A 144,179-nucleotide genomic window follows, 5' to 3' on the forward strand; every position below is an offset into this window, starting at 1 on the left:
CTGCGACTCCTGCCACTTTGGTTCCTGCTGAAAACTATTGCTTCACAAAGCCGAAACCCATATTTCAGTTTGTTTGCTGTATTATTGGCAGGTTAATCACTTAATCGAGCAACGGAAATGTTGCACTCGGCATTCGGATACAAAGCTATAGGTAGACCAACAATTAGGCATAATATGGTATTAGATAAATGCGGCATTTAAGCCTTGATCTAATTAATGTAGCACGTTCCAGTCCTGAAATTATTGTTCATAACTTTTCCAGGTTTAAATGCTAACTTTTGTTCGCAGAATAGTAAGTGCTTGTGACGCATATAAAGACGTCACACAGGCCAGGCTAGACAGACTATTTCATTGCAAAATGCCAGTGACTAACTCAACAAAACCAATACGAAAATATGAAGTGACAATGCTGATAACCCAATAATGATAAACAGTCGGGAAGAGAAAAACTACGAGAATCAAAAATTCAGAAACGCTAAATTTGGCGCGAGGGTTAATTTCATAAAATATAAGAGTATCTAGGTATTTGTGTAGTTCTTACCTGATTTCAATACACACACTCATCTATCTGTATCTACACTATACACTGTATGTTATTTCTACCCTTCCTGCCACTATGTAAACTAAGCCTATTCCTCATTTCATAGGCAGGTAATCCTTTGTATCCAATTTGAATATTTTCATAAAAATCCAAAATTGAAGTGGTTCACTTCTATTTCCTTTCGATTGTTTCTTTTTGTTTTTTTTTTAATGCAAAACTTTTGACAAAAAAGATACAAATTTACTCATGACACACATGTATGTGTGGATATGTAGACTGTGCCATTCAACTTTAGATATTAGCTGCTGTGAGTAATGTTCGATTTTACTTGTAAATCAAGAATTTACTGCGAATTTAAGTCGAAAACCGCCCGTAAAACCGAAAATCCACAACAGAAGGAGTAAAACAAAGAATTATCAGCTGGCCTTCCATGACTCAGTATCTTTTATGCTGTTGTTCTTTAGAATGAAGAATAATAATAATCTATATGTGCGTGTTCTTGTGGCCGTTCTCACAAGTTCAGACTTAACACTTTCATTTCAATCGACTCGATTTTACGCACTTTCAGATTTTGCGTCAAATTTTCGCACATTTTTATATTTATTTGAGTTCTACTGACAAATGTGTTTAAGCCATGATTGATGACTTCACGCTTTCACTATCGTTTACCAGGTGCGTATCACTTCAGAAGACACCATATGTGGTAATGCTCATTTATTAACCAATTTCATTTTACCTAATATATGTAATTTATATACCAATAAATTTTTTCCTAATATTGTAGAGATAGTTTTTGTTGTTTATCAATAGTAACCGATGAAATAGAATTACGATTTTAGAAACAAAAAGTCTAGTGTAGTATAGTCTTCAATACCTATAAGTACAATTTTCTCGTAGATCACCCAACTTAAATTTAACTACATTATAAGTAACGTATGTGTCAAAAACTTAATAAAAATAATTATTCTTATTTAACATTATCGTCTTCAGCAGTTAATGAATAATAAGTGATTGAATACGAGTATAGTTACGCCTTTCGAAATAAAAAGTCTAGTATGGTCTCAAACACCTATAAGTTTCTCACATATTAACCAATCAAATTTTACTTAAATTTTTCCTAATATTAGGAAAATATTATTATTATTGTGTCAAAAACTCAACAAAAATAATTATTCTTATTCAATATTATCGTCTTTTGTATTTAGGACGTGTGCGAGTTAGGCTAAGTTGCGTTCTAAATAAGGGAAATTCTAAGATGAGCCGATAATGTAGTGATGTGTCGATACGTGTTGATAAATGGCTAAATGTGTGCAGTGCAAAAAATCCCAAAAAATCTCCCATTTGGTTTAGCATCAACTTAACCTAACTCGAACACGACCTTAATTGATAATTATTGTTTAAATGATATTACGACTTTTGATTCAAAAAGTATAGTATTATCTTAAGTATATATAAGGTTTACTTAGAATTGATTTTATGTATTTATGTAAATATGTAGTGATAAAATAAAACCGTAAAATGTGGGGAATTTTTTGGTCTGTTCCATACAAGATTCATTTTGAATGCTTTTAAATAATCAATTTTTTCGATATAAGCTTTATATGTAATATATCAAAAATTGATGGTAATCTGATAATTAGTTTTCAAACATTTGTTAATTTCTACTTAAACTAGGGAACCAGAAAATAAAGGTTTTGAAAACTTCTTATAACAAAACAATTATTACAAATTATTTTTAATAAATATATATCAAAGCATCCAGCCATAGTGAGACTTTAATCGCAGTAAACCACTGCTAAGGAATGAATGGAGAAGATTTCCACCGAGTGTGGAAACTCTTTATTCCAGTAATTAGGGAGAAAGCTGAAATCGAGAAGCTTAATACCTAAAAATCTACAATCATATAAGAAATATCAAACCAGAAAAATGTTATCATTTATATAGATTCATTATACAATCTTTCATCATTAAATCAAAGGAAGTTAAAGAATGTAGAGCGAATATCGGTGAGCTAAACTAACTGATATCACTTCCATTTGGATTTTCTGGACATGGGAACATTGAAAGAGATGAAAAAGCAGACGATTTGGCTTGTCAGTTTAGCCTACCTTGCAGTTTTTATGGTTGTATCTCTAGAAGTACCGTTTTATGTATACCTGAAGATCATTTTTTCTGTGTATGTCCTCTTCGAATTCCAATAGAATTTAGTTTTAAGGAAAATAGTTTAGATAAGGACAAAACATCTATTTAATTAACTAAATTCAACAGGATGTATTTAGTTTTTCTTTTCTTTAGGATGAAACTCTTTATCTTTTTAGAACCCGCTAATTATAGAAGGTTTACGAAGGGATGTTCATTGATCTATTACTGCAATCAGCTAATGATTCATAAGTATTTAATAATAATTCAAGTTGAACGCTTGACTCGTGGAAAAACAACACTTCAGCCTACTATTCAAATCCGAAACTAAGAAGGTCACGTTGTATTTGAAGAAACTATCTAAAGAACTGTCACCGACATGGGTTTGTAATGCCAGGAGGGAGTAAAATAGATAAAAATAATGATCAAAATGTAAAATGTTGAAGTAATACAGTTTTGAAGTCCATAAATGATTAAGAAACAATATATATCTATCAATTATTTCATTTTCCTCTTAGAACTTTTAGTATATGAAGACTATCTTCTTATTGAAAACACTTATGTATATTGTATTTTTATATTTTTAGAAACTATCTTCACTTTATTAATTCATTCCCTGCTGCGTTATTCTAAATAATTAGCGTAATTTGAGACCGCAATTGTGAAAACAATTTGCTTTGCTTTAATAATAAAAATGTGAAATGAGTTAATAAAATAAACAAATAATATATTTATAAAAGTAGTAATAAATAAGTTAATGTGATAAAAAAATTATATTTTTCTTAATATTTTATAGTTTACACTCATCAGATACTTAGGAGGAGTATGTATTGTTTATAAATAATAAAAATTATTGTTATCTTTAAACTTTAGAATACCATGGAACTATTGTGCAATGTCATAAAAACTTAAATTGATTATCTGATGCAATTACATATAGAATATATAAATGATACAGGGTTATCCAGTTTGTGTTTCGGGATATACATTTAAGCATCCATTATCCGTTTTGAATCTTATTAAAAAATTAAGAGCTGCCTTAGTACATGTTTTTGCTGAAGTAATAGTCCTCTTCTAGGCAATAAAATTAATGACTAATTTATTGTATTATTAAATTGTTATTAAGCATTAATAATAAATAAATATCGTATGTGACTATCTCTCGTATTAGTACTGAAGTTTAATCGTAAACTCAATAGGAGTATATCTTAATTTTATTTGGTATGTGTGTATAGCAATTTAAGCCTCAAAGTCAACTAACAACTTGTTTTTTGATTTTTTTTTTGTGTAAACATAAAACCTGTGTTGTTCTGCTTTAAGTGATTTCAGGAAATTTTGCATCTGCAAATTTTATAAACCCCAAAAATTGCACATTTAATGAGCTCAAAAAAAAACAATGCTCAAAAAAAAAACAATGCTCAAAAATAAAAAAAATCGCGCCAAATTTGTACAACTTTTATGCGTGTACCGACATATACTGCCCGGAACTTGCGTGTATCAGAAAACTGAGCACCAGTAGCGCTTCCAATTTTGAGGTTGCATCAGTGCTCTTCCATATTTTGAGTAAGGTACCTGGCCTAAATATTGACAGACTCAAAGTTACAGCACTGCTCAAGAAAAAGCATTGAAAGCAAAATAAAAGCTAAGTGGCCTTTTTTTCAAATAAAAGTTGCAGCTTCTTCCTGTGCTTAAAAACAGGATCAACATTTTGAGCGCTTCATTTCGAATGTATTTGTAGGGATTGGTGAAACATCTGCTCCAAATTCCCATCATAAATGCGTTGGATGCAATACAGAATATTATTGAGCACAGTGACTCAAAAAAACAAAAAAAAAAAAAAATGAATTCACAAAAAGGCCAAAAATGAATACGAAAATATTTTTGTTCATTTTGCTTTATTTTCGATTAAATTTGATACTTAATGAACGAACGTCTTCATTGATTTCTTTTTGTTCTTCTGGATTTCTTTTTCTGAGACTTAAATATGTTTTGGAAAGAAGTTAAGTACGTATACGTATATACAATCTCTAAGAGTGTTATTAGGGTCAAGTAGAGTTAGGTCATTAAAAATGTTTATTGAAATAAAGTATCTTATTCGTTTATGTAAGTTTCGTTAAACGATTTCTATAACATTTGCATATCAGCAACTGTGCAATTTGATGGAATTGGGGTCATGACGATTAATAACATCCTTTCGATAAAATATTTCAAATTATGATATGTTCATATATTACACATATGCATAAAATATCCTATAAGAAAAAGATTTTACATTTGTTAACATATTAGCGCCAATAAAAATATTTTTGAGCTCGTATATGATTAAAGATCTCTATTTTAAAATTTTTTATTGTACTCTAATTAATGGATACGAATGGAATTAGTATATCGTCGACGATAATAACAAGACGATGAAGCCTACTTGGTTCCTTGATATTATAAAGAAACTTACTTGATATCTTCCCTTCAAAATAATCAACAATAATCAAAATGTTGGGAAACGAATTTCAGAAGAACATCTTACAAATAATAATTTCAAAGTTTATTATACCCGTATCTTTAAAATTATTGTGATATTAAGCAGGTTCTCTAATTGAAGTTAAATGGTTATACAAACATGAAAAATAATTTGTAAAGAAAATTATAACGACAGTTCTTCTAAAGTGTGGTTTGGTAGATAATAGTAAACCATATTTGTTTCTTAAGATATTTTTAACTGATTGATGGAGATGTCGAAGATATTATATATATTCTTCGTTAGCTTTGAGACACAAATACTTATGGATATAGTCTTGTCATAGTCTTGTCTTGTCATGCGGGCAAATGCATTCATAGAACTTACTAAATTCAATCCGGTGATTTCAGCTAATTTTTTCTCTTATTCAATAACTATTAGAAATACAGTCAAATTTTATACGAGTGAATTGTTTATTTTTAATAGATGTATGACTTTTAGAAAGACAGTTTTTATGTAAAATTAAATATGTCAGAGGTACGAGTATTAATAATCAAATATGAATTTTAACTTATCCATTTCAACTTATCCAATTGAAGTAAAGTTTTACACAGATTATTTCTTTTTAGTAAAATGAACCGATCTGGGGGGTGCCGTCAATTTCGTCGATTTTTCGAAAAAAAAATTGCTCATATACCTTAATGGCAACGTTATATATATATTCATTGACGCAACTACTCGTAGATATGTTCAAGTTTATATACTAATATTAATTTGCTAAACACCTTATGGAGCATAGGACCTTATATATTTGTTTGCTTTGAACATTATTCTGATGGTATGTAAATGTCTAAACAGGTACTCATAGATACAACCATGTTCATATTTATGTCTATACTCGTATATAAGTATCATGTTGACAGATCGGAAAAAAAGCTTTTATCTTCTTTTAATGTTGTAAATAAAATATGTGATTTGAATGTAATAGTAATAATACCGAACATAATCGGGACATAAGATGTACTTATATATTACAAAATTTTAAAATACGAGTATGACATTAATAAACGTTTGATTTTATGCAAAAAGTATGGTTCACAAGTATCTGGCTAATATCGCTAATGCTCACGCCCTGTCCATGTTTAATTTTATGCAAAGTTCGATCAATTTCATATAATCAGATGGAGTATAGCATATAAAACGAAATCAAGATCCTCAATTTATAGCACAATCCTAAAACCTAAATTGATAATTATTATTATTTCACCATTCTTGAGAGAAACATGAGGTGGAGTTTTCGTTTGTTTGGAAAATTCTCATTGATAATAGTTCTTATTAATAATATATTACTGACAATGAAAACAGTAAATAAATGTTAATCTTATTAAAAAAAGACAATAGTACATTATGAATGATTTGAATACGATTTTAGATTTATTTTATTTCTATAATTAATATATCTTAATGTGATATAATTTATAATAGAATGATATAATGATATAATTTATAAGTAATTATAATGTAGCTACAATGAGCTCTTTGATATAACTCAAATTTAAAAATGCATTACAGATTTTTTTTATTGAATTAAATATACAGCATACTATTCCTCTATTGGAATATTATAGTACAATGGTCCACATACTATTATGGAAACAAATTTATCACTGTGAAAAATATAAAATTGCTCAACTGACTGCATTCACACACTACAGAACAATTGCATCGAATTGAAATTGCAGGTCCGTCTGTCCAAATTGTGGAAATGGCAAATTTAAATATTCAACTCCCGTTGTTTTGCCATTATTCATGCATACAAAATATGAAATAATGAAGCATAAACTATCTAAGTTGAGTTTTAGTTTCTGGATTTAAAAAATGAAACTTTTAGAGATACAAAAGTAACGTTAGTAATAAATCTAATATTTGACTGCATTAAATCTCACGAGCATAGAATTTCCAGCTGAGCGCAACTAAGTTTATTATTCGCGATGCATAAAAAAATTGGTGCATGAATATGAGCCCGAGCCCAAGGGACCGACTAGAGTGCGAAGTGTCACTTTTCCCATTTATTTGGTGCTTGAAAACTGACCGCTGTCCATTGTGCATTGTCCCATGTGCGAGTGCGAGTGCGAGTGCTTTCGCGTTGCCTGTCCGGTTTTGAATTTCAAGCGCTAAGCCCATAACTCATCATTAACCCTTCATGCACCAGAACGCTGCTGCGGTGCATTCGGGCACAATGTGACAATGTGAAAATTTGTCGAAAGTGAAATAGTGTCTCTAGTTTTGTTAGAATATCAAGTACGGATGGATATCTTGATTTATGACAGCGTTAACATTTATATAAATCAAAAAAAAAATTTTTTTTTTTATGTAAAAAAAACAAAACTCAAAAAAGCTTTATGAAAATATCTGAAAAACGGAAACCGAAATCCGTACGGGCGAGTGACTGTGGGAAACTCACATGCAAGAAAAACTAGTAAAACAGTTAAAATAATTAGTAAACATTGGCACACAAATCTCGAAAATGTGGGTAATATAAAACTTTAATTAACAGCTAAAACAATGCATTCAGTTTATGGGGAAAGTGGGTTAAATGGTAAATGACTGTGTCGATTTATCGTATGCCAGTTCGCTGCATGTGAACGTCCACTTAAGTTGTCTTTAGATGCTATGTAGCGTGAATATTGCATGCTGCACGCTAGCCAGAGAAAGTCCATAGCTACTCGTATATGAGGAAAAATGTGGAAATATGTGTCTGGAGTAAAGCAGTGCCACTGGAATTTGGTGCTTGTAATTACAATGCTTAATTACAAGTCATACATTAAGTTTTACCTTCGTTGTACTTCCAGAGAAAAATGCGGTCGGAATCCGTTAGAAAACAGTAGAAACAGGCAGTTTATGTCTGCCATGTCTACTATGTCCACCGTAGCTGCCGGGTCTTAAAGTTGTTTTAGAAAATTGACGCGAATTACAACAAAATCATAAATTATCGCAGTAAAGGTCAGCGGAAAAGCTGTTCTTTGGGAAAAAAAACAAACTAAATCGTTTTCATTAAACCAATGAAAAACTCGTTATTTCGTTATATTATTATTATTTTTTTTGACTATAAATAGAATAGAATAGAATTCAAAATTGATTGACTTTCTCAGCTGGAATCTAAGAAAGTTCGCTTAATTTTCGACATTAGAGGTTTCGTTTTGTATTTTTCGTCGCATTGAAAACTCGTGGGATCAAAGGTCACTCACTCAGTCACTGTTCAAAAGTCTTTTCTTCCTCACATAAAACGAACAATAAATACCAAAAAAAAAATACTGGTTTACATATTCTTTCATGTTTTGAGGAAAACTATTCAAAAATCTTAAGAAAACTAGATTTTCCGCGTTAAATAATCTACAAAAAATAATTATCAAAATATTAAATTAAGAAAATCTTTGGGCACATACTGCATCAAAGCAATGTACTCGTAAATGCCTCAATAAATATTCGCGGTGGTCTGCTTCCCGTTTTCATTTGGCTGATTTCTATTATTTACAGCCTCAGCGCAGTGCGTTCGCCCCTTTACATGTAAAAGAAAAGGTAATCGCGATATACATCAACGATTTTACATGACACAAGGAACGCATTAAGTGAATCTGTAATTTTCAAACAAATTTTTTAAAAATGAGCTACATTAGGTCGTAAAGACTACTAGTAGAAAGACGATGATATTCAATACAAAACTCTATCACTGTACTAATTAGCGAGACTATACTAGAATATTTTATATCGATTTTTGTAGAAGTGTGTTTTGCTATATGCGAAAACTGACAAACTGCCGTACCGTACGGGTGGATCTTAGATCTTAGATCAGTCATTGAATAATAACAAAGCTTATGAGGAATACACAAATTATTCAGTGAGATGGGTGGGACTCTGCAGAAACCCCCCAGCTATCAAAAAGTAAAAGTGCCCAGATGCACTAACTCGGAAGAGGCTCAACATAAGAAGTAATATAGTTATAGATAAAAAATTTTGAAGAACTTTCAAGTTAAAAGACGGATTATAGATATATTTAAGATATAGTTTTTATATACTTTATTGTGTAATAAAGGGTGAAAACGTTATAATATATAAGATTTGCCAAGATTTTTTAAGGCATTAAAGGAACTCAGCACGATAAATTGAATTCATTTAGCTCTGTTCGTCTGTCCATCTATTTATATCAATTCAAACTAGTCCCTCAGTTAATGGGCTATTCAAATAAATTTTTGCCTACATATTTTTCAAAAGTGAACCTTGATCATTTGCGGATTTGTCGAAATCTGAATACTATATTCCATAACTGCCATATAAATTAAATAATCGGAAATAAGTTTTTTTCTATTTTTGATATACATATATAAATAAATTTAATACAAAATGTATTTATCTTTATATTGGAGAAATTCCATATCGGTTCAGATTTGAATATAGCTGCAATATAAACTGTCAATTCAGGCACATATTTGAGTAATAGGTTTTTGCAGAAATATTTAACAAGTATTAGATCATAACTATTTTAAGTACAGTTTATTGTGTAAGTTTTCGCTAAGGAAAGACTGATATATATTTGGAATATAAATGTTTGACGAAGTCTAAGCAAAGAATGGGTTGAAATATTTTTAATATATATTTTTAGATAAATGTTTGCTAAGAAGGAGAATGTTATCTATTGAAATATATTATTTTTGAGGAAGTACTTACTTATTCCTCTATCTATTTCTAATTAAATATATTGGAAATATTGTTTTGCGAAAAATTGTAACCCAAGCAAACAGATGTATTAAATGAATCAAGGTTTTTAAGTAAGGTTTTGGTAAGGAAAATGAACAAGTTCAAGAAAACTTGCTATGAGTTATATAGGAAATTTGTGATAAAATGTGAGATTTATATATATAAAAGGGGCACAATAGATCCGACGATAGCAGTATCACATCCCCTAACAATAATAATATATATAAATATAATAAAATCTGAATACTATATATATATACATTATAATTTTATATATGACTATATATATACCAATGTTATTTTAATATTTTAGCATATGAGGATATTTTTAAGACGACATTATTAGTGCAAAGATAAAGAAAAAATCTGTTACAAAAGTACATACATATACATACGTATGTATATTTTTCATCAATTTTAATTAAACATCTGTTATTAATTTAAATTTGGTATAAAAATATGAGACGTTGTAATTGCATGACTAAATCTGTATCTCTTGTTCCCCTTTTTATCAATTATCAATCTTTATCAATTATATTTACACGATAAAAAAGATACACTTGTTTTATAATTGAATTTATAATTATCATAAGCATTATATGCAAAAAATTAAAACTGAAGAATTATATTTTATTTTTATATTCAAGCCATTAATATAACACTATTATGAAACACTATTTTCTTAAATGATTTTCAAGCTTTTGTATAGAACTAAAAATATGGTATAAGAAATAGACAAATCTTTAGAAATAGACAAATCTAACAATGAGTAGATATAATATTAAATATATGATTAGTTATGACAATAATTAATCAACAAATAAATATTAAATGACCTACCATTAGTTTTATCAATGTTTTTCATTATTAAATTAAAATTACAAAAATTATCTTAAGTGCCTTTAGTCATTAAAAAATTAATTAATTAAAATATTAAATTGTTCTCTTTCTAGATAAAACGGTCATGCAATTATTATAATATTTTCTACTCTATAATTATTAATCTTTTTTTTTTAATTTTATTTACTTTCTTTCCCTATTTTTGCGTTATTTTATTATTAATATTTTTATTTGGTGCTATTTAATATTTAATGTTACTTCTCGAAGTTCACTGACTCATTAGAAAGTAACAATTAAGAGTGGCGTAAGATAAAATTTTTTATAAATGAATTAAATAAATATATTATAATGATTTAGTTGATTATTAGCTGAATATTAAAATAATAATGAAATCATGACTTTTTTCCTGAGAAGTTTATTACTGCATTATTTTTATCTTCGGAGCAAAATGATTATCTTGTAGGTTTATAGTAAGTTGCACAATAAATTTGTTACTTATAAAATTATTTAAGTATCAATATGCGAATAAATTCATTAGAAAAAAGCTTAAATTTGTTAGTACTTAATAAATACATATACACTTACAGTTATATATATTTTTTATAGCAAATTACTAGAAAAAATATGAATAGTAAGAATATATCAATATAGCTATATTTATACACAAACTGTTATCTATTTTTTTATGACAAATTATTAATAAAAATTGCTTAGTATATACATAAAATATTGTATATAGTGTACAAAGCATCTATAGAATTAGAGTGAATAAACTCAAAACTTTAGCACAATTTAAGATTAGTGATATAGTGTAGCAGACAGTATATGGAATATAAGGTTACTTGGTAAAATAATTTGATAGCTACTGTGTTATATATAACAAAGTGCGATTCGATAAGAATAATAAAATGAAAAGGGGATCACCTCTGTGTATTTTCAAGTTACAAAAAATAGTGATTAATATAGGAGAACAGTCGGTTAACCCTTCGTGAAGACAAGACAATATGTCTGCTCACATTCTTCTTGGTAAATCACAAAATAATTGTTGTCGTACTTAAACTAAGTTTTTGTAAAGTCTCTATGAGTCAACTTCGAATACTCCAGTGGGAGTGCTAATCGAATTTGATCTATACAACTAATAAAATAATGCACGGAACTAAGCAACTGGAGGAAAGTTAACTAATAATAAATTGTATAAAAAACTAATGAACAATTACTTACTCATCTTTGAGGAAATTGCAGTCTCCTGTAGACTTTACGTTTGTTTGAACTACCCTATTTTAGAATAATTTTCCCTAAAATAGGTAGCTACGTTGACTCGTTGGCACCCATCAATTTGAAGTTGACACACCTATACCTGTTTTGATAGCAAATGATCCCAGTAGTACTCCTAAATTGAGTTATATCTCATTGTAATAAAATATTGGTTTTGCGAGTTATAGCATCATAGTTATAGTATGATTTCGCGATTTGCAAAATTGAATTAATTTCGTGAGTATTAAAGTATAGAAACATAATAATATATGAGATATCTTTAAATTTTTAATATATATACTTATAATTACAAAATATTTGGTAAAAATCATATATATTTTACATAAGCATATATGTAGAGTGTTGGCTATATTAGTTAGCCCCATCTAACAACACTGTAACTTTAATAAGAAAGGAACCCTATACATTCAAAATCATACATGAATAAAAATATATATAATACTTTAACTAAGAAACCCATTTAAATAATTTTTTAATACAAAAATCGATTGAATTAATGGTATGTACAGTAGATCTTCTTACTTTTGTAATGAAACGAAGTTGCCTCATATGAAATCGTAGCGCCTCGTAGTATTGCGCATGCATGAGCACCTCAAACTCACGTCGTCTAACCAGCCAACTTAGCCTTTGCGAAACCAGCACATCGGAATCACCAGTACCAAGCGCTTTTCATGCGCATGTGAGTTTGCCTTTGTTTTCGGTACGAGATTTACTGTTGTTGGTTGTGTTCTAGTGATTACCTTTGATCGAAATTTTTTATACAATCCACATTTTTCTATTGTTTTCAAACTTTTTAATAGAAAATTTCAAGCAAGAATAATGGAATTTTTCCACCTTTTTGTTATGCAGGAAAACTCAAACGAAAAAAGGATCACAATGACGTATGCGCATGTACTCATACAATACGAACTGGTTTAAGGTTTTTCGACCCTTAATGTATCTGCATTTTCATAATAAAATTTTTAATATTTAATTTTTGAGCTGCAGCATCATATCAGATGTCATATTTGATATGAAATTCCCGAGCAAATAAAATAAACAACAAGAACGCTGGGTAATAGTGAGGTCGAAGTCGCCGAGTGTATTCATATTTGTTAATAAAAAGTAATGCAAATGGCATAGTACCACCGACTGCCCAAGCCAGTTAAGGTGACTTGCTCTCTTAACTGGTATATATGAACTCATTTTACTAAAACATCAAAATTATGATTTTGAAAAGTTGATTGACATTACTTGAAAGCCGCACTTCTACTGATTGCGCCAAATGACCTAGTACTTGAGGTTTATGAGGTTTTTCATTATAATTTTTTATTTTAGTTTTTTTTTGTTTTATTTATTGTAAGAAACATGGAAATAATTTTAATTTTTCTGCCACATATTTTATCAATTTTATTAGATTTTCTTGAACGCATTTTATTACATTTCATGTTTTTTTTTATGCGAAAAGCAGTTCTGGAATGTGTAGCAGCAAATTAAATTTCAAGAATTTAATAATTCCTCAACTGATGTTCTACTTTTATGTTGTCTTCTGATGTGAGCTGGAAAATCTTCACGTTCTTTCATCCATACTGGCATTTCTTCTCTTTAATTCTTTTGAAATTTGATCAGTTCGCTGTACATTTTCGCCAATGTAGCATGCAACATACTTTTGATTTATTGATGCATTTATTTGATGGACACGTATCATTTCTAACCGACAACGTCGCGAGCAATCATTTGACCAACAACACTTACCTTCTGCATTGCCTCATAGCCACTTCGCCATGGCTGAGTGCTAAAACCTCTTGAAATGATGAACATATGTTGGTATTTTATGCTATTATATGTGCTTCGGACTATTAGACTGCGTTTGAAATCCTAATGATGAGCACTAACTACAACACCAGAGCTTGTTCAGTCTGTGGCATATTATATTTCATTGGTGTCCCGTGCAAAGCAGTTGCCGTGCCGTATCTATCCTTCCGCCTGTTTGCACGCTAGTCTGCCTGTCTGCCTGACTGCCTGTCCACACATCTATTTGGCTTCAGCTGGTCAAATATAATATTTTTTTTGGATTTTATTAAATATAAAATATATTGTACATATATGCTTACTGCTCTTTAACTCGTGGCAATGCTTTTTTATATTATTTAAAAAATACGTGGGTAGTATAGTAAAACAGATTTTACTATACTACATGTACACAAAATAATAAAATAATTTTTTTTGGCATTTAATATTATTTATAATTTATACAATTAAAACCGTATACTTAACGTTTTACTTTAAAATTGAACGGATAATTAAAATCAAATGCGTTTAAGATACATATTATGGTCGTGTGCGAGTTCGAGTAAATTAATGGTAAATTGAGGGCAATAGTAAATTATATCGGTATGGTAGCGAATGTTGGTATTTACCAGAATTTCGAGTAGGGTAAATAAGATAAAAATTATGTAAATTAGGTATCATTGTGAAAATTATATAAGATGTTGAATAAATATATAAATAAATATATAAATATATATGGTATATAAATAAATTTGAAAACTCTTAACCAAAAATAATAAATAATAATAAATAAATAAATTTTTACATAAGTGCAGTGCAAAAAATCCTTAGGAAATTTCAATTTAGTTTACCTCAATTTACTCGAACGCGCACACAGCCTACATATAGGCTAATGAAATATAAATAAATATAAATATATAATATATAAATATTTTATAAATATAATGCATAAATATTATATAATTATTATATATTAAATTGTTCAGAAAGTAATTTCGTTTTTTTGTTGATTAGTTCTGATAACAGTAGACTTCTGAATTAATCGTAGTGTTATCCGGTAAAAGCTCAAAAAAACGTTTCCTTTAAAATCTCACCAAACAGACAGCATCACCATTTTTTGGTTAATATCGGCTTTGGAATAAACGAAATTACTTTCCGAACAACCTAATAAAATATGAAATATAGATAAATTATTTAATCTAATTTTAAAGTCAGTTAGCACGAAAGAAATCTATTTCCTAATTATAAACTCTTTTTTTAATTAAGAGTTTTTGTGTTAAATGCATTATAAAACTTTCAAAATATATAATATTTTATTTAAAATTAAATAAATTATAAAAAATGATTAGATGCATTTTAAGTTTTACCTTAAAACTACTCTAACTTTAAACTATATTAAAATTTAAAACTTATGGTAAATTTAATATCATATAATGAGCTTGAGGTACATATTTATCTAATAAAATACGAATATAAATAAATAAAATATTTATTTGTAAAATTTCTTAAAATTTTATTTAAAAATTTAGTGAAACTATGAGATTTCAAATTTTGCTTTTATGCATTTAACATAGCTATATATTTAATAAAGTAAAAATTAAAACAATATTTATTAAATATCAAAATTTACGAAATTTCATTTAAAGTTAAATGAAAAAAATAATAAAAAATAATTTAATTTTACTGAAATGAAATTAAAATCTTGCTTTCAAGATACCTACATATATAATATATTTAATAAAATATAAATTAATGTTATAAAATTAAAAATATTTATTAAATATTCAAAATTATATAATATTTTTCACTTCATCGTTAAATTTTTCTAAACTCTTGATACAACCCTCGTACACATAATTTTTCCTAAATTAAAATTAAAAACATTTGGTGTAAAAATCATAGTTTCTCAAGCGATTTTTCAGCTGTTTTCATAAACACTCTCCAGTGCTGCTGTTGCTTTTTTTGCTTGCAGGCGGTGCGGATATCATTGGTGTCGGCAGTGGTGCAATATTATGATGACTAAGATAAATACTGGCTTAAATTACACTAAAATATGACCACACCTCGACCACTCTAAATGTGTATTTATTTTAATTTTTGGCTTTGTTGCCAGGGCGTATATTGTGCACTGTACTCGAATGCTCGAGTGTAATACCCGCGAGAAGGGGGACAAGATGCAATACTATTAGTTTACTTGTCTATCCAGAAAGGCGAAATCTATTTTTACCAGCACGTAGTTACTGTATTTGATGTTGCTGCCAACTAACATTATGTCAATAACATGTTTCATATTCTTATCTGTCTGTTGTTTGTCTGTCTGTCTGTCTGTCTGTTTGACTAAAAATAGCAAATGAACGGCTGTAATATTTCTTGTTGCTTCCATTTTTCCGGTGTCAGCCGATTTACAGCTTCCTCTTTAGGTTGCGCATTATGCAGATGCACTTTGTAATGCACACATAATGTGGACTTCAACACTGCTATGTGCCTCCAGTTTCAAAAGTGTTGACTTTGATTTCTTTCGTAATGAATAGAGATTTCCTCTTCATAAAAGATAAAAAATGAATAAAAAAAATTAATTATATTATCTGATATTCTAAATAAGCTGTTCTGAAAAACCTCGCTACATAATTACTGTTAATGAAGTGTTGGAATTATTTTGATTACAGGTGAGAGCGGAAATAATTGACATTGTGTGAAGGAGCATTCTCCGTATTTAAGGGTCATTGATTTTTCTGTAAGTTAATGCTGTAATTTTTTTCTTCAATTTTAAGTTTTATTTCTTAATTTTATAAATATATGTATTATATATATCATATTTCAATCACCCTATAATATATCATCGATCCACATTTCATTTTAAAAGAAAAATGTAAAACATTTATTTAATCAATACCAAAAGTAATATATATAATATACATCAAGTCCTTTTTATTCTAAACCCTATCGGAGTAAATTCGGTACATTACTGAAATATAATTTTTTTAATCGTCAATTAAATTATATTATTTTCAAATCACATACATATATCACTAACATCATAGCGGAATATTTGTATTATAACAAGAAGTGTTTATGTCAGAATAAAAAGTTTTTCATTAATGCCCATTATTTTTCTGAAGAATAGTTTTGATATTTGCAAAACTAAAAGTTACTAGAAGACAGCTCTGGAGAATAAGATAAATGAGGGGAGAATGCTTAACTGACTGAGGGTTTTGGTTTTTATGCTGCCCAACACTTAACAAAACAATTCTTGCTTAATTCATAGAATTAGTTTATCGTTTACATCGACGTCTAACGTACTGCATTATCTTTCTTCATACTATGGTTTATCTCTTGCAATTTTATGCATCAAACATATTCATACACATAATAATGTTCACTATTTTCGATTTTTTCTTTTTAAGATAACTGATAAATATTATATTATGCTAATGTCTGGTTGCTTACAAACTTATGGGTATCTTGATTGGCCTTTTATTGGTTTACCAACTGAATTGACTGAATCAAAATGAGATTCAGAACTGTAGTAAAAGAACCAAGCAGGTACTCAATGAGTAGACAAGGAAAGGATCAGTTTTGAAGAAATCCCCGTTTGTAAAAATTGGGGAGCAAAAGAAAAGCAAATCAGTATTGAAATAAGTGTTATTGATCTCTTTAGTAAAAAATCTGCTTTCAAACGCTATACATAACTGCCTCTACATATGAAAATACCAAACTACTTTAGTCACCGATATAAGATATGTTGTGTGGTGCCAGAACTCTTTGTGTGGTCTTTCCATTATGAAATGTGATGAAATATTATTTCGGTCAAAACATACTTTAAGGGGCAGACCCGTTTGCCCCACATTGGCTACACCAATGGCAAGGCAATCTTTTATATACTATACTATATATATATATTATAGTTCCAAAAGTTAATCTGTTTTCAATTTCCTACTAAAAAGCAAATATGTTGAGATTGGATCAGTCCAAACAAATTATATACGGACTATAAACTAATTAAATAAAATTCGATTATTTCCAAAGACCACTGATGAAGAGTACTTGGCAATACTCGAAACAGCGTTGTATGGTCAGCCAAACTTCAATAAAATTAAAATAAATTTTTGTATTTGTCCTTTATTTCTTTCTTTGTTATTCAAAAACCCCTCTAAATTTTAATAAAGCTTCTTTCTCCCCATACAAAGAAAGTCTAGCTTTTCAGCAACACGAATACTTTATTCAATAATTAATATACAAATTTTAAAATTCCATTTAAAAACATATTTTAGAAAACTTCAACCATTCATTTTAATAAAATTCAAAATATTGTATAATTTAAATATGTGTTTTATATTTCAATGAAAGTTTTGACACACCGTTCCATCGAGACGGTTCTTATATACCTCTATAGATAACACACATATGACAAGTATAAAGGGCATTTTTGAAAAACTCAGGGTTTAATCAGGGTTTATATGCTATTAAACTAAATGAAATTTATAATAACAATTGATTATTATAATTCTCACTAGATGTTCTTTAAAGTTTCCATATATATGATAATTATAATTGATATGTTATTAGAATTTCATATAGTATGTTGCGGAATATGTTGGAATGAGTACTTGAAATGGCTAAAATAACAGTGTATATGAAAGTACCTATTATTACAATATGAAGGAGATTGATTCATATTATTAAGATGTAATTTAGCTTTCTGATTTGGTTTAATTATATATTTTTATTCTTATTCAGTTCAGACACTTCATTAAAATAATATTCTAGCATTGTGTTGGTATTTTTATTTAAAAAATTATTTAAAATTGTACTTGAAAGATAAGAATTCTAATAAGTACATCATTGTACAATCAAAAAACTATACATAGCACATTATATGCATTCAAACCAGCTCTGTATATATTCATATCATACATTAAAATTGCACCTCGATATATATCGTTGCAAGATATTAATATCTACTAAAAGAAATCATGAAATTTAAATAGATAATATTCAATGATTTGCACTTTATGCATAGTATATAATAAAATAAAAGAGATTCTGATTGCGTGTAGAGTGGGTCTCTACAACCAGGGCTAATGTTTTGAGATGCTTATCGACCCTAATTGAAGAGAGAACTTTTGGCCCTTTGAATGAAGATCACTATATCAGCCATTGATGATTTCTTAACATCAAACAAAAGATCTTGGTCCAGCAAATTTCTGCTGTGTTAGTCGAAAAAAAAAAACATCCTTTAAGTGAACAGATGTCTCCTTTAAGTGACCAGATAGATCACTTTAGTAAGCAACGTAAATTACAATGACCTTTCTGACAATTTTTAACAATCTCAGCTATGTTCTACCATGAACAGACCCCCTACAATAGTTGTCGGGAGGAACAAAGACCTTAGCGGAAAAAGTCTCTAAGTTCTACTAAGTAGAGATGCCATACTAAAGTTGTAGGCACGGTTGCCACTTGAAAATTTTTTCCTGTACCAAAATTGGTTTAAAAAGGTACCATTTCTGTAAAAAGAGGTCCAAAATTTTTTTGGACCTTTTTATTTTTTCGTTCTGTGTTTTTCATAGTGTTATAAATTAACAAAATATAAAATAGTGCAAAGTTGTATTTATAAAAAAAATTAATTGGAAATATCCACAATAAAGTTGGGTCGTCAAAAATGTACCATTTTTTGAACATGAGTACCAAACGAAAAAAAAAGTACCAATTTTGGTACTAAAGTACCATAAGTGGCAACAGTAGTTGTAGGTACGAATCAGCTCTTTAACCTAACCGTTCTTCCGCTTAACTTACGATTATTACTATTTTTTTTTGATAGCAGTTAACTTCACATAAATAATGCGATTAAACTGTTTTTAAAAGTTTGGTTTTCATATTAATTTATTCTGATTTAACACGTTTTCTTGTACAAAATGGAAATTAAAAAAAATACAATTTAATCGCATTTTCTTTAAATTTATTGCGTTGAGATTGCTAGTAAATTGTGGCATCCATCGAGTGCAATTTCTAATTCACTGATTACAAACAAAACTTGTAATTCCATTTGAATTCGTATTTCACGTACTACAGAGACTACCTCTTCCTCTGTTTTAATTAATGCAACTAAGCTGTTTCTGCACTGCAAATGAAACTACACCTAGCCGAGTGCCTTCTCCAACGTGAAGCCATAATTTCTGCACTTCCTGTCCACAGATACTAGATACAAGATACTACAGTGAAGCAATTAAAGCACATATCAACACTTGCGTACCATTATTTCCTCTAAGAAGAAAAAATTTTTGTAATTATTAGCAATAAAAAAGTGCTGTTGAAAGGAAAATGTAGAGGTACTGGAGTGAGTACTATGAGCAAAGAATCTGATGATGATTGTTTAAAATTCTCAACCGTACTTGTTTTAGATTTCCTCTTCACATTATCGTACATTAACTTAACACAATATTACGGCTATTATCACACAATCTAACAATAGATATTTATTTTATCTATTTAGTGTATCTATACTATCTAATTCATATACATAAATCTTAAGTAAATATGATTATATGTACGAGTATGTATCTGAATAAAATATTTATGTTTTAGCTACCGAGCAATATTTCACCGTTTATTTACATAGAAAAACAAATATTTTTGTGTGAACCGTTCAGGCATGTCAGGCATTGGAAATATTCGTAACATATTGAACTCGAATTATGGAATTGAAGAATATGCATCTGGGCATACTCGTATTTGATGCGAACTGAGACGTGCACTTACGCATTTTTCAGTAATTAGCTTACTTCTCTGGAACATATGGCACGGCTATAATGACCGGTAGCAGCACCACCACCGCCACTTGAGGGAGCTGTCATTAGAGTAAGAGCAGCAACAGTAACATCCCTGATAAGACATATTTCCATACATACCGATCGTATTCATATACGATCGGTATCATTAGCACCGTGAATCATTATAGTGAAAACATATCAATTAAGCAGAACGAGATACTTGCCCAGTAAATGTAAATAAACTAAATATGACACACGAACACTGCGACTATGAGTATGTATCATATTTTTGAGATACAAACAGTTTATTACAATACAATTTATGATTGCAACCACTGCACGTGATAAATTGAATATTTATCGCATTTTCCATTCCGCAGAGTAGAGTAGGGGTGTGTAGCGATAAAAAAGTACAATGACATTTCGACAAAATGTATGAAAAATTCTCATAATTCTTTTTATGGTTTTTACAATATTTTATTTTAATATTTTTTTTTTTTTGTGCGTTGTGTTGTACATTATCACATACAGGAAATAATTTAAAGTAGATACTCGTACAATTGTGTATTTGAGAAAAAGGTCAGTGCATTACTTTTGTCATAATTGGAATATATTTTATCATTGAAAAATAAAACTATATATATACTCAAATGTATTTTAATCTACCATAATCAGTTATAACTGTTTATCTCCAAACAGTCTCTTATAAATGAAATTTGCAGTCGATGTGAACTACTTATTATCTATTTTAAGGTAACGGATAGAACTATTTTTAAGAAAATATTGACAAAATAGATAGATAACTGTAGAAGAAATTTATAAATGGTTTGAAGTAAAGTGAGGCGGGGTATATGGTCTCAATAATTTTTCTAAATCTGATTCTGTTTGGTGTTTCTCTATAGATGTCGTTCCATGTGTATCGTGCTTCAGCTAGCTCACTTTCGACCATACTTCTCCATTACCATACATTTTTGCTGGCGCCCCATTCTTCTGCTACCTAGTGGATTTTATGCCACAGCTTTGTCTCGGCCTTGCGTATGGTCTATCCACTTTTTCATTTTTAACTCAGTTTGTGGTGCTTTTTGAGTCATTTTGTTCAGAAGGCGTTCATTTCATATTCGATCTGTCCAGCATATTTTAAGAATTTTCAAAATGAAGTGTTGTATTTTGCTAAAGCCAAAGATAAAACAGAAAACATAAGGAATTGGAATACATTAATTACTTTCTGTGTCTCTACCCGGACCTATAGACGAGGCATACTCAATGTCTAGGTGACCAATTTTTCAATGGTACGGTAGAGTATACAAAAGCATATCTATCGAATCTTCTCAACTTCATCAAAAAACCAAACGCGCTTCTTCCTGAAAGTTTATAGGGACCACTTCGGGCACTAGTTGTCTTGAAATATAGGTGTTAATGTTGGCATCAACACGAGTATTCTCAACTTGATGTAACCTTCTCGGCATTAGGTTCCTGACCTCTTGAGACATCATATAATATTAAATCGTTTTAAGGTAATTTTCAAAGTTCGGCCATAGCCTTACGGAGGTTCGTTTTTCAAAGTGTAGAGAGTTTGAGGATTGCTGGCATAAAATTTATATTTTGTGTAGGTTAGGTCATAAATGAGTTCTTTTGCTAAATACATATAATATTTAAAGCTTAATAAAAAAATAAATTATTAAAAACAAAAAACAATATTATTCAGATTTTCATTTTACATAAAATAAATTTTAAATATGTATTCTAACACTCAGTAATTGATTCGATTTTAATCAATTTAGATGGAAAAAATTATTCCACATTTGTACTTTTATTAATTGCAATTAATTCTATGAATGCTTATTATTCTTCAGTATTTTATCTGAATTAATTGAAAACTTATTGAGATTGGAATCTATAATAAAATTTCACCCTCATCTATGGATATAAGGGCTCTCCCTACTTTATTTATTTTATTGAAACATGTTAAGTTGCTTTCTTTTATAATTATAATTAATGATGGTTAGCAGTTATGAAACACATAGTATTTGAAATATATTGAAACAGTTTTGATTACATGTAAGATTATATTTAAAAAAAATTAGACGACGGAAAGTGAAGATAAAATTCTCGACGCCAATACATCACTAATACATCTTGATAAACTCTTGTTTTGAATAGAGTAAGAAAATAAAATAAATCTACTTTTCGTCGCTGTCTCTCTCTATGTAGGATCTACCCAAAAAAATAAAATAAATAATTAATATGAAAATTTCAGAAAATTTCAACTATTCAATTTAATAAAATACAAAATATTGTATAAACTGAATATGTTCTTAATAGACGGTTCTTAATAGCTCTATAGATAACACACATATGACAAGTATAAAAGACTTTTTCCAAAATCACTTAGCAGCTAATCTTACATTCTCGATGTTTCCCAAATTCATTTGTTCGATTCCTTATATGAGTGCAATTTATATATTAAGTTATATCAGTTCTGGTACTTAGTGTGTATGATTTTAATGGATATATTTCATTAACTGAATGGAAATTATAACAACTATAATATATCACAGCAAAAAATTGATTATTACAATTCTCACTAGATGTTCTTTAAAATTTCCATATATATGATGATTATTAGTCCCTTTTCGTTTCATTACAAAGGAACGTTTTGGAACGTCTCAACCCGACAGAACTAAGATATCTGCCATACATCTTTGCTTACACTATTATCTGAATAATAACGTTCGATGTGACAGAATTTCATCATTTTATTTACATTTATATTTGATTACCTGGCTTTGATCTTACCTTATCCTTTGAAAGTAAAGATAAAATACGGAAACTCTTAAGGATTTCTGTAGATCAATTTAATTAAAATATATAATGATTCTCCTGCGTTAAATACTTTATTTTAAGTTTTGTTTGAAAAGGCGCATTCTAACAATTATAAGCACTTCCACTCGGAAACATATATTGGCCATTGTGATATCCTCAAAGATTTTGCCGGGAGAGACAAACTATTAAACTTTGTTATCTTTGTGTACTATCCTTCTAAATACTTTTTATTTAGTTAGAATAATATTCAAATTAGAAGATCCATTAAGTGTTTTGATCTGCGAGAAGTCATAATGAAATCGTGAAGATTGCCTAATGTTACTTGTTTTGTCAAAAGATTTTGATGCTATGCAAGAGTTTATAATGTAATATTATGTGACATAGACACTGTGAAATGGGGTAAACTTAGGCATTCAGTCCATCAGTATTTATAAAAAATACATGATAATTTATTAACGTTATTTTCTTAGTTGGTATTACCATTCTTGATAAAAGCATAGACCTATGACCTGCTCACACCTGGAGAAGACAAACCGACACGGAAATTTCACACATGCGGAAAGGCTTGGGAGAGTTGAAGCTATTGACCACCAATCGTACCGAATGAAAGTTATTTGTTGTGGCCCTATGCTTCTCCTAGGAGTTAAAGGAATAAATATATATACTTTTGGGGAAACTGGGCATGTGGCAATAGTCCACTATTCGCCAGTTTTATCGAGAAAACTAAAAATGCTGCAACAGTGTTATTAGATCTATGTAGAGTGATTGTTTATGAATAGTGCATCCTTATTTATTTATTGTAACAAGTAAATTGTGAAAAACTTATAGAAAAACGCTGATGATTCTTCAGCATCACATTCACATATCTGTTTTTTGAGTATCGCAGAAAGTTGAAGTCACGTCTCTTCGCATATCGACCAATGACTTTTTGAGTACTCCAAACATTGAGTTACTGGATCATCTGATGTGCAGTTTTGATTTAGCACCCATTGAGTTTTTTTTTGTCACCACACATCAAATATAAATTGCTTCTGCAAGGGTTTTCGATAAATATATCCTTTCTATCACTAAATCCATATCTTTTGAAACTTTATATATTTGTATTAAACCTTAAAGCCAGTCTTACTTATCTCCAGATTGGTTATCGTCTAGTAGATTTATAGTTAACTAATTGCTGTGGCTTATTCACAATAATTCAAAAGGTCTAAAGGTTTATTATTCGATTTTAAATATATTTTTATAAATTTTTCCAAAGTATTTTTAAAAAAAAGTTTCTAGATTTATTGGAAGTAATTCAGTTAACATAGTAAGTAGTAGAGTGTTCAATGGTAAAAAATCAAAATTAATCTTTTGAATCACTTATTGTAGAATAAATCATTTAAAATGAAAGTCATTATTATGAACTTCTACTTAAGGAGTGACTCGAGTCGGTTCGATCAACTGCTTTGTATGAATACATATGCATATCTCTAATATGCATATGCTCCACTACAAGCTGCCATTAGAATAGATTTTTTTTATTACTTTTACAATCGTTAAAGTTTTTTTCTATATAATATATGCACTCTATATAGCAACTTCTATAAGAATAAACTGGTTATTATTTTAAAGTAATGTAAAGCAAAACCAAACCTACTACTTCCTACCCACATTCATTTCATCGATAATTACATAAATTAAAGTTTGCCTTTAATTCCGATCATTTCACTGTCAAAATCATTAGTGAAGCACTGAAGTAGTGAAGCAGTAGGCGATTTCTCTGCAATCGATTTTATTGACTATAAAAAATTTATTCAGAAGGCATTTGTTGCATGTCTCCGAATAAAAGGAAAAAAGATCTACAATTTGTTTGCTTTCTTAGTTGCGCCCACGTAGCTACGCCACAAAGGAAAATTCTTTGGCGCAGATTAAAGATATTAGATTTCGCATAACAAATGCGTCTATGCCTATTTCCGATGCACAAAAGACTGCAGCTCCGAACCACTCACTCTACACGCTGCATAATAAACCGCAATCATCGCTTTTATTGTGCATTTGAGACGCACACGTTTTGGGAACCCATAAATCGACATAAATTGTCGATCGTCATCAAATGTTTTTGTCATCAAGCATTGTTGGCTGTGGCTTAGTTTACAGTCATTACCTACCTCACCGGCATTTCGCCTCTTGCTATTCTTATTCAAAATGAATCTTTCTCCTTCTTGCGGGCACGTTAGTTGCGAGTTTTTAAATTGGAATTAGAAATGATGGTGACATCGATATCGACTATGAAATTTGACGTCGTGACGATGACGTTGATGAGTCCGATTACGTCGATTTATGACCCTTGAGTTGCATTTATTTGCATTAAGTTGCATTCATTTCCTTAATTTTAAATAATGAAATGTTTTTCACTGTTGTCCTTTTGTTTGAATATTGATTGGATCTCAAAAGGCATAATGCGGGTCAAGACGTAATACATTATTTCTGATTTGAATCAATTGTTATTGCTCAATGTTAATGTTACTCAGTGACAGTTTTCATCAATAATTCATTCGAAACTTTGATTAGCACTCATCAACAAAACTGAAGTACATATTTACAATTTATTCAAATCATTCTATGCTTGCATAAGTATATATGCTGGTCGATATTTGCTCCCTTGAACTCTTGTCACACTAATGTCTCGTCAATATCACCACACCGCATGAAGGGTTACATTGCATGCTTATATGCAATATCATGGGTGACATGCTTCGTAAAAAGAAGTTCGTATTCATACTAGCATATTCTGAAATAGGTATCAGAGAATTTCTCTTCAACGAAAAATTAATTAACATATAAATTATTGAACTAATAAAGAAATATTGAGCTATCGAAAGAACTTATTCCAGATGTTATTAAATTAAAGAGCATAGTGAATGAATCTTCCATTAATTTTTCAATTAAAAAAATTCCTTTTATGGTATATAGTTTGGGAAACTCTTCAAGAACTTCAATTAAAAACTTTTTTTAAAAATATGATGAAACTATGTTCACATAACACAAATTACAACTAATTACTTTTAAAGAAATATCAATAATAACTAGAAGTCGCTGATGCTTTAAAAAGTTCTGCAATCGCCGATTTAGAATTGACAATTCTAAAAGATGTGAACAATACTGACCAAATAAAATCAACTATATGTAGAAGTATATATATTTTTTTACTAGGTGGGTCTTTCTAAATATTTAGACTATGTGACAGTATTAGGCTTATTCCAAACTGTTGACCTCACATTTGCAACTTGTTTTTCAACTAGACATCTGGGTTGCTAGCAATGACGAGTTAAACTTCAAAAATTGATTAAATCTTTAATTGGGTGCATGATTTTTCAACATGTGATAATCATGTTTCGTCGCCGTTATAGAACACGTTGTAGAGCACTATTTGCTTTCGCTTCAGAACTTACAGAACACGGTTGCTACTCTTTCACCTGCCTCGCTCTTAGTTGAAACACATCTACTAAACTCTCCTACGACGATTAGGTGGTATTTCTTTAAGAAATAATAGTAACAAAGAAGACACAAACGCCATCTTGAGGCAACTACCTACATTATGCAATTTAGATATTATAGATACTGCGTATCTTTGTTGTTGGTGGTTTTTATATCAAAATTTGCAACTCAAGATATCTGGTATGTTCAGACCTGAATTATATGGACTATAGCGCAGTGAAAGAAGCAATTTGAGTTCAAGTTGACTAAAATCCGTTGTTGAAGCCAAACTCTAAGGATATTAAAATCGTACAAGGATTAAAAATGAAAGTTAGAAGTTGAAAGAAACGAAATTTGAACTTTAAACTGGAGAATAAAAATAGAAAGAGAAAAATAACTGAAGAAAAAGAAAAGAAACTAAAGAATGGAAAAGACAAAAAGAAACAAAAAAAAAACAAAAATTGAACAAAAAGAAAAATAGAAAAAAAAACCAAGAAAAGCTAAAGGAAAAAACCAAAGAAAAGAAAAACATGAAGACATAAGTAATTAAAGAAAAAAGAAATAAAAATCAAGAAAATAAAGAAATTTTAAAAAATAAAAACAATTTAAAAAAGCCTTAAGAGAACAAACTAAGGCCGCGTACGAGTTAGAGTAAATTGATGGTAAATTGAGGAAAATAGTAAATTATGTCGGTATGGCAGCGAATGTTGGTATTTACCAGAATTTCGAGTAGGGTAAATTAGATAAAAATTAGGTAAACTTGGTGTTACTATTGTGAAGGTTTTATATGTTTAATAAATAAATAAAAAAAACTAAAATAAAGAAAAGAAATTGAAACAATAGTTAAGAACAAGAAAGTGAATAAAAAATATAATATAAAGAAAAATTAAAAAAAAGAAATATAAACAAATAAAAACCAAGAAAAATCAAGTAAAAAAGAAAAAAGGAAAACAAATAAAAGCCAAACAAAAAGAAAAAAACTAAAGAAAAATAATCTAAAAACCAGAAAATACTCTAAGGAAAACAAATGTGAAGAAAAGAAGAAATCGTAGATACTAGATAAGAGAAAGTAGATCAAGAAGATCTATCAAATAAAAATAAAACAATTGAATACTAACGAGAAGTCTAATAAAAAGTGCTGTTCCAAATTACCCTTAACAAACGCTAATATAAGATAGCGATTTGAGGTAATTATCTCACTTTTAGTACTAAAAATAAAAGTCAAAATTTATGTTCTTTATATAAAATATTTTATATTGTTTTAATCAAAAATAATATTCAAATAATCATTTCATTTTCATCAAAAAAATATTATTAAGCTAATGTTCATTAAATGTCTATTTACGTCCAGTACTCATAAGCAAACTATATACTCGGACATCATATATATCTCTCAATGTACGTTTGTTTCTTTTTTTTATAATTCAACAATTCAAGAAAAAAAGTAACAAAACAAAAAAGTTACACTTTTAACTGAAAATATTCTCGAACGATTCGTAGGTCCTTAAAATTAAAAACAATCAAAAAAATTTTTTTAGTTACTAAAAACGTTTTTCTCTCAATAAAGAAAAATAATGGCAAATGGTATTAAGTCAAGTAGCACATAGCCTTGGTTCAGTGGGATGTGGTCTTCATTACAGCTAAACAGTCTAGATTTCCGAAAGAACAACATGTCCTTGCGTTTGTATGTATGAATGATCATTATAGATCGATGTTTCGTAGTTTTTAAAATGACTCAGTGGCTGAAAATTAGTTTTACTATTTACAGAAATAAATGAAAAAAAAAAATAAAATAAAAATACTAAACGTCTTGAGATTCTACAGACACTCATCAGTTTCTTCTGTCGACATGGTGACTGTGGAAGGAACTTCTACTTCTAACAACTTTGTATGCGTTTCGGCATCTTCCTCGTCCAGATCATCTTTACCGCAGCGTTGTTCCTGCATTTCAATATCCAATGTGCCATGTTGACGTTGGAATGATATGAGGAAAATAGTCACCGAGATGACAATGAACAGGAATGCTGTGCTGGAACAGATAACGATGATAATGGCGGAGCGATGTGAACTGTCGTCATGGACGTTGCGCGTTAGTAGCGCCTTATCAATATCAGCAGAATTTTCTGCTGCCAAATTATTATTGTACAAATGATCGGCATCGAAAAGAGTACTGGCACTATCTTCGACGCCATTATTAGCTGTGTAAATTGAACGTGATCCTTTTGTGGATGGTGGTAAAATCTCAGTATTAACTTCAACTGTATGTAATTCGGTGTTTTGGTCAGCAACTGAAGCAATTGTTGTAGAACCAACAGAAACAGTTCCGTCCTCATTTTCTATTGCGACTGGATCTTCTATGTTAATATCTTCTGTTTTCACTTTCGCCTCCATTTCATTGGGGATTTCAATTTTTTCATTGTCCTTTTCTTGCTCTTCAATTTGTGGTGGAGCTGTATTCGATGAGTCAAGTGTAGGTTCATCTACGACAAATGGTGGAATCTCAACACCTACTGGTGTTACATTTTCTTCAATGCTTTCAACAGTTTCCGACTTTCCTCCTTCTTGATTCTCATTAGATGCTTCTTCTCGCATATTAGTTTCTTCCACCACTTGTTTGTGAGTTTCTTCGTCTTCACTTTGTATTGCATTAGTGTCTGGCAGAACAGTTGTCACTTCGTCAGGTTGTATGTAATTGGTAACTGCTTCAACTCCTGGTTTCTTTATTATATTGTGTTTACTTTGTTCGACTGTTGAATTAATATTGTCATCCGATTCAGGTTTTTCTAAATCCGAAAGATGTATTTCGGAGGTGTCACCAGATTCATCATTTGTCGTTAAAGTTTCTTTCAACACAACAGTCATAATTTCATCTGAATTATTTTCTTTATCATTGGCTGGTGTGGTTTGAGTTATTACTTCGTACTTTTCATTCAAATTATTAATATTCTCTGAAACTTTATGTGAGGTCTTCTCTTCTTCTGACAAATCGTGTATGCTTTCTTCAATATCATTTTCTATATTTTCACTCACATTAACAGGATCTATGTCTTTATCTTCATCCAAATTTTTTCCAATATCTGCATTGCTCTCAATTTCAATAGCTTTAATAGATTCAGCATGTTGTGTTTCATCAGTTGACGTTTCATGTGCTTTAATGACATTATTTTCTTTCTCTTGTACTTCTTCCTTTGAAATCATGACATTTTCATGGTTATCTCTTTCAACGGAATCAACTATATTGGTTTCTTTTTGTTTTTCTTCTACTTCGTCTGATTCGTTTACATTGCTACGTTTCTCTTCCTCTGTAGAATTCACGATAATACTATCGTTCTCCTTTATTGTTGATTCCAAGACATTCTCTTTTTTATCCACCTCAACTGATTGTACAACATCATCATCTTCAATTTCAATCGTTTTTATTGTGTTATCATTGTCACTATCTGAAGCTATGATATTATTTACATTGTGAGCTGATTCAAGTTCGTCACTGAGTTCGTTTAAATGAACTGCTTCCAAACTTTTGAGGATTTCATTTTTGTGATTTTGTATTGCATTTGTGACAATCTGTTTATTCTGTACTTCATTATTTCCGGCCTCTGCCATATCAATATTGGGTTTCTGCTCATTGACTTCTTCCTTTGTTATTTCTTTTTCTTCTTTAACAGCATCCACATCAGACGTCTCAATTAAAACATCATTTCGTCTAGTATAAGCTTCGGGTAACACGTCCGCGTTAATGTCACTAATATCTTCTTTATCAGCGGTGATTAAATTTCTTGATTCTCTTGCAATATCTTCTGGCTCATCAGCTAACTCAGTCGCCAAAGTTTCTCTTTCGGCAGTTGTAACAACTGAAATTTAAAATAAAAATTAATTACTTTTGAATTTTATTCATATTATTAATATGAGTTTGACTTACTTTCTTTTTGCTCGTTTACAGTTTCCTGTTGACTTCCTTCGTGTTTTTCATTGGGATTTTGATTTTTCGGTATATAATCCGTAGAGAGTATGTCCTGTGTCAGAGTTTCACGCAAATCAGCTTCTGGTATACTATTTATGACATTCAGCAAAGCTGATGTGCTAGTATTTTTCTCCATTTCAATTTCAGTTTTAACAGAATTCCTAATCGATTCTTCTAAATCTTCCATATCCGCGTCTTGGGGTAAATTTTTTACTTCGGGTACTTCGTTTATCTCATTTAATATAGTTTCCGTATGTGATTCTACAATAAACAGTAAAGAAGTTATTTTTTGTTTTTTAAAAAAAGAATAAAATTTTACAAAAAAATTCTTTATTAACATTTACTTTTATTATTGAAAAAAAAACTCTGTGTTTTCATAGAAAGTCGACAGTAAATTTCTATATTTTTCATAGTCACTAAAACTGTTTTAAAATCATGTGCTAACAGTTTGAAAGTCATAATTTCATACAGCTTCGTAACTCCGAACAGTTTGCAACTAATACGGCACTAAACATAATGTAAAAATATTCCTAATGGGCATGCTTGAAACGATTCATAAATGTATGGTTTGTGTATTTGATAGTTGCGGCTATAGACCGTGCATAAAGAACGTATAAAAAATTTCCTCTTTAAACGATCTTCCCGTTTTCATTATATTTTCTTTATGGTTCTTGTCTAGACTTTAGTACTTACCTGTATTATCGACAATAACATTATCGTTATTTTCAAATTGAGTTTGTGTTTGCATTATTTCGGTTCCTTGCGTTTGCACTAAAATGAGTAGAAAAAAAGTTTTTTTTTATTTTATTAATATAATAAATAAATATATAATAAATATATAATAAATAATAATATAAATAAAAAAATAAATAAAAAAATAAATAATATAAATAACAATATAAATAAATAAATATAAATAATATATAATAATAATAAATAAATAGTAAATAAACAATAACAAATATAAATAAATCAATAATAATATATTAAAAAATAAATAATTATGACATTATAAAAACCTAATCTATTTGCTGATAATACGAAATAAAAGTTGAACATAGACGTCAGGGAAGAAAATTGATGTATTATTAAAGATATTGAAAGCAGAACCATATTTCAAAGTAATAAAAATCTTTTTTTTTTGTAAAACAGTTCAGTACTCAATATACATACTGACAGACCGAATTGAACTGGAACTTCTCTTTTTTTTTAATTTAAATTAATTTTTTTTAAACAAATAGAAAAATATGTTTAAAAACAATTAAATTTTGCATATCCTTTCAAAATGATCGCCTTTAGCAACACAAAACTGTGGATCGGGGTTGGTAGCTAAAGAGTCGTATACAGCACGTATACGAAACTGTTAGATCCTTACCTATACACAAAGAAGAGGAAGTGCAGTAGGGTTTATAGAACCCTTAGAACCCTTTTCATATTAAAAATTTCCATTAATATTGAAGCTACAGAGCAGAAACGCAAAGAAAGAGCAAATATGGATTAAATTTCCGAGTTACTTTCTCCACAAATGTGTTGTATTTTTCTGCTAACCACTATAACTCATTCCAACACTGTCATTTCGTTTATAAAACTCCATGTTACTAATTTTTAAGTTTTTAAAATAATTAAATATAATTGGTAAGCATAAAAAAATTCATGCATTCAGTTTATAATTCTCATATTATTTAATTTACATTAGCCTTGAATAATCCTAATGCATTGTGCATATGGTTGAGAAATCACGTTGATATATTGTATATATAATTAAGTTACTTCGACTAACACCTTTTGGAGCTCGCAACATGCAGCTATTTTGAGAGCAATTTACAAAGTTCTAAAACGAAATAGGCTAGCTGGGGAAATATCTTTTTTTCATATGTAATCTTTAGTGGATGTTATTTAAAACTGTTTTTCTCAAAAGTAATAATTTCTGTACAAAAAATGTTGTCATTTTATTTATTTAATAATCTTTTATTAGGAAAACAACCCACATTTAAATCAATAACATATTTTTTCGTTCTATACGAAATATATCAAGTTTTATACTGGAATTTAAGTTTATATATTGGAAATTGCTTGAATTAAAAAAAAAATCAACTTATCAAATTTCTTTAGTCGATAACTATTTTGATCGTAATGTAAAAAAAAATCTTTAAAAAGAAGTAAGTAGATCCTTTTAACTTTTCAGCTTGTCCAAGGGACGCAAGAAATCATCAGATCTTTAGCGGCCAAAAAGGCATTATTATGACTTCCTCCAACCAACGTGGAAAATTAAATCTGGTCAAGATGTGTAAAACTCAACTGAGTTTAACCAATGTACAAAATCATTAATTTGGGTCTTGAAAAATCGAAGAAAATTAAATTTCATATGAGCTACTCAGATAAGAATCCCAAACATACACCGTATGAGTAGAAATACTAAAAATTAAAATAACAAAGCCATACCAACGAAAATCTTACTAAAAGAATGGAGATCCAAGTAGAAAAACTCGTAACGGTGTTAACAGAACGGTACTGTAGGCATCCAAACCAAAAAAATCAAGTTTTTTTTTATGTAGAAACTGTGAGCTAAAAGCGAGAAAAGTAATAGTATGTAAATGCTCAGGCCTGGCAAAACAACGATATTCCATTGTGGACATTGTATGAACTACATTTATCCAAAAGTAATCACTTTTTAGAACTTGGAATCTCGTGTCCGAATATGTGGAACAAAACAGTACCTAGGAACTGATTGAGTAGAAGAGGAACCTCTGGTGCTATTAAAACCAATCAACCAAACATGTAAATGTTTAATCATTTTTTTTTTCATCTCAAACTAGTTCATAGTAAGTATGTCTTCTGTATAAAACAAATATAATATATCTTTTAGTTTCGTTCTAAAAAATTTGTTGCCCGTGATAAACTGAACGGACTGAACCTCCATTCAATAAAAAAATACAAGGATAAAGTTCCTTTTACATAAATAAAGAACTATTTTTTTTTTAAGTTTTAATCTAAGTACGAGTGCGAGTTAGGTTAAGTTGCGTTCTAAATGAGGCAAATTCAAAGTTGTGCCGATAATGTAGTGATGTCTCGATACGTGTTGATAAATGACTAAATGTGTGCAGTGCAAAAAATCCCAAAAAAATCTCCCATTTGGTTTAGCATCAACTTAGCCTAACTCGCACACGTCCTAAATAAGAATATCTGAAACGTATATTGCCTATAAAAATCGACATTGCCGAAATGCTTGTTCTCTAGACAATATTTCCATTCCCATATATCAATATTTCCCGTTGGTTCTAACATAACCGTTGTTTTACGGTTATGTTAGAAAAACGGTTTTCTTAGCTTATTGAGGAGGTATAGTCCTTTCTTCCACCTCACTTAACGTTTAGAACAGTGTCTATTTACCTGCTAAGGATTATACAGCTATGATTTCTTTATGTATTCAGTGGTCATAATTTTTTGAAAGAAAACTCAGCAGTATTTCTACTTTCGTTTTATAGACCAATTAATAATAGACCCAATATGGGACCATATTATTATAATAATATCAGTGCAGAAAAATCAATAAGTGTAAAGCATATAAATAAATGCAATCGTAAAAAGACATAAAAATAATCTAAGTAAATAAATAATCGTGTTGTTATCTAAGCAAATTTATCGTAAAATCGTTGGATAATAAAACTTCATTCAGAAGGAAACTTGAGCTCAATATGTTTTTTATTTCACAAGAAATGAATGTCTGTGGATGAGTCAATCGATAAACCCATTTCGCGTTCTATATGAAATGAAAGATATTGTAAATAAATGAAATTTATTCTTCTGTAGGATAGAATTATTTATATATTAAAATAAATTAGTTTACTGAATACTCGTATTACATTTCTTGGAAGACATTCTAAAAGTGCATATGTTGGATTATGGCATATGTTAAACCAAATTCAAAAACTACTCAGAAGTGTTTCCGATTAAATAATTCATATAAATGATATAAATAACATATGTTCAGAAATTAATAAGAAATCGGAAGAAAAATTTCTTTTCGACACCGGTTAGATTCGATTAGACCATCATTAAGCCTGAATCACAATTATTTCCTTGAAACGTACATATTTGTATATCTATCTTGTCTTTTAATAATTGTAGAAAAATTACGAATTGCTACGATCCAAAACTAATCCTTTTTTACTAGAATGAAAACTTGCTCACTTTTCTATAAAAATTTACTGGCTCAATAGGTACACGTAGTTAGCACGAATTTAGTAAAAACTCTTCCTAATTTATTCTTTTTTTGCAAATAGTTGTCTATTTATAAAACTTAAAAAAAAAGCAGAGGCTCCATCGATGTTAATTGCATCTAGAAGTATAATGAGTCACCTTGACAAACTATAATTATTAGAGATCCGTATTACAGCTGTGCTTTGCTAGAGATCTAGGGACAGCAACATCATTTTGAAATTAGAAATTGAGATTCTGATTGATGCTTGCATAAGAAGTACGTCAGGTAACTAAGATAACTAAGAATTCGTCGCTTTGTCTGAAAAAAATAGTTTTATTTCTTTCATTCATACTTGGATCACTTGGTTTTCTAAAGGAACACTTTATCCAGTATTTTCGTTTCAACTAAATGGTACTATCTAAAGTGGCAGAATCACGTTCACACATGACTTGTTCGACTTTGCTCTGCGCTAAGAGCAAGTTTGTGACGTCTTCGATAATCAGGTCTTTATTAGTAATATCCATTCTGGACTTAAGCAGACAGCACACTTTCTGTTAAGTTGGAGTCATGTTATAATCGATTGTATCTGCTATTGCCTTGTGGATTTAAGTCAAGGGCATTCCAAAGAATTTCTTTGAGTGGCTTCATTAAAATAGGTCCAATTAGTTTGCATTTGCGACTGATGATTATGCAATATTTATATGCGGTCTAAACCACCGCAATGTGCACGTTGATAATTATAAAGTCGATGGACCTATTGGGTTTCAATTTTTTGTTCTTTGTTTACTTGAAGACCATATTTAGTTGGTTCTTCACCTAATTTTTTTAGTTTGCTACGCACATTGTTATAAGAACATATAGTAAACATATATCACCAGATATATCTTGGAGTTGTCCCAAAGAATTTTCCAATTCTTCCGTATTTTTTTTCTTCAATGCCCTGTTTTCTATGTATAATATTGTGGAGAATATCATCGATTGCGATTAAAAATAGAATTAATAAATTTATAAATGGAATATGTATTGAGATTTTCTATCACGTTTTTTAATAATTCTATCATGCTAATAATTATACATTAGCACTTGTTAGCACAACAATTCTTCCTGTTTAGCATTTCGTTGCCAAAATAGCAATAGACTTGATATGGATAGTGACCATATACATTAGCAATATGAAAAGATTAACGTTGAAACAAATAAAAATACAGTTTGCTGATGTTTATAATGATGTATATCATTTCCAACTGTGCTTAATTGAGTGAGTAAACGAAAACATAATATTTTCACTGGTAGTAAACAGTGTGTGGAAAGTCTATTTAAATGAACTCCTCGATTACCTCGATTATTTCATCAATAAATTCTATGAGAGTACTTTGACTGATCGGCGAATAAAAGTGTACTAGATTGTGAAAATATAGATATATATCAGGACATAGAGTGACTTCAGTTCTATACAACACTTGGGTACGAAGAGACTATAGGCAAGGTGGATACCACATTTACTTCTTATGAACGATTTTTAAAGAATGTTTTATATGTTTTAAGCAATGCCAAATATGGTTTCATTATTCTAACACACATCGGAGACGAAGAAACAGTTAAAATAATGGAGATAACTGATTGAATTAATTTCGAAGAAGGTAGAGACAATGAAGTCGATCGAATCGGTTATTAGCTAATACAAAAAACGAGTACATGGATGCATATGGAACTCTACTACAAATAAGTTTTCCATTCAAAATATAGGTGTTACTCATTCTGCTATAACTATTTTTTAGTTCCAGACCTTAGGATGAAGTTTGTAGATCATATTCATATTCATATTCATTTTGAAAACATTTCTAATTTATAATCATTTAATCCATAACAGTTTCTTTGAAATAAATTGAAAAAATCATATTACTTAGAGTACTTGATAAAGTTGAAGAATCATTGGTTATAATGTATTTGGCTGAAAGGTGATTATGTTAAGGAGAAAAAATAAATCCAGCAAACGAAACTTGCTTTCATCTAATATTTTCTTGACTTAGTGTCTTAACTAAGATTGATATCGTGAACTACATGACTACAATAACAGTTAAGTTATTCAGTATTTGTACATATGCATATATTAAAAATTTTTTAAAGTGATTACTTCCTATATAGCAGATATTAACCTGAAATTTTAAGACAAAATAATACTCATTGCATTATTAGGTGAGGTGGGATTGAAGTGGTAGTCTTGTGCCCCAAAGTTCGCTTAGACACAAATAAATACCGGCCCGCTTACTTGGTGATAATTTAAGCCACAAAAGACCATTTAAAAGACAAAATATATGAATCAAAAAGCGTTCAAATAGTGGTTATTTCATAAAATTGGATAAAGATACATATAACTGTAGAGTAATGGATGTAAGCTTAAAGTTATGTGTATTTACGTTAATTGCAAACGCTGTAAATTCATCTTTTTATCTTTTAGAGCTATTGAAAAATTTAAATAATTGCAGAGAAAGATTAAAACATAAATGTTTAGTTAAAGAAAGTTGTTCTTTCAGAATATAAACTTTCAGGTTCCTCAGACTTTAGTCGGTTATTAATACTTTTCTTCTCCTCATCTTTTGATTTTACTGATATTATTTTAGTTATTTTCTCCATACATGCAATATTTAAAATAATTTCGTCTTATTAGCATAAAAGCCGCATAAACTGGTATAAGGAAAATTCCAGAAACATGTATTTTATATGTAAATATATGTAGAAATGAAAAGAATTTGTACTAAAAATATAGCATAGAAATATAATCCTAACAATTTTGAGGTAATAAAAACATTTAAGCATAATTTATGACACCCATTCGATTTGGTTTAACTTCCTTAACGGAGCAACTAAGAAGCCAAAGACTTCACAGTTCATCTTGTATGGAAAATATGGAGAGAATTTTTTTTAAGTGTCTGAAAATTAATTGAAAACGTCAAAGCAACGAGATTCTTGAACTGACATAGGGAAAACATATGTTTTTTTGGTTTGGTTTAGTTTTCCCGCGACACTTTACACAACATCAATTTAGGGACAAAGACTATATGCAGCCGGGATGCGTAGATCGATCATAGGCACGCACGCTGAGAAGTAAGCAGGCAGCCAGGCAGGCAGGCAAGCAGACATCTTAAGTCAATAAAATGCAGAAGACAGAAGGCAGAAGAAGAAGTCAGTCGTGAGTGTTGCGGGATGTTGGCATTGAGAGATGAATGGATGGACTACGAAAATAGCAGCATTTTTATCTTATTGTCTTATTGTATTGTTGTTGCGTTTTATTTGGCTAGTCTTGTTTGTTTTCAACTGAAAAGGGAAGAAAGGCAATATACTTAAGACATAATTTCGTTTTGCCTAAAATTTAAAAATTACATATTTTTCTTTTCAAGAGAAATACTTAACTAAATTCTCTATTGATTTATGTTGTTTCTTTATGTTCCTGTTTTTTTTATATTGATGTATTTTATTTTATTTTTTTTTTTTGTTCAACTATAATAAATAATAATTGATATGAATAGAAAGCCTGTGCGTTTGAGCTGCTGCTTCTACCACTTCTACCGCCACTTCTTCCCTTCCACCTCTGCTTCGTATGGATATCTATTTGAGCAAAGTTTATGCATGGATATCCTAGAGCGTTTGATATCTACCGACCTATTTGTGGTTTGGTTATTAACATGTTTGGCATACAAAGAAAGACACGTTTTCCGGATTGGAAAAGAAATTTATACAATACTCGTATGGGGAGCTCGTAAAACAAAAACAACTGAAACATGGCTTTTGATAATGACATAAGGAAAATGAGACGCTGCACCGCAAAACCTGAGCAAATATTTAAGCTAAGAAATATTGAGAAAAAAAAAATAATTACTTACAAGGCAAAATAAAAATGATCGCCACTGCGGCAAAGATCGTCATCATCATCGTCGTCATTTTCGATGTTTTTGTTGTCGTTATCAATTGTTGGCTTTGATAAAACCTGTTGCCAAGCTGAAGTTTTCGATTGCAGCTGGTCTGCTCATCGCCCAGCACATCCTCCATGTTCAGTAGATTCGCACCCGTAAATTAGCGGCAATTTTACTGTTTTTATTTTTTTTTTGTTTGTTGTTGTCTTTTTTTATTGTCGTTTAATTTATTTTTTATTAATTATTTATTTTGTTGATGTTCTTTTTTATTTTCCACTGCGTAGTGAGTCAATAATTTCGGTTTTTAACACCAAAGCACGTCAAATTAAAAATTCTAAACGCAACCCGCAACTGCACGAGGAATATTAATCAAGTCAGAGCTTCCTTCACTACGTATACTTTAAATAAATTAATATATTTTATAATTTAATATTTTTTATATTTAAATTAAAATATTCTTATATCAAAAAACGAAAAATCTTCTTTAACAAGAAATCACAAATGGTTAGAAAACAAAAAGAAACTCGTGTTCTTCAACGTCTAACCTCTTCGACTTCAACTTTCTGAACACATTTACTTTCTTTAGCATTCGCACAATTTGTTGTTACTTTTTCTTTTCTTTCAAATAAATGTGCATTGCATTTAGCCTATCTATCACTTGCACCGTTAACAACCACACTCTTTCGTTACTCGCAAAGAACTAAACCTACTCAGCACGATCAAGATCGAGAACCTCCTCACACGCATTGCAGCACGTTTGCTTACTGCCTGCCTGCCTTCTTGCCTGCTTGCCTGTTTGCCTGTTTGCCTGGCTGTTCCCTATCAAGTGCGTTCATTCGTTTTATTTTGTTTTTGTTTTTGTTATTGTTTTCGTTATTGGTCTTGCATTCGTTGCTATTATTGTGTTGTTGTTCATTCATTTTTTGCTCCTTGTCTTTTTCAAACATACATACATATGTATATGAAGATTACTTTGAAATGCTATTCATCATCATCGTTTTTTGCCTGTTCGGCTTGTTAGCCAACAAGCCGGCTGTTGAATGTCTTCTACATGCATACGTACATACGTACATATTTGCTTTGGATAAGAATAGGGAGAGCCACTCAAATAGGGGCTACTGCATATTTGGCTATGTTCATTATATTGTTGTTGCCACTGAAGTGTTGGTTGTGTTGTTGTTTTGATATTATTTTCGTTATGGGACATAAGAGTTTTACTAAATTTACACTCAACAAAAATAGAAAGTATGAAGTAAAATGCTTTTTACTCTAAAGATATTGAAAAACCCAATAGAATTCCATTAAAATTGGAGTCAATACGGATTACTGTAATAATCAGATTGTGGAAGTGATATTAAAAATCTAAAAAAAGTCCTACATATGTTTAATAATTCAATTAAATTATTCAATTGAATTATTCAAATAATAATTCAGTTCTTACGATCCATCGAAACAAATGGTAGAGAAGTGGTTAATTGACTTTAAAGGCGACTGCTGATGACACACCGGGAAACACCAAAAGTTGCAAGGGATAAAACCTTAAAGATTTCAATAATTTTGCATGAACATTTCTCTATGAGAAAGGTCTTTGTGAAGTGGGTGTCTCATTTGCTAAAAATCACGAATCGATGATTCTGAGAGTTTTTTTTTGCTGTTAAAGTACATCGATATATAATAATGAACGAAACTTAGGACTACTATTTCACTCCAGAGTTGAATGAGCAGTAGCTGAGCGAACAGCAGCCGAAGCTCGAAGCCCGTCAAAGCGGTCAACAACGTAATAGACGTTGGTCGTAAAAAGATCACACCATCAATGGCGATCCATGGCCCAACTGTTGAAAGAGTTAGAAATCAAAGAAAGTTGGTTTGAAAGAGAAAATCGTGAAACAACAATCCCATATAAAATAAGAAAAAAATCCTCCTCCTCCTTTTTACGATAATGCGCTATGTTACAAGCTGTTGGCTAACACGAACACACTTTAAGTTGCTTCCGTAATTACCATATGCGCCAGATTTTGCTATCAACAATTAATATCTATTCGCAGGTCTTAAAAAAATACACCAGGGTACTGACGAAGAAGTCATCACCAAAACTGGAACATATTTTAAGGCAAAAGATGTATCACTTTAAAAGATATTGATATACACTGAAATATATACGCTGAAATGATTATATTACTCTTGAATGAGACTATGTCAATGAATAAAGTCGAAAAAAGCATGTCTATTGTAATTGTATTTTGTAATAATTTTTATATTTTATTTGTTTAGGTAATGTTATGATTTTTAATTAAATAGTTCCTTACTCATTTAGCTATAACAAACCATTGATGAGTTTCGACTCAATGCAACTTTATTTTTCAGGTGCTGTTCTTCTGTAGTCTCGAATATTTTTATTTTGTGCTTCAATTATTTATTTAGTGTTTTGTTAAATTGAAGTATTGGAAGTAAGCAAATATCTGCAATAATTAATATTGGACTGGTCTTAGAACTATTGGACAACTAATGCTAACTAAATAGAGAAGCTTATTCCAACATTGTCTCAAATATCATATAAAATTATTTTCTGAAATTATTCATAAATTATCAATTATATATGAATAGGCACGTAAAGAGGTACATTCAATACTCTATCCATATCTCTCTCTCTCTCTCTCTCACTTTCTCTTGATCATTTCATCGGTGACACGGTCGCTTTTAAATCTTTTTTTTCGACAGTTTTTCGATAAAGCATTGTCATTCATCCTTTTAACATAATATAAATGTAATGATTAGATTATAGTTCTTAATTCAGTTTAAATCTAAGTTCTTGTGTTAGGTATCTGTACAAATAATAAATATTATACATTCTTATTCTTGATTAACTTGAGTTTCAATAAAATGCTTTTGCAAAGTTTTATTCATCATCCGTGACTATACAGTCCATGTAGGACCTAAGCCTGTTTAACAACAGTGTTCCATGGTTGGTAAAGACCAGTTTTATTAGTAAACTTAGAAAGTGAAAAAATATGTTATCAGTCAACAGTAAATAAATCGATTTACCCCCTTAAACTGATTCATAGCATTTAAATTGTATAATATATTTGGTGTCCATGTTTATTAAACAACAAACATCATGAGAGTCTAATTATATTCATTCATAAATTATAAATCGTACTTGAATGAAGGCTATTAAAACGCTTTTTTTTCTAATTTACGCTAAACTTTATTGCCAAGAAATATATAATTCTGTATATATTAGACATAATTATCATTAGATGATAAACTGCATTATAATAATTAAATAAAGCAACAATTATAATAAAAAAAGTATTTCAATTTACTATGGTCATGAAAACTGAATCAATACATGTTTAAATACAGCTCCAAGGTAACAAATAGGCAGACATGAAGAGCAAATAAAAGGTACAAATTTCTAGAAATAGATGTATATCTGAAAAATATATATAACTGTATATTACAGTGAGCGATATACATACAATAAAATAATAGAAATATTGAAATAAAAAATTATCCATCCTTTTAGTAGTACCAAGAAATGCAAATTTATAATAAAATTACTAATTTTCAGTGGCGTATTTAGGGGGTATTAAAGATTAGACCCCCTTGTCAGTATAATCTAAAAGCAATAAGCAATTCTGATATATTTTCATTTCAATACTTTAGTACTAACGACAATATTTTGGTACTAATAGCCTTGTCCCTAGTAGGATGAATAATTATGTCATTGTGATTTAACAGAACATCAACTGTTAAAAAACCCAGAACGAAAAATGCAATGTTAGGAGTGTAATGGTTATACTTTCCAAATAATATAACAAAAATTTATTTGAAATAGTTATTACATTCACTAGGATATTGTCCATAACACGATTTATATTAAATCGAATATGAAAGCGTTCACATCAGTCATATGGTGAATCTTTAATCAAAATACATATGTCGTTAGTTAGATTATATATCAAATGCGGATGAAGAAAATGAAGATTTAGTTTTTTTTCTAGATTATGCAATCTAAAAAAGTCTGAATAAAAACATATAATAATAAAATGTTTAATATAATCTTTTTTATATAAAAAGTAAAAAAATTAAATTGAAAAATTTTTTATGTTCAAAACCTGAGGAAATACCATATATTAATTTCTTGATAAATTGTCTGTAATGTAAAATTTCTATTTCTTTTTCTTTATTGGAAAATTTCAATCGTTAATTAAGAAAATATTAATTAATTTTACTATTAAATAATTAATAAAATTCAACTATAATGTTATCTAATGTTCATGATAAATGAAGTTGAGAATGTAATTCATAACTCTTCCAGGCAACTCTAAAGCCATCATAATGTGTAATAGATTTCTCCGTGTAGATGTATGTTATTGATAGTTATATCAGCAAACACCCTCTCAATCTATACCAATTTTTTTAAATATATATATATTTTTTATATGCAAGTACAATCTGTAAAAGATCATTCAGTATTACTTATGGATATAAAATAGAATAAAATGATATATGGACATGTGCGGGACACTTAGTAGTAAACACCGCTAAAGATTAAATTACAACCAATAATGAATAATTAGTTGGCTATAAATGTTAAATATCAGTGAGTTCACGATTACGATTTACGTATTTTGGGATCTATTTGGCAAATCCGACGTAGAAAATCTTCTTAGTCGCCGTGATTGGTTGATATCTGATAACCTTGATTTGATAGCCTTGTTGGTAGTTTTTGCTGACTGTTTATATTGTTTCATACACTGATGAGACGTGGAGATTGAGCTGTGAAATACTATTTGGGATATACCACGGAACAACCGCACATAAACGAAGTATTTTTGATTCAAATCTCTGTAATAGATGGAGATACCGTAAGTCTATATTGATTTTAAAATAACTTTATATAGAAGTACTTTACTGTTCAGTGATAGCTTTGAGCTTTGGCAAAGAAGCCACTGCATGGAGCACATTTTCAGACCCAGTTGCTTTGGTCTCGTAAATATTTGGTATTTCCAGGTGAGACACCAATCAAGATGAACTCCCAGATTCTTCACATGATCGGATTGTGGTAGTACGTTATTATTTAGTGTGACTGATGGGCAGTAACCATGGCGAAGAGTGAACTAATCCTAACTAATTTATTCATATATATTGTATATATATTTCCAGACTAGCTTAGATCATTCACTTGTTTTAAACTATCTTCTTCAGTTGTTTTTGTACGTTCCTTAGTTTTCGATACTATTACTGTACTATATGGCTTTTCTTTTTGTGAATGACAGAAAAACTAAAAAGCATAGTCAGTGGGGGATTTCAACTGCCCTAAAAACTCCCTTCGTACGAATGGAAAGTTTCTTCAGGAACCATAGTCAGGTAATAGGTCTGAAGTGTACTATGTGGTACAATCGTACGTATTTTTAAGAGCATGTATATATTATTCTGTTAGTTTACCACACCTTTAGTCCGTATTTACGATATTTAGAATGAACTCAATCTTATGTTGGATACGAACTATCTTTCGCTTCCATAAAGATCTGTCGATTAGTTAAATTTCCTATAATCACTTTAATTTTTTAAATCGTTTTGTTTACTAAAATGGAATTTATGCTCTATATCTACTAGGACAACTAATTATAACCTTTAACTTACATTCCTTCTTACCAACTACAGAAACAAAAAAAAAATACGTGAAGTTCATTACCTTAATATTGGCTTGAAACCAAAATACAATATATAATTTTAATGCAATAAATAATAAATAATTTCGTTTTTAAACTAGTAATAAAAATGATTAGAAAACATCTTGAATAAAATATCAGTAATTATATACATGATTTAATACGACGAAGCCTTAAAATTTTAATGGTTTGATTTTTTACTAACTTTTACTTACAATTTTACTTTAGTGTAACTGATTATTGCACTCAATGCAGTGTGCCCATGCACTCTCGTTCTCTTCTCCTCTCTTCTCTCCTCTCCACTCCTGTCCAAGACTCTCTGAAACTCATACTTATCTTACTTGTTAATATAATATTTTGATAGTAGACCCCAGCAGCAGACAAATCAATATTGGCTTGTAAGTGTAGGCCAATTTGCTTGTGGCTTTACCTACCGTCTAGCATGAGTAACCCACGGGGTTTTCTATGGAAAAATTGAAAAATGGAAAAAGAAGAAAAACAGAAAGCGAGTTTACACACATGAAGTGTTGGATGTAAAATTCCTGCAAAGGTTGGCGCAGTGGGCAACCAATGCAGATACATTTCAGTCGCAGTATCTTGATTGTTGTTGGTCACTGGGCTGCTGATAATCTCATTAAAGATCATGGATATCAAATAAATACAAAAGCAATAGCCCGTGAACAGATTAGTTTTGTTTATTGATTCACTGAATGCATTTTTATGCTTCAAGAAGATGGAAAATGAAATTTTGTCAGTCAATAAAAACAGAAATGCTGATTTAGTGGCAAAAGAGTTTAAATGCTAATCTGATCATGTCAATGTTAATTTGAGTTAACATTAACATAAATATATATAGATAATATATTTTTGGAATTATAATTGAATCGATGAAAACTATTTATCATGTTGATAAATATTTACCCAAATCGTCCAAGAGTTTGTATCTGTGCATAAATCGCGTACGTCGTCATTGTGATGACTTTGGCTGCTTTTTATCGCATGTAAATTTCCTCAAACCTCAAGCCTCAAGCAGACCTCAGCTTATTTATTTTTCATTTCTATAACTGGTGTGAAAAACATTTAATATTTCTTTATATGAGAAAGCGAACTTTTTGTGAATTTTAAAATGTTTTTCAATGTCACAGGCACTTTTATGATTTTATGCGATTTTTTTCGTCATAAGTTTTCGAAAAGTTTTTATTTAATTGATTTCAACAAAATTAGTTTTTGTCATTTGTTTGCGAGTATTTGTTTCAATGGAAATATGACGAGTGAATACGATCCACTGTTTCCGATTTGAAGGTGCCATAAAATTTAATGACCACTTTAAATTCAAAAACAATTTTGCCTTTGTTAAACGCAAATTACGTCGGCGTCAACAAAATAATGGCAATAATGGCAACAACGTCAACGATTCCGTCAAACGAAGGCAGGTACACGTCAAGCAAATGATCAGTCAAGTGGCAGTCATTGTTTATGTTCAAATATCCTCAGACGCCAATAGACGCGCATTACTCAGTAATTAGTTGCATTGGTTATAGTCTTACCTAGCGTTCATATCCCTTACTAATCCGTTTATTTATTCAAGATAACAAGGCAATGAGAAAAAGTCATTAAATTATTTTTAGGAAATTCTTCATCCGTTTATACACGACTTTACTAGCACTTAAATCGCAGTCTATTTATAGTTGAAGCCGCCTGTCTATCAATATAGGTCAACCATAATAAAAAATATTTTATGGGTCTCATGATTGACTTTTGTGGATTTTCTCACAGTTTTGAGTAAATAGTTAAGATTTTACTGGTTCTTGGTCACACCAATTTAATATAAGCTAAATGAGAGCTTACATTTTAGGAAGTCATTAATTTGGAACTAAAATGTGATCTTGTTATTGTCTTAATATAATTGTTGTGATCTTAAAGTACTAAATAATGTTTTAATTTTAGCTTTTAAATTTAAAATTGTAATAAAAATGTTTATTTAATAATAGAATAAGATATTTATGCAAATGACACATAAAAATATACATGTATTAAGAAAAATAAAAATAATTAAGATAATGACTAATGAACTAATTCTCATCTATCATTTATTATCACTTCATTTTACTTCTTAAAATGAAAGGAAACTACCTATAAACTAACTAGTAAACTATATAAAAACTATCCATAAATCGGTATTTATTTGTTGTATACAATACAAACTCGTAGGTACTTATATTTAACCCAAACATAAGGCTTCTAGTAAGTCAATATGGGAGTCACCTGAAAATCATTTACTAATAAAAAGATTTTTTTTTAATAAAAAAAGTTTGTGATATTATTCGGTACTGATCTTGGTCTGGTAAAATGCTCCATATATACTAAGAGATCTAATTCCTATATGAAAAAAAAAATATAAGAAATGAAAAGGAAAATATTTATAAAGTAACTAGCAAACTATATAAAAACTGTCCAGCAATCTGTAAGTTTTTAATTTTAAATTAACTTCTATTAAACCAACAGAAACAACTGTTAAAAAATTCGCAATAGCAATATTTAGTCCGAACTGTGAGTCCCAGTCGTTCGACATAAAATACACATGTCTATGAATGTGATTAAGCGAAGTCTTCATCCATTCACGAACAATTTTTTTTGGCACTCTCGTATTTTTCGGTAAATATCATATGCTAAAAAATCAAAAGAATTTACATATGCTGATTATGAAGGTCATTGTATTATAGAAACAATGTAGTGTGGAACCACCACTAGCTCATGCTTTATTCAAGAGAGAAAGAGAGATATAGAAAGGGAACTTGTTGACTTTGTCAACTCTTTGTGTATTTCTCACCTATAAATCAGAGCACCTATCTAAACTTCAGACATTCGCAATAATTTTGACCAAACGACCCGATACATTAAGTCTAATAGACTGTGAAGTCTTTCTAAACTATCACAAATATTAAGAGAAATTTGTCATAAAAATAAACTCGAAACTGGACATGTTGTATGACTTGTGGTATTATCCTCTTAAAACCATATGTCTTCCATATCCTTATACGTTATTTTACAAAAAGGAGTAATCAACATCTTACTGTAGCGACCACATATCATGGTTTGTAGTCTGTGTTACATCTTTATCATTTTCAGAATCAAGTGGTGCTATCACAAAAGCTTCATCTTACGATAATTTTTATGTTCATGAAATTCTATTTTAATTGCCTGGAAATTCTCGCTGTTTTAGATACGACATTTATCAATTGTTGGTTTATAGTATATCCATCAAGCAAAAGCTCAGCCCCATTACTTAAAAATATTTAATGAAGTTATTGTCTCTACTTTTGTTAAGTTTTTTCAATTTGGAAATATATGACTAAAAAATGATATATATTGAAAACGTCGAACTTTAAACTCAACAAATGCTGCTTTGGATGTTAGTTTTGTTTGATATATATCACTGAAATAGTGCTGCTCAGGACCACGAAATGGATCGCCTTTTATAAATTTTCCTGTGATCTCTCACCAAGGCAGATGATATTCGGTCGCATTCGTACTTTGCTGTAGCAAGCCTATTTTTATTTTTAACGTGGATAAAAATTTAGTTATTTTGGAGCTAATAACTATATTTAAGATCATTTTTATGTATTTAGTGCTTAGTGGTTTTCGATATCTTTAATTAAACAGCTATCTGTTATCGACTACAGTGCAGATTTTAAATAATTCGAACCCTAAGGTTTTAAATAACTTTTGCTACAGATGTGGTTTTTTATAACTGCAGCACTTCATTATATTGACAGTTTCATAAATATATATTAAGTTTCGAGTTTAATACCTAGTAATAAGAGGAACAAACGTTATTATCAACACCCACAGTAAATCCACATAGTTACAAAGAATGTTTACAGATAAAGATATTAGCCTGATAAAAATAGAGCTAATATATGCAACCAAATATAATGCAACTGTTTCTTATGAAACGGTAAAAGTGTTAGAAGTATTATAGTAAATAATAAATGTTCTTTTAATTCTAAGAAATCATGTCAATCTGTTCATGAATTTATATTGTAGTGTGTTATTATTCACATAAGGTTTTTAAAAAAAAATTCTACCAGAACGAATGAAACTAGAGCAGACTTTTCTCAAGCCTAATATGATAAGAGCATATGAAAAACATTGGTATATTATTATATATTATATTTATTCCAAATAAATAATAAAGTCACGTTGACGAATTGATTTGGATTTTTCGATGAAACTAAATAATTGTCTGCCATCATATGGTTTCTTAGCACAGCAGACTTATATGTATCCCCTTTCTAACCTATCCTAGCTTAATTCTTTTTTTTGAATATATTTCTCTCTAATAAATATAAAGTTAACCTAAGCAATCTCGAAAATAATTTGGTTTTTAAATTTGTAGAATATAATTGACACTGTTATCGTATCCCAGCTTAACCGCTATTATTATACAATTTTCTTTATCTTCCAGAAACTTAAAATAATTTTCTCATTAATAAAAAACTTCACGTTTATGTTTCTTTAAAACATTTTTCAAACTCATAAATCATTCACATATTAATTCAAATCACAACAGAAAGCCTTTCTGTTTTGAAAAAAAAATTTGGGGTTTTAAAAATTTAAAAAGATAAGCAATGGACGGAAATTCGGAAAATCAAAATAAATAAAATGTAAACTATATAAAAAAAAAGAAAAAATTAAAAATTAATTATTCTGGCGGTAATTTGATAAATTTGTTTTGTTCGTGTTATCATTAAAATTCTTAAGAATTCCCATACTGACATTCAGAATACCGAACTGCATTTGATTGCATTGGAGATTTCTGAATGAATGATTCAATGAATCACTCCAAGCACCCATCTTAATATTTCCTAAATATTTAAAATTTTAAAGATCTAAAAATAGTTTCAAAAAATCATTAAGTTTTTAAACTTCAAATTTTATTGACTTGTTTGGATTCAATGTTTATGTTTCAGTTGCTACTCAAGTTCAAGTTCATGTTTCTTAGCCCCTGAAGACGGTTTACGAACCAAATTTATTTGTTGTAAATTCAAAATAAAAAATTTGTGCATTAAATTACAAAAATAAACACAAGCCCAGTCAGTCAATAAAATCTCAAATTGTTATAATAAAAGTTAATAGAGTAATACGAACCTGAGGCACAGTTTAGCGCCTTTCATGCCATTAACGAGCTTCGTTATTAGACGTGTAATAAAAACATGAGTAACACATTTAGCACCCTAAAGACTTTCCGATCATTGATTTTCTAACTAACGTTTAATGAGTTCTTGTTACTCTTTTATAACGAGTTATATTTTTAGTGACGAAGAACGATGATTAATCCGAACATAAATACTTGAATTATTAATCCCAATAGATTAAATTTTAGACTAACGAAATTTTAAACTAATGATGTTTTCAGTTGATAAATCTGGATTCAGTCTAAATTTACTCTCGATTTATCAAATTTTGTTACCCAGTGGAACATTTCTAGAGTAGTCTTACATTTTTGTAGTAATGCTAGTAGACATTTATATTTTTCATAAATAAATATATCGAATCAAATCACACTTTATTTGTTAAGTCATATAAAACAGCTGTTAATATCAGGCTAATCTTGCTACTTTGGCACAATATCTAGAGTGTTATAATTTAATCTCGAGTGTTATACATTTCGCTCCAAATTTACCTTGTCGAAAATAAAAGGGGCACTAAAAGTAAATGGCATAAGTAATCAAAATAAATCTTTCAAGTATACATCGTAACTTGACAGTCGACAATAATAAGTGATTAATAAACATCGTTAAATAATCATTAAAGAAATAAACCCTAGTATATGATAAAAGCAGATAATAGAAATTAAAGAACCTAGTAATCACAGTCAACTGCAGGTTCAAATTATATAATACTTTGTTTATTTGGGAACCAGCGTAAACATCAAAAAAGACGTCAGCTTAGAGATATTTTGGGCTTAGTAGGTTATTGAAACATAAAGCACTTTTCGACAAGCAAAAATTATGCCCTACGAATATCTCTTATCTTAGCTCTTGTTCTGTTGCACAGTGGATAGTAGCCAACAGTGATAAGATGACATTTAGAGAATTCGACAAAACAATTCTTCGGAACTGCTATGGTCTTGTACTCATTGGTAACGAATTAGATAGAACGATGATGAGAAATCGTTAGATAGAACGATGAGAAATGAATACAGTGTGACAAAACAGAAATTAGCCGATCAAAGTTCTGTATTTTCCGGACCAGTATAGATATAGAAATGAAATTTCCCTTAAATATAGTTTTCGAGATTAACAAAATTTCAACTTTCTATCTGTCATAGTTTTTGAGGTAACTAACTAAATGTGTAAATAGACCATGTTTCGCCCTAGAAGGTCGAACTTAGAGAGGTTGCGGTAGGTCGAGTGAGCTCAAATTAGATTTAAAGCATACGCCATCTTATAAAATATAATCAAAGAAAATTTTCTGAAAATACTGAGAAAACTGTTTCAGAAAATACAGAATTTTGTTTGGGAAAATTCTTTATTGGCACACTGTACTTCTGTGGAAGAACTAGATGATCAACGATGTAAGAGCAAACACTTCTACCAACTGTCGACAATAACTTATTCACGTGTGTGATGTCAATATAAATAATTTTATTGCAAAGACAATAAATTTAATTAATGCGGAACGTTAATCATTAATTATTATAGACTTATTTCGAAGTCCTAATGAAGCGCACTAAACGTTTCTTTATGAGAGGTAAATTTTTAACGCTACTGGCATGGAGTGTACCAAATTGCTACCCTAGAACAGTGTAACTGCAGAAGAAGTGTGCGTTTGCTGCTTCTATCTCTTCCTCTTTATTTCAACAATTTCTACTATATTCATTACAGTGAACTTCTTATCGGCACTGCTTTTTTCCTCAATATCTTTTTGTCTCAAAACCGAAATTTATCGCTCCCTGAAAATATTGCATCTAGAGTTGCCATTCCTTTTTACTTCTATACCTAGCCTAAACTTCTATACCTTACCTTACTATAACTTCTATACCTAAACTTTCATATTTTTTTTCTAGTTGTTTTAGGCAACTACTAGTCGAGCTATTAGTAAGTATATAGTATTTATAACCAAAAAACTATTAGCATTTTATTTTGACTGAATTCTTCTTTGATTTGTTATTTTAGCTTTAAGATTTGTTTATATGAAAATAGATTGTTGTTAGATTTACCCTTCCTCCAATAAACCAATAAATTAACTTAAGAATTCTAAATACTATATAGTAACAAGATTGATTTCTACTTCTATTGTCTCGGATATTAGTTTTTCTTGTCTTAAATATATAGAGTTTAAACTAAAGATTATAGTCCTTTTGAGAATGTAAGGCTTTTTGCATTGCTTAAAATATATAAAAGTTTTTGTTGATAAAATATGATTCAAATTTGTTCTAACATGTAACAAATTTCTCGAATCACATTGTTATGTTGTAGATTCGTTTTATTTTATTGAGAAGTCCCGCTTGGTTCAGAGCGGCACTTCATTCTCGATAAATATGTCTATAGTATGTAGACTTCGTTACTTCGTTCTCTTAGCAGTCATTATATATAGTTTCAGCAAAATACTATTCAGCAAAATATATTGATATCCCAACAATTCTTTAGCTCCACTTAGAACAATTCAAGTAAGGTAGAAAGATGTACCAATATCCATGTTGTTATACCTATTACAGAAGAGATGATAATAAAAATCATAATAAAAGTCATATAGATTCCCATATTCTTCCAATGTCATTCAAATTATATGCCTCCAAAGAAAGGAGTAGGTACTAGCTGTTACTAACTCCTTTAATCAACAATTCACAATGAGAATAATTAGATTTGAAATCGTAAGTATTAAAAATTGATATATTTCAGTTTAATCCTTTTCTAATCCGATTTTTCCTGCATTTACCGCGTGATATATTACAATTACGTAGTATTCATTGCTTTTGAATATTAGTCAGAAAACTCTTTTTCTCATAATTATTGTCTGGAACAGGATTGTTGAGGTCAGATAAGATCGCGGGCCAAATACAAATCACTGAATAGGTAAGAGAGCTGCAGAAATAAATACATACATCATAATTTTTTGGAAAAAAATAAAAATACTGCGATAATGTTAAATTTAGTTTTGGTAATTTTTAATTAATTTATCTCTTACAACTCCATCAATATCAGCATTATTAACATTAGTTGTTGCCATGTAACTAATATTAATTAATTACATTTTATTTCTAATATTATGACTTACTGCACTGGAATCGAGTTTTTTGAACCAGTTGTACAATGAAATATATACTAAAGTGTTTGTCAATTAAGTAAATTAACGTGAAGTGTAATAAATTATTTAAAATTAATTTAATTTATTTATTTAGGATACCAAAAAATAAAAGAATGTAATGTCACTAAAATATAATAAAGAAAAATTTACATAATTGTGGTAGATTAGAAACATATTGCGGGCCGCACAAATATTAGCCGCGGGCCGCATGGTGCTCCTGGGTCGTGCTTTGGACAGCCATGGTCTTGATAAAAGCAATAATTATTTATAAATATATAATAATTGAATGAATAAATATTTATAATAATGGCAATAATTAATAAAGCCTTAATGTCATGCTCATTACATTATGTCATGCTTATTAAACAATCTGTCATAAAATCAGTTGGTGCTTAACTAATTTTATTTCCAAACAATATAAAATTATATTTCAATAACTATCATATTTATTATCAATTTATAAAGAAATCATTGGCTTACGAGTATTAATCATATTGCTATAAAAATAAAAAAAAGTGAATTGAAAATGGTTTTACTGTCATAATGACCCGTTTAACTTTATGTGCTCGCTTTAAAGAGTTTTTGGCCCTTATAGCATTTGCATTATAAAAATGAATTTATTAATTACAAACAATTATAGCCGCCACAATGTGCAGAAAGTCGTCAATGCAGCAGCAGTCGAGCAAATGTATCTCGGCGGCTACAGATACATATGCGTATCTTAACAAAATATCTTCAGTTCTTCAATGTGTACACGTATTTGGCGTACTTGTCCGTAATTTATGGATGACACAATAAATGAGTACACAATAAAAAAAGCCAAAATAAGCGGTAAACTGCTTAAATTTAAAATTTTAAATGCTTTTGTTGCGCATGCCCATTACTAAATCACGCTTCAATGTACGAGTATGTATGAACGTACCTGTCTTTTGCTTGAAGTACAAGTACAAGTATCTGAAAGGCAGGCGGCCGGGCCATATAAGGTGGATATCATATCATATGTGATTTTTAATTTTTTTATTATTGTTTATTTTGGATTTTTTTTTGTGTTGGTGGAGTGGGGTAAGTGCAAATGTTTTGGCTGTTCGTTGGCATCACAGCACACTTACAGGTACTTGCATTATTCATTTTTTTGAAATTGAATTATTTACATAGTTAACGGTGACGTTGAAGTTACAGCACAAAAAAAAAACAACGAAAAAAAACGTTAAACTTTATCGAGAGAAAAAAATTATAATGACAGATACAAAAATTAAAAAAAAAAATTATAAAAAGCCGCAATAGCATGTGTCCGCATCCTAAACAATCAGAAAAGTACAGACAAATATAAGCGGCAAAGTGCTGCCGACGTGCCAAGACGAATTTGGCAACAGGTTATGACTGCAGTTCAGAGGAATACTTTTGTATCTGAGCATGTTAAACGCTTATAGGAACTCCATCAGCCCCGCCAAGTATCGAAATGACCGAAATTCCGCTCCTATTCGTAGTACTCGTGAATAATCGCCAAAGCACAGAGAGTATGGAAGAGGAAATGAACGAGCTAACAATCAATAAACAAACTTATGTATGTGCACGAGCAATTGAGAAAGTCGGTGAGCGAAGTGATATATTTTGCCCTACTGGAAGCTAGCAGTCTACAGCCAGCAGACTACAGCCAGCAGTCAGCACTCAGCACTAGACTCAAGTTTAGCCTAAGCTTTAAGCATGGAAACAATACCAGTCGCAGTCTTGTAGGCACCGTCAGCGTGAACACTTAAGTAGTAAATGTCTTTTAAATAATTAATTGCAAATAAGAAAAGGAAAAGCAATTACACAATTCGCAATTCGCAGATCACAGATCGCAATTCGCAGTTCGCAGTTCGCAGTTCGCAATTCGCAAGGAAGGAAGTCGATAACGAAATTTTATTTCTTACATGGTGGCTACTTACTCTTGGCCACTTGCTGCAACTGATCCTCGTGCGATATGTGGATCGGTGTTGGTTTTAGCGAGTGTTTAACTTAACGCACGCGATAATTGAATTTGCGAAAAAAAAGTGAAATTAAATGTTCGGCAGTCGGTGATCAGCATGAGATAAAATAAATAAATTCGTTTCCCGTATTCAAAGTGTCGAAAAAAAGATGCAATCCTGTTTCACAAATATTGTGTGGCTGCTTTACTTCTTATGCATCACGTTCAGTGGTTATCTGTCGGGAAAAGGATGCACAAATTTGGTAGCTGGATTTTCATCTTTTACGCGACAAACGCGTGAGATCATCATTACAGATGCGGTAATAAAAAAAATCTTCCATAACTTCAAATTCATATTCAAATTCCAAGTCATTCAATTCAATTATTTTATTAACTAAATTAACATAATTTATTAAAAATCAAAATTTGCATTGTGTATTTCTCTCAAAGTGCTAATGTGCGCGGCCGTATCTGACAAATTAAAATGTCATAATATGCAACATGGAATTTAAATTAGTAATTATAAAAAAAAACAAAAGCAACAAAAAACCCAGAAAGAGTTAAGATATTAAAAAATTAAAAAAATTAAAAAATAATAAAAGACTCAAAAAAAAAGAAATATTAAAATTACAGACAAATTGCTTGGGTGGAAGTGTGCTGCTTTTGTAGTTATTGCCGTTTAATTATTGCATTAAAGCACGTGCAAAAATTTTACGATTTATGTAAATAAACGTTTGTATCCACCATATACGTATATCTACCGTATCTACACAAATGCATACGTTATGTGATTGTTGGCACAAGCATAAAATAGTACGTGTCCGTTTTGGCCAACTCGCCTAACCTTGTCAAGTCAAAATTTTACTGTAATACTCGTACTTGCTAATGTATTTGCCTGACATTGGAGGTCATGCAAATTTATATATATGTGCCATTTCATACTCCACCCACTCCCCTCATTGAAGCATAATCCATACCGTGTCTAATTGACCTGAAATATGTTTCATTAAGCAATTTAAGTGGAACGTTAATTTCCTTTATTCATAATTTCTAAATGGAGTTTATTATTATTAATTTCGCCTTAAGCGATACGAGTATTGTTAATTTGCCTAATAGATACTTTTAAATAAAGTGCAGATGCAGATGCGTCGTAAGACTTGCCCGACCCACTTTTTTATTAAAATAGAAGTGGAATTTTAATTCTTTAGGAAATAATTCTTTAAGGATAATTAATGGAGATTAACTGAAGTAAGGTGTTTTAATATATTTTCTTTAATATGTTAGGAAAATACATAAATAAAAATTCTAATATTGATATGGTTAATAATTTGGTTCGAGTAGGAGTGATGAAGCATTAGATATTTTTTAAATATAAATTATTAATAAATTGTTTATAATTTACCAATATTAAGCTTGTTTTAGTACCTTTAACTTTCAATATTATATAGTTTATTGATTCTTGAGAGTCAAAAGTTGATATGAATGTTACAGACTTAAAAAATATTCAAATAAATAATTACAAATGTAATGACTAGACTCTAGACCCTGTTCTTAATTATGTACAATCTAACGAAAAGTTTATAAAAAAAATTCTGAATTCATTATAGATAACTTATATTAAATTAAGTCTACAGCAGTTGTGAGATTTTTCAATAGGTTCAGATGTAGGCACTGCAGTTGTGAGACTTTACTATAATTTTGATAACGATACTTAAGATGTCCACTATGCCATAAGCACAGGGAAATAGCACAATTCATATAATAACATATGCATATGGGGTTTTAAATCTTAATAATCTAAATAATCTAATTAAATCTAATTAAATTCGAAACAATTGTTAGATTTTTTAATAGGTTTAGATGACCTTGGTTGCTATATAGTCTCTGTAACCATAACATATACCATATATAACATATATAGAATAAGTTTGAGAGAAGACTATACAAAAATCATCTTTAGGTCATCGTGAATACATAATAAAAGTTAAGGTTATTTATTTCAAGACTTAGTTTATTTAGGATTATTTAGTTTATATGATTTGGGGATGATTTAATTTTGGATACTTTAGATACAACTTCTGTCATAATATTTCCAGATTGTACTAAATGTTATAGATTAATTACTTCAAATGATTCAACTTCAAAGTTTCGTTTAAATTAAAAAAAATTTTAAGTATCTAAGACATTTTTTCTTTAGTTGAATCTTTAGAACTTTACAATTAAATAAACTTAAGCTTTGTGTAACTAATAATTATAAAAAAATTATATATTTTTCTAATACAACATTGTCATCTGCTATATTTCGGGATTATTATCTGAGTTAATTATATTATTTATATTCGATTTTTATGTGTGAACTTCAAATTCCATAATATTTACTTTTCCTGTCATAATATTCTCATGGTAAATGTCGACAGGTTTGCTTTTAAACTGTAATTTAGTCTTCATAGTTGAATAAATTTTACCAAGTATAGTTTTATAACTTGAAACTTTTTAAAAATTACGAGTTTTTCATTCATTTTTAAGTGAATTATATTCTTTATGGTATTTTAAAGTTAAAATCATTAATGAACAATTTTAAAAAGATATAAAAAATATCTGACTAAGTTGCAAAAACAAGCTAGCTATAAAATTTCTGGCTATATCTTTGACAAATATACTACTTTGTGTAGAGAATCTCTTATTATTACTGTTGTGTCTATAGAAAGATTTTTATTTTTTCATTCTTAGGTTAATGGAATTTCATTAACCTATAATACAATGATGATATATTGTGAACCTAAATAATACCTCAATAATAGCTTAAGTCAAATCAATAACGATTAATTTCAGGAAATGGAAAATAATCATAGCAAAATTTGTGATAGATGAGAATGAGTACTTAAACTTCATTTAACCATCTCGGTAGATGGAAACTATCAAACACTGTCGAGGTGTATAACGAGACAAATCAGTTACTTCACCTCTTAGAAATGAAAACTGAATATTCCAACCGTTGACTTTGAATGTTAGGGGGGAATCTCAACTCATAATCCTGATATCAATGGCAAAAGTATAAGTGAATTGGTTTAACATTTAAAAATCTAAAAGCATTAAAGTTAAGCGGAAGGTATTGGAAAAAATATGATATATAGCTTATTTAAATCAGGATTAATAGTGTTTATAGAATGAAACTTAAAAGAAAGGTCATGTAGCTGTGTGGGCTTTCGCTAGTTGAATCAAAGTTGGTACTTTTCGAAGCTAGTGAATATGAACGCGTTTCCCGCTGATCTTGCTTTTAAAATTAGTCGTGAAGGATTTTGATCTTTAATAGACGTAATTTTGTTCCATTATTATTTGGCTTTGTGCTATACTACTAAAAATTTATTAATGACATCCACTTTAACTATTTCAGGTTCAAGTACATACACATTAACTGCATTACAATTCATTAAAAACCTGTAAATGAAATGAATCATATATATTGATTTGCATCACTTTTTTATGTTAATATTTAATGTATGTTAAATACAATTTTATTAGTTGTCAAATAAGATTATTTTTTCTATTTTCGAAAATGTTGTTAATTTTATGAAAAAACTAACCTTACATATTCACAACAATATAAATAAGTTATTAAATATTAGCCCACACAAAAATATTAATATAATTAATTATTACTTTTATTTCAATATAAATCGAGATCTGTATCCAGAACATACAGATAGTTCACAAAAGAAACCTGGTTTCTACTGGTTTCTTATAATTTGTCGTTATTCTTTGTCAGAATATTTGGATTACACTTATTTTTACACGTTTAACAAAGTCTATTTGTGGGCAACATTTGTTGTGGGATTGTTAAAAAATAATTAACTTTCCTGTCCAAATAAGGTAAAGTTTTTATTGATGCTGCATCCAATCCTCTATCGGAAATTTAAATCATCTTCCTGCTTCTCCTTCCTTCTAAAATCAAATGACAGTACTAGATTTTGAATTTGAAAATTAAAAGTCCCATATGTAATAAATGTTTCAGCTTATTCCAGTCATTTATAAAGTTTGGAATAGGTACACATAATCGAGTTTACAAAATCCACAAATTTACTGTTTTCAAATGAAAGGATGGTAGAAGAGTCCGAAGTTCATATGGTATGTAGGTTATTATTGTATCGACCTATTGTGCTATATTTACTACATGTGGTCTACTACTACATATGGACGAAAAGTGTAAAGCAAATTAGTTAGTTCAAAGAGGTTTTCAGTTAGGTAACTCAACTTTAGGATTTTATTACCAATTGTAAAGATAATAACATTCACGTCAATGTTAAGTTGAAACTGTATATAAATCAAATATACAAAAGTTAATTGATTTAAAACAAATGCTTTCCTTACTTTTCCACATGGTACTAAAAAAATGATTTTTAAATTTAAATTAAGAGTTATTTATAATGTTACCAACTAAGAAAATCTCCCTAGCCGCCATACTCTAATGTACTTTATTTTCAATTTAGTTACTAGTGAAATAAAATTTATATATTTCTTTTGAAAATTAAATTTAAATTAAGGTTACGAGATTATTTTTCGTGTGCCCAACTAATGATTAATTACTCATTGATTTTTAATTTTAATTAATGCTAGTGTATAGTCAGTAAATATAGATGTATGGTTCAATAAAAGTATTGGAGATACTGAGCATATACAATATAACTGAGATAGAAAAAATAATAATTAATTATTACAATATTTCTAGAAACATAGAAAGTAGATTAACATCTTCCGGTTAAATTTCTTCAATACAAATGCTATAACCTAAATATAAATATGTGAAGTCTTAAAACTTTGTAATTTGCGCTTCGATTCATTCTTCATTACCTAGGACTTTCGTTATCAGAATGTTGTTCTGAAGTTGGAGATTTAGTAATATGATATTTATTTCTTAAGTAAATTAGATATACTATTCGGTACGTAGACTTAATATTTTATTGCTTTAAAATTCTTTGTTGTTGGGCAAATTTAAAAGTAATTTTTTTACAACTTCTTTATAAAAGCTTTCAAATCATAGTTAATAGTTCCTTTGTACAATGGAAATTATCTTCTATATCGATTAAAGGTAATAATTTTCGGCACCAGTTTTTCTTCCGTATATTCGTTAGAATTTTTACTTCTATGAAAATTACGTGGGGTTAAGTTGATGTTAGGATAGGATGACATTAGAATATCCCTAAGGAATGGCTGCATATACTATCGCTAATTGTTTCGAACGTTCAATGAATATTGAAACGCTCTTTAAAGGATCTTGAATCAAACCTAGATCCTTTAGAAATTAAGTCCAAAGTCTGTTTAGACTATGTTTCGCAAGCATTTTATTTCTATATTATTTGGCTGATTTAAAAATTATTATATAATTCACTATTTCAGAGTAACATATAACTTATATATCTTTTCATATGCTTTTGCTGTATTTATTTTTAGAAGAGTATTACTCAATTTAATCACAATATTTTTTGTGATTAACTGCATTAAGGAAGAAACATTCGATTATTGTATTACGAGAGATATACCCATGGACAAACTGATATTTTTCGTACAAAATTTAAGGAAATATCTCTAATATTTTCATATGTTTAGTGACTATATTTGCACTATCATTCACAAACACTAGAAACTTACGAGTATAACTCAAAACAACCGCAAATAAAATGTAAACACCAATTTCCTCAAAGTTTCCTCAAAGCTGTAAAGTTTTTTATGAAACAAACCACAATGCAATGAATATGTAGGCGCATGTCTGATAATTGAAGTTCATTGTTCACTTAACACTTAAAAGATACTTTTGACTTCAAACCAAGAATTAGTTTTCATTACTTATAAATACATGTAATGAAGACATGTTTATTACAAGCTGCCATATTAAACGGTTTTTGTTTAATTATATAATTATATTTTAGTATGCATAATGAAAGGTTATTATTTATTTAATTTTTCTTAATTATTATAATTATTTTAGGAAAAAGATATTTTTTAACTTTATTTAAATTTTAAACATTTTTTTAAACAAAAAGTTATGGTCAGTTGTATTTTAACCAGTATCGATATAAAGTTTATTAATAAATCCACTAATTAATCTTAAAAGAATTAACGCAAAAAAAATATATTAGATATATATATATTATATATAATACTATTAAAAACTGCACTAATCATAGATCTCCGTAAATTTAAACACCACCAAAAAAAAACAGTTTAGATGTTTTCTTTGTAGACTCTGATGTGAGGTTCAGGAATCTGTGGAACATATTATATATCACGAACATATTCTATTTCTGAAATTTTAGTAGACATAGCTAAAATTAAACCCGTAGAAGTAGTTTAATTTTTAATAGTTTACCAGACACCTACAGTCTATATGTTGGGAGGTTTTACTATTGGTTTGGATGATGATTTTGATTTTCAATCTACCATAAGAATAAGAAAACAGTTGAGGTTATACTATACATATGTCCTGAGCCTGAGATTTTCAAACTCTAAGACATATAAAATTAAGCTTATTTTCAATTAAAGTTTTAAAAGGTTTAGATAACGAAATATTAATAAGAAAAAAGCACAATTCATACTATTCAAATGGGGTTTTAAATTTCGAAGACAAATAAAATTGAACTCACTACAGTTATGAGATTTTTCAAAAAGTTTTACGAGTCTACGATGAAGACCAGGAACTAACATAACATATATCGGATGATAATATAAGATAGAAATATTGTTGGAATGAAATTTTTTTTATTATAATCAGGTCGATAATTTCATGGAATCTATTTATTGAATATGATTTTCGGCATATGGAACCGCGGCTTACGAGTAAGTAAATATTATCGTATGGCGTTATTGGTGGCATGAACATTGACTTCCAATACTTCAAGAGTTGCTGATTTATTGGTAAAAATCAACCCAACAGCCCCCAAGTAATCGCGAGCTGGTGAATCGCACCAACGAGGGCTCCAGTTAACAGGAACACTTCTGTAAATAAAGTTGTTACCAAATTGATTTCACAATAAATCGATTGTCAAACTTGCTGTATGGCAAGTTGCGCCATCTTGTTGAAACTAAATTTCATCGACATTTAAATGATTAATTTTTGGAAATTAAAATTCAATCAGCATGGTTCGATAACGATAAAATATACCCGATACTATGCACATATCCTCACTCTGGGACTTCAAGTCTCGAAGAAGTTGTAAGTTTTTGAAAAGCTTTAAACTATAGAAGACTGCACAAAAAACCTCTTTATTTTATGGTGAACATTGGGCTATATGTATGTTCATGATGAATTGAATCATAATAAAAGGTTATTTCATGATTTAGTTTATTTTAGTTTAAATAGTATATTTTATTGATTTGGATTTAAATTAAATTTGTATACGTTAGATACAACTTCTGTCATTTTTATACATTTCAATAAAATGTTTGTTTTTTCATTATAGACAAATCTAACTCATCATAAATATTGGAACTCAGTTCTCTAACAATCATTTTGAAACTAAATAGCTAGAGACACATTAGTTTCTAGATACAAATGGTTAGGATAAGAGCGCTATGGTTAAGAAAGCTATGGTTAGGAAAGCTGTGGTTAGGAAAGCTGTGGTTAGGAAAACTGTGGTGAGGAAAGCTGTGGTTAGGAAAGCTGTGATAAATGTATCCTGCCCAATTGAGACTATGATTGTGCTTATTTAAAACTAAATGTTATAGACTCACTTCAATCACTTCAATTGAAAAAATTTCTGAGCATAATTACATTTAAAAATGTATTATTTTCTAAAGGAAATACTTAAGAAAGTTCTACGTATATTATTTCAATTTGAAAATATTGGCAAATATTATAAAAATTGTTGAAAATATTTTCGATATTTACTTTTAATGTAAATACACCATTGTAATTTATATAGGCTAAGCTCGAGATACATTTTATTTTCGTTGACTCAATTAGCAAACGTGATCATTAAACAAGACAATGTTTGCTTGTTAAAGATTTCGTTTGCATAAGATACCGAAACCGATGTTCCTTCATACGCAATCTTGCAATTGAACTTTAGTGAAATTGTCTTATGAAATCTTATGTAAACTGTGAATGAAATCACTTTCTTCTCTTAATAACCGAAAATCATGTCTGAAATATTTTGGTGTGCGTTCGATGCAGGTGGCAATTCAATCCAAAACTAAATTTTCTTAAACGGGTATTTAAGACTGAAGACTTAAACTGCCTTTGTTAAGACTTGTATTGAATCCCATTTTTTACGTAAAAAAAATAATTTGCACAGATGAAAATGCTCATCATAATCAAAAATAATCGAAATACTTGCTACATTTATTGTCTTAAAGCAATCAATTTTGATGCCCAAGCGTGGGATAATACTGTGTCTATAGAGTCTTTTACTTTTAATATTGTTATTACGGAATCTTATTTATAACTAACTAAACTAAATCCTTAATCCTCATTATTCTTTGTTTGCAATAAAAGTATTAACTCAATATTGTAATGTCCTTCATAAAAGGCGGTTTTGAAATATATACTACAAATGTGGATTATTGAAAGGCAATGGAGTAGTTATAGTTGTATTATTTTGAAGGAATATAAATTATTTTTATTAATCACAAATAATGAAACTCTTTAACAGACAGAAGCTACTGTCATTTGAGAAACTGCGTAAATTTGAATAATGTCACTAAATATACTAATATTAATAATAAACAATAAAGCAGTAGGTACTTATTGTTCTTTTAGAAATACTTCAAATACATAGTTAAATAATTGATTTACTTAGTTGAAATTTGTAGATGTCATAGTCAGCTGTATAGTTTTATAAGTTTGAAAAAGTGCTGTAAGTGCTTATTTATTTAGTTAGCCCTTACAGACATGAATCTCCCTTGGACGTCTGCAACAGCTTCCTTCCGTCAACCCTTCAGTTCCATGCTGTCACCGCTTAGTAATATTGAGGACTTTCAAATAATATGCCTCCTCGACCTTTCACTGAAGATTCAAAGGTCCTCTACTCCATTTTTCCACAGCGGGTATTGAATGAAATATCTTTCTAGCCTAAGCATTTGTATTCAGCCACATGACATGACTTAGCTAACAAAACCGCTCAATTTTAAAATGCTTAATTATATTGAAGTCTCATTAGCTTATATAGCACATTACTTCATCTTATTCAATACTCGTTTCTAACGCTTCGATCTTTCGAATAATTTTTTTCACGTATGCTCCTTATTCTTTCTTATCACTAATACTTATCATTTTCCATGCCTCTGCAACATATAGTACAGCATGAAAGGCGTGAAAATAGGCTTTAAAAAGCATGATTTTCTTTCGTCGAAAGAGCGTTTCTTTAATCTATTGTCTATTTAGACTGAAGTAGCATCTAAACCGAAGTAGTATTTTTTTTTATTGAAGAGTGTTGTCGTCGTTTCTGAATTTAACAAAGGCTCTAAGAAAAGCAAGGCTTTACTTCTTTGAGTTTACTGTTATCAACAGTGATGTGGATCCCAAGATACTTTGACTGAAAGTTATTTGTTTTGTCCTTACCACATGACGCATTAACTTTGCTTGTTTTTCTAAGTAGTCCCCACAATGATGCAGGTGTTTGTGTCAACAATGTCAACATCATCGCCACACGTCAGCGGTGCACAGTTATATTGATTAATTAGGCCCCTTAAGAAATTTATTGGGTAAATGAGAAAACCGTTTTTGAACCCTATTTTTCACATTTACGAATTGGTTTATATAAATTTTAATTGTAGAACATTTCTTTGGTGGAATAAGTTATTCAACACTTTTAAGAGATTTGTTGACAACATTTATCAGATAAACATTTTCTTATTTTCAACTCTGTGGCGTTAAAGAAAATTTATAATAATTAATGCTGAACCAACCTATAACATAAATCAAATAATATTTATCACGAAAGTAATTATCAAGTATCTATTTGTTGAAATGTTTTTTAGATACTAAAAGCTCATCATGCCTAAAAATAGTACTGTAAATAAGCATAACGTAGTACTAAATAGTAATTTTTGTTTGTGTCACTTTAGTACATTATTTAAAATGCTATGCCATACATATTTTTAACAATATTGTATAATAACATAGGTTTCTCAAAAAAACTCTATTTCGAAGTGCCAAAGTTCAAACGATCATTAGATATGTGTCAAAATGTAAAGATGTTCCGACTATTTTTTGATAACTTTCAGTTTTTGTAAAACAACTATTATTAGTTTCAAAGTTATGGATGGAAAATGATAATTGGCTCTTCATAGAAAAAAGTATCATTGACCAAAAATATTACTTGATTAATTTTATATTAGCTGTTCATCAAAAAAAAATCACTCATGATTTATTGGTATGCTATATCTAAATGTTACTCTCGAAAACAAGAATCGGTGATCAGTAATCAGTAATCGGTAAAAGCCAAATAAAATCAACAAAGACAATTGGATAGACAATTAAATGAAATGGAATACAAATAAATAGACTTTAACGACAAACTGCCAAAATTAGATTTATGTGTATATTGACGTAGCCTATATAGCGAAAAAGTTTTTATCACTATACAATATGTGCTGAAATACCTCAGTGATATAAATTGTTCTTTTCACAATACCGTCCCTTTGAAGCTCCAATTGATAGCTGTTAAATTAAGTGTCTTCAGCAAGTTTTGTTCGCCAACTTTTTTGTCAAGAAAATCGTTACCGATAGTTAACATATGCTGGTGGAACTGTGTAGTTATAATGGTTATACTGCAACACAGTTTTTGTTTAAATGAATTGATATTTCATTTTTGAGTCCATAATTTGTTTTTGTATTTTATTTTAAATCCAGGTAAGGCGTATTCGTCGAGATGGTTATCCTGTTGAAAAGCACAACGTACAAACCAAAGATGGCTACATCCTAACTCTCCATCGTATACCATATTTACATCCCATACAGAAGACAGTGCTGCGTAGACCAGTAGTATTCTTACTTGCTGGTATTTACGCGTCCTCAGATGCTTGGCTGCTAAACGGACAAGAGAACTCCTTGCCATATTTACTTTCAAAGAGCGGATTTGACGTTTGGCTGGGGAACAATAGAGGGAATATATATTGCAGGCGAAATATCTGGTATAATACTACAGACCGTGAGTTCTGGGATTTCAGTTGGCATGAGATGAGTGTATACGACATGCCAGCAACGATCGAGTATATTATTAAAAAAACTGGTGAACCAAAAATGCATTTTGTGGGTTAGTATTGATATAAAATATATTTATTACCATTCACTCTTTAAATATTTTATGTAAATATATATATCTACTGTTACCATTTATTTTACAGGCATATCTCAGGGAGGCACGGTCTTTTTAGTGCTGAATTCTATGCTTCCACAATACAATGCCGTTTTTAAGACTGCCACTTTGTTAGCGCCTGTAGCTTATGTGAGCAATACAAAAGGCAGCTTAGCAAAGGTATTTGGTCCAATTTTGGGCACACGTAACTATATCTCAAAACTATTAGAAGGTGTTGAAATGGTGTCAACGAATAAAATAGTCAAGCAATTTTTGTCAATGGCTTGTTTGGAGAATGAAAGGCCTTCAGTTTGTGTAAGTCGTTTATGGCCGGCTGTAGGTTATGACACTGAACATCTTAATAAGGTAAAACTATATATAATATAGTCAAATATATTAATGTATTATATTAATGGTATATCAGAATAAAATATACTCTTTTTTACAGACTTTGTTACCAGATATTATGGCAAATTTTCCTGTTGGTGGTTCCTTTAAGCAAATTATGCACTATTTTCAAGGTTATGTTTCCACAAAATTTCGCCAATACGATTATGGTCCCGAGAAGAATTGGCTTATGTATCAACAATTGGAACCACCTGAGTACTGCATGGAACTAGTTACTGTTCCCATCACAATCTACTATGCAGAGAACGATTATATTGTATCTGTGGAGGATATTTGGAAACTTATGTTACGACTTCGTAGTCTACATGCCATTTACAAATTACCATGGAAACGTTGGAATCACTTTGATTTTATATGTGGCTTGGGTGTGCGGGAATTCATATTCGATAAGATTGTTAAGTCGCTTATTACTTATGAGTACAATTAGCCTATACCATGGGGGTACAAACTTAAACTCAATACAAGAAGTCATAGTCATTAGTTAGTTTAAATTCATATTTTTATTTTAATCGAATAAGTGTTCGTGTGCAAAGTACAAGTAACATTTATGACCTAAATGCATAAATGTAAAAATTTAATCTTACCTATAAGGAATGAGTGTATACTATTTGTAATATTTATTTTAAGCTAATTATAGAAATTAAGCCGAAAATAAAGACCAAATAATGAAATACGTGATGTAAGTTATTATACCTATAGATGAAATTTACGAAATTAAAAGAAAAGTGATGACGGTAAGTTGAAAATGGAATAAAATCGTATTTCTGTGGGCACTGGCGATTTAATAGGGTTTTAAGATTTATCAACATATGAGTACTATTTATTTATTATTAGGCAACTTGTACAATCAGTTTATAATCAGTTAGTGATCAGTTTATCCTTGTCATCAATATATTTGTATATATAATACAAAAGAATATACAATATATATTCCAACTTCAAAAAATAACAGAAATGGTGTAAAATGAACCATTGAAACCCGATCAAATAAAGTTCGTCATCGGAACAGCTGTGAAACTAAACAACTTACCATCTTTAGTATAGGACAAGGTAATTAGTAAAGATAGCTAATAAACGTTTAAAAGTGACACGAAAAAAGTAACTTTGTACTTGGAGTGGTTAGATGGTTAGACAGAAGATTAAACCAAGTACCTGAGAAAAGAAAGACAAATCTTTCGTCAATCTATGAGATCGTATAATCTATGATTGCGGAGTAAATAAAGAAATAACAATTAATGAAAGTCTCTAATTATTTACATAAAACATATAAAATTTTATTTCCTGAATAAATTTACGTAATTTTACTATCTCTAGTATTGAACTTATAAGTGGAACCAGCCTATAATATATATCAATATATATCAGATTATATATGTGAATATATATGCGCATATATAGTAAGAAGAAAAGTTTTTGTTTCGATATGTAGAATATATTGTCAGAGATTTGGAAAAATTAAAACTGATCGTTAAAATCTATATAATTAAGAATAGTTTCATATATATGTATAAGGTACGAGAAAAATGTAGAAATTTTAAAATAGTTCGACTTAAAAGATATTGTTCTGTGTTTTATATCACAAACCAAAAATATATCTGTCCACCTGTTTTGCTTAAATTGTAATATTAATGAAAAAACTAAAGATCAAAGTTTAGTTAGATCAGACTGACAAATATATATAAACAGATAAATAGTTCTTTATTTTCAGTTTTTTATTAAAACTACTTTTGGTTCTATAATATAACTGATAACTTTTTAGAATTATTATTATTTGCAGTATTGAAGAACTTGAAGTTTTGAATTCCATATTTAATTTTATTTCAAATAAAATAATTCAAGTTAATAGCTAATATGAAAATACCATATCTGTGACAATATTAAAAAAATCTATATTTTATAGTCAAATAAGTGGTACAACAGCTGTCACATTACACACAATTTACGATTAATTTTTTCTTTTAGAATAGACATGAGAATCGATAGTCCTGATTACTAACCTCGTGCACATTTAGTAAGGTCTCAAAACATTGTAAATCTTTTAGAATAAAATTAAACAATATAATATCACATTGATAAGTTTAGTAGTAGCTGCCAATACTAAGAATAAGAATAAGAAAGAACAGGGAACTAGCTCCCATTTGAGCAGAGCACCGCGACCATGATTGATCTTTTGTGCTACAACAGACCCTAACTGAACAAAAGACATTCCGCCTTTCGAATGAAGGTCAAAATGTAGGTTGTTGAGGACCTCCTAATGTCGGAAGGTGAGTTCCCGACCCAGTGTTCTCCTCCTGGCCCAGATCAAGGCTGGGCAGTCACATAGAATGTAGCTGATTGTCTCTGGTTGTCTATTTAGCTGCCAATACTAAATATAAAGGTAAAATCTTTTTTCACATAGCAATTCGAAGACTGGTTTTTATAGACAACTTTAATAGGATAAATAGAGATTAATAGAATCATACTCATAACTTTAATAATAACTTCTAGCTTAATAGAAACTTCATTTAAACTTGAACTATCAAAAATACTGACAAACCGTACTGTAGTTAGAAGCTAAATAATTAAATAGAACACAGAATACGCAGGAATGTCGAAGTCAAGGGATATTAGGTAATACACTCCTCAGGCGTGTTGCCTAAAACTATACTACATTTAGTTTTTTAATATTATAACATTAATTTAAAAAGTTATAAACATATTATATGATTTAAAAACACTTCGATAGATTGTTGACCATTAAACGTGGCCACTTTGTATACAATTAATGACTACTTTTCATAAATACTTTATAAAATACATTTTTATACATGTTTTGAAAAATAATCATACATAATTTGCCACTTGAGATAAGAATAAATTATATTTATGTGAACGAATTCCTACACTAAAAATAACCGAAATTGATAAAATAATAATTAGAAATATTTACGCACTCCTGATATATGTATGTATCCGAAATGCTTGAAGTTATGATTGTTCATATAAATTACAAGCGTTAATTATACGATCGTTAATCATCTCCTTAACATGATTAGACCACACAAAATCACTGTGAGTAAAAGTTGGATCTGGTACATGAAACATATTTGGTTCTTTACTTAATTGTGCAGCTAAATATTCAACGTCTATTTCCGAAGCCAACTGGTCTTCATCAGAGTAGTAGAAATGTAATCCATCTGGATCAATATTAGCTAAATTGTAATCTGGTGGTGTACTTTGACCATATTTCTTTAAATTCTCCTTCTGTCCGAAATCCAATTGACAAAAACGTCCTGATTCATATTCCTGCATATAGTGCAAGACTTGCGTTGAAGATGCTCCTGCTGGATGGGTCTCATTCATACGATCACTCACTGTCTGTGAAAACATAATAAACAAAATATTAACATATTTTAGATAATATTTTTGTCAATAAAAGTTTTTTAACACCACGAAATTATTTAACACAAGAATTCAATAATACACAAAGGCACTTAAAATGATTATCTTCACTATTTTTAGAATACTTATATTACCAAATTCCATAGTGCTATAATCTTATCGACATGTCATTGAGAATTACCATATTCATATTGCTATCCCTGCCCAATTCGCCATTATATAAAGTAAATAAATTTTTGCACATATACGCCAATTTTGGATCCTTCATACAATAGATATCATATATATTTTTAAAGAACAATGTACTAGGCAATATTTCCATTGTGTCAAACATTCTTGTCAACTGATTTGGACGACCAATAAATCTTCTCGTATATTTAGCTAGCACTGTTTTCATGTTACCCATAAAAACCACAGGTGCCAATAAGTGTGCAGTTTTGATTTTTTCATTATATTCCGGACGAGATGACATTAGCACAAAGTAAACAGTGGTACCTTGTGAGTGTCCAACATAATGCGTTGCTGTCTCTCCAGTAGTCTGAAGAATATGATCAATCATCGCAGATATGTCATTAATACCAATTTCATGCCAACTAAAACGCCAGAAGTATGGATGTAATGTTGATAAACGGGTATTATTACGTGAATAACGATTTCCACGAGCATTGCCCATCCATACATCATAACCTGCATCAGCTAAAAGAAATGCAAGTGCGTCATTAGGTCCACTTAATATCCAACCATCTGAACAACTTAAAAGACCATGTTGTAGAAGAACTGTTGGGCGTTTCTCATTTTGGTTGTTTAGCTTATGTGAATAGGGTATGCGAAACATTGTTATTACATAGTTGTCGATAGTTTCGACTCTATGTGTTTCGCCTGGATATCCATGTTCTTTAATCCGATCTTCCTATGCATACGAAAAAAAATATTTTCATTAAAATGAATTTAAAACAAATTTTTAATTTACTGTTGTTTTTAAAAACTCGTCTTCCCAGCCATAATTTAAGGGATTTCCGATTATAAAAGGACTTCTTGCAATAACTATAAGTAATGTATTTAACAGTGCGTATGTCCTCATACTGCTTGAGTTACTAAAAATTTTGTTCAGAATTGCAATGAATTAAATATTTTCAAATTCTTGCTTTCAATCTACAAGTGGGGTCTTTGATTAGAGCCTGATTAAAATATCTTATCTACCAGATTAATGCAAATTGTTAATAAAAACAAAATAATTAATTTTTAACGCATTTTTTTTCCTAAGTTTCTATCAGTAGTAAGGAACGTGAATGGTTAATCTTTATTATATATACTAAATAATATATAAAAGTTTTTGAAAGTACGCATTTTGGGCAAAAAGTGTTCGGCGTTTTTCTGTGACGTAAATTTGAAGTACAATGATATTTTAATAGTATAATATTAATAATAATAATATTATTCTACAATATTTATAGAGACTATAAATTAGATTATTTTTAAATAATTTACTAAGATTGGTAATTCCCATTAAAACTTATTGCCAAACCAAACTAAAAAATTTTAAAAAAAATCGATTTATTTTACAATTCTACTCCGATAAGAAAAAGAATACAACTAAATAAATATCAATATTTGCAATACCTAAAATAAGATTTTCCCTATTAAGAAACCAAAATTCGAAGGTCGTTCGTCGGATTTGCCTTATTTTCACTTCAGCACAAATAATCAAATGCATTGTTTTCCATAAATTAGAATGGGTCAGTTGATTTCTTATAGCACAACCAATTTAGTCTTTATGTGTTGAAGATTTCGATACTGATCAGATGTCGTAGCTACTGATCACACTGATTAGTACCTCGCAGAAAACCTTCATTAATGTATGGAAAAAGAACAAAAAGATAAACTTGTGAGCAGTTATTGCGACATCACTGAGCAACTGAAGCTCGATATTTGGCTGCTTAATAAAGTAATTTCGGTAATGAAACAGAACGAAATAGATTAATTTTTGAAGAATTTGATATCTAGGCGTTTGTACTGTTTAGACTTCTTTAAGATTTTTGTGTTCAAATGTATGCATCAGTTGCAAAGTAGAAGTGTACACCAAAATCTTACTAATGCCTAGCTAATGTAGACGCGTGTAACATGTAATAAAAAATGAATCATATACAATCAGGTTTTGTATAAAAGATGTACGTCAAAATATAATGCAACTGAATAAACGATTCTGAAAGTAATGCTGAAATTAATGACGATGCGGATAATGCTATATGTTTGTTGGGAAAATAAGAACATTATCTGTTACGAGCTATTGCCTACTGCCCATATGATTGGATCAATTCTCTAATGTCAACAAATATCGCGTAAGTAAGAATTTAAATGAAACTCCCTGAAAATATTCTAGAAACAATGAATATATTTTCACAATAACAATACTAGACCCCATATATATCGAATCCAAAAATACCTTGGCTAGAAAATATTGATGATGATGTGCTTAGATTATTTATTTGATAATTGTAATATCCACTCACTAATGGTACTAAGTCACTGAAACTTTATTATATTAATGTAATGAAGTCTTAGTATACTTCAGCACAGGTTTTGTATGTGCTGTTGGACAATTGTACAGATATCGAATACTTTTCTTGGGCACGAAATTTTTTTAAAATCCCATTTTTTAAAATTTATTATTATATTTTTAATATTTTTTATTATTATTTTGAATAAATTCACCTCTTTAAGCTGGCCACCAATTTTGAATGAACGGAAGTTGGCTGACGTTAAGTATCCAATTTATGCATGAAGCATACTCATCTTCCCTTAGCTTTATTGTAACTGGAGTCAAGTATATTCCCTGTTTTGCTTTTGATTTTAAGTTTCTGTGACTAATCTCTTCCCTTAAGTAAAATTAGATATGAACACTGAAATAATATAATAACAAACTCAAAACATCCATAGCAATGTTATCTCTATCAATTAATGACTATAAACAAACCTTTTCAGACATTTGTATTTTTTAGTATCAATAAGATTTTCCAGATAAGATTTAAGACTTACTACCTATAGAAACGATTAAACTTTTTTTGATAATAAATCAAAATAGTATAACTTAAATTATCTTATAACTTGATACTATTGATAAATTTTGAATTTGATATGATTAAGAAAAATTTATTTTATGTTAAAATAAAAGCTTTTCATTATAAATTTGCTTCGACTTGCTCGTACTTATTACAGAAATTTATTATTTTATCGTTCATTTCTTCCTTTACTTGATTAGCGAATATAAAATCTAAATGGCCCCATGTAGGATTAGGTACTTCGTAAAAATGTTTTATATTTGACAAATGTTCTGGAAGTCGCTGAATATCCTTAGCATTAGCTGAAGTATCTGCTAATCCATAATATATATACATATCTACGACAATATTTTGCAAATTATAATCTGGTGGAACTTCTTGACCATAGCGTTTAAGATTCTTTTTCGGACCATGATCAAATTGTCTAAAATGATTTGACACAGATTCCTGTATATAATGTATGCCCTGATTCGTAGATATACCAGCTGGATGCGTTTCTGCAACTTGTGGTAATAAAGTCTATAAGAATAAAAACAATTAGGTACTATAAATCTACAGTATAAGATTTAATTCAAAAAAATATCTTCATAAAGATGATTGCTACCTACCACATTTAGATTAACTTGTTCAGTGCCAGCCCACAATAAGAATAATGTTTGGCAATACTCTGGAAATGTAGGATCTCCACCACAAGCAGTATCTAATATACGTTGAATGAAAGGGTTACTTGGCACAAATTGCTGATTGCCTAGTAAGTTAGCACCAACACCTGGTGTACCTACATATGGAGATAATAGAACCACAAGATCATCAGTACAGTTTCCCATAAAAATGGGCGGTGCCATCATATGAGCTGTTTTTATTTTGTCATTATATTCTGGTCTGGTGGATGTCATAACAAAGAATACAGTTGTACCCTGTGAGTGGCCAACATAATGAATTTTACTTTCTCCTGTCAAATCCAGTATATAATCGATCATAGTGGGTACATCAATGTTACCAATTTCATGCCAACTAAATTCCCAGAATTTTGGATGGTTTAGTGATATTTTTGTATTGTTGCGGCAATAAATATTTCCACGTGCATTACCTAACCAAACATCGTAATTTTCATCAGCAAAATTATAAGCCAAAGCATTATCAGGACCATTTAGTAAATAACAGTCGGAACAACTGAATTGTCCATGCATTATAAATACAACTGGCTTAGGCTTATCTTTGTTATTCAATTTTGGGGAGTATGGTATACGAAACATATTCAACACATAACCATCTTTAGTTTCTACGAAATGTGATTCCGCTGGATAACCGTGTTCCTCTATACGTTCTGCCTATATCAAAATGTAGCATCATTTTATATACTTATATTTTATTCTGTGGTACTTACAGAAGTTTTAACAGGTTTTAAGTGTGGCAGATCAATATAGGGATCATAGCCAAGACTTGCTGCCAATGTAACTGCGATTAATGGTAAAAATATGAGCAGCTGTCGGAACATTTTGATTTAGTTTCGTTCAGTGCGAACTTTAAAGAACTACTAAACACAAATTTACTATATGTACAATCAATAAACCGCATGGCTAATACCACTTCAATTGGATTTGTATCTAATCTTGAGTAATATAATCGCTCTTTACGCACTTAAGTGCCTACTACATTTTCAAAAGTAGTAGTATTTTAATTAGTTCAGATATTCTTAAACAGTTTTGTTACGATTGTTTTCAATTTTTGCATTTACTTAAAATGTGTGAAAGAGAAGGTTATAGAAATTTATTCTTAGACCAATTATTTTATTAAATACAAATATTTTATAAACAAAGAGTAAACGTAACAACTATTAATACAAATATTTATTACTTCAAAATAATTATTTATTTACTTTAATACACATCGCCCTTTTCATAGTCATTACAGAAATTTATTACTTTATCATTGATGACTTCTTTAACTTGATTAGCAAATATGAAGTCCAAATGACCCCATGTTGGGTCAGGAATTTCATGGAAGAATTTTATATTTGGCAAGTATTCTGGTAGACGGCTTACATCTTCTGCATTTGCAGAACCATCAGCTAAACCGTAGTACAGATACATGTTTGCAACAATATTTGTTAAGTCATACTTTGGAGGAGTTTTTTGATTGTAGCGCTGTAAGTTTTTCTTCTCGCCCCAATCGTAGTACCTAAAGTCATTAGTTAGGTAGGATTGCATGTAATGTATACCTTGGTTAGTAGCTATACCAGCTGGATGAGTTTCGGCGAGTTGAGGTAGTAGAGTCTAAAATAGATGTTTAATAAAAATTATTTTCAAAACGCAGTAATAGACAACCTCGGCACAATAAATTATAGACTTCACATATATTATCTTTAGATAATATATCTAAATCTATTATCAGATATATTATCTATAAAATAATGCAAATTTTTGATATTTTAATATAAAATTAATATTAATAAAATAAATTATAAGTATTTTTTATTTAGATATTTTATATAATATAATAAAAATAATCATAATTTTTCAATTATAATTCTTTTAAAATATAAGCAATGGCATTTCTTGTAGAATTCGATAGAATAAAATACAATCTTTCAACTTTCAACCCAATGTTAGAAGTTGCCTTAGTCTAAGATAATTTTTTTTATCATCAACACCTTTAGCGTAGTAAAAAAAAGTTATTCAGTATATTGAAATTTATCAAATTCGCTTTTTAAAAAGGACACCCGGGAAATCGAAATCTACAGTATGTATGTCCGTTATGCAGATACGCGTAAGGAATCTTCATAACTTTCTAAAAATCAATTGTATATATTAATATACCTTGTTCTTTTTCTACTTATTCATAAACTTCTAAAGAATACAAGAAATTAAAATGACTTACCGCATTCAAGTTTCCTTGATCATCTCCAGCCCACATAAGAAACAATGTCAGACAATATTTTGGATATCTGGGTTTATCACCGCAACCGGTATCTAAAATACGTTGTACTACAGGATTATAAGGAACAAATTGTTGACTCTCTAAAAGAGCTGCACCAACTGATCCGGGTATAGCTACATAAGGTGCTAATCCTACAACTAAACCATCAGTAACATTTCCCATAAATATTGGAGGAGCTAACATATGTGCCGTTTTTATTTTGTCATTGTATTCTGGTCTTGTTGATGTCATAACAAAGAATACAGTAGTGCCTTGTGAATGTCCGACGTAGTGCACTTTAGATTCACCTGTCAAATCGAGTATATAATCGATCATAGTCGGTACATCTATGTTACCAATTTCATGCCAACTAAATTCCCAGAATTTCGGACTATTTTTAGACACTTTAGTATTTTCGCATGAATAGATATTGCCACGTGCATTTCCTAGCCAAACATCATAATTTTGATCAGCAAAATTATATACTATTGAATCATCAGGACCATTTAACAAGAAACAATCTGAGCAGCTAAATAATCCATGCATTATGAAAACGACTGGTTTCTGCTCATTCTCATTATTAAGTTTAGGAGAATATGGAACTCGAAACATGTTCAATACATAACCATCTTCAGTTTCCACGAAATGGGATTCAGCAGGATAACCATGTTTTTGTATACGGTCAGCCTATAATTTTTAAATAATTATGAATATTTGCAACCATAATATATTGTACGTTTTCTCTATATAGAACTTACCGATGTTGTGATATCTTTCAACGGTGGAGTGTTTATATATGGCTTATAATCAAAGCGTCCTGCAGAGACAACTGCCAGAACCGCTAATGAAATAACAAGCTCGCGAAACATTGCGTATAGTACTTCTGTACTGTAGCAGCGTAAAAATAGAACTTACAACCGAAATTCGAATAGGAGTCGTATAAATAGTCCACTACAACCAAGTGGGGTAGAAATATCTAATCTCTAAACTTTTTAACGTGTGTTTTTGGTTGATATATGATATAAGCGACTAGGTGGAAAGTTGGATTATACCCAATGAAAGATAATGTACAAATCATAATTCATATTAAAAATAGACATTGGGGAAATTGATTTGGTAGATTATAAAAAATAACGCAGATTTTTTTCAATGAAAATTTTTTTTAATAGTCTTTATCAAAATTTGCAATATTTAATATTTATTATAATATTTATAATTTAGTGCTTAGCACAGTTTTCTATGATAAGGTCGTTTAAGACTTCTTTCATACCATCAGCCACAATAAAATCTAAATGATTCCATGAGGGGTCAGGAATGCGATAATCTTCAGTTAAATATGGCATAGCCGCAACCAACGTATCAACGTCTGCAGGAGCACAAAGTGCATCATTTTGACTTGAATACAAATAGGTAGGTGCAGTAATTTGACTTAAATCATAGTCAGGTGGTGTAGGTTGATTGTAGGTCTGTTGGTTCTTTTTCTCTCCCATATCATAATGCCTGAATTTGCCAGAAACATGTGATTGTATATAATGTATGCCTTGGTTACTTGATGATCCAGCTGGATGAGTTTCGAGCAACAATTGCATTGATGACTAAAAATACAAATATTCAGTATTTATATATAACATATAATAAGCAATAAGGTGATTTATAATTCAAAAATTTGATTTTTAATGTAGTGAATATTCGGGCTAACCAAATAGTTGGTTTGAATATTGATAAATATTTATTATCTCAGCTCTTTGGATATACGTATTGATTTTATTGTCTATATATAATTTTTTGAGCTGCAAGTATCAGGAAGCGAAGCCTGTTAGTCTGAATACTGGACTCGCGAATTGTTGGCACAAAGCCAACGTAAACTTAATTTGAGCCTTTCCAATCTCGGGTTGTGCCGAATTTTGTTGTTATTACAACTATTACTATTAACTATTGTTTGTATAGAACACTAAAACTTGTAGTGCAAAAAATTATATGTGAACAATAAACCAATGAATGTTTTCAAAGATCACTGATAATGGATAATTGGGTGTATCCGAAACATTTGTTTGGCAAATCTTATAACTCGCCTAAATAAAAATAAAAATTTTAAGTTTGAATATTTCCTTACTATGATCCTCATTTATAATCGAAATGCAATTCTAATACATAAGTAAACTTACGATGTTTGTGTTTTGGTATCCATCACCTATAAATCGTAAATACATATTTTCACATAAGTGCGTAGCGATTCCTGCTCCACCACAAGATGTATCCACCATGCGATTAATGAGTTTGTTTTGTGGCATCAACTCCAAATCTTGTAACATACTTTCCCACAAAGTACCGGGTGTACCAATCAGTGGTGCAAACAGTGCAAATACAGGGGATGTGCCATGTCCAAAGAAAGCACAAGGAGCTAACATATGAGCAGACTTAATTTTACTATTATATTCAGGACGATCTGACATAAGCACAAAGTACACTGTAGTGCCTTGCGAGTGTCCAGCGTAATGCAGTTGTTTTTCATTAGTTGTTTCTAGTATATAATCGATCATAGCTGCAATATCAACAACACCAATTTCATGCCAACTAAAATGCCAAAACTTCGGATTGTTTAGTGATATTTTGCTATTATCTCTCGAGTATATATTGCCACGGGCATTGCCGAGCCAAACATCGTAACCAGCATCAGCAAGCAAATAAGCCAATGAATGGTCGGGTCCACTGGTTAGCCAACAATCCGAATTACTCAAAAGTCCATGTTGTAGTAATATGACAGGACGATAAGCATTTTGATTTTGTAATTTATGTGAGTACGGTATGCGGAATAGATTGAGGATGTAACCGTCTTCAGTTTCAATGAAGTGTGATTCAGCAGGATAACCGTGCGATTTTATACGCTCTTCCTGCAGTTGAAAAATGTTTATTAATTCTTTTTGACAAAAATCGTCAACTTACCGAAGTAGTGAACTTTTTTAAAGATATTTTTGGTAGAGACCTCTTTGCCAAATTTGGCACCGCAAATGTAAATATTGCGAAAAGTAAACAAAATAGCTTAAACTTTGTTTGCATGTTGCAGGTGTAAAAAACCGTCTAGCAAAATTTAAGTAAACTATAGCGACACCAGTTTTTATACTTATAGCTTATCAAACGATAATCTGTAATCTGGCAAAGACTGCCAGCTTTATACATTCCATAATGATAACTTATCTTAAGATATTTTTGTTTTATTAAGATTTTTGATTTAAATTCACCTATAGGAATCAGGAATGAATAACATGGTAGTGCGGAGTCCATATCTACATTTTTAAATACCACACAGAACTAAATTTAAAAACATTGATTAATTGCATTATTAATTAAAAGAGACTCGGTTAGGATGACAAAACAATTTATTTCTTTCATTTTGCTTATTTTAGAAATTAGCACTTTTAATCTAGACAAATTTAGTTAGACCGGATTTTATGATTTATTATACAAGATATATTAAAGTAGTATAAAAATTAATTTATTAAATTGACGTTGTTAAAAGTGAAAAAAACTTTATTTTTGTTTTTTATCGGAACAACAGTTTTAAGAATTAATTTGTTAATTTGTTGCAGCCAAAAATAATATATTATGACCAAATTTACAAGTATAGTGCGTCCAAATTATATGTATAAACAGAGAAAATAAATACGTCTGATTGATTCAAAATTACAGGAGTAAAGAAAGCAAAAATTAGTTGAAATTAAATCCATTAATTAGATCTCATATAACATGAATGATTTAAAAACAAACATGTAGTATCGTAACTAAAAATTTACATTTATATTTATGTATGTTATTCAAGAACTTTTTTCAAATTTACAATCTGAAACCAAAAAATACAAATTATTAATAAAAATGTATTAAAAGTTACTTTTCTAATACATACATTTTCCTGTTTTAATATCTACATAAATTTTAAGTGCCATCGTTTTAGCGATCACTACCGGATGCGTACAAGTGTTTAGTAGTCTTGAGGTACCATCGAAGTCACCTTGAAGTGCGAATGCAACTGCCAAATTGTAGCGAACAACATTTTGTGCCGCTTCCAATGACTTAACTTGCCAATCTTTTGTTTCAAAATCAAATGCATTCAACCCATTTACAAATTGTGGATCCAAGTAACTGCGAGCTTCTCCAATTTTATCCATCATTATCAGTGCCTGCCCAGAGTATAATTTCACTAACATTCTGAGAGACAAAGAATTTAATTTATAACGAAAAAATTATTTAAAACAACTTGTTACTTATGGGCATCCGATAATTTTTCGGACTTAGAGCACTCCCTTGCCATTTCCAAGGCAGTAACGTAATCACCAAGCCGTATCGAAACATAACTATAAGCAGTATAAATTGCTGACAACATTCTGTCCAAAGCATCTTTTGATATAGGTGCTGATGGTGTACAAAAATTATTATCAATGATTTCTTTCCAGTTTTGATTTTCTGTACCGCCACCCTCTTCATTTTGTTCACTGAAACTGGACTTATAAAATTTCGTTAACGTTAGAGCATTGCGTAAACAAAGTATGGCGAATTCCATGGTAGGTTCTGGTAATACGGCACACTGAGTACTTGGACTAAAATTCACCAAATTAGAATTATCAGTACTGAAAAAATACAAGCTTGATTTTACTCACGGATACATTGTGCGAGGTGTTGGTTTTAAAATATATTTTCTTCTCGAACCAATATTAACAACCGAAGAGACCATCGGTTTTTTATCTTCAAGTAGAAGTTTCTGAAATATAATTTGGACACCCAAAAATAAATGCTGTTTGTATGCTGTATGCTGTTTGTGGTTAAAATTATTTACCATTTCATGTTCCATGATACATGCTTCTGCCATACGCGTCCAAAATCTTGGATTACTGTGATAAAATTTCAACGGCACCAAAAAACACTGGAATGCTTCTTTTGGCCGTCGTAAATGCAGCATGGAAATACCAAGATTATATAATATTTCACAAGATCGGGCAGAACTAATATCATAAAGTGGTATATTCCTCATATTGGAAGCTATTTGTTTATCGAAAGTAATGGCATTTTGAAAAAACTTAGCTGCTATGGCGTAGTGTCTCACTCGCAAATGTATTATGCCCATATTGTTCGCAATACACGTCTTCAAAATATCAGTATCTGTGCTGAAATAAAATACTTCTTGAATAACATCTTAAGTGATAAAATGGAGAAAACTTACTTATTCTCATTGCTTTCAGTGTTGATGATTTTTAATTGTTTTGCAGCCATTTGAAAATCCTTCATAATGTAGTATTGTCGTGCTTTCAAAGCTGAAAATTCTAATGACTATAACACACTGTCGTATAAAAAGCGATTATGAGTGTATTTAAAAGAAATAGTTACCCCATCATCCGGAATAGCAACTGTCCTGCGGTTCAATACGTTTGTGAGCATTGCCAAAAGTTTGAAATCCTCTAACAATTGTTTATCAGTAAAATTTTCATCAGGTAGTAATGAATCTGCGATCCGTGGAAATTTGATTTGTAGTAAGGCTAGGAAATGTTGTGCTCTATTAAGTTGTTGAGAAGCAAGTAGCAATCTTAACATTAACGTACTAACAAGTAGAGCAAAGTTTTCTTCAAAAGATTCTAACTTCTCCACAACAGGCAATAAATACTTAATACCGGTCCGATGCAGTGAACGATTATAATATATAATTGCTTTATTATAATTCGCTATGGGAGTGAAACAAACTCCTGATGAATTCAACTTTGCATTTTCAATCTGTGGATTTTGTATAAAACAAAAAAAACATGATAAACATTGTGCGGAATATAAAATTGAAAAAATAGGGGTATAATTTTTAGGGGTATTCACGATCTTAAAAAACGAGCTAGACAAACGAGTAGTATAATATCTATGCAAAGTGCTAAAAAAATACCTTTACTCGATATGTGTCTTGCTTACTATTTTACTAAGTTATCGATATCGTTATTTGAGATCTTGAACACCACTAATGGTTCATAATCAAGTTAATTCCTGTGCTGACCATAAAACTTTTTCGGATATCATCACATATTCATTGCTTGATTCATTGCTATTAATCGTTTAATTAATTCATTAGACAATATCTTTTGGAGTTTAAAATTTACTCACTATTCTTTAAAGTCTTTACTAATATATTTTTGTATTTTACATTAATAATATTCTACTCATATGAATCTAACCCCTATAACTACTTTCCATATCTTGAAAATATGAAAATAAAAGGATAACATTGTTGTTAAAAGGTTTCTTGACATAGATCTGGTCACTGTAGAAACCATGAATAACATTATTGGAAAATATATAAGATGACTAGTAGTTTACAATAAAAGAGAGATAAAGAATTGTATATTAGTGGAGTTGCAAACAGTATCTTAACTTCTTCCTTTGGGCGCGAAACTGGAAGAAGCTGAAGAATCTGGAAGTTTTTCAATTAGTAGGTAAAACCAAGCCAGCAGACTTGTCTAGAAACGATGGTTCAAAGAACGTCTAGATGTCAAATTCGTCGATACAAGCAAATTCCTGCGTTGGAACGGTTTATGTTAAAATTCAACAACATAAAAGGACGTTGAAAAAATTGAAATTGCAATCAAATGGCTAAGAATTTTCATCTAAAAAAAAATTAAGGGAGGTATCATTAAATCTTGCTTTTATATATACAAAAATACTATATGGATATTACAGATATATAAGTTGAAATAAGTACTCTCTGTATCAAGTAGAAAACCGATGATGCACAAGATATGCATTTATTTGAGTTGTTATGTAAATGTAATATACAGTATTACACATAAAGGATAAAGCCCTGAAACTACGTATTTACCAACACCGTTTTATCGATTCTCAGAATGGTTACAGGCTCCTAGGGGAGGTATGCAGATCTGAGGTCAATTACTGCTTAGTCTGATGAATAAATAAACAATAATCCAGTCAAAGCTTAAAAAGGGGTTATAAAGAAACCTCGCAGTTAATAGAGAGTAAAAGTGCTCAAGTGCACTGGCTCAACTAGCCTCAACATAATAGTTACAGTTTTTATTTTATTATAAATAAGTTTTATATTTATTTTTTATACAAAGTTGTGTACATTTGATATCAAAACACAACATTGTACATTTAAGGTACAACAAATTGCTGTATATTAAGTTGAATCAATATATCTTTGTATTTTAAATGTCAAAATTTTGTTTATATGGGGATGGCATGCACATCTCAATATTAATGTATATATAGTTTAAGCATAATTGTTAATATTAACGTCAAAAGACTTTTAACCAATTCAAATAAAAAAAAAAAAAATTATTTAAGTTAGTAATAATGTCAAATATATAATAAATATTAGTATTAAGGCTTTTAATTCTGTATAGTATATGTAAATATGCCCCACAACAGACTATGCAGTACTCAAGCAACTAGATCGTACCCAAATTATAATAAGCAGCAAAATGTACAATCCGGAACGTCATCGGGTGTGATGGAGCCATTGAACTCAATACGTGAAAGATATCAACGTGGTTCGCAACACATTCACAACAAAGTTCGTTCTGATTTAAAACAAAGCATGGAAAAGGAACGAAACAATGGTAAATTACTTTTTTAAACAAAATTAATTTATTTAATTATATAGTATTATAGTTGAGAGAAATGTTGATATGTTGTGCCAAGCTAAGCAAATTTTCCAAAATTTTACTGAACATGTTCGGAAAAAGGATGAAATCATTAAAACTTCAATGGAAAACTTAAGAACCTTAACAAAACAATTAGAACAGTCAGCGAATGATCCAAGGAAGAAACATATGGAACAACGTTTAACGCAATTATTAACTAAATTAGAAAACTGATTCCATTTGTAGAATAACTGAAGTGTATTACCTCTTCCTCGTATAATTCATTTAATGTTTTTAATAACTCTTGAAAATTAATTGAGTTTGATTTTGAAAATGCGATCACAGCACAGTTATGTTTTATTTTCGTTTTATGTTTGGGACTTATGTTTTCGAGCTCTCTAAGCGTGTTCAAGGATTCATCGTACTTTTCACTGAAAAGAAAATTTTATTTAGTTATATATTGTCTGTTTTTAAATAAGATTATTTACTTGTTATATTCCACATATGCACGTGTAAATAATTCATTTTCTTGGGTGCTATTGTTTTCATCTAACATTTTTAAGAAATAATTTTGTCTTTAGAAATATAATTGCAAACAATAAATTTGGTGCTTTTAAAACAGATGTTTTTAAATTATTCAGAGTTGCCAGGAGTCAAAAAATATTTTCTTATTTGATTTAAGTCACAGTATTGTGACATTTATAAGCGATTCTGTCGCTGCTATTTCGCTTGTATTGGAAAAACACTATTTGTTGTGTTTACATATTATTTAAATTATTTTTATTTCAATGTATATTTAATTTAAAGTAAATATAAGAAAAGGAATATATTAATATATTAATAGAGTATATGTACTTATAAATATTCACCTGTTACATGTATGGATAAAATGTGATGCTGGCAGTTAATTATTTTTAAAATCGGTACAAAAGGTATGGTTAAACTATTATAGTTATGCTGCATAAAAATTTCGTAGCGTTTTCTAGGGTATATTGATTATAGAGAGTGAAAGGATTTTTTTTACAATGTCCAGAAGATATTTTTTTGTGCAAAACAAAGCTTATGACATTTTTAATTGGGAAATCTAGACTTGTACTCGATTTGTCACTTCTTGCTTTAATTTTGTTGATCAAATGAACATATTAGGGCTAATCTTAAAATTTGACAACTACATGGATAAACCATAAACGCTTGGGACAACAATCGTATTTAAATCAAAAAAAAACACTCATTTATAACGGATGAAAATTCTATTTTGAAGTATATAGTATTAGTATATAGTAAGTTTGCACTCGGTTTGGTAGTTTGTATTTTAAATCTAATAATGTTAAAATATATGACTGACATAGAAAAAAATCGTAATAAAGCATAACACAATTGACAAATTGGAATAAAACAAAGTAATTATAACATTGGCTTTGTGCAATATAGTAGATTTCAGTACAGAACAACAATACAATAACAAAACATTTAATCAACTTAGCTAAACCTGCTTTTAAAATTCGTCAGGGTTCGTTTTTAAATTATTATTCTAAACGTTGCTGTATACTGTTTATTTCCAAATATCACTAAGGTATTTTTGACAATATCTAAAACAGTCATATGATTAGATAGAAACTGATTAAAAAATTTTTTTGTGGTTTTCTTCGCTATTTAAGACTTATCTTTGAGAAAATAGATTACTTTGCCATTATAGATATTAAATATTGTTGTCGTTATTGTAGGCCACAAGGATATATAAAAATAACATGAACAGAATCACAAAACGAGTATATGGGTTAGGATGTGATGGTATTGGTAGTGTGAGGTGGGTTGGGATTATTTACGAGTCATAACGCATTGAGGGAAATTTAATATGAACTCAATCAAGATCAATGTGTTTAAACCTAGTCACTTTTATGCGATAGGTACAAAGATAAATTGAATTGAAGTTTATATGAGCTTTGGGGCAAGAAAACAGATGGGGCAACATCATGGTGGATAGAGCTGCAGTTAGCGCACACAATGAGAACTGACGCATTTATGCATATCATCATAGTCAATTTTTCTATTGAACCACTTTTCTATAATACATAGAAGATATTTTTAAATATTTATACATATTTTCAAATATCTTTAATTATATTTTTTGAATAATTGTAACAAACAAACTATTCTAGTTTTGCAGAAATTCATATTTTACCAAAAATGAAAGTCACTCGTTTCATTTGTATATATTAAATATAATTTAACTTCAAAATATTTTTCGATTGAACTATACAAGTTTAACTATTGGATTTCAAATAAAGTATAATTTCGATCGATACGAATACCTATGTATAATATTTGTTCACTTGCTATTACATATAATGATTAATTCAGATAAAAAGACTAATTTGAAGTTTTTTTCAATCAATTGAAATTCCAATCAGAAAGATTAATTTAAATAGCACATCGATTATTACTTATAAAATAGAGAAAATTGCATATTTTAAGATAAATAAACGTTTTAAACAAATATATTATTGATATATGTCTATGTTAAACAAAATAAGTTAGAATTCGAAAAACATTAAAATAGAATATCTCAAAAGAGTTTAATATTGTATATATTTTAACTAGCACTATTTAAAAAAAAAAACTTAAATTTTGATACACTTTCTGAGCAACAACATCCTCGCTCCCTTTACACCCTCTACATAAATTCTCATGCGAAATCATTCGTTATCTTTTATGTATTGCGAATTTTTCCAGGGACATAGTTTTTATCAATAACATTTTCCTGCAAAAACATATGCAAGCATCGTTCATTTTGCGCCAACGGATGTCCGGCAATTTTATTGATAAACGCTTCGAGGCCTTTTCGTCGCTCTTCTATGAAATTTTCATCGAAAATGCCTTCATCGCCTCGAAATGGCATTTGTCGTTTCCAGGCTTTGCCAGGCAATGGTGGTACAACAATCTGCAGAACAGACAAAATTATAAAGATTAATTTTTTAATTTTAAAAATAATTGGTCTCATATGCATACACACACACACCTTACTATCACGTTCCAATTCATTTCGGAGCCATTCAAAGTCACTATAACGTCGTCGTACGCTGGATTCTTTGACTTTAAAAACCGGTAAATTTGTCTACAAAAATAAAACAATAGTCAAAAAGTTAATCTTTAACATTTAAAACGTTTTTAAATTTTTAGTGTTTGCCAAAAAGCAATATATAAGCAATTTTCTTAATGAGGTTTGACCTCATTAAGAAAGTGAAAGAATGTCATTCCAAAGTTGCTTGAGACATTGAAGCGCATTATCAGTGCAACACATCCGCAGGCAAGCAAAATAAAAATAAAAATAAAAAAACTAAAACAAAATATAAAAAAAAATAATAATAATAATGTAAAAAAATTATCAATACAAGACGTGCGAGAAAGAATATGTGACTAACCGTTTTGGCACGTCGGTCAATGTTCTAACAAAAATTTATCAATATATTATGCCTCATCGACGCCCTATAATCAATTTCATTTTAAAAACGGCGATAATCTTTAATTAGATTTATTTATTTTTAATGCAATTGAAGCTCTTCACCGCCCTCATTTTTCTATTAACTATGCATTTTATTTTTATCGCAAACTTGTTTCTAATAGAAAAATTACTACACACTTACCCTCATGCGGACTTCATAGTCGGTGTAACGTTTCTTTCCTGCAGCCATCGTAGTTAGCGGATTAACCACGTCAATTTCGAGAAAGTTTGCTGGCACTGCGTAAGCATCGTCCAGTGTTTGTTTTTTGGCATTTAGTCGGCGAGTTGCGTCAGTAGTGCTTCCGTCCGATGATTCCACCATCATTTCAGATATATACAAATATATTTATTATTTTTATTCAGTTTTACACGCAATTAAGTCCACGTTTAATATCCAGAAACTATTTCTTTGTTTTTTTCCAGTAATTTCAACAATTAACTCAACATTTACGCCCAGATTTTGTATCCAAATTGTATAGAATATTTTTCACATATAAATTTGTCTAATTTATTATTGGAATTAAAAACTTCTCAATTAAATAGTGCCAGATTTTTATGAGGAAATTTCTTTAATTTTCTACGTTAACTGTTAAAACAAGAAACAAGTAATCAAATATCGCTTTTCCACTTTTTTTCTTCTTTGCGTTCCGACATCACTTCTTGCCTACTTGGTGCAATATTATTTTCTTTTTTATTAGTTGTTTTTCTAGAAATATATTTAGCAAAGTATGCAGATATTTGAATGGATTAATATTTCAACACATTCACAATAGAAAATTGCTATGAAATGAAACTCATGTACAAAATAAATCCATTCCAGTATGTATCTGGCAAAGAAAATCGCATTTCATATAAGAGCCCCCTAGTATATATAATAATAATTTATTTTAATTAACTGAATTTTTGGCAGACCATACTGCAGCTTCGAGTTTTAAAAAATACCCATTATCAGTATTATTCGTAAATATTTTTTTAAGACGGCAAATACCAGGAATCGAACTCATGTCCTGTCAGCGCAATTTTAAAGCGTGATTTTTTAATTCCTAACAATGTAGTCAGTAGGAATAGAAACATATATATTATATATAATGCTATTTTTATTGTCTTAAGCAATACAATAGAAAAATTGTAATCAAATTTAAATAAAAAGGCACTTAAACTTATCACTTAGTTTTTACATTATCGTTTCGGGTTTTGTTACATTGTTACATTTTTTAATATATTGTTGAGCAATCAGCTGGAAACGTTATTATGAAAACCTGAATTGTTATTTATAAATAAATATTAAAAAATTTATTATTTTTCTCTAGAAGAAACAATACATTTTTTTGGGAACTTCAAATTGGAACAAAATTTTATGTCCCTTCTAGAAAATTTAAAAGCATATGTGTATGCACATATTGTTCAATATGAATACGTCTGTATAAATTAGTTGGGGGTTGGTAGCGAAACCCGCAGGGCAGCAGAGCCCGCTAGCATATATAATAGTCCACAGTCATAAAAACGACTAAAATTGAATATATATACTAGCTGGTTTAATGTAAAATTTTAAAAAATTTGGTTTTTAATTCTTACCAATATAGTCAGTGGGAATAAGAATCTGTGTTACTCTAGTTTTATTTGAAAGCACATACATATATTAAATTATATGACCCTTAATTGAAAAGTACTGAAACACGTAAAAATTACATTATTAGATTATTAGATTATTGTTTGTTCGCGAAATGATGTACAATTACTTTTTTTTAGAATTAATTAAAAATTTAATCTCTTCACATTCTGTGCAAAAAGTATCACCACAAAAAATCACCCAATCGGTATTTATTTTATTGCGCTCAGAGTGGGCCTCTGAGTACACACAACTATGTTACCTGCGGTTGACCCAATCTTCCAAGCAATCTTCTACTCAGTCGTAGACTGAGTAAAGGATCAAAATAAAACCGTTAAATCGAAATAACCGTTAAATGTCGATCATATTTTTATGATCTATTTTAAATGTTAACATCTCTGATGTTTATAAGATTTTGTTAAGCATATGAGTATTGACGACATGCCACTCTTATTATAGCATTATCAGTAAATATTAATGCTTTGTTATGGAAGAGTATACATTAAACTTCGTAATTTATATTACAGTGATAGTATTAAAAAAAATTTAAAACAATTAAAAAATAAGTTATTTTCATCAGCATTCAGTATTGATTGGGATTATACCTGTTTTGGACGTAAAAATGTACTTTACATGGGCAGAAACTTATATTGTCTGTATGATTATGTGATTTTGTTAAGCCATTGCCCATTAAAGTCTTTAATTAAATTTGGTGAAATATTTTTGACTCAATTGTTAGAAGTGTCCAGAGTGTTGTTACCATAAGTAATTTTTCCGATATTAGGACTTCTTTTAATTTGTTTAAACACCAATTACTTGCTATAAAATCTATATGATCCTTCGATTTCGCAAATTGTTCAGAAGTAAAAAGATTTAGAATTTTATTGTTAATAGTATCTTTTCGACGTCAGTATATTAATATAATTTTTACATAATTAATTAGCAATTATATTTTGTCCCAGATTTGCCGAAAAATAATTTTCAACTATTTAACGGGTGCTCTAGAACTATTTCACGCTATTGCAAATCTAAACCTTATGTGGCCGGTATAAAGCAATTGTATCATACTTACCATTACCTTTTTTGATATTTTCTATGTAGCTTCAAATATTGATTTTTGCTTAATGCGACGTGAATACATTTCTATTATTTTTAAAAAATGCATTGCATTTGAGTAAATTCGTTATTAGGGAGTTAGATATGATATAAGAAGAAAGATATGATATAAAATTAATTTTTCTAATAAAAACCAAAATATCAGCTGTTACGAATATCCAACTTTTATACAGGGATAAAAATTCCGTCGAGTGCGTTGGCATGGAAAGATATTGACTTATTAAATAGAAGAGTTTTTTAATATGAAATATATGCGTGGTTAAAAAAATTGACGATTAAGAGGAATTTATTATAGAGAAATTCTTAGACTTATTTACAGCGGAGTCTAAGATGTGTGATTCCTATATGCCTTTTCCTAATTCGAAAAAGAATTTTGGTAATTAACAATATTCAAAACAATGTTTTCCTCTTATGCTAAAGGTCAATATAGCTTAATTCTAGATATATCAGATTTTAAGGTAAGACATATACACAATGTACGCAATAGCACTAAGCAGACTTTGCATATTACTAAGATTTGTTAAAATTCTTTATTTTTCCTTATTCCTTATACTTTCTTTAAATCGTGGCGCGGGGGATAGTCAAATCTCTTAGTTTTCGTATTAAAGAAGTACGATTGTGTATAAATGTGAATATTCTATATAAGTACGTTCGCATACACACATAAATAATATTAAAAATTTATAAAAAAAATTGTTAATAAACCCCTTAAAAATAAAAAATGAATTATTTATTTATATTGTATCAAAAGTTTGATATTTTATTTCGATTCGTTCATATTCACCTAAAAATTATATAAAATTACAAATAATATTTTGTTTATTTATATATCTTAATTATTTTAAAAATATTTTAACAATAATAAAATCAAACATTTTAAAAATATTTTAAATTTCGAATCATTTCAAAAAGTTTTCAAATATAGATATATTTATTTAGTAAAAATATTTAATTTTGAAAACATGTTAAAATGGTTCAAAATTTAATATTTGTCAAATTTTTATTAATAAGATTGCACACTATGAAAACATAGAATATAGAAAATAAGAAAACATAGATTTTAAAATTTTGATTTTTCAAAATTTACATACAAATCCTTTCGTTGGCATTCGGTGTTTTAAGGACGAATTTTTAATTTGTGATTGTTTGTTATATTCTTGGCGTTCTTTTTTAACGTTATTTGAAAGTAATACTAATAACAATATGAATTAATAAAACTAATGCATAATTTTTGGTTCTATTGCACGTTCCATGCAGCAGTTTAACTGAACTGAGAACGGAGTGAAATTGTTCTCACGGTCATGCTAAGTACACTTCACTTACTTACATAAAACATATCCTATACGAATTGTCTACAAGCTAGTAACACCTATGATGATAATATCTACAAATACGCGTTGTGTTCTACAGACTCTATATATCTACACTAAAAAAACTAAATAATTACCCCACAATAAATTCACAAATTGTAAAAATATTAATTGTATTTTGTTCAGACCCCAATAAGAAGAGCATTGACCAAAAACTCAATGCAGTGTTGTTGAAGAGAAACGTATCCTTTTCGAGTTGTTTGTGGACATCGTATAGTTTTATTCCAGTTTCTGAGCAGCTTTAGCTTTAATGGCAGCTTCTTTATTGTAGTTTTTAATATAAAATGAAGAGAACATATAAGTAAATAGACCGGCGTTAAAGGTGAGTAGTGCAGCAATAGATTTCGGGAAAGAGCAATTGGGTTGAAATTGGATTTGTAATGTGTGTACGAAAATGATTAGAAATTGAACCTATTCGAATATAAAAAGAAGTAGTGTATAGTCTTTGAGTAATATTATGGATATTTCAAATTCAATTACAATTTGTAGAATAGTGATATATTTTTTCCACCACAAATACTTTTGTACTTTGGGACCCATAGCAGAGAGCAGGTAATAAGCATACATAATTATATGAATGAAAGAATTGATGAAACCGAGTAAAGTTCCATGACCACCTGTAAAATAGAACATCAAAAGTTTATTTATTTTTCATTTTTTTTTTAATTAAAAAAAAAATACATCGATTATATGTATTTTTCTTACCAGCGAAGTACTTAACGCCAACAAATGCGCAGACTGGCATTAAAGTGTGGTGATATAAATGAAGGAATGAAATTTGACGTTGTCTTTTACGTAAAACAAAGAACACAGTATCCAGCAGTTCAGTAATTTTAGCAATATAATATAACCATACAGCACGTGCCATCTATAGATATTTTAAAAATTATATAAAAAGGTTAAAATATATATGTTTCATTTTCTAATCCTACCCGCATAGATGTTGGATCTGTGGCATAGGTTACTGGTTGACAACGGAAATTATAATGACCACCCCAACCGCCTTTATAACCCTGTTGTAATTTAAGAATAATTATAGTTAGAAATAGCATTATTGACATAGTATACATATTTATATGATATTTCACATAGGTTACTTCTCTTAATAGTTGCTTATAACACAAGCTTTAATCCAATACAAACCTCATAGAATAGCACCCAACTTAATATAACCTGTACGGCATTATATACTACTAATGTGTTTTTCAGTTCATACGGTTTACGGTCACGCATATAGCGTGGTCCGGCATATAGGCAGAAATATAAGTACGCTCCTAGTATCATAAATAATGGTCCCGGTGCATTTGAGAGAAACCACGTTTTTGTTCGCATATCTTCATGCTCCACAAAAAAGTTGACCATTCGATCAACAATGGTATTCGTTTCATTCATTCTTAGCGACATTTTGTTTTTGTTAGAGTCTGAAAATAAAATGAAATAATTTTAAATCTCAAAATAAACATATTAAATTTTTGAAAAAAATTCTCTTTTAATATATTATTATACATATAAATTATTTACATACTCGTATAATATTTAATTAAGTTTTTACTATAACTATATCAAAACGCATTTATTATAGGAACTTATTATAGTAAACTTATTTATTATTGTTATTATAATTATTAGTCGTTTTGTTATTATTATTAATATGCTAGTCACATAATCGTACTAAGAAACATAGATTTCTCTGACTGTTTTTTCCAGAACTGTTTTTGATAAATCATCTGACTATTATTATAAACCTTAACATATATTAAGTTAACTACATCGATTTCTGCCTCACTGTAGATAACTCTTAAGGTGTTAACCCTTCGTCTAAAAGTGATGTAATAAGGGTCCAATCTTTTAGAAATCCGATAGAAATTTCTATTGCTGGACTAAGATATCCTTCAGATTAGTAGCATTATCTATTACTAATGATCTAGTAGTATCATATCTACCAAACAATAAAGCAATTAATAAAACAGAACAGTACATTGGCATTGTTCTTTTTTAAACGGAGGAAAGTATTGTTTCTTTATGGCATTATTATGGCTAGGGTTGCTTTGGTATATGGATAAATTGTTTACTCTGCCAGTCCTTATATGCATTTTGTTTTTTGTATAAGAAAAGTGCCTCATGACTAGATATTATTGCAATATTATTTAAAACAGTAATGCCATGTTTGACTACCTCATAAACTCTAAATTCTCGGTACACATATCTGTAATAGATATGAACGGTATAACGCCACTGATCTTGAAGACAATACGCTTGTCTTTGGAACATAGACATCGTTATATAATGAGATGGACTTAATAATAATAAGTTATGTATTTTAGTTTATTAAATATATTTATATTGAATATATTATTTTATAGAATAGATTGATTTTTGTTAGTTAAGGATGGATTTTTTTTGTTGATTAAAGCTATGGAAAGCGTTCAAAAATGTCCCTTTTTCTTTCGTTATTTATTTCTTTTTTTTAATTCTCCTTATAAATGTTTATGCACTCACCTCGAATTAACGGAAAAAAATTCCATTTTTAACTTGCCAAAAATTAATTTATTTTCAAAATTAATCTATTTAATTTATCTATTAAAAAACAAATAATTTAGTTACTTTGCGGCAATTTTCCAAATAAGTATTTTATTTTCTATAAATCAAATTAATACGAAAAAGTACCGATTTTATTGCATTCGATATTTTATTTTTCATCAAACAATTTAAGATAAAATATATAAAATCAAATGAATTGCAAAAAAATTTATTACATTAAAATTTAATAAAACAAGAGGTATAGCTTTCTTGCCTCAGGAAAACTACAACACGTTGCAGAAGTGATGTATTTGGGGTGCTGATAGAATCATGACGGTGCTGTTTGGATATTTGCTACCGTGTACTTCATAATGCATAAAATATGATATAATGTTCCTAAAATGTATACAATTTAGATTTTGTTACATGTCAGTATTCATTAAAATGATTAAGCATTACCGAATGCAATATCGAAACAAAATATACAAATGAACCGCAAAGTTCACAGAGAGGCTATTGTATGGACACACCACGTATTAACCAGTAACCGATAAATACACTTGACATCGATCATTGGGATTACAAAATTTCTGATTACTATCCAATTGCAATATAATAACGATTAATGTTATTGTTAATGTTATTGCAAATTTTTTTATCTTTTCGATATGGTTGCACCTCACCATGTTCAATTTTATCTGTTTGCATGAACAAAAATTATATTGCACGTGTGCTGTAGTGAATTGCAGTTTCATATTTTTATGATTTTCCACTTTATTTTGCTTAATTTAATTTTTTTTTTTTTGTTAACAATAAGATATAGATATATATTCGCACTTTTGCTCCAAACAAAGTTTCAAAAAATTGCAACTGCCCAGTTTAGTTTCAATCAAAAATTTATCCTTGGGTTGAACGAAAATGGTCAGAGTTGAATGTTCATGGATGAATTGCATGGATGAACTGTACTCTGTCGATGATAGTTCACTTAAATCAACAAAATAAAAATCGATTTTAGTTTTCTTATAATGATTACTAAATCCAAAAACGAGAAGAAAATTTAAGAGCATGAAATGCTAATGCATTTTGACATTGTTCCACTTAATAAATGCAAGAAAAGCGAAAGATGTAAGAGTTAATTGGGTCAATGGCATGCCGGTTTAACATTTTGTCCATCAAAAATGCAGGTAACTAAACTGCATGAAATAACATGTGTATATATGTTCAAAATACAAAGATACATTTTTGCTACAATAAGAGTTGAATAACTGAGGTATATTACCATTCTACACGCAAGTGCATTTTTCTTGAGAGCAATTGTATTTTTATGGATTATACGAAGGGTCATGTCAATAGTTTGATTAATATAAATATGATATAATAAAATCTGTACATTATATAGATACGTTATTGTTTTACATAATTTAATTCCTTAAAGAGGTTTTTTCGAACAATAGTGAAATACAACAACAAAAATTTATTTTTTATATTATTTTAATTAATTGAATTTTTGGCTGACCATACAGCTGTTTCGAGTATTGCCAAATACCCATCATCTGTGGTCTTGGAAATAATTCTTGTATTTAATTATTCGTAAATAATTATTTTTGAGACTGCAAGTCTCAAACCAGCTGTAGAATAATTGAATTAATTAATTAATTATAATTTTATTTTCAATTGTTAAATTTCAATACTATTCTGTTCGTAGAGGCATTATTTGTTGTATGATTTGTTCTTTCTTATGTATAGAACCTAATCTAGGAACGTAATGCTGAGAAAGTCATACTAATGTTACTCCACTAGTTACTTAAATAATTGTATTGATTTTTTTATCACAAGCTAAATAACTTTTAGAGATCTAACACATTCAAAATTAATTCCATATTTTTCTAGAAGTTGTCCAATATATATTATTTTATACTGGATTAACACGCGAGTTTTGTTTGTAATTTTAGTTGTCAAAAATTTTCATTTTGCATTAAAAGCAACAACAATTGACAGCTCTAAAATTATAAACAAAACTCTCATGTGAGTCCAGTATTAAAAGTAATGGATGGTAGTGTTGTTCACTTTATTCCAATAATTTGATAATTGAACTATTCAGCCAATACGAAGATTCGAATAATTCATTATCCATTTTGCAACGAATAGTTCGAATTATTCTATATTTATATATTGAAACTATTAAAAGAATTCGAATTGTTCATATACGAAAAGCACGAGTATTTAGATATATAATTAACACTTTTCTCATATGAAATGGTATATAGTTTATGTGAAGAAAATAAATCCAATTCAATAATTAATATTAATTATTGTATCAAATTGTGCAAGCTAAATAGTCGCTGAACTATATACCTATATAAATCTATATAGATATAATTATATTTATATAGCTCTATATATCCAATACATTATTTATAGTAATTCACTAAGGTGAAATTAATTTAAAAAATTTATGTATTTCAATTTTAAGTAGAGTTTCAATCACTTATAACTTTCTGCAATTGTTTAATATGTAGTCTTATTGGAGATTAATTATTACAGTAGTTAAAATGATTCCAATTCAATAATTAATATTAATTATTGTATCAAATTGTGCAAGATAAATAGTCGCTGAACTATATACCTATATATATCTATATAGATATTTATATCTATATATACAATAGATTATTTGATTCATTAAGGTAAAATTAATTTAAAAAATTAATTTCTTATAACTTTCTGCAATTGTTTAATATGTAGTCTTATTGGAGACTATTAATTATTACAGTAGTTAAAATGAATAAAATTCTTATTTGCAATAAGGAAATATTTCAAATAAAATAAATAAGTTTATTATATTTTCCGTGTTAATAATAAATTTTTATATTATTTAATTATTCAGAAATTGACTTTATTTCCAGAAAAAAATTTGGCGATAAACTATTTCATTCCGCGTTACACCTTTTTAAGTGAAGTCTTTTTTTTTGTACACATTTATTTGCTTTTCTAAAAACCATAAAAATTAATAAACAAAAATTGTTTTACCAATGAAGCCTAAAATTTATGGTTTTTCTATCTTTCGCATATTTTCTATTTCTTCCCATCGTATTCATTTTTTGTATAATAAATTGGCCTCTTTGATATTATGTTAGTAAGTCACTAAACAAAGAACAAATAAATAATATATAGTTAAGTAATATATGTATATTTAAGATATATATATTTTTTTTTGTATGTACTCGAGGCCAAGAAGTGTGAAATCTTCTACTACTTGCTTTCATTTTTCGATGTTCGATTCTTTATCTTTTAAGTTGTTTCAATATTCAAATTGTTCACTTAAGTAACTATTATACTGAGTTTTGGGTTTGTTAATTCTAATCAGAAATATGCTAATTAATTTGAAAAAAATTAAATTATAATTTCTTAAACTTGTTAAGAAAGCATGTTTTATGCTTTTGCTAAAAAACTAAATAAATCCTGTTAGTCTTCATTTTTTTTGCATAATTTGCAAAAATTAAAATATATTTCCATCGTACGATTTTGCAAGAATTTTAATCTCTTTTTATTTTAAAAGTAACATAAAAAAATTTCAATGTCACTGGTTTGGTATTATTGTTCTTGTATTGTACGAGTATTAATAAATTATTTATATTCCGACAGACATTATAAATAAAATGTTTTACATAATAAAAGTCATTAATTTAAACTTCCGTCTGAAAATTTTCCAATAGATACGGATTGGACTTTGCAAGTGTGATTTTAGTGTGAGATATAAAAACTATTTAATAAATTTTTAAGTAATTAAGGGAAATTTAATTTGATTGAAATTAGTTTTAACATCATTTTTTGTATCTAATTTTAATCTTGTTATATATTTCTTAATATATTTTTCTTTAAAAAAAAGGAATTCAACATTTGCAATTTCAGTTTATTGTTTAAATGTTATAAACAAGTCTATTAAAAATTATTAAAAATAGTTTTTTATCTATTAACGATTAAAAATAAAGCTGTTTAGTTGTAATTTCTATATAAAATATTCTAAATCAAGATTTATCTTGAACTTGTTGTCAAAATGGGTCAGTCCTTTATAATAGATTAATGAGTACTACATCGAAAACAATTCAAGTCTAATCACAAATAACAATAATTTTATATTGTATTTCAAATATTTTTTGATCTTAGGTTCTATCTTTTCTATTTGTGGTCTATTATTATAAGCAGGCGGCTATATAGAAACTCCCAATGTAATGTGCTAATTAAAAATTTGAAAAGAATTTTTTGCATTATATGAGTTTTTATGAACATTACCAATAAATTATCACAGTAATCTATTTACCTGAGACCCTATGCTCCACAAGAAGAAGAGGACTATAGTAATTAAGAAGCAAGTAATCTATTTACCTACAACCTTAGAAATCTTAGAAACAATATTATGCCAAATATAGAAGAAGTACTAGACATTGACGCTAATGACCTTTATGTTTTACTAATTCAAACGTTTTTTTTTTAATTTAAGAAAATTGACACTCATTGGTTACTGTCTTATTTAAATAATATAATGTCTGTATTTCTTAACGCTAATGACCTTTATGTTTTACTAATTCAAACACTTTTTTTTTTAAATTTAAGGAAATTGACACTCATTGGTTACTGTCTTATTTAAATAATATTATGTCTGTATTTCTTAACTTTCTTCTGCCAAGTTTTCTGACAACATCTCTTTTGATTTAATTTTTATAAACATATTTGCCACCTTTTTAAAATTAGTAAATATTAGTATAGATATGGATACTTATTAGAAAATATGAAGACCTTGTGGCAATGATGGTTTTTTCGAACACACTCTTGACTAGTTATTATATCAGCTATCGTATTATTAAATATTTACCTAAGCTTTTATAGAACGTGTATCCCTGTTTCAAATATGACAGGATTCAAGCTTAAGCCTCAGGAATAGGATTAAACGGGGTACTAGCTCCCAACGGAGCGGAGCACTGCGAACATGATTGATCTTTTGTGCTGAATCTTAAACCTTGCTACTTACAGTCTTAAAATTATATTCGAATAATTAAATCCAGAATATATTTTCAAACATCATTGAAGATGTATACTTGGTTATGTCAGAAAGAGATACGTGGCGGCCCAGAATTTATTTGATTTTCTTGTAAATACTTTTAACATTGACTAAAGCTCCTCAAATTATTTTATCCTAACCCGTTAACTTTATAATTTGTTGTAATTTCAAAAATATTACAGTTTTAAATTTCAACATGACCATTGGTGTCAAATAAAGTGTATTACGGCACAATTCTGCCATTGTACTCAACTAATGAATACATCAAGCAGTAAAGGTCAAAAAATGGATGGAATGTTGACAACTTCATAGTAGTTTGAATAATAAAATTAAAATATATTTTCCTAGTTTACACCTTCAACGTCAACGTTAAGTGCGTCTCTTATTTTCTGCCCACTGAATTCTCATTAATTTTTAGAGACAAAACTTTGTCTTAGCAAAATATTCGTATCTTAGTAATAACAAAAAATAACAAAAAATTTGTCATAGTAAATTTATAATAAAAATAGTGTGAGTATATTCAAAATTAAGATGTTTAAATTTTTCAGTGTTTGGAAATTCGGAGTAAATATTACCAATCTACTGTTAACACCTAGCGCATCTCATCACGATGCCAAAGATGTGTGTACGGAAAAGTAAACATTTTAATTTTATTCAGATACGTAAGGCCTACTAAATTTTATAAATATATTTGTCTAAATACTGATGGTTCCGTATATAAGAGAATTACTATTTGTACTCAATGAATTTGTTTAATAAATTCCATACACGTTTTTTCACTTTAAAGTCCACGTTTCTTTTTAAAAATCGGCCTTTTATTGAGTTCCGAAATTCTATTTATGCATAATAAGTTTAATAAGCATAAGGAATATTTTCATAAGATACCTGGAGACAACAATACAAACTATTTTACAAATAATCAAATATGCAAAACTCAGAATTGAGATTCGTACACACCGGAATTTTGACATTTGCTGGAGAGAACCTTTGTTGTCATACTTTTTTCAGCAAGTGAAGATTCTCTAGCATTAATTATATTAATAAGCCGGACAGGTTTCGGCGCGTGTACGTTTTTGGAAAAGAGTTATTGAATATCGGGCGAATCACTATGTGCGAATGTGTGGTTTTTTTTATATAAAACTACACAAACGAGTCAATTAATTTGTGATTTAATTAAATGATATTTAATAATTTGATAAATATTATATGCATATTCAAACATAGTAATAAAAGCCACACTTAATAAGAAATAAAAAAATAATATTATATTAAATATTAAAAGGTGATTTGTATTTTAAGTGGTTGTTGTATGGGTTGTATATGGATTGTAGACATATTATCGTTTTATGAGTTGTATTGATATTAGTAGTAAACACTTGGAGTTTTGTTTAGTGTGTCTAACATATGAACTCATTGTATTTATTCGGATGATTAGTTGTTTTTTAACTGATCCCCAGCTACAATATCTAGATTTTACTTATATTCTATTACATTTTTATACTTTTTATAATATTGGGAGTACTGCGAACCTATTGTATTTGTTAATAATATTGTCAACGGTTATTACCATTTACTTCTTCGACTACTTCACATTTAAAAGAACATTATGACCACATCATATATATACTATGTTTATGTTTGTAATATCTAGTCGAAGGTATTAGCTGATAAAAATTTAAGAAGAACAGTTTTAGAACTAACCTATCGTCCACTTTTGGATAAGGAAAAAGTATCACAATACTGACAGACAGCCAAGCGGCTAACAAGGCACTAAATACACATTAGGTGACCTCAAGACTGGTGCAAGCATATCTTGAAAACCTAAAGATGCTCGGCGAATTAAATCAGGTGTCAATTATCTGGGTACCGGGACATACTGGGGAAAATGAATACCCAAACAAACTAACCAGGAAACGAGCAGCCACACTACTGATGGAACTAGAACCTTTGTGTGAATTAGGTCGCAGTACACTCCTCGATCTCTTATCTATCAGAATTAATACATTCTAAATTACTTATTGGTACCTATGACATTAGGAGATATCAGGATTATATGGACTTATCACAAGAAAAACTTAGAAACATCACAGGAATCTTAATAGAAAACTGTAAACTAAAACACTATCTTAAGAGACTGGGCATATAGAACAGAAGAGAAGAGTGTTGGCTGGAAGACTCAGCCACACATATGTTGTTAAAATGTTCTGCGCTAATGCACACATGAAATGTATATCCTTACGGATAAGGTAATAAAACTATGCAAAGTAGGTTCTACACTACTTTTAATTTATGCAACAGGTCTTAAAGAATTACTTTAGTCGCAGTGCTACATCCCTTCTTAATAATAATAATAACAATAATGTTAATAATAATAATAAGACTACAATGTTGAAAAGTTTTTCAAAACATAAGGATCGTTTGATTTTGGCTAAATATTAGCAATACCACATTAGAGAGAAATTGTTGAAAATATATCTATCATTTACTTTAATTCATATTTCAGAAGTTGTTTTATATATATCCATTATTTATTTTCAAATAAATCCTGATACGCAACATTAGGGAAAAGGTGTTTACAATGTATGTACCATCCACTTTTGGCTAAATATATGTAATACTATTGACTAATATTGCAGAAAAATATTTACTAGTACAAAATTAAAGAGTTGATTTCATCAATTCATTCAACATTAATTAAATTTGATTTTAAATAATAATATATAATATTTAGTTAGTTATTGATAATTTTTGCTTTTGACTGTTATAAAATGTTACAACATTCTAATAGATTATCTTGATACCGATTTGCGCAAGCATTAATTCGATAAGAAAATACCTAATTTACAAAACATCTTTCTTTATGTAAAAAAAAAATAATATATAATTGCACTTTGTACCATAATACCGGTACGAAAATGACTTGCAGTATCATAGAGGATACTGCACACAATTTTACACAACTTTACACAATTTTACACAATTAATCGTTATTAATCTCAAATCAATTGGAAGGTTGTACTTAAGATTTATTTTCAGTAATTAACTTTTAATTACTGTAGCAAATTCGTTGTTATAGTAAAATACTCTTTTTACTGTTAAGAACTGATTAACTATAAAGCTGTTAATTATTACAACACTTTCAAGGCAGATAACGCTAATTACACATTGCATTGAATTAGAAATATTCGTACGTTATTGTATTTTATTCGGAATGGATGTGCATTGCTGCAGGAAGAGATTGAGTGCATACTGATTATTGTACGAGTGTCTTTATCAATGCCTGCAGCGTTGGGGATTAGAGTTCAACTAATTTACAAATGCTTTGATTAAATATATGATAGGATGTTATTTCTATTAAATGAATAAACACTTATCGAAATAAAGTAATTAGGTGAGATACACGTGAAGTGCAAATTGCATTTTCACATGTTAAGTTAATGTTAATATTAACTCGTAATTATTAAGCCAGCAGTCGAGCATGGGGAGTTATAAAATAGTGTCATATACGAGTAAAAATGCTACGCATGCGTAGATGACGTTCGAAATAAGGCACTGATAAAAGATAATATTAGTATTAAATAAAAAACATAAAATAAGAAAATTAAAAATAAAGTTTAAAAAAACCTCAATAAAGTGAACACACATGACGCTGCATGGGTAGTTGGTGGCCAAGACGGTTTTGCTTTTCGATTTTGAAGGTTAATTGGTGTAGGAAATGATTTCTTGCAGCTGGTTTGGGACAATTTACTGGGTGTGTGAAGCTGCCGTTGTCTTTATTATGCAGAATTTTTCAATCTTTGTTCGTATGTGTTTTGTTTTTAATTTTAATTTGGGTTGTAGATTTCAGTTTTAGGTTTTTAGTTTCAGGTTGTGGAGAAGCTGAAGACTAAACCGTATTTCAGTTGTTTGGCTGCTAACCTTGCCAATTGTGTTGCTTGAGGTACATTCAATAAAAAAAGTTGTAAATAAAACACTTGATTTTTTGTAGGTATATTATATATGCAAGATACATTTCTTGCATATAGGCATGTATGATCATAATTCGTTGTTGAACTTGTAACTTATTAAAAATTAATTTATGTAGAAATTTCATATAATTATTTATAATGAATTCATATAAATATGAAGATAGCATACATTTATAATTTACATTATTTATTAATATTTTAGAACAATTAAAAAAATTATTTTTGAAATGAAGGAAATCATTAAATTTATTTTTATCATTGACTATATGAAACAATTACTTCAATGTAATAAAGTATTAATATAGAAAAAATTAATAGTTTTTTAATATCTAACAAAAATTCCTTCAATTGTCATTAATAAAAACCTATTGATATTAATATATAAACAATTTTATTTATTGTTGTTTTAGAAATAAAAATACATAACTATTGTTTAACTAAGTACTTTTTTTTATCAAATACGTTTTTATTACAAAATAAAGCTAAAAATTAGTTAGGGTTTTTTTTACAGAATGAATGTTTTTTATTTTTGTACAGGTAAGTAATCTATGTTTTATATTGCAAAAACCACAATTTATTTATATATAATTTAATTTAATTATAGCTTAATATTGTAATTAACGACAACAAAAGTGTTTGTTGCAATTGTTAAAAATTGATTTTAAATACTGAAAATCGGTTAATACTAAGCTACAGAACAAAATATATTATTCTGTGAAGGTGTTAGAGACATTAACTAATGATGAAACTATTTGATGTTTTAAGTAAAATGAAGAATTAAAAGTATATGAAATAGTAAAAAATATTATTATATTTTATAAAATACATGCACTAAACCTAGGTATTGTTAATTTAAAGTTGTGGAAATTATTTATATTGACCCAAAGTGCTCTATGATCGTCATACGTTAATTATGAAGAGAACACTTAAAGCGTTAAACTAAATCAAAATTGAAAAAAAAGATTACTATAAAAAATTTATTGATTTTTATTTTGCTTCTTGAAAATAAAAAAATTTCGGATGCATTTTTGGATTATGTACAGCACTAAATAAGAAAATGTTTCAAAAATTGTTTAGCAAAATTTTCAGAATTGGTGTCAAAACCTATTAATTTTTTGTATATCCTTATTAATAAAAATTAAATTAATTAAATAAATATATTCTTTGCTATCATTGACAGTACAGAATAGGTTAGATTGAAGTGTCAGGTTTATGCACCAAAGCTCATTTAATTAAAAATAATGGCCCGTAATGGTACCACGGATATAGAAAAAAAAAGATTTGATATATTACTGAAATATATTATTAGAAGAAAAAAAACATAAAAGCAAAATAAATTAAAATCCAAAATAAAAACAAATAAATTAAATAAAAAGATTATTAAACCTAAACAGTGTCAAAAAATCATAATTAATTAAATTAAAAACAAAAAAAATTAATATTATTAAATTTAAATAAGTTAGGTGTCAGAACATTTTTGAAATGACGATCTGAATTAGAAGAGCTTTATAGTAAATCACCTGCAGTATTACTAAACTAGTGGCAGGTGTGAACATTTTAATATAAAAATTATATAATATATTAATTTACATTAATGTTTATATTAATTAGGTAGTAATAATAAAGAAGGTTATAAATCTTAATAATTAATTTTTAATCAAGTGAATTCTTGGGTTCACTATGCAGCTATATGAACACCGTCATATATGCATTAGCAAAAGTCTTTGGAAGTATCTATTGGTTAAAATATCTGTATATAATTATAGAACCATGGACTTGTCTGTATTTTATATGTCTATTCAAATAAATATTGTTTTATATACTTAGTATGTAAAGATTGTTTTTTGAAAGGAGTTCCAGTTGTTTAAAAAGAATAAAAAAAAGAAAGAAATCTTTTTGTTAACAGTTATATTGTTTAGCAGCGGGTATATGTAAGCTTATGAAATACTGTTTACGAAGAGAACTATTATTTAAGTAAGATAAAAAAATAGTCCCTATTATTTTTTTTTAAATATATTTTTATAACCTTAACCAATGTAAATAATAGTAAGTAATATTATTTTTTTTTGTATTGAGATAATTTGTTTCCATTTTAATAATAAATCATTAGAATAGTAATTTTTTTAATTTGTACTCAAATTAAACTTATATATATTTTTAAAACTATTATCTTTTGTTGTATGACAGTTAATAAATCTTCAATTACAAATTTATTCATGAAATTTGTTATGGGAGTTGCAAACATTATATTTTTGAAATGAAATATTATATATATTAAATTATATATAATTTCATCATATGTTACATAGAAGTGTTTAATAACAGTTCCGTAAATATGTAAAAGTAAAATTAAATTTTTAACAAATCCGTTTTAAAATAAGTGTTTAATAATAGTTCTGTAAATATGTATAATTAAAATTAAATTTTTTAAAAATCGACTCTCAAATAAGATAAAGCGCCACACAATAATGATTATAAATAGAGCCGGTACTAATTATTTTTTTGCAATTATACTTAGAATTTTTGTAAAAATTATTTTCTTGTGCATACAAAGTAATATTCAAAATCATTTTAATGTCTAATATTTGTTTTTCAATTATGTAGTAATATACCAATTTATATATAACTTGTTATATTTAAACGTTCTGGGAACAAGTTATTGATAAACTAAAGAGCAAGTATCGTTAATATTTTATATTATTGATAAATATTATTAATTTACTAATAATATTAATTGTTTATAACATCGATTATCAATGATAATTTTTATACTGAAATAAATTTCTAATTATAATTAAAGTAGGAGCTTGAGGTTTATAGGCAATATGATCAAACAACAAATAAACTTTATGTAGATTGTAAAACCCTTAAAAATATATTGTGATTATGAGTATCATAACCTAATCTGTAGTCGGAAATTTTTAATATATAATTGGAAAATATTATCACTTTATAAAAGCATTTTTCTTAATTAGAAGTGTAAATGTTTTTTTTCTATAAAATAAGCGAATTACTGGAATATATAGGAATTTCTAATGTAAAGAAGCAGCTGTCTCACTGGCTGTGGTATTAAGTTCACTTAATCATTTTAATTATATTGATTATATGTATAACAACATGAAAAGAAATAAACGTTTTCTTCAAAAAAAAAACCTTTTAATTATACATTTATATTTGAACATATAAATTTTTTTTGCTTACTTATGTATTATTTTAATTCTACAGTGTATTTTCTGAAAAGTCACTTAAAGGTCGGAGATAATGGCTTAGTCCAAGAAACAAAAAAAATTGTATAGTATTAATTTTAATAGTTTAACAGAGTCTTAATTAAATTAAAATTTATTTCATGTAGGAAGTTTATACCGCAAAAAAATTAAAAGACCGTCACTATGAGTTTAATATGTTTAAAGCTTTAGTTTATTTAATTAAAAATATATAATACATTTAAAAAGACACCTAATTTATTTCTAACTAACATTTGGAATTAGAATGCTGGCGCTATACTTCTCCTAGGAGTTGAAGGAGTTTATATATATAACATTTGGAGCACAAAATTGTTTAATTAAATAAATATGTTTTTTTTTGTACATATGTTTTATATATTATTATTCACAATAGCACAAATACTTTCCATTATTTTTCACCACATATTATACATCACTAACTTTTTTAAATATTATTTTTTATAATATAATTAATTATATTATTCTTTTATTTTATTATTCATACATAATATTTTAATATTTGCAAAATATTGCAACAATTTTTTTTAATTTTTTGTCGAAATTTGTTAGTTTCATAACATTTAAAATGTTTATATGAATATATATTTACATAAGAGACGTAGTTCTTACTATTCTTTTAGTGAGAATGGCTATGAAACTATTTTTTCTAAAAGTGCAAGACATTAAACCTTTAACTGTCTAAAACTTTAACTTTAATTTTTTCGCAACTATATAATCTTGCTAACATTGGCTATACTACGCTAGATAGATGGCCATCAACTGGAATATATCATGGATATATTAAAATAAATATAATAATTTTGCAAAGTTTCGCTTTAATGTTAATGACACTTAAATATTGACATAATTTTATATACTGATTTTTTTATTTTTTGTTTTTGCTAAAATATTGTTTAGTTAGCAATTATTGAAATTTTACTAAAAAATGAAACTTATTAACTTGTTAAATAAATTGGACTATTTGTTTATGTCGCAAAAGACTAAAAGAAATATATACCACACATAAATGTCTATAAATATGTTTGGGCTTGCATAGGTGCAGAAAAGCAATACCACTAGGAGTAGCATAATAAATATTAAACTATAAACAAAAAAAAATTAAATATTTTGTCCAAAAATAGCAAAGTCATCACCAAAAAAAAAAAAAGAAAAAAGAATAACATTACTCAAAATAAAAAAGACAAATTACTGAATAAAGAAAAATACATCTTGGAGATAATTTGGAAGTTTCGCGCACATAAAACAAATTAAAGTGAGTTCATTTTTGAAATCTTCAAGACATTGGCTAGGGAATTTCCTATACATTATTCATTCACGCAAATACGTTGTCGTAAATATTATGACGTTTTGGTGTAATTTATTTTAATTTGATTAAATAAAATTATTTTCTTCTCAAATTAATAAAATTACGTGCCGGTGACTTATTACTTGGCGGTAAATTGCCAAAAATAAAACAACAAAAAATCAAAAAAAAATAAAAAAACAATTTGTTGCCAATTAAATAAAAAGAAAGCCAAAATGTGCACAATGTAAATATAATTAATTAGCTTGTTTTGTTGACGTTTTTTTTTGATTTGCGGCCAATTACGAAAGGGCTTGTACCTTTGAAACCAACAACTAAAAAATTAGTGGGAGATAAATATTTTTTTGCTGGCCTATAAACTCATAACAAATTTATTGCAGCTAAAAAATACGCACACACAAAATTTGTTCAGAGCGGAGGTATTATCTATATGAGAAGTATCTTATCTGCATAAATTGGGGATTGGTGTTGTTTACAGCCCATGCACTTACGCATACCCAAGCAACGATGTTGTAATCTGACAGTTGATGATCTGTCGCACAATATTTTTATTCAATTTAATGGTCATTTTAATTTACAATTTTAAATCTATTTTGTGATTTTTTTTCTTTAATTTTGTCATTTACTTTAGAAAAGAGACCACATGAGACTACACTACAACTGCGATGGACAGTTAAAATGTAAACAAACCAGCATCTTTACGTAGTGACTGCATGCGAAGGGCATTTTGGTTTTTTGGCTTTTTGACATTGTATTTGAATGTTTGTATCTTGGGTTTTTAGTAGCGTTACGTTCATATCTTCCTTCTCTACGATTTTTCGTATCTGACGGTACAATTTTTAAAATTTAAATCATAACGAAAATATAATAAACACTTTATTAACATAGATGCGTGAACGTGTAATTTTCGGAAATACAGTGGCGGCTTATGCAGATCGCAATGAGAATATTTTGATATGACTTTTATTGATATTGGCTTTTATTCAATTTTTAGTTGTATATTTAATTGTATATACGGTAATTAATTTACAGTAATTGATAAATATATAAACCCATATGATATTGATTATTTAAATATGTAGTTTCGTTCATGGCATTACTTTACACAATTACTGAGTTTATTTCTATAAAAATAATTAAATAATAAAAATTATGAATTAAAACGGATTTTATATATTTATATATATTATAAATTATTATATATATTATATATTATTTATTATAATTTCAAATTTTTATGTAAAATGACCAGAATTCTAATGGAAATAAAAAAAAAAGAAAAAAGAAAAAAGTGAGGAAATTTTTTTAATTTCGAAAATTTAAATTAAATTTGATTTTAACGTCAGTTATAATGGGAGTGACTGTTTTTGCAGTCTCAAAAAATTAGTTACGAATAATTAAATATAAGAAATAATTCCAAGATCACTAATGATGGGTATTTGGCAATGCACGAAACAAGCAAAAATCTGAACAAATAAAAATTAATTATAATAATATAATAAAATTTTTTGTTGTTGTAGCTCACCTACTTTTCGATACCTTTCTACTAAATAAAAATAAAATAAAAATTTTTGTTGTTGCAATTCAGTACTGTTCGAAACCTATCGCAAAATTTAATTTTTAAGCAAATGTATTCAATGGTGTTGTTTCAGATACTGCTTAATATAAATAAGCACTTGTTCTTGGAATTATCTATTGGTTTGATTGTCAGTATTACATTTTTTGGATTACTTGTATTAGAAATCAAATATAAAACCTACGTATACTTAATTTGCTTTATTCAAGTTCTGTTTTTTCTGTCAAAACAACAATTGCAATTTCTGTGCTACTTTTAAAATTAACACATAAACCACAGCTATATAAAGCTATACTAATTATACAAAGTTATGCCTTTTCTAAATGTTCGTAGAAAATGTTTCTGAGTATCTTCTTTAATTTTTGTTTTTTTTTTATAATTTAATGAAAATGTTTATTATATTTTATTTTTTATAAAAAATTACTTATATTACAAGTGTACAAAAATAAACAAAAAAATGGATTTATTGAAAATTAAAAAATCACATTTTTAATATTGAGTTAATATTCATTAAAGAAGATAATATTGTACTAAAAAATTATTGAAAAAGTGAGAATAATCTTAAATATCTTTTAGAAATAAGGAAATATGTAAATTATAAAAGATTATAAATAAAAAACAAACAAAAATTGTTGCTAACTATGTTAATATGGAAATATCAGATGGAGCAGCGTGTTGCGGTTTTTATAAACCTTTTGCACTGATATCAAGTGGAAAAAGAGATAAACTGATAATATTATAATTATATTACTATATTATAATTTAGTTACATTTTTTACATATTTAAGCTGCGAGCCTATGGCAATGACTTTTAAAATAGTCTAATCTTGATATTATTTGAATTTTTACCTACATTTTGTAAAAGATGGCAATTAAATAATTAAGCTAGAAGACTAGTTTAGAAGATCAGTAACTAACTGAAATACATAACACATATTTATATAGAAATAAATATATTTAACATAATTATGTAAAATTTAAATACATATTATGCTAATAGTATACAAATGTTGAGACAGTTTCGTCCACTTTGTTTTTTAGCAAACTTTAATATAAATATTCATATATTTATCTTTATACATATAAAAAATGACATTTCTTTTTTAATTTTTCTTCGCATATTTTTTGCTGGGAAAAAATATGTAAAATATAATTTTTATATAATATTGAGCCCTTTGACATTAAGTAACATTAAGTAGTTGCACTCGTAACGTCACTGGCTTAGTCTAGCTTGCAACCAATGGCCAATAGCCAATATCGCAGCAAGTCAATTACTTGTGCACGTTCAATGAAAATATTCGTCTAGAGAAAATGCGCAACTATATACATTTTATTTCTTTACAAATTTGAGTTAATAATTTTATGGTATTTGTTGTTGCTTTTCTTCTTACTGATGATGCTGTTGATGCTATTGATGCTATTGATGCTATCGATCACATGTGTTATTTTGAACTACATAAACAATTTAAGACACAAAATTTTATTTGATTATTTTGTTAGTTAAATTTAATATTGAATTTTGGATTTTACATTTTTTCATATTATTTTTTTTTTTTTGATATTGATTTGTTTAAACTTTTAATAATCAATGTGTATGAATTTAATATGTTTGAGACTCAAATTGTAGTTTATGCGAATAGTTTATTAGTTATTTGTGTATGCGGTCGGTAATTTGATAGATATGCTGATTAAATATTTCGCAAGAAAATAAATTTCATTTTTGTAATATTTAAGATATGTTAGGTAATATGCAAATTGATTTGAAACGGTTACAAACATTACTAAAGCTTTGCAGTACATAATAAACAAGATTATTTAAAATGAAAAAATTCGCTAAAAATTTCCTTTTCGAAAATAAATAGTATATTATTAATATAATATAATTATTTTTTAATTATTCTAGCATAGAACTTCTAATATCAATACACATGCCTCGAATTGTTCCTTAAAAATAATAAAACTGAAAATAAATTTTGATTAGCTCACAACTCCTTTCTAAAAATAATAGTATTTTTATATGTTATTTTTATGAACCATAACTCTTTATACAAACACTTGAAGTAGTAACTAAATTTTTTTAATTTATGCAATATTTTCATTAACTTTTTGTGTAGAAAAAACAGCACTCATACGCAGTGTTAGTTTCTTCAAAAACTTACTGAATAATAAATTTTTGATTAAATCCCATAGATACAATATACATCGCTTTTATTTAAAGTTAATTATTTTGTCAAAGTTACACTTCTTATGACGACAAAGAAACTATTTTTTTTAAGTTAGAAGGATAAAATAAAAAATTGAAATAAAAGACAAACATGCATTCGTTTAGAATAGATAAATTTGAAATTTTACTTTAATAACAAAAGTTTCAATAAAATTAGAATTTTTTTCTTAAATACAATAAAAAATATTTCACATTTAATACTTGCCTACAGAAGATAAATCGTTTTCTTTATTTGCGAAGCTTAACTAAGTTTTATTTTATTATCCTGTAATTAAAATTTTTTGAAATTTAATTTTATATTAACAAAAACACTAAAAAATTTTTACACAAATATTTAAAGTTGCTTTTAAACACAATAATTTTTTTTACTTCAGTTCACAAGAATAAAAATTTTTATTTTATTTTATTTATATTAAAGCCGCACTATTATAAAAAAATAAATAAAATATCACTTTAATTTTAATTTTAATTTTTATTATTTTAAGTCCGTTCAAAAATTCTTACTTCGCTTTGTGATTTCAAATTTACTCAAGATCTTCACTTCTTAACGGTACGAATAGCTTCCACAGACTAAGTTTTGATCCGGTGCGACGAACCGTCTTCTATGATTTGCTCCGATCTTGGGTGACTGCAAGCTGTGCTTGTATTCGTGCTTAATAGTATCTTTGAGATCTTGTACCTTTTGTGCTTTATAGCTTCATAGCTTTACACGATCGTTGTGTGTGTTGGCACATGTTTCTTGAGGTTTTTGTAGCACATTTGCATTGAATGTGTATGTGGAGTTTAGCATATGAGCGGCTTTATGCAAACAAGAGAAACAATTTTGCTTTGTCAATGATTTCTGGTCGCTGTTTCGCATAGTCGAGTATGTTTCAAAAACAAGACGATTTTTTAAATTTATAAAATGTTAAAGAGTTTTTTCTAAAACACGGAAAAAATTAAAAATTGGAATTTTAGGTGAAGTTCAAGTCAAGAACGAACGGTTTAATCTTAATTTAAATAAAATATAAAATATTTAATTATTTCAAATTTGCGGTAAATTTTTTTTATTTATATATAAAACAAATAAAAAAATTTGGTTTTAAATATTTCAACTTTTGAGAGTATTTCAAATAAATTTTTAATTATGGCATAAATATATATTAGATAGTGAAAGAAAGTTACTAATTACACTTCAAAATTCCACATTCTTTTTATACTTAAGAAATTACAACTGATTAAAAGTTTGTAATTTACTAACTAAATATAAAAATTAACAGTTAATAAATATTGTAATTATGATTTTAAATTAAAGACAATAATAAATTGAATCTAAGAAAAACATAGTTATTAATATATATAAGAAAAGCACGAAATGTAATATGACAAGAAAAAACTCATTTTAATTGATTTTGGAAAGTAAAGGGTATTTAAATCGTAACATTTTTTCTAGGAGAGGCTTTACAGCAAAACTAATGGAGCTTTTAATAAGGTACAGATAACAGGTAAGTAAATAAGTAAGTAAGATAAGTGCAGATAAGTAAATAAAAAATGTAGTCATAATATATTTTTTACGAATTAAGTCCCCATTATAAACTCCAGGAATTTATTTTCTTCAATAAGTTTTGGAGAGTAACAAATTTTATTAAAGAAATTGAAGTTATATCTAAAAAACATTTCTCTTGGATTGGAATGGGAGTAGGGCGTTATAGAGTAGGGTGTTATATCTAATAAAGATTTCTCTTGAATTGGGTTAAGATAGGAGTAGGGCTTGGATAGGAGAAGTGCTAAGATAGGTGTCGAAAGAATTGGTCATCTTTGAATCAATGCTATAGAAGATACAGAAAAAAAGAAGAAAAGATGACAATTGATCTCTTTCTCTGTAGATCAAGACGCAAAAAAGAGTTCAGTGGACATCATTCATATTGACCTTAAAGAAGTAAACTCCTTTATAATAAATTATAATTTACCCAAATTAACTTTGAAAAGTCATCGTATGTTATATCTGCGGTAATATAGTAACAACACGGCTTAATAGGCTATAAGCACAACGTCTAGTAAATAAGGGAGTTAATTTTACTTCCTATTGGCGAATTCAAATAAGCTTTCTATTGAATAGTTTTAGATTTACTCTGTTAAATTCTGTACTATTGTGTATCGCGTAAAACTAACTAAAATTAAAGTAAAAGACCATAATGAGAAGCATATAATAGCTAAAAGATGAAATGAATATACATACATGTATCTCTTGAATCAAGAGATGTCGTTAAGTTTATCAATAACCTTATTAGTCCGTATAAGTTCAAGCGACTCTTATCAGGTGTATATAGTATAGTTCGGAGTATATTATTATTTATTATAATAACAAAATGAAAAGGATATAATAAAAGATATAAAGTAATAAAGAGAACAATATGTAAATTTTCGTTAAAATTATAAATTTACAAGAGTAATTAAATCATGCTCTAGTCATTACCATCAATATTAACTTACTTATTGACATTGACATTTTTATTTCACGATAAAATACAACTTTAAGAAATAGTTATGAAGTAGAACTTTTAACTCTACTGTTGCATGCCGCAAGTGTTCAACACAGCTTAAATGTTTATATTAAAGTGGATAACGGTAGATAATAAATGAGTTTAAATAAACAACAGTTAAAGTGCCAGCCAATTTTACAAAAAAAAAAGGAGTTTAAAATAAAAAAATAAAAAAGGATATGAAAAAAGTGCTAGATAATTGCATGTTTAGAAATACTCTATGTAAAATAGTTAAATAGCTAAAAAAGAAATAAGTGCAAACATTGGCATCTTCAGTATAAATTTTTCGGATACTGAACATATGTTTACCAATGTTTTTGCAAAATTTGAAGGAAGAGAAGAACTTTTATTTGAATATTATTTAATTGCGCTCTAATTCTTATTAAGCGAGTGATACAGATGGCTTTTGTTACTTTATGTATAATAATAATGTCTTAATAAGAATATCTCCTTATTAATATCTTTTTAATAAGAAAAAAAATTAATAATTTGAAATAATTTCATATGTAAAAAATAATATTTAACTGTAATAAAATATAGAAAAGATTTTGTGCTACAAATTGGCAATGTAAATAAACTGACGTATTCGAAGAAGGAAACTCATGGAGATAATAACTAAGAAAGGCTGTAATTCTGATTGTAAGATATCAATGACGATAATGATGATGATGATTCTGTCGATTATTAGTGATATTAAGATAGATATAAACTTAAATATTCCTAAATATAAAATGTAGAAAAATTTGCACAATAAATCGAAAAACTAGTTAGTGAGTTCAAGAGTAATTTAGCTATAAACTATTGTAAGTAATAACAAAGTAATAAAGGAAAACATTAAAATACAAAATATTTAAACATCAGTAATGATAATTAGTGCTAAATTATTTAATAATATCATCAATTTATATTAATATATCTAAACTCCGTTTATTTATTGGGCAACTAAAAATATTAACATTATTAACAAAACTACTAACATAACTAACTACAAGCGATGATAAGAGTTTAAGATAAAACACTTGATTTTTTCATAAGAGAGGACGAAAAATAATTGTTTATTAGCAATTTAAGCATATCTATTCAGAAAAATGCATTTAGCAAAAAGCAACAGTTCTACCTACCAATTAAGTGCATGAATAACGAGAAATTTGCATAACACATTGATTCGATTTTGGTATCTCAATTTGCAATGAAGTAACAATGAAAACTTGACAGGCAGCTCACGTCATAACGTCTTGAGCGGCTTTGTGGTTCAGTACTGAGCACACGACTATACTCGTATTCCATTAGCAATAATAACCGCAAATAACAATGCAGTAGGCATGCAGTAAATATTATCGTGATTTACCATGTATCTGGTTTATAGTGTGAATAAATCTGAGAATGTGTTTTTTTTTTGGAATATTTTCACTTTTCTTTCATTGAAGAAGCATTTATAATGCTAAATAAATTTAGATTAATAGAATATTGATAAACAATTTATTATCGAAAAAAAAATACATTAAAAAATATTTAATAACAATAATATTAGATTAACACTTTACATAAAAAAATAAATTAATTATAATTTAGAGCAATAGTTTATTAACACTTTATGATAGAAATTTCATAAATGCAGAAGAAACTTTAAACCATCAAAATCAACAAAGTTGAAATAGTATTGAAAACAGATTAATTTAATAATAACTTTAAATGTTAAATAAAATAATAATATTATTAGATTATTTATTTCTTATTATTATTATTATGTTGAAGATAGTTGAGTCAGTTCATTAGAGCAGTTTTACTCTCAATTAACTGGGAGGTTTTTTCATAACCCCTCTATACACCTTGACTGGATTATTGTTTATCACTTCATCAGACTAAGCAATAATTGACCTCAGATCTGCAAACCTTCCCGAGGAGCCTGTAACAAATAAAATTAAAAATAAAATTGATAATTCCGTAAAAACGTTGAAAATATTGTATCTGATGACTGATGAGAGTTGATTTTAATTCGTTTTGTTGGTGGCAGAGCTTCCTTTTCCATACACGCAAACATAAGATTTAAATTGAAGTATTTATAAGGCGGTATAGACAAGAATTGCAATATAACTAAGTAATCAAGCAGATATTAAAGCTTAATTTAAAATTAAGCTTTAAAATAATTAATAACATTGAAATATAAAAACAAATGCTTTAAGGTATTTATTGCTGACAAAAATATGTTAAATATTTTAATCTCTATGACTAATTATACTGTTAAACATATAAATACATTAATTGAATTTATAATTCAATAGCATTTAAATAAATATAACACTTCAATATTAATAATGCTTTAGTATTGAAATATTTTCCGTCTCTTCATGAGATATCACATTGCGAAACTAATAAGATTTTAGTTCTATTTTTTATTGATCTAACCAGTTTATTTTGAGTCCTCGTTGATGATCTTATTTATATTTTAATGTATATTATGCAATCGTAAAATGCCATAAATACGATAAATAAGTACACGCTCCCTTATACTTATATCTTTATGGCAACTGGTAATTCCAATGAAGTTGCATTTATTTTATGAAATCTTTTTATATCTTTTGCAAAGCTACAAAAGAAGACCAAAAATAAAATGTGCGAATTATAAACTTAAGATAAATAAAAATTTTAAAAAAATTTTCACAAACTGCATTCACAACGCCATCAGCCACACGAAAATGACAAGAAGTAAATTAAGGCGCAGATTAACACACATGAGACAATGTGCACAAAAATTTAATGCAATTTTGCAGCTAAGATCAGACTCACCTACTCGCAAATGCAGTCAGTACCTACTAGATACTATAAAGTATATAGTATGCGACGTTAATTACTCATGCGGTACTTGATGAGTTCGCAATTTTACGGTTGCAACTACAGCCTTCAACTAAAAGTTAAGTTACATTTTTGTTATATCTTGATATTTTATTTTGATTTTCGATTTTCTTTTCATTCTTTACTATATTTTACAGGTATTTAACACTTTTACTTTGCAAATATATTTGTTAAAATTTTTTTTTAAATATATTATTAACAATTCACAAAATTCAATATAACCACAAAACGATCGGCACGTTGATTCATTGCTTTCCTTATCAGTAAAAAGTTTATAGTATAATATTACGTATTCTTAAAGTAAACAAAAAATGTTGATAAATAGTTTAAATGAATAAAATAAATATTTTTTTTAGGCTTTTTACACACAATGTTCTGGCACCATATTGTTATGATACATTGTAGTATGGTACTTATCATCTTTATAATTCGTACTTAAGACTATATTTTTAGCCTAATATCTAATACATAATTATTCAGTGATTGCTAACGAATTGTGGTTCACCCATTTTTCATATTTTGTAACTAGAGCAGAAGTGAAATTGTATGTAATGATAAACTCAAGAACAGTGGAAGCCATGGAAAAGGTAATGTAAATGCAGAGCTTGAAAATTTTTCAACAGATATCTGGTGGCATACTATGGAGAAGTAATAGAAGAAGAAATCATACCGAAAAGTTGAAGGGATAGCATTTTGATTAAAATAGTTAAGATGAGATATAGCTCAGATTGTAATAACAATAAAAGAATTAGTCTATTACATATCTTAAGGTAGTTTGTAAAGAAACAATAGAGAATAACCAAAGAGAGAAACAAACCGCTTTCAGATACATAAACAAAAAATAGATATTGTAAGTATGTAAAATACTTGCAAAAAATCGTGATAAGCAAAATACTAACGAAGATGTGGCAGCCAGCGTATATTTTTAAATAGATTGAGAATTAAATCAATCCCTTCGTTGCTCCACTTAAGAAAATGGACAATAAGATGAAAACTTTCTTTGAATAGAAAATTGCATTAATACTCGTATTAAAATATTTTCTTTACCAAATCTGATAACCTATTAGATCTAAATTATTTGTGCTGCGCTTTGTACTTTCGAGTTCTGCGATCCAAATTTTTGTTTTTTTTAATTTTTAACAAGATTTAGTGATTATCTATTATTTGATTAGATTAAGTGATTTAAAATATTTTTCAGTTTTTTATGGATTAAAAGCATAATTAAAAATCATTTAAAATTTATAGTGTTAAAATAAACTTCCTTAACATCCATAACAGCATTCCGTAAATAACATTAGAGTATAGTATTTTTCTTCTGAAATGTGTATAAGAATCTAGAATATAATCTATAAGAATTTTAAGAATCAAATCGAATATTCATTTATTCTGAATCTGGGCGCATTATATCTCTAATAGTAAAATTGTTGCAAAATAAGGTTCGAATGTCAATTTAAACTATGTGAAATATAAACGACATTTCGTTTAAATTGACACTAACATATATCAAATTGGTTTAGAATACAAAATACTTAATCTCTTTGAGCCGGTTTTATCTCTAATAATATTTTTACTTGAAAAAATTTTGAACTTCGAAATCAATGTTTTGGAATTTGTAACTTTTAATAACATTGTGGTTATTTTATATTATTTATTTCTACACACGAATTGTTAAAAAAAATTTATCATCATAAGATTGCACTCTTGACATTCCTTACAATTATGCAATATTCATAAACTGTCAAAACTTATTTAATATTTAAATGTTACTTTTTTTTTTGGGTTAAGTGGAGACTGGATTTCAGATTATAAAAATATTCATAAAAAATAAATCTAATAAATTAATTCATTACTACTGTTTTTGTTACCTTCATTAATTACCGGCTATTTGTACTAATGAATTTATAATACATTTTTTATCGCCTTTTTTAATACAAAGAAGCATGAAAATCAACTTTACTTGTACAAATGATCATGTTTTTCTTTTAATAATTTTAATAACATAATTTTTTATTCAAGCAACCTAATATGATTAAATTAAATTTAAATTATGCGTATACTCAAGTTCATAAAAATTAAAACTAAATTAACTTATAAAAGGAAGAAAATCATTTTAATAAAAAAAGTATCTAAATCGCAGTGTTGAATATTTTCAAAATTATTTTTTCTTTACTTACATTAATTTAAATTTCATTAAAAGTTCACTGAAGAAAAATTACATATATTCATTTTTATTTACATAAATAACTCAATGTTTATTATTTGGTTAGAATCGCGACTTAGAATATTTTTGTATATTAAAGAAAATAATTAACAGCAAAGGATGCAAGCAATCAAGTTTGTTGCTTAAGTCTTTTGTTGCTACGAGAATGTAGTGTTCAAATCTTAAAAATTATATCAAACTACTGTTTAGCATCATTTTACAATTTGCAGAATATTAAATATTAATTTGATAAATACGGTAGAATTATGGTATTAATTTACGAATATAAACTTCTGTCAAACACGTTAAGTGACAACGGATGCATTTTTAATTATATGCAAAATAATACAAAAAAAGAGTAGCAATAATTATTATATATATACATACATATGTATATATGTATAATGATTACATACATATACACAAATAAAGTTCAAACAAATTACTTTATTATTGTTAAAATTACTTAGTGATAACACGTTCGTATTTTAAGCTATTTAACATATGAACGCACGCGTATGGAGTCGTACTCTTTTAAAAATTATAAATTTAAGTTCGTGCAATCGGAATATATATATACAAAACGTTTTGTATCTAGGTATGAGTGTGAGTAAATGTCCCAACAGAAACCAAAAATAAAAAAAGAAAAAGTGATTCAAAATTTTATTAACCAAATCTGTGGAATTTAAGTATGTGATTATAATTTTTGATTTAATTATTATATAAGCAAATTTTTGACCTTCACCATGCGGAAGAATAATAAAAATTGTAATTGGAAATAAGTATGCATTTTGTAGATACAAATACATTATAAACAGAAAAGACTATTTAGTTATAATTGACAATATTTTAAAAATGTCAAATTACAAATTTAATATTGCAGATATCTGTTCCTGAAATTTAGATAATATTAAAACTTATAATAACACTTAATATATTATAGAATTATATGAAACGCAGATATAGGATATATATTTTTATATATTAGGTCTACATTCAGAATAAGAAAACGTCATATAATTATAGAGGTATTTATAAATTAATTTGTGAAAATATCAATGAATTTGTACGTCATTTTAAAATCAGAGCTAAGAAGCAAATGTTTAGTTTAAATTATTTAAACCATTCTTACGTGATTCTTTTCTAAATTGTCATTTATTTGATAAAATTTTATAAAAGAATCAATGAATTTTTAAAGTTCAGCATTGAAAGAATAATTCATTCATTTGGTTGAACCATTTTGTTAGATTAATTAAAGAAAAAATGTATTCAACTCATTTAACTCATTTAAATTTAAGATATTTAATATAATTAAATGAAAATAATATTATACGAGTTAGTAATAATAATAATATAATATTATTTAATAAATACATTTAATGGTAAATATATTATTAATAAAATTATATGTAGTAATAATATAGTATAATAATATATACTATATATATATAAATGTTTATATGTATCTAAAGACATTTCACTGGGGTGAATATATTTTAACTTGAAAACAGATCAATTTTATTTTATTATGATTATATTCAATAAAAAGTAAATATGTATTATTAAAGTGATTTGAATTTTAAAAATATTGGGAAAAGTAATATTTTTTATATATAAAAATTTATTTATAATTTTAAAAATTTCTTTTACTCATTTTTACTCACAATTTTTTTTTTGTTAAGAGATGGTCCTTAGCTTACTCCAAGTATATATGGGTCTGTTTAGAACAAATAAATCAATTGGCTGGACAAAACAAAATTACCTTAATTGTGTATATAGAGATGCAGAGATCCATGAAAATGAATAACTCGATGTCATTATCAGAAAAGTAACTTTCATTAGTGAACTGTATTGCAGTTTAGATAAATGTGTATAAGAGGAAGTGTAAAGGGACCAAGAAAGAAAAAAGAATTACAAAGAATACTGTGCAAGTCTTACTAATTGTCTGATATAGGTATATTATTATTAACCAATTTTCTATCATTAGCTTATTCAAGAAAAGACTATAATTGTTATTCGGACCATTAAGTGTCCACTGTAGATTTCATGGTCATCTAAGTAGTAATGTAGTTATTATATTGTGCTCTATGTGCAGAGTTACCAAAATACATATCAGGAAAATAAGATGCATTAATCCATATGAGACAAAAAATGTAATAAACAATCCTTTATAATATTTTAGTAATATCGAAGTTATACTCATAACACAATATCATATAAGAATGCGATCTGTTATTTAATTTGTTTACATCAATTGATTTTACAATTATACTGTTGAGTGTTCTGCGTTTGCAAAAAATAATCGCTGTGCAAAAGTTTTCAATTTAATCGAACTTATGTGAAGTACTTACCTGACACACAGTTCTTACATTTATTTATATTATTAAGCAAGTACAATAAATTTTTTAATTTCTATCATAACAATTTTCTTAGATTTCTCTTAACTTAGGTCTCACAATTTTTAAGGTTTTATTTTTAAAATTTTTAAAAATATTTTATTGTTTTTTGCATTTTGTTTGACTATTTGTACGATATTTTGAATAATAAATTAATAATCAGAAATACACTATACACTAATAATTAATGTTAATTAATTTTTTTTTGTGCTATATTATTACGGTTATTCAATGGATTAAAAATTGTAAACATATTACTTTCACTGTTTATATATACATACTTACGATATTATAGTACACAAACAATAAAAATTGTATGTACATAAAATTTTTCCTATTCAACTTTTTAAATAAAATTTAAGTTTTAGAGCAATTTATAAGAATACATAATATAATATTTGTAAATAATCTTATTACTTGGATATTATCAGATCAATATGTGTTGACCTATATATTGTATTTGCCAATAATATTGCAGTTTTCGAAAGACAAACCTTAATTAGTCATCTTGAGTATTTGAGAAGTGTTAATTTTCAAAATAAACTTTAGGTGAACATCAATATTTCGTCTGCGTTGTATAAATAGAAAGGTTAATTGTTTTTGGCATTGGCATCAGCTGAATTATTTTGTAACAATTAAACAAGTTGAAGTGCAAGCGAAAAAAAGGAAGTTTTATAGCAAAAAAATTTTGCTTTGGCTCGTTTGGTTAGAGCCCCAGAAGTCACTACTTCAAATCTTGCAGTTTCAAAGTTCTAAGCCCGATGCTGTTCAAAAATTATAAACAAACTATTAAACTTATAAATATTTTCAAAAACTGATGCTGAGTATTTGGCAATACTCAAAACAGCAATTATATAAATTATTCTTTTTTTTGTTTTGTATTATTTATCCATTTTAATTACACAATAGGTTTTATTGTCATTTAAAAATATTCACTTAATAAATAAATTTTAATTAAATTATTATTTTAAAGAAATATAGACTTATGGCGCTGATCATGTCAGTTCAATTTGAAGTTCTGCAATTGCAAATAAGTTAACCCAATATGTGATATAGTATCTGCAATATGTTATATTAGCTAAACATATGCATGGGTGGTGTATAAGGAAACCTATTATTACATATAGGTATATATGCACATTAGGAAAACAATTTCAGTTATTGTAAACGAAAAATGCATTAATTGATTTTTATTTGTCGATATTGTGTACGTGAACTGAAGTACAGAAATCACCATAGAAGAGAAATTTCTATGGCAAATCAGCACATCATTTTTTGATAACGTAACCCAACTTATTTATATTCGTTAATCGTTAAATCGATGATAGGAAACGAATTTAGTTAGTTGCAACTGTTCTATAGATTAAATAACTTTTTGTGTGTAATCATGATAAGTCAAATACGAGTATATTAATGAATCCAAATTCATGGGCTAACCGCAAAGTTCACAGTGAAATTGTTAGATTGAATAATCAGGTAATACCCCGAAATTGATATATACACTTAACTTCGATCATTTGGATTAGAATATTCTGATTATTATCCAATTTGCAATTTTATAACAATTAATGTTATTGTTAATGTTATTGCAATTTTTCTTTATCTTTACAACACTGTTTCATATCAGTCATTATGAATCTGTTAGCTCGAATAAACAAAAATAAAGTTAAGCATGTGCTGTGATGAAATGCAGATTCATATTTTTACAATCTTTCTGCTTGAGTTAGCTTAGGTTTTAGTTTCGTTATCTCAAATTAAGTGTAAAATCTATTTTACACTTCAGTTAATATGAAATTTCACAATATCTAACATCGTCGAAGTTCATTATAGTTCAATATAGAATTTTAAAAATGAACTGATTTAAGTGACCTAAAACTCTATTATCGTTCTAAGCAAAAAATAAAATAAAAAAAACTAAAAGTTTGTAATGCTAATATTATTTGACAATATTTCGTAATAGATAATTCTGTTTTCTATACTAATTTAGTGCAACTGACTTAAGGGTAAGAAATTTGTATATGCTTTTAAACTCAGTTATGGAACTCCATAATAGAGGAATGATGGTTCTAACCAAAAAATGATAGAAAGATTCTGATAAAATGAATGAATTGTGTTTTTGGAATCAAAAAAAAACTATTTTTAATTTTTATTGAAAATATTAAATTCATTTTCAAACAAAATATATATTCATGTGCATATACAATATATACAAGAACGGATTTGATTATTTATTTGAAATAATTCTTTTTAATGTTCTCGAGGTTAACAAGTATGTGAGATCTTCTTCTAATTACTTTCATTTTTTAATCATTTATATTAACATTCACATAATTTAATTAAATAACTATTTAAATGGACTTCGGCTTTCATAATACTGAGTTTAAATATGCAAATTTTTATATAAAATTTCTTAATCTAATTGAGAAAGCATGTGACTTTACTTTTCTTAAAATCTGACAAATCCTGTTCTTCATGCAACGAGTATTCTAATCTATTCTTAAGCAAAAAATTAATTTGCTCTTTATTGTATATAAAATATTATGTTTAAATTTTTCAATGTCATGGGTTTTGTTCTTTTGTTATTGCATCCATAAATAATTTAAATTTCTGTAGACTTTATTAATATACTTGAAGTCTATAAATGTTTTATATCGTAATATCATTTATAAAATAAAAAGCATTAATAAAGTATGTTTCGATGTTTAAACTTCCGTTTGAAATTTTTTAAACGATTAATCAATTTTGACTATGTAACTATTTAATATAACAATAAAGAATTTTACAATTAAATTAAAAAATAATATTATTAACAAATTAAAATATTGTGTGAACAAAAAGTTAAATTATACAATCAATACAAATAACGTTGATATCTGATAGACGACGGAAGTAAATATTATAACAGATAAAATCTAAATATTATAATTTAATATAAAAGAAGTAGTCACATAGTTAAGTATTAACGCAATTTAATGTAGAATGTATAATAAAAATTGTTTTGTTAAAAATTTGTTTATTTCTCTATATATATAATCGATTACTATTTATCGTAAGACAATAAGTAAATTAAGTTAACTATATTACAATAAAATGACAGGAATAAAAGACGCCCATGAAAACAACAATAATACTTTACTAATGTCGTATGTAACATTAAAAATTACAATATTTTTAATAACTAAACAATTTATTTAGTAGATCTAAGATCTTATCTTATTTGTGTTTTCTTTCAAATTTTCTTATTGTTAAATTTTTATTAAGGGAGCTAATTCGATATTTACATTAGAATATATAAAATCTTTATATATATGTTTGATTTGTTAAAGCCGAAAATTATTGATCTAAATATTTTTGACTGTAATGTTTAAGAACTCCACTGATCGATAACACAGATAACACAGTATATCCAAGCGTGATATATTTAGTTAAGTTAAAGGTTTGCCATTCTATAGTATGGATTACGCTTGCTAATTCAGCACTCGAACACCATACAATCTAATTTTACTCTTGATGAATTTGTCAATTGACAAAATTGTTGCATCTGGATAAGGGAAACAGTAAAAATTCTGAAGTAACTTACTGCTTTATCATTTAAAAATGTGACCCAAACCATTAATTCTAATTGAAGATAGGACTAAGCAAGATACCTTCTGCCGGTTTTTTCCGGATTTTGTTGTTTGTTAACTACTCCTTAAGTAGTAAATCTTTTTCAAACATTTTTTTTTGTTATTCTTGTTCACTGTCATCGGCAGGCACCATATTCGCCAGATCTGGATCCGTACGACTTTTTCCTGTTCCCGAAACTGAAATTGCCCCTTCGTGGTAAGCGTTTTGAGTCGATTGAATCGGTAAAAGAGAATTCGCTGAAGGAACTAAAAGCCATACCTTTACGGGCCTACTAAAAGTGTATGGAAGATTGGGTTAAGCGTTGGCATATGTGTATCGCTTCAGAAGTAGCATATTTTGAAGGAGATAAAATAAATTTGGAATAAAATTTAAATTTGTGTGTTTTATTTACAAAATCCGAGTACTTTTTGAGCAGAAGATATGTTATTTCCACAGTACCGTAACATATGTCTCAAATCATACAAGTTAAGTTACTTTGTTGCTGAAGATATTTCTCGCACATATAATTTTTCATACGTTAAGGTAATGTAAAGCATGGTTTTCAATATATATGTATATGTAATGAGCAGAGCCGACAACCCTGATTGTTGTTGAAAGTTGGTTGGCAGCGCGAGCAATGGGAGAGAGGTGTTGAAGTTGGGCGTTTGGGCCTGACAGACTACAGTATTTTTCTACATAAATGCATTATTAGTTGCATAAATATATTATCTCTTACATATGTTTTTTAAATTTCTTTACTTGAAAGTTTTATTTAATGTATTCATTTCGGTAATAAAGTATCTTTAGTCTGCAAAATATCTATTTTAAGTTGCAATAGCTTTAGCGTTCTAATAATAATAGTTTCTATGATAGAGATATCCATATTCTTTATAATTTAAATATATAGAGTAAACATAGTCAATCTAGTTTTAACACCTCAGTTTTTTCTAGTAACGCAAATAATTTATTCAAAAGTAAATATTTATAACATTAGTCCACTAAAAACTTCTTAATACCTATAGTATTAATATTGATATGCCTATTTACACTCAATAAATTTGTTTAGTAAATTCAATACATATATCATAATTCAATATGCACGTTTTCTGACCAAAAACGCCCATTTTGACGTTATGAAATTCTATTTGTGTATATTTATTTTGATAAATAATATCTGCAAATATTATGTGGAAATGTAGCGTAACGACAACTATTTTATCACATAATCAAATATGTAAAACTCGCAATTTATACATAACAGAATTATACCATTTATAAGATAAACACACTGTTATTTTATCTTTAAAAGCAATTTTTTAATAATAATTCAGAATTAAACCGGCTTTTTAACACACCGGGAAGACTATGTCGTATATAAGACTTAGATGAATGGTATTGAGTGTCGTCAATATGCTATGGATTTGTGGATTTACATAAAGTACATAAATTTTTTAAGTGTTTTTATCAAGTAATTTCAATAATTACTTTCTCATTTAGATAAATGGTATATAATAAGTTATGTTATATGTTAAAATATTGTTTGTATTATTATATAATAAAAAAAATGGTATATTAAAAGTTATTTTCAGCAAATGATGTACTTAAACTGTTTTAGATTTGTAAAAGAGCATGCTAAAGAACATAGGAAACGTAATTAAAATGTTATAGGTGTAATTAAGTTAATTTCAATCAATTTGCTTGCTTACTAACCTAATAGGATACAAAAACATTGATTTATTTCATTAATTCAAATTTAATTTATAAATTAAGATTATTAACTACAGCCATGAGTGACTGCAGTAAATATAAATCTGCCAATAACCCAACGTTTCCAATCACCAAAACTGCGCTTGATCCCAAACACGTATTAGTTATTACTAACCCGAAATATACAAACAGATCTGAGTTCCAACAATAAAAAAAGAAACGTCTAAAATTGCAAAGAAATGACCAATCGAATATATAATTACTCAAGTCGACTTGTGATGAACTTGATGAACCGATCAAATACTTTCACAAGACTAAGAGAATAGCTTCCAAGGACATTCTTGAAATAAATGAGCATGATGTGACCTTCAAATACCTTCACAAGGTTAAAAGAATAACACACGCGGACATTCTTTTTATAAATGCTTAGTTTGCACCATTACTTACAGTTTATTACATTTTGTAAAATCAATAGATTATAAGCCTATAATATAGATTTTAGCCTTTATCTTTAGAGAATACTTCAGCAATGAATTTGGTGTAAAAACCATGAAAATCGAATAAAATACACTGTAACCTAATGTTAGGGAGATTGGATCAAGGTCTAGTATAGTTCTATCGTGGCTTGTGTATGTTAAAACTGTGATCAAAAATTAAAGTTAAATTTTGTCTCGTGATCTATTTCGTCGTCTTATAAGTACACTTTTAAGTATTTTTTTTATTCTCGAAGACACAGTTGTTGAATTTGATTTTTAGTACTTCTTTAAAACGTATTGAGATGCGGATTTTATACGCTCAATCGCGTTAAAACGATATCCTCGAAGTAGTCCTTTGAGCTTAGGGAGTAGTCAGAAATCACACTGGCAAATAATCAGTGCGCTTCAATTAAATAATTTCAATCAGACAAATACGATGGTTTGTGGTATGGTATGATTTCAGTTTTTGTCAATAAGGTCTTCCAAAAACAATATGTAAGGTGCTAATATCATCTTATCCATTTTCATCCGGAAAATGTTAACAGTATTAAGGAGGTCTCTAATTGTCAACCGCCGCGTTTTCAGCACTAAATCTTTGATTTCCTTACCGGAAATTTTTTATATTTATGCTCATCCAAGGCCATTTCTGTCTTTAATGCTTTCTTCACCTTTTTTAAATTATTTATACTACTTGTAAGAATTTTTTGTGGCAGCGTAACGACAGAATGCCGTCTGCAATATTCTTGACGTTTCTGCAGCAGAAACTTCATAAAGCACTCATAATTTAATATGACTTTTTTGCTCAACGAAATAAGATATTGTAAAAATTGCTAAATTAACTTCTGTTGTCTACAAAATGTGTCTTTAACTATTGAACAAATGCAGATATTAATATATAAATCGAGGCTGTACCACCAAACTAAAGAAACAATTGCCAAAACCGAATAGCAATTAGCGAAAAATGCAGTAAGACTTAATACTAATATTTACGTTTACCAAAGAATCATTTAGTATAATATATCCGTATCGAATTCTAAGTAATGTTTACCGACACGTGGTAATTAAAGTCATTTAGATCTATTTGTAGTTACGAACTTTTAATTATTATATTATGCATATATATATAAAACGTTTTGTTTCTATTATAAAGAATTAATCATAAGTTTGTGGATGTATTAGCAAATTATTACAATATATTCAAGGTGGATAACACTAATAAACTGTTATTAAATACATATTTTTTTAAAGTATTGCAAAACGTAGTTGCGTTATAAATTAGAACTGGAATAAAGTACAATAGTCTTGAAGAAACTGAACAGAAATTTTTCTAACCTCGATGAAGTGAATATTTTAGTTATCGATCGTAATAGTTTATTAGTTAGGAAATAATTTCCTTATTTTATTATTAAATATTTATAAAGAGGTTTTTCGAACAGTAATGAACTACAACAACAAAAATATATTTTATATTATTTTAAATAATTGAATTTTTGGCTGATCATACAGCTGTTTCGAGTATTGCCAAATACCCTTCATCAGTGGGTAATATATTTTTAACAATTCTTAGATTTTTTTGATTATAGAGATTTTAATAGAATTTTTATTAGATTTTTTTAATTACTTGATTTGCCTATTCTGACGCATGCTTGTTGATATCCAAATTTCTGAAGTTACCCTTTGATAAAGAGTAACATGTAATAAAACTGTTATATTAAAAATATGAAATTTAACTTATTAAATATATTAAAAAATTATTTATGTCGAAAAGTATTAGGAGTTCAGTAATAACAATAATTACCCATTCACACCTACAGTAAAACTGTTTGGCTTATCGAATAGTAAACACGAAAAAACATGAAAACTTATAACAGAATAAAAACCATGTAGCCAAAATAATTAAAACAAATCAAAAACTAAATTATAACTTAAATCAAAAACTAATTTTGACGGAAATTGAGATATATTTCTAAAAGAATTATTTCTTGCAATATTAGTTGTAAATTTTGCATACCAAAACAAATTATATTTAATTTCTTGTGTAAATTGTGGCAACCGCACTGTGGCAGCTCAAATTATACTCAAATTATGAATGTTGAACTGATAACAACAGCAGCAAATAACCTGTCTCTCTTGCATCATTTAAGAATTAATAACTTCTTAATAATAACATATGTGAACCGAATTTTATACAAAATATTTGTACAGAAGTATAAGTAACAATTATTAGAATTACTAAATTGGTGACCGCCGAGCCTTTTCGAGTACGCGGAAGAATTTGCGGCATACGTAATTACAACAGAAAAACGGTTTAAGAACGCAAATTCCTAATCGCATGCAAAAATTTGTAAGAAATAATAAATTTATTTTTTTTTAAATATATTAAATATATAATTATTTTAAATTTAAAATAAGGTGTGAAACATAGTTAAAAAAATCATAAAAATGAAAGTAAACTAAAGAATAAGCTAAAAAGTAAGAAAGAAGAAAGAAGACCATGTCCAATACCGGAGCACGTAGTTAATTAATCCATCTTATTTAAAAAAAAAAGCAAAATATTAAACCACTCGCGGTCATGATAGATCAGTATCAAATAATAACAAAGACAAGATGGAGACAATTAAACTCAAAAAAATATCAGATACTCAAAAATAAAATCGAATATATAAGTATGTTGATACAAGTATGTTGTAGTCTATTCATAGAAACTTATCCTATAATTGATAATCCACGTTGAACCTTACTTAAATTTGTAATCAGTTTATATACCGTCGTTATCAGAATATTTTAAAAGAATAATAATTTTCTTGAATTTATAAATGATTTTATTTCAAAAATCGTAAGTGATACTTTACGGTGGCTATAGGGCATAATACAGCCAATTTCATACAACCATTATTTCACTCGAAATGTATATTGAATAAAAAAATCTTCGCCATAGATTCAGAAAAGGCGTACATAAAATCCTGATAATCGAAATTGAGTCAAGAAAGTCGTTTGCCTACTTAAATTTATCGTTATGACTCTTGGTTAATTTAATAATGGTTATCCAAAGCTTCATGAATGATCAGACATCTGAGTACTTACTTACTTTGATAATGTATGCTGCCCGCAACTATCAGGAGGAAAAAGGATCAGAAGGACCGCTTGCGAGAAGAATTAAAAAAACTAAAAGAATTACCTTAGAGCAATGCAAATTCTTTTAAAACAAACAGTCACTTTACTGAGCCACAAAATCAATAAAGATAAACTATATCCACATCATAAACAAAAGACAGGGTTTCACTCTTTAATGTATCCGGAAAAACAGTTTCATTTACGCTGGTGAATAAACGCTATTGTAGGTATAATATGAAGAAGGAGATACACTAAATAATGAAGGCCTGCATAAAATGCCAGAAGTCCAATATATAGTCGAAGGTATTGCAAGATTACAAAAAATTGCAACAATTTCAACAGTAAAGTAAACAATACAGGGCAACAGTTTAACATATGTAGTTATCAAGTTCGATTGTTGAAGTGAAAACAACAGCAGTAAAAAATCTGCTTTAATTGCACTACTTTTAAGTTAAGAGCTTTGAATGAAATCATATGTGAACACAATTTAATATAAAGAACAAATAAGTATTATTAATATTACTAGAGAGGTTTCGAAACAATTTTTAATAAGTTTTAACAAAAATACTTCAACATTTTCATTCGTCAACTCTTCTTTTAGCGGTAAAATATCAAAATACAAACCAAGCAATATAAAATACTATACTTCCAAATGGAATATATATAAAAGTAAGCTGAGGTATGCACAACGTAAATATAATTAATTATCTCATTTTGTAGACGATCTTTTGATTTGCAGCCAATTACGAAAGGGCATGTAAAGTCAACCTATTGACTGAAAAATTAGTGGGAGCAAAGAGTTTTGTTGGCCTATAAATTTATGACTTATTTATTGCACATAAAAAAAACGCACACACAAAATATTTTAAGAAAAGATATTTTTTTATCTGCAGATAGTTGGGATTGGTACTGGTCGCAGCGATGTTGCAATGTAAAGCTTTGTGACCTGTAGCATATTAATTATATTGAATTTAATGTTTGAGTGGAAAAGATTTAAAACTATTTTCTTGTATTTTAATATAATATTATAGTCTATATAATGTGAAAGACAAAAAATAATAAAAATAAAAAATATTTGATTTAATCAAAATCTTCAACAAGTGCCAGTTATTTTGTTTTATTGACACTTTGACATTGTTTTTGACAGTGTATTTTTACTCTTAACAACTTTTCATTTACAACTTCCTTCAATATAAGATTTCATATTTGGTGGTACAATTAAAAAAATTTTAATTACAGTTACATGACGTCATATTAAAAATATATTTTTTTTGTTCACAACTAATAGTACTTTTTATTTATATTTTAAGAACGCTGGATATTGTGTTTTCTGATTTAAAAGAAACTTAAAGTAACACACGATAGGAATGATGAGTTTTTAAAAGATTAAAAATTATTTTTACATATTTATATCTATATTAACAATCATTATATATAAATAATTATATTCCTTAATATTCAGAATTTTTTTTTTCATATATTTGTTTCTAATATCTTTTAAATTACATCTATTCGCAAACTTTGATCAATATTTTTGGCAAAATACAATTTGAACATTGGATTGATATCAGATAAAGATAATAAAATAATCTTGAGATTATTTAAAAACAACCAAGCTGAATTCTTTTCAGTCTAAATGAGCTAGTTGTATACCGAGCCAGCAGTTATAGTGATTAGTGGAATCATCCCTATCGACCTCCAGGCACATAAACGAAGAGATCGACAAATAACTCAATAGATCTTCAAACTTTTCAGATCTGGTAACAACGATGGAACTCTGATTTAAAAGGAAGATGGACGACAAAGCTAATTTCGAATGTAAATTTGTGGGAGAAAAAGAATTTCCGTGAGATTGACTATTATGTCACACAATCCCTATCTGGTCATGGATATTTTGCATCTATACAGAATGGAAAAGCAGAGCAACCCAACTAAATCTACTGCGGATCCGTCGAGAACAATGCTGAGCATACTTTCTTCAACTGAGAAAAATGTCATGGAAAAAGAACACTACTTACAGAATAAGTAGGTCACTTCACACTCGAGAATATCGTAGAAAAAATGACAAAAAGAGCAGAAAATTGGAACAAAATCACACAATTTATCGAAATGTGCTAAGGGAAAAGAAGAAAGATCTAGACGCAAACTAATCCAAAAAGAAAAGCAATCTGATGACATTCCAATTCGGATCAGGAGTGGGAGTCTGGACACAGGTTTTACCAGAAACATATGGCACGGATGGCCATTTTATAAGTTGAGCTAGTTGAAGGTTGCAGGCAATGCATTGCAAGAGATCTTGTGAGATTGAAGGTAAGATAATCATGTTATATTAAATCATATCCCTTATTCTGCTGCTATAGTCACGAAAAGATCACAATAAATAGTATTCTATCGTTCAATCTTCAATCGCTGTAATGATTTAATTAATCAAATTATTTTTACGCACTAAAAAAGTGCGCTGAAACTCATAAGAAAAACTTGTTGCAGTTTTCAAAGAAAAACAAATTCCTGAAATATTTTAAGAGACTTTCAATGTTGATGTGATATTTCGTTTATGCAGAATCAACGCAAAGATGTTGAGAGATTTTCTTAAAATATTATTAGACTTAAGTATTGAAAAAAATTGTATATATTTAATGTTGTTATTTGTACCTGATAACATTTATAAACAAATGGATGTAATATTTATATTATTCCAAGCACTTCGACACTTTATCGTTGGAGTCATAATACTTTTCGTAGCCAATACTCAATATTATAAAAACTCTGTTACTTATGAAGGCTTAATTAAGTTTTGTTTGTGTACAAATTTGAGTTAATAATTTTATTTTAATTATTGTTATTTTTAGTTCAACTATTGGCACTGGTTACATGTGCTATTTCTAAACTATATAAACAATAAAAACCGCTTTATTTTGTTAAGCGGTTATTATGTTTGATGTGGCAGTTCTGTTAAAATTTTGTTTAAAATGCTTAACCAATGTGTTTGAGATACATATTTAAAATTCAAATAATGTATTAACAATTTGGGTATGTAGGAATTCGAAACGTTTGTTGATTAAATATTTTGTAAAATATTTAAAATTTATAATGATGATATATATGATTGAAATTGTAAATTAAATAAGGCACTTTGTAAAAGAAAAAAATGTGTACGTATTCTTCATTTTTAAACATTTTTATATATATGTTATATATAATATATAATATATTAAATTAAATTAAATGAAAAATATGGATAAATTAGTGAATAAAATTTAAAATATTTTTACAAAATATAAACAAAATGGAGAATTTTAATACAAAAATTTAGTTTTTAATCAATTGAAATTTGTGGCAGACTATATAAATCATGAATTTAAAGCTAGTTCGCTATTACCCATTTTTCGCTATTTCAGAAATAAATAAAATATAACAATATTTTTTATTAAAATAAGTATATGAATTCATTATCTATATACAGTTTTATATATTATATCACATTTTCAAAAAAATATCAAAATATCACTCATACGCTCCGACTAACAAATCTCAAATTGACCAATTTTACTGTTCTAACTTCTATCAGTTTAATATTTATACAAACATTTTAGAAATTTATTTTATATGTTTGCTTTTTAATAGTTAACTTTTTTAAGTAAAATGATCACCTGTAGGTAAAATTGGATTAGTAGTCTTGTTTACCAAAGCTCACTTATGCAACCACTTAAAGGTAGACGTCCTAAACATCTAGTGACCGAAAATCGTATTTTTGAGAAGATGTGACTCTTTCATTTTAGTATTAATCTAAGAACTTGGTTTTAAACAATGATTAGCACTCGATTACTGTTTCTTCCTTATTCACAGAGTCATATCCCTGAAAAAAATCGTTGGGGGTAGACCAAGCCATTGTATGCCAATACACTGTGACCTATTAGAATTAATATCGTAGTGAAATGGGTTCGCTTTACTTGAAGCAGCTGATTAGTCTGCTATTAGATAGACGATTTAACCAGTGATATTTTTTGTTTAAAATTAAATAATACTTATCAACTGAGGAAATAATTCAGTTTAAATATTATGTTTTGTTAAAATATAATAATATCAATTAAATAAATTTTATCCTGAATTAAATTGAAAAAGTAATGATTCAATAATATCTATATGAATTTTTATCTCTTAATGGAACGAATGTCGTGTGCACACTAATTTTTCATTCAAGTATTTTATTTTTTTTGGATCTTGTGAAACTACATAACTTAGCTTGCATTTAAGGTTTATAGCCTTCTTCGTAATTGTTTATGAAAATACATAAAGTTTCTGAAGGTACATTTCGTTGATTACGTGTACACATATGAGTGAGTTTATATAAACAAAAGCAATAATTTTACTATATCCAAGTATGTCTGAGGGAGTGTTTTTATACTTCCAGTTGGAGACATCTATAGGCCATCATTCATTCATCATCTTACCCTAACAGCGAAGAGTTCAATTATTAATAAGTGCTTTGCTTTGTAGTGCAAAGCAATACAAAAGGATAATTTGCTGCAGAGATATCATAAAATACAAAAATTAAAATTTACAAAAATTAACGATTAATTATACTTGTATATACAGTGCAGTTCAATTATACCTGAAAATTGTGATAAGTGTTAAACAAAATAATAAATCTAAATTATGGAAGGAGACGAGACATTCATAAATAATTATCCGTGAAAAGTGGTATTTAAGTAAATAAATGCTTTAGGGTTAGCTGGAACAGGTATTTAAAACTATATTATTATTTTAATATTAAATATTTGTTGAATTCATATTTATTATTGTAATATTTCTTAAATTTTTTTACTCCATATTATTATTTTAACATTTTTAATTGGTATTTATATGTTTACATATACTAATTAGTTATATATATAAAATATATCTCTTTTTCCACTCCTTATTCTTGTTTGGCTGAAAACAATGAAGGATGGAGACATGGATCTACGTTCCAATGAAGTCAGCCTCGATGAAGGTGCTATGTCCACAAAGCACCATTCAAAGCGCGCTCTGTGATCCTAATTGAGCCAGACGCTAATTACCATACCGTTAAACGTCGTTGCGATCAATATGGAGATACGTGCAGTAAAGGCGAATGTAAGATTCCTGTCCCTGCCTTCGATCCCACGACGCTTCAGCAGCTTAGCACACTTCCGAAGTGTTGCAATTGTGGCCAGACCGGTGCTTGTGCCAATAAACGTCATAGATCATGTGGTAAACACTACCCCAACACTAATTCAACCTCAATTCTGCTAAGTTTAGTTGATAGACAAGTACTGAGTACTCGAGGACATGAGGGATAAGCTCCCTAATTCCTTTGTTCAATGTAGCTTACTAAATACTAAGCCTATTTGCTCTTCTCTCTGCCCTCACTTCTAGAATAGGGTTGCATCCACTGAACGCCATAGCGTTCTTCCACAATCATTCCTAAGAGGTATTTTCAGTGAGTTGAAGTCTCACACTTTTCATGAATCTTTTCATGCCTCCCACCTACGCCAAAAAAAACGACACATCTATTGGCCATTGTAATGCAAGGGGGACCAAAATGCCAGATACACTAACCATGTATAAAGTACAAACTAACTCTTAGTTTGTACTTTACTTGTATTTTACTCAAATTTTATAGCGATGTATTCCGACAGGTAGAAATCCAGCAGTTGCCACACTGCAGTATAGATTAAGGCCATTAATCATTTTCTATATTCAAATTAAAATCTGGGAAACCGTTTCTTCACTGGTCTTCAAGAGATAAAGGAGTTGAAGTCGCATCATCTCAGTTTTATCTGGGAGGTCAAATAATAAGAATGCCGTTTAATAATAACAGCAGTTAATGTAACTTTCCTTTCCATAGTAACTTCAAGAACACCACCATGGACAATAGATATCTCTAAGTGAAAATGGTCACAGTTGTTTTAACTGTCCTCTAACTGTCCTTTAATCGCCCTCTCAACTTAACCTAACCTATAGTTGGATTATTACATCCTAAACAATAATCACTTTATTGACAACATAATTTTAATAAAACAATTTTCTGTAAGTAACGCTATAAATATAATGAAATCTTTCTCGACCCTCTCTACTTTTCTTGCGGTCAACTTAACTTAACTATATTAGTATTATAATTTATTGTGAACACTTAAAAATTGAATTAGAAATTTAAAAATTAACTTTGACTATTAAATACATAAATTTATATTGTTTTTCTAAAGTTATAACAAAGGCAAACAAGAATATTGTATCAAAGTTTTTACTTTAAAATATGGATTATCGTAGCTGCATTAGTTATTCTAATGATATTGTCTTCTTTAAACAAAATACAAAACTCGATGTCTCTAAATAATAGATAAGATATAACAATAATGGTGAACAGGTAAAAAAGTAGCTCTATGGTTTGTATTTCAAAAAATTCATTTAAATCATAAAAAATAACATTGAAAAATAAATATATAAAAAAATATTTGCTTTTGTTAAAAATTTGTTAAATATCTTGTTAAATATCTTGTTAAAGACTTTTGACAAATATGTGCTGCTAAATACGTTATTATAATACTAAATAATCATTAAATAACATTTTGTCTAATTTTCTGCTTAATTATTGTTATTAATTATGCATCCAAAATAATTCAGGTTTCTTATGGTAGTACAAAATTAAGGCAATGCATTTTACTAACTTTCACATATCCAAGTTAATTTAGACTTTTATTCTACTTTCCATTGTTTGTATTGATCCCTTCAATTATGTTAATTTAACCAGTTTATCTTGAGTCCTCTCAGATGCTCTTGTTTCCATTTTAATGCATATTATGCAATCGTGAAATATTTTAAATACCCTTCGCTTATATTATATATGTACATATACCCTTGTATTCATATTATGTATATATATATATACATATATATACATAGGTATATACATATATAGCAAATATTCATGCATATATATGCAAACTGGAATTTACAATGAAGCTGCAGTTATTATAAGAAGTCTTTTCATATCTTTCACAAAGCGAATAAAGAAGATGTATAAAAAATACAAAAACTGCATTCACAAAGCCGTTGGCGACACGAAAATCACGAGAAGAGTTAAACTAATTTTACTTTTAAACTTAAATTTTATGCACTTTTGCAGCTAAGACCAGACTCATCTAGTCATAAGTGCAAGCGGTATCTTCAAGATACTATTAAGTATGCTACGCTAATTACTCATTTGGCTTGCGTTGGGTTCACATTGTTATGATTGTAACCAAAAGTTGATATTATTTTGTTTTTATTTTATATATAAGGTTTTTGTATTTCTTTTTGCATTCAAAACTGTTTAAAGATTTTTATTTTGCAAATATAATTGGAATTTTTGTGAATTTTTTGACTCTAATCAATTTATTTACATATAAATCCTTACGAAAACTATATTTAAAACATCAAATTATCAAAACTTTGAATAAAATATTATTATAAGCTTTAAATATATAACAAAGTAATATAGAAAAACTTTTATGAGTATATTATTTTCTCCGGTTTTTTAAAAATATTAGGTTGTTCGGAAAGTAATTTCGTTTTTTCCCGACAGAGAATGTAATTGTATTGTCTTGCACCCAAATTCACACTTAAGCCATGTCATTTTTATATGCTATGAGAGCTCATATACCAAGGCTTATGTGTGAAAAACTCCAATTAATTTTACGCAGTAGTTTTTGGTTGGTGCCCTTTTAAATATATAGAGCGATAAGCAGCATTTTCGACATATCTTACTGTTTTACTACAGAAAGGGTAAAAATGTTGTTCCAGCTAGAAAGAAATTGACCGATGTGTATGGAGAAGATGTGTTGACAGCACACCAGTGCCAGAACTGGTTCGCTAAATTTCGATCCGGCAATTCGAATGTCGGCAATGTCGAAGATGCACCACGTTCGGGAAGGTCGGTTAAAGCTGATAAAGAAGTGATAAAAGCATTAGTTGATGCGAACCCGCGAATAACAACACGTGAAATCGGATTGAGGTTAAATTTGATCAACAATTTATGACCACTTGAAAGGCCTGGGACTATTCTTGAAGCTCGAAAACTGTATTCATTATATGAAAACTGTCTTTCATTTCCACCAAAAAAAAATGAAATTACTTTCCAAACAACCAAATAATTACTGTAAAATTCTACAGATAAACAGAATTAGTTGCAGATGTAACCGTAAGCTTACCCTAAAATTTTAATTATTATTAACCCTTATTTGGGTGTACGGTGCTAAGTTAAGTACAAAATGATGAAAATTGATATCTAGATCAGCGACGGCGAATGTCTGTTACATGCATGATATTCATATTAGTCTAGTAAATTCTGCTGTATGACATATGACAAGTGTAGTCAAAAATGTAAGGATCTTTCTTTTATTTTCCCTTTCCAAAATAAATTATTTAAACCCAGATGTGTGTACGGCAAAAGTTCGTCCCCACTGCCCTACATCTTCGTTATTTAGTGCAAAAGCTGAGTCCCACCAGTTTTTGTACTTTTGTACTTTTTTGTTTTTGTTTTTGTACTTATCTTATATATTATAAATGTACTTCATGTACTTCTACTTCATGCATGTGTAATTCACCTATTTTTTGAACTCACATCTATATAGATTCTCTACAATTCTAGTATTCGCTTGCCATTTAAATTTGGTATATGGCTTGACTATCCACTTGTGTCGAAAATTCGTTGAGTCGTATTGGTTTATATCTGCTTTTCCTAGCTAAAAGACTTTTTGGGAGCTTTTATTACTGCTCTCACTGACATTCAATTTGTTATATTTTGTACATTGTAATAAGCCGGTTTCTTAATACTTCATATAACTGAAATTAATAAATATACAATATAACGACATATGGATAACCGAGTATCTTGAGTCGGGTACCTTGAGTCAATATCACTTAGCTTGAATTAATAAAACTACCCTTGATGGCTATAATACATTATAAAAACAATCTTTGATAAACGCATATATAATTAATAAAAATCTAACATAAACTTAAAATATTATACATGTTTTTAATACAAAGTATTGTTTTTATAAATGAATTCATATGTATTTTATAATTGATCTAAATTATTTATTATTATTATTTTTTTTTAATAACATGATAATTGTTCATGAAAACTAATTCATTTAATTGGTATATTTAAGATACCAATGAAATTATATGTTAAAGTCATATACAATAAAAACTGTAATTATTTAAATATTATAAACATCATTAATAACTTTGTGAATAGAATAATATTATATATTGTAAACAATTTATAATATATTATATAATTATTAATTTTAACTACTTCGAACAATTTTTTAAAAGACAATAAATTTATATACTTATATACTTTTAAACCATTTTATATAAAAATGAATTAAAACCGACTTTATATAAAAAATCGGTTTTCTTAATACTGTGTTGTACATAAATATGATTTGATGAAATAAATGCTTTATATAACCAATATAAATAAATATTCAATAATAACGAAATGTGGATACCCGTGTAAGTCGAGTGTAAAACAATATCATTAAGTTTGAACTACCCATTCCTTCTTGGCTATAATACATTATAAAAGCAATCTTTGATAAGCACATGTATAATTAAAAATAATCTATACTGAAATACACTTTTTGAAGTAAAGGATTATTTTTCTAAATAAACTCATTTGTATTTTATAATTGATCCCAATCATTTTATATTATTTTTTTTTTTTAAACAATAATTGTTCAAGTTCTTTATATCATAAAAAATTATTCGTTTAATTGGTATATTTAAGATGCTAATAAAAATATATATTAAATTAACTCATAACGATACGAAAGGAAATTATTTAAATTTTAAAAACAATTTAATTACTAAGTTTTTAAATAAAATGTTATATATTTTAAAAATTATTTACACGTGCTGATTAATTTAAACTACTTTGAAAATAGTTTTAAAAAAGAATAAAAGAATAAAGAATATTAAAATATAATTAATTATTATTTGTCTAGAACAATAATTATGTATAAAATTAAAAACAATTTGTAAGTGAACATGCAACAGCCATGTTCGTTGCTTAAGTCTTCTGTTCCGTGCTATCATTTGGGAAATTCAGACGAGCCAATGGCTTGCTTATATGACAATTAATCTCTTTTATAAAGTAAAAAACTAGATTTTATTATTGATAAATCAATTTAAGTGTTAACAAATGTTTATATATTTATTTTAACATTTGCAATTTTGCAGAACATCAAAAATCAATTGAATGAATTTTGCAAATTCAAATTTTTGACAGTAAAAAATAGCTATTCTAAGGAATATATAAAGTAATATGCAATGCATATATATTTATATGCAAAATAATAAAATCTCATCACATACTTATATACTGTAAAATAGTACAAAATTTACTTGATTGTCAAAATTGTTTAATGATAATACGTTCGTATTTAAGACTATTTAGCATATAAACTCACGCGTATGAAGACGCAGTCTTTAAAAATTATAAATATTGCTTCGAGCGTATAAAACAATTTGTAGCTCGGTATGCATGTGAGTCTGTATACCAACAAGAGATCGAAAAATAAAAATAAAAAAAATTGATTTTATTAATCAAAAATGTGAGGTTTAAGTATGTGATTATAATTTTTGATTAAATTATTATATAAGCAAACTGTTGACCTTCATCATGCGGAAGAATAACAAAAATTGTAATAGAGAACAAGTGTGCATTTTGTAGACAAAAATCCGTCATGAACAAAGGGAATTGTTAATAGTAAAATAAAAAATACATAGATGTTGGAACACTTTTTCTAAAATGAATTAAAAAATTTAATATTCTATTTGGAATTGTTATCAAATGAATTCTTCTATGTGTATAAGAAATACAAATACAAGAAATACATACAAAAAATTGAACAATTTGCATTTATTGAGAATTGAATTTTAAGAATGAAGTCTTTAGTTGATTAAGTTCAATTTAAGAAAATATAAAATAAATGAAAAAAAAAATAAAACAAATTTATATGAAGATATTTCACACATATCTATGAATGAATTTGGTATTGATATTCTAATCAGAACAAAGCTAGAAAATGTTTAATGTAGCTTACCGAAATAATACTTACGTGATTGTCTTCTAAATTGTTAAAAAATTTTAAGTCACTTTATTAAAGAGTCAATGAATTAATAAAATTTTGCTTTGCGTACAAAATATTAATTATTTAGTTGCGTTGAAATTGCGGACAAGATATTTAAAATCTATTAAAAATTACACTATTAAACACTATTGAACTATTTGTTATTTGTATATACATAAATTGTATATACTTTTTTTTTTATTAATTAATACGAGTATAACCTATGCAAAGCAAAAATTTAACATATTTATAGTATCTAACAGTAAAGTTGCCGCATACTATCGCATTCTTTAATCCAATCGTTGCACCATTCATGAATACATCGGCAACTATTGTAAATGGGGTTGACTGCTTTCAGTCCTTACAATTCGACATTATCCCTATCAATTCTCTCTGTTGTTTTAAATATCTCTGGCTTAACTATGAGATCAAAGTGTACAACTACTTACTATACTCACTAATCATATATATATAATATATAATCATATAACCTATATTACTATACTAATATAGGCCAGTCTATACACGATTTATTCATAATATCTACGAGTTAAGTTTAACGACTACAACAAAACTTAACTTTATTTTATTTCTATTTTATTTTAATATGAAATCTGGTTTATTTAATTTTAACAGTGAAATAACATAATTTATTTAAGGTTTTTATAAAATTTAAATTACACAAAAATTGGTGATTTCAATCATTAAATAGCTGGCCCATGCCCATATTTCAGATATGTCAGTTTAGAGTTTTCAGACAGTTTAGTTTATTTAGAGAATCTAATATTTTTAAATCAAATAAAAAGACATTAACACAAATTTTATTTGAAAATAATATGAATACTTATTTTTATGTATAACAACATAATTGCAATCATACTTTATGATAATAACTTGTTGTTTCAGCTTGCTTTTCAATTAAATTAAGATTCATTGTAATTGCCTCATTTTTTAGATCTTTAAGTATTTCAATATGCTAAATTTTAGTAAAACATTTACCAATATTGGCAGCTGCCCGATTATACATGATTTATGATTAAACTGCATAAATGCATCTACACATTATACTTTTTTTGAACAATTATTCCAAATTGCAAACTCCCCGGTCATTCCAATTCCAAATTTCACTGTTCTCATAATTTTAGACTACTTCATCTAAAATCACACCTTTCATTCTTATTTCTCAATATTTCCCCTCTATTAGGAAGGGCACATAGTATGTGCTTTAATTTTTTTTTGTAAGATTACCACAAAGGGCCAGACACTACTGAGAATTTTTCAGGTTTCGATCTGTTAAGAAACCCTGGTGAATTTTATTCTATGGTTTTAGAACTTATAGAATAACACAGTTTTAGAACTGTGATTCAATTTAATTAAATAACTGATTAATTGATTTAAATTTGGACAACTGTAATTAAATCCAGTTCAGTTGACTGAACTGGACTGAGTTGTGATTCCGTTTGTGTCCATTAAAGAAACTTTTCACTGTAATTAACATATAATAATACTATAATGTACTAATAATATTATATAATTTTATATTAATTCATTTTTTAAAATTAATTAATTTAATTAATTTTAATTAATATATATAATATATATACTCATATTTTTATATAAATATTACAAATATTTATTTTTATAAATATACATATTTTCTAAAAATATAAAAACAAATATTATGAGGTTTCTTTAATATTCAGGTTATTTAATTAAGCGGAGTCATTTACATCATTTTAAATAATTAATAAATTTATATATAAATATATAATTTTTATGTTTTTTTTTATTTTTCTTGATCCAAGAAATCAATTCCCGAAGTTAAAGCATTTTAATTTGAAACTCTTTCAATATATATAAACATTAATAATTATATATATGTGTAATTAAAATATAATTGGGAAACCATTCAGAAGATCAATTAGCAATATCGTTTGTCGAGCATTGAGATGAAAATCCTAAGATTCTATGATCCCCGGCACACCAACCATGACATTGATAAGAAGAATGCCAAAACGAATTAAAATATGCAAATTATTTATGCAATAATCCAATTGCCTACTACAATAATAAAGTTCGATTTTATTTGATAACAGAAATCGTATGATGTACATCTAGAAGAACACATCTATGGACATACTATTCGGATTAGTAATTTTTGCTAAAGTGCATATATGCTTTTGAGTTTCTAACTTTTGTATCGATTAATAAAATTCACTTGTTTAATGTGACCTAAAAAAATTAATTAATAGTAGTTATACTTTTGGTATATCATGTGTGATCATATTCATTAATTAAAATTCAAGTTAAAACATAATTAAGCAATTTGTATTATAAATCATTTAATTATAATTAAAAGTACATATTAAGCCCAAATGAATGTATTTCTCATTGTATATTTTATAATCGTTAGCTCTGTTGTTGGCATATTAGGCAATGGTAGTTGCAGTGCTTAAAGTAACCTTCCATGCACTGTGGGTGTTTCTAAAGGTTTTAGCTAAACCAGCTGAGAAGTACAATTTTTTTTAAAAACATGTAATTGCATTTATCTTTAATCTTCAAAGTTTAGGCATAGATGTTTAGATGCATAGATGATTTTTGCAATAGCCACACCCTTCTAAAAATAAATACTAATTCTATTTATAAATTCGTCAAATATGAATTACTAATGCCAAATAATGCGGAATAAGAGATCAAAGTCCATTTCTTGAATGCTAAAATAGTTGAAAAATCAACAAAAATATGTTAAGTAAAGACGAAGAATTCCCACTAAAAGTTATAAGGTTAGAATGAGTTAAAAGATATAAATAAGACAAAATATTTGATTTAACAAATATGTGAAGTGATACACATCAACAGTCTGCACTACAAATCGACTTCAAATTAATTAACAACTGACACGGATTCATTTTTGTTAAGTATAGTAATTCTATTGTAATTAAGTATTTGGTATATGCATTAGTTTATGTGGTTTTAGATAAACCATGAGGAGAACGGTTTTTTATCTTAAAAGATTATGCAAAGTACCTTGACCATAACTTTTTCAATAACACAGCCTAAGCACGGCTAACGAAATAAAAATGTTTGAAAAGTTAAAAATCAATTAAAACCACAGAAAAACATAAGTGAGAATATCTAAGCGAATATCGATGG

At 28.2% G+C, this 144,179-nt stretch overlaps 10 protein-coding genes across 12 annotated transcripts; 2 read left to right on the forward strand and 8 right to left on the reverse strand.

Annotated features, from left to right (window-relative positions):
• Positions 1 to 28,322: 28,322 nt before the first annotated feature.
• Positions 28,323 to 39,643, reverse strand: LOC119679468 (putative leucine-rich repeat-containing protein DDB_G0290503). Of its 2 annotated transcripts, none has more exons than XM_038091838.1 (6): positions 39,472 to 39,643; positions 38,865 to 39,292; positions 31,476 to 31,553; positions 30,741 to 31,043; positions 28,648 to 30,672; positions 28,323 to 28,579 (listed from the first exon to the last, which is right to left on the reverse strand). In XM_038091838.1, the coding sequence occupies exons 2-6, from the start codon at positions 39,028 to 39,030 to the stop codon at positions 28,557 to 28,559; spliced, it is 2,595 nt and encodes an 864-aa protein (XP_037947766.1). In that variant the 5' UTR covers positions 39,031 to 39,292; positions 39,472 to 39,643; the 3' UTR covers positions 28,323 to 28,556. The 2 variants fall into 2 exon arrangements, with proteins under 2 accessions (XP_037947766.1, XP_037947765.1); XM_038091837.1 differs by having other exon boundaries at positions 39,440 to 39,643.
• A 15,143-nt stretch (positions 39,644 to 54,786) lies between these two features.
• On the forward strand, positions 54,787 to 66,991 carry LOC119684596 (lipase 3-like). Its single transcript, XM_038098669.1, has 4 exons — positions 54,787 to 55,153; positions 65,680 to 66,082; positions 66,174 to 66,490; positions 66,573 to 66,991. The coding sequence occupies exons 1-4, from the start codon at positions 55,004 to 55,006 to the stop codon at positions 66,957 to 66,959; spliced, it is 1,257 nt and encodes a 418-aa protein (XP_037954597.1). The 5' UTR covers positions 54,787 to 55,003; the 3' UTR covers positions 66,960 to 66,991.
• A 2,387-nt stretch (positions 66,992 to 69,378) lies between these two features.
• Positions 69,379 to 70,994, reverse strand: LOC119676154 (lipase 3-like). Its single transcript, XM_038087387.1, has 3 exons — positions 70,884 to 70,994; positions 70,095 to 70,823; positions 69,379 to 69,889 (listed from the first exon to the last, which is right to left on the reverse strand). Exons 1-3 carry the CDS (start codon positions 70,992 to 70,994, stop codon positions 69,500 to 69,502), a joined length of 1,230 nt encoding a protein of 409 aa, XP_037943315.1. The 3' UTR covers positions 69,379 to 69,499.
• A 2,098-nt stretch (positions 70,995 to 73,092) lies between these two features.
• Positions 73,093 to 74,494, reverse strand: LOC119683735 (lipase 3-like). The gene is made up of 3 exons (XM_038097542.1): positions 74,360 to 74,494; positions 73,581 to 74,303; positions 73,093 to 73,491 (listed from the first exon to the last, which is right to left on the reverse strand). Exons 1-3 carry the CDS (start codon positions 74,468 to 74,470, stop codon positions 73,093 to 73,095), a joined length of 1,233 nt encoding a protein of 410 aa, XP_037953470.1. The 5' UTR covers positions 74,471 to 74,494.
• A 327-nt stretch (positions 74,495 to 74,821) lies between these two features.
• LOC119682460 (lipase 3-like) lies at positions 74,822 to 76,796 on the reverse strand. Its single transcript, XM_038095910.1, has 3 exons — positions 76,650 to 76,796; positions 75,853 to 76,578; positions 74,822 to 75,248 (listed from the first exon to the last, which is right to left on the reverse strand). Exons 1-3 carry the CDS (start codon positions 76,758 to 76,760, stop codon positions 74,853 to 74,855), a joined length of 1,233 nt encoding a protein of 410 aa, XP_037951838.1. The 5' UTR covers positions 76,761 to 76,796; the 3' UTR covers positions 74,822 to 74,852.
• Positions 76,797 to 77,065: 269 nt separating this feature from the next.
• On the reverse strand, positions 77,066 to 79,026 carry LOC119680535 (lipase 3-like). Its single transcript, XM_038093386.1, has 3 exons — positions 78,835 to 79,026; positions 78,057 to 78,782; positions 77,066 to 77,486 (listed from the first exon to the last, which is right to left on the reverse strand). The coding sequence occupies exons 1-3, from the start codon at positions 78,946 to 78,948 to the stop codon at positions 77,109 to 77,111; spliced, it is 1,218 nt and encodes a 405-aa protein (XP_037949314.1). The 5' UTR covers positions 78,949 to 79,026; the 3' UTR covers positions 77,066 to 77,108.
• Positions 79,027 to 79,060: 34 nt separating this feature from the next.
• On the reverse strand, positions 79,061 to 84,129 carry LOC119676155 (CCR4-NOT transcription complex subunit 10-like). The gene is made up of 10 exons (XM_038087388.1): positions 84,002 to 84,129; positions 83,779 to 83,944; positions 81,268 to 81,648; positions 81,104 to 81,210; positions 80,720 to 81,047; positions 80,544 to 80,644; positions 80,151 to 80,483; positions 79,793 to 80,094; positions 79,709 to 79,729; positions 79,061 to 79,086 (listed from the first exon to the last, which is right to left on the reverse strand). Exons 1-10 carry the CDS (start codon positions 84,067 to 84,069, stop codon positions 79,061 to 79,063), a joined length of 1,833 nt encoding a protein of 610 aa, XP_037943316.1. The 5' UTR covers positions 84,070 to 84,129.
• LOC119680536 lies at positions 83,239 to 83,785 on the forward strand. 2 transcript variants are annotated; one of them, XM_038093388.1, is made up of 2 exons: positions 83,239 to 83,489; positions 83,534 to 83,785. In XM_038093388.1, exons 1-2 carry the CDS (start codon positions 83,285 to 83,287, stop codon positions 83,539 to 83,541), a joined length of 213 nt encoding a protein of 70 aa, XP_037949316.1. In that variant the 5' UTR covers positions 83,239 to 83,284; the 3' UTR covers positions 83,542 to 83,785. The 2 variants fall into 2 exon arrangements, with proteins under 2 accessions (XP_037949316.1, XP_037949315.1); XM_038093387.1 differs by having other exon boundaries at positions 83,248 to 83,489; positions 83,542 to 83,785.
• Positions 84,130 to 86,070: 1,941 nt separating the features above from the next.
• On the reverse strand, positions 86,071 to 87,703 carry LOC119683660 (sorting nexin-12-like). The gene is made up of 3 exons (XM_038097460.1): positions 87,158 to 87,703; positions 86,533 to 86,628; positions 86,071 to 86,454 (listed from the first exon to the last, which is right to left on the reverse strand). The coding sequence occupies exons 1-3, from the start codon at positions 87,338 to 87,340 to the stop codon at positions 86,224 to 86,226; spliced, it is 510 nt and encodes a 169-aa protein (XP_037953388.1). The 5' UTR covers positions 87,341 to 87,703; the 3' UTR covers positions 86,071 to 86,223.
• Positions 87,704 to 90,781: 3,078 nt separating this feature from the next.
• Positions 90,782 to 111,706, reverse strand: LOC119681469 (elongation of very long chain fatty acids protein AAEL008004-like). The gene is made up of 7 exons (XM_038094672.1): positions 111,510 to 111,706; positions 111,211 to 111,270; positions 92,254 to 92,531; positions 92,043 to 92,123; positions 91,816 to 91,978; positions 91,591 to 91,727; positions 90,782 to 91,521 (listed from the first exon to the last, which is right to left on the reverse strand). Exons 3-7 carry the CDS (start codon positions 92,512 to 92,514, stop codon positions 91,330 to 91,332), a joined length of 834 nt encoding a protein of 277 aa, XP_037950600.1. The 5' UTR covers positions 92,515 to 92,531; positions 111,211 to 111,270; positions 111,510 to 111,706; the 3' UTR covers positions 90,782 to 91,329.
• Between the last annotated feature and the right edge of the window lie 32,473 nt (positions 111,707 to 144,179).

This window comes from Teleopsis dalmanni, chromosome 2 (assembly GCF_002237135.1).
Source record: "Teleopsis dalmanni isolate 2A chromosome 2, ASM223713v2, whole genome shotgun sequence".
Taxonomy (NCBI): domain Eukaryota; kingdom Metazoa; phylum Arthropoda; class Insecta; order Diptera; family Diopsidae; genus Teleopsis; species Teleopsis dalmanni.

What these genes read in the sequence shown, in the direction of transcription:
- LOC119679468 (XM_038091838.1), bottom strand. Translation starts at nt 39,030, where the DNA reads ATGGAGGATGTGCTGGGCGATGAGCAGACCAGCTGCAATCGAAAACTT. An exon ending in TGTTATTGTCGATAATACAG is followed by an intron (nt 31,044 to 31,475) that starts GTAAGTACTAAA and finishes TGTTTATTGTAG; the next exon opens with AATCACATACGGAAACTATA. An exon ending in TGTAAACGAGCAAAAAGAAA is followed by an intron (nt 30,673 to 30,740) that starts GTAAGTCAAACT and finishes TTTAAATTTCAG; the next exon opens with TTGTTACAACTGCCGAAAGA.
- LOC119684596 (XM_038098669.1), top strand. Translation starts at nt 55,004, where the DNA reads ATGCAATCCTGTTTCACAAATATTGTGTGGCTGCTTTACTTCTTATGC. An exon ending in ACCAAAAATGCATTTTGTGG is followed by an intron (nt 66,083 to 66,173) that starts GTTAGTATTGAT and finishes TTTATTTTACAG; the next exon opens with GCATATCTCAGGGAGGCACG. An exon ending in ACACTGAACATCTTAATAAG is followed by an intron (nt 66,491 to 66,572) that starts GTAAAACTATAT and finishes TCTTTTTTACAG; the next exon opens with ACTTTGTTACCAGATATTAT.
- LOC119676154 (XM_038087387.1), bottom strand. Translation starts at nt 70,994, where the DNA reads ATGAGGACATACGCACTGTTAAATACATTACTTATAGTTATTGCAAGA. An exon ending in ACGAGTTTTTAAAAACAACA is followed by an intron (nt 70,824 to 70,883) that starts GTAAATTAAAAA and finishes TCGTATGCATAG; the next exon opens with GAAGATCGGATTAAAGAACA. An exon ending in GGGATAGCAATATGAATATG is followed by an intron (nt 69,890 to 70,094) that starts GTAATTCTCAAT and finishes ATGTTTTCACAG; the next exon opens with ACAGTGAGTGATCGTATGAA.
- LOC119683735 (XM_038097542.1), bottom strand. Translation starts at nt 74,470, where the DNA reads ATGTTCCGACAGCTGCTCATATTTTTACCATTAATCGCAGTTACATTG. An exon ending in TAAAACCTGTTAAAACTTCT is followed by an intron (nt 74,304 to 74,359) that starts GTAAGTACCACA and finishes ATTTTGATATAG; the next exon opens with GCAGAACGTATAGAGGAACA. An exon ending in AACAAGTTAATCTAAATGTG is followed by an intron (nt 73,492 to 73,580) that starts GTAGGTAGCAAT and finishes TTATTCTTATAG; the next exon opens with ACTTTATTACCACAAGTTGC.
- LOC119682460 (XM_038095910.1), bottom strand. Translation starts at nt 76,760, where the DNA reads ATGTTTCGCGAGCTTGTTATTTCATTAGCGGTTCTGGCAGTTGTCTCT. An exon ending in TGAAAGATATCACAACATCG is followed by an intron (nt 76,579 to 76,649) that starts GTAAGTTCTATA and finishes TAAAAATTATAG; the next exon opens with GCTGACCGTATACAAAAACA. An exon ending in ATCAAGGAAACTTGAATGCG is followed by an intron (nt 75,249 to 75,852) that starts GTAAGTCATTTT and finishes CATCTATTTTAG; the next exon opens with ACTCTACTACCTCAACTCGC.
- LOC119680535 (XM_038093386.1), bottom strand. Translation starts at nt 78,948, where the DNA reads ATGCAAACAAAGTTTAAGCTATTTTGTTTACTTTTCGCAATATTTACA. An exon ending in TAAAAAAGTTCACTACTTCG is followed by an intron (nt 78,783 to 78,834) that starts GTAAGTTGACGA and finishes TTTCAACTGCAG; the next exon opens with GAAGAGCGTATAAAATCGCA. An exon ending in GATACCAAAACACAAACATC is followed by an intron (nt 77,487 to 78,056) that starts GTAAGTTTACTT and finishes TTGTATTTTTAG; the next exon opens with TCATCAATGCAATTGTTGCT.
- LOC119680536 (XM_038093387.1), top strand. Translation starts at nt 83,285, where the DNA reads ATGCCCCACAACAGACTATGCAGTACTCAAGCAACTAGATCGTACCCA. An exon ending in GGAAAAGGAACGAAACAATG is followed by an intron (nt 83,490 to 83,541) that starts GTAAATTACTTT and finishes ATAGTATTATAG; the next exon opens with TTGAGAGAAATGTTGATATG.
- LOC119676155 (XM_038087388.1), bottom strand. Translation starts at nt 84,069, where the DNA reads ATGTTAGATGAAAACAATAGCACCCAAGAAAATGAATTATTTACACGT. An exon ending in TTGCTATTCCGGATGATGGG is followed by an intron (nt 81,211 to 81,267) that starts GTAACTATTTCT and finishes AGTGTGTTATAG; the next exon opens with TCATTAGAATTTTCAGCTTT. An exon ending in TTGTAAATTTGAAAAAAGTT is followed by an intron (nt 79,087 to 79,708) that starts CTTGAATAACAT and finishes AAATATCTTAAG; the next exon opens with ATAAGTTATCATTATGGAAT.
- LOC119683660 (XM_038097460.1), bottom strand. Translation starts at nt 87,340, where the DNA reads ATGATGGTGGAATCATCGGACGGAAGCACTACTGACGCAACTCGCCGA. An exon ending in ACTATGAAGTCCGCATGAGG is followed by an intron (nt 86,629 to 87,157) that starts GTAAGTGTGTAG and finishes TTATTTTTGTAG; the next exon opens with ACAAATTTACCGGTTTTTAA. An exon ending in AATTGGAACGTGATAGTAAG is followed by an intron (nt 86,455 to 86,532) that starts GTGTGTGTGTGT and finishes TCTGTTCTGCAG; the next exon opens with ATTGTTGTACCACCATTGCC.
- LOC119681469 (XM_038094672.1), bottom strand. Translation starts at nt 92,514, where the DNA reads ATGTCGCTAAGAATGAATGAAACGAATACCATTGTTGATCGAATGGTC. An exon ending in CAGATCCAACATCTATGCGG is followed by an intron (nt 91,979 to 92,042) that starts GTAGGATTAGAA and finishes AAATATCTATAG; the next exon opens with ATGGCACGTGCTGTATGGTT. An exon ending in ATATCACTATTCTACAAATT is followed by an intron (nt 91,522 to 91,590) that starts GTAATTGAATTT and finishes ATATTCGAATAG; the next exon opens with GTTCAATTTCTAATCATTTT.